The 144179-nt window shown below is 42.8% G+C and overlaps 1 protein-coding gene across 5 annotated transcripts; it reads right to left on the bottom strand.

The window, feature by feature from the left end:
- Nucleotides 1–59236: 59236 nt before the first annotated feature.
- BTBD3 (BTB domain containing 3) lies at nt 59237–118914 on the bottom strand. 5 transcript variants are annotated; one of them, XM_031047532.2, is made up of 6 exons: nt 85156–85265; nt 83276–83397; nt 68901–69165; nt 68268–68358; nt 67677–67795; nt 59237–63580 (listed from the first exon to the last, which is right to left on the bottom strand). In XM_031047532.2, exons 3-6 carry the CDS (start codon nt 69041–69043, stop codon nt 62548–62550), a joined length of 1386 nt encoding a protein of 461 aa, XP_030903392.1. In that variant the 5' UTR covers nt 69044–69165; nt 83276–83397; nt 85156–85265; the 3' UTR covers nt 59237–62547. The 5 variants fall into 5 exon arrangements, with proteins under 5 accessions (XP_030903392.1, XP_033916523.1, XP_005147522.2 ...); XM_034060632.1 differs by lacking the exons at nt 83276–83397; nt 85156–85265 and adding an exon at nt 118896–118914; XM_005147465.4 differs by lacking the exon at nt 83276–83397 and having other exon boundaries at nt 85156–85255.
- Between the last annotated feature and the right edge of the window lie 25265 nt (nt 118915–144179).

Genomic DNA, 144179 nt, shown 5'->3' with positions numbered 1-144179 from the left:
GTTGAGGCTGCAAGTAAAGGGGGCTGATGGTATGAGAGTGGCAGGTTGTGGAGCACATGGGATGGCAGAAACATACTGAAATACCAGCTTTGCTGCCTCTAATTGCACAAGTGGCTTCTCAAAAGGATGGGGAGAAATATCCCAGGAAATTGGCTGTCTGAGGTTACCAAGATAATAAGTATTTTCAGAAATCAGCACCAGTGCCAGAAAATAAAGTGGAAAATCTCCTCCATGGAAACTAGAGAAGGCAGAATCGGGAATGCTGGAGCAGGGAGAAAATAGAGCGATGAGAAAGCCAGATAAATGGTAAGGGAAGACTCCTTTCATAGAACAATCTACTGTGGGGAACGTGAAAATGAAGTTGGCTCTTGGAAGAGAGGAATCCCACCCAAAGCTGCTTTTCTGAGGAAGGGGATTATCTTGGCTTGGTTCCCTACCGCTTGTAAAGGCACAAGGGAATTTAATTAAGCATTGCTACTTTCCTAATTGTTGAGGCTATCCTCAGAGGCCCCAAAGACTTTGCAGGCTCTGCAGTGCTGGTCTGGAGATGGGATTTCTCAATTAACAGTAGGATATGGCAAGCAGTGAGGTCTGGGACTCGGTGCCCTGGTCAAACAGCAGCTCCATCAGTTTATGAACACTGCAGTAATTCTGCTGAGATGGAGCCAGCTGAGGGATTTATTTTGCCTGTTCTGTTCCTGCAAATTCACATGGAGTTTTCCATAGGGTATGAGCACAGTCTTTACTTGCCCTGTGCCACAAACCATCCTGCAGTGCTGCTGGGTGTTCTGCTCTGCAGGGACCACATTTCACAGCCTATGCATCCCTTATATCTCAGCCTGTAAGTGGGAGGATGCATCAGCCAGCTCATAGGTTAACAGCTTTCAGCTCCTCTGATGGAAAAGCCAAATTATTATTAATTAAAGCTGGCTTGGCACTGAATGCAGGCTTAGGATCTATTCGCAGTCCAAAACTTGCTGATGTTTGAAGCACCACTGCTCTGTTCTCTGGACTTGCAAGTGTACATCTCAATACATAAAAGGCATCTGATTTTTCACAGGTGTGACTTCCAATTGAAGCAAGCTGACAGAGTAAGTGCTCTGAGCTTTCAGGGTTTGTTGAAACAGTCCAGCCTTGAAATTACATAAAGAAAGGGGGAAAAAAAGCAATTAAACCCCCTTTAGCCTCATTGCAAGCTTTTGCATTTTTGTATTCAGAAGTTCAGCCAAGTGAGCAATACGAAGTGACCACAAATCTGAGATGAGCAGAATAATAATACATCCTTATGGCAAGATGCAAGGCTTATCCTCCTTCCCCTGCCTCCCCAGCTCCGACTGCCCTTCTGACTCTCAGATATTGTCAACAGAACTGTCAGCTTCTGGGCTTCAGATAAGAAACAAAATACTCATGCTGAGGTTTTCATCACATCTGATGCCTTCTGCCACAGCAATGACTCTCCTTTAGCAGCCTATCAGCACAGGGGACAAGGCTAAGCATGGAGATGCCCTACCATACAACTAAGTGGGGTAAGCAGGCTATTTGAGTCCAGGCACCTCACATTGAGGGCTGTTACCCAAACCACTTCATAACAGTGTTTTGGGTAACATAGTAGATGAACAGGTACCTGAACCCAGCAGCAAGCTCAGAATAGAGGAGAGGTCACTGAGATTCGTATGCTAGCTGATGCTCATGTGTTAAAATGCATCTCAGAGGTGTGCTCTTCAGGCCAAATGGGGCTGGTGAGATGACATGGACATGCTCTGGATGTTGCATCCCACACCACTGTTACTGCTCAAAGGCAGAAGCACTAACACTACCCAACAAAACTACTGCAGGATCTCTGACTTCAGTGCAATCTCACTAGTGGGTATCTACTTTTGTAAACCAATGAGCTATTCTTGCTGAGCCCTCCTCTACCTTATTCCTCCTCCAAAATGACCCAACAACCTGAAGCAAACATTTGGAACTGAAATGTCTGTTTGAACAGAGTGAATAATAAGGGATGGAGAGTGTTAGACAGGTACAGGTATCACTACAAGCCCTTCCGATAACAACAGATTCCGATAACAACAGATTCAGACCAGTGTACCATGTCTTACACACGTACCTATATTAATAGTTTGGATCTCTTCTAGGATTTGGCAGGAGACCTAAAGTTATCTTAATATCTTTCTGTTGCCTTGTCAATAGCACATCCCCAATAACCATTAAACAAGGTCCTGTGCTGTCATGAATTCTTACTAGATATACTGTAATTGCTATTCCAAAAGGAGCAAAGTGCGGAGACTACAACTGTAGAAAAATAAAAGAGAAGCTGCTCTGGAGAATTAAAGCAAACAATACCTGTGTTATGTCCTCTCCACTCCACATGGCTCATGCCTGAATGGCTTTCCACTATTGCTTTGGGTTTGCTTTTATTAGATCTGAGTAACTCATTGATTTTCTTATGGCATGACGCGATGAAATCTGAACTGACGTTACATTTCACTAATGTACAGCCTCCTTGAGCCAATAGCAATTCTGTCTGCTGTGGCTCTGCACGGGCAGGGGTTAGGTTGGGAGACCTTCCTTTAGCTCTGTCACAACCTCTTGAGCTTTCAGGACACTTGTAAGTAAATCAGGCATTCACAGTTCAAGCAGTGAGCCAGATTCTGAAGGGTTTCTCCTGTCCCATGAAAAGCAATTTTTACTGGAATGGTATTTCAATCAAAACTGATCAAGGATGACCTGATCCAGTCCTTTAATATCAGTAGAGCAGATATAAAGTCTGTTGAGAGTGCACTGGCTCTTCTCCAGAGTCTGGAAGCATGTTACAGTCTGTGAACTCACCCCCATGACTACACTCACTCAGCCATTGCCCCTACCTTCAGCTTCGTTTGGGACTGAGTTTCTCCACATGAACCCAAAAGCCAGTGGGATCACCTCTTTCAGGTCAATAACCTGATTTATAGACACTGTTTAGAGGGAAGACTACATGCATGGTGTGTCTTAGCTGGCTGACCTTCTCTGCTGACTCTTACTTCTCAGCTTTCCAGGATTACACTGGATAACCTGCAGAACAAGACCAGGTTGGATGAAGCCTTGGGTGATATGGTTTAGTGTGAGGTGTCCCTGCCCATGGCAGGGGGGTTGGAACTGGATGATCTTAAGGTCCTTTCCAACCCTAACTATTCTATGATTCTATCATTCTATGATTCTATGATTCTATGGTCTTTCATCCCTTCTGGACTCCTCCATTTTGGGCAAGAAGGGAACACAACTTGGGACGTTTTAGGAAAGAGTTTGCTGCTGTGACAAACCCTCCCAGCTCCTGAGGGGGAGGCTGAGCTTCCCAGAGCCCATCCATGAGGACAACCCACCTCAAGGACACGTTTGGCACATTAGTGTTACCACAGGACTGGGCTACACTGGCAGCTCATTGGAAACTGCAAGTAACTTCCTTGGCAGGATGTCAACCCAGGACCAGAAATCACAAATAGATTTCCATATGTTGTCAGGATGAATTTCATTTATCAGCATCTGCAGCAATGTGAATTTGAACTCGCTTATCTGATGGACTAGGTAGAAAAAGCTATTATTGTACAAATACACGACATAGCCCATGAGCATCCCTAATTACTGTTATTATGATGTTTTACTGAGTCTGTGGACTCCCACACTTCCCTGTAGCCCACCCAAATTCTATTATCTGAGGTACTTTTCCCACACAGCATCTGCCAGTTCATCCCTAATAACGCACAAAGGTTTTAGCTTGACAACACCCCCCTTCCTTCATTTTCTTGGCTCAGAACATGATGCAAAGCAAACTGAAGCCTTCTCCTGCTTCTGCCTCTGAAGCAGAAATCATCCTTTGGGGGCAGGGCTCAGAAATGGTATTAAATTAGAGCAGGGGGGAAATGCAGATGAGCTCTTTAGCTGGGCTGTCAACAGGACCATCAACCCCTACTCCATCTACCCCCTTTTGCTTGCAACTGACAGCTCCTTCCCACTATTTCTCTATATTTATATAGGGTTAAATGAGTATATATGTGAAGCACATCTGGAACACATCCAGACCAGCTCCTTGATATGCATGCAGTTACAGATGCAAAATATGGCATTTCTCACCCAAAGTGACCCAGCAGAGCCAGCCTTGGGTTACATTTGCACTGGGACAGGCCAGGAAGTCACTATATGTTGCTTTCTGCCCCAAAACCACAAGGCTGAAACCTCCAGCTAATCACCTCAGCTAGAACCATGAGGTCCAGAAGAGGTACAGCAAGATACTACAGGACAGTGTAAAGCTACATCAGGCCCAGCAGTCACCCTTTACCTGGCCAACACTCATAGTCTTCACTATCATCCACCCCCAAGTGAGTCTAAGAAGATAGGGAGTAGCACAGAGCACAATCCCTGTGGTCTTCCCAGAGAGGATGCTCAGAGAAGGTACTTAAAAACAGACCTAATAGGATAGCAGCAGTGAAAACATTTGACCTTTCCTACAACTCTAAGTCTGAGAAATTAAAAGTATATAAAAAAATATAAAAGATATCAAAATTTGGTCTGCAAGAGCAGGAAGAAAACTCCATACACTAAACTCTGCGTTTTCTTGGGGTTTTTTTCCCCTCCTCCTCTCATTACTCAGCTCTAAAATGTCATGGAAACAACTTTTTTCTTCCTTTTCCACAGCCATACTCACTCATTTGAAGCTAAAACATTATCTAAAGAAGGAAGCAGTGGGACTGACCTTGATCCTAGGCTTAAACTATCTTAAATTTAAATGCCTGTTCTCCAAGAGACCTCAAACACATTACTCAGGCTCTGGGAAGTTAAAAGGGAAAAAAGGTACTTTCTACTTCTCTTGCAGCCATGAGGATTAAGACCCTGGGGATTATTCAGTTCTTCAGTAATGTTCTTCATCATCGAGATCTGGCAAGATTAGGTGACTAATTTACTTGCTGATGTGAGAAATGTTCAGGTTCAGAGGATTTTTCTTGTCCTTACCTGAACTCTCACGGAAGAGGAATCTCTCATCTGAGTAATGACTGATTCACAACCAAGTTATAGGTCTCGAGGGAAGGACATTTAGGGTTTTAATTCTCAACAGTCACATCTAATTCCTCTGTGAAAGATGCTATGACACCGAAAGAAGGAAACCAGTTACATCAATTAAAAACAAGCCTCAAATTTGTCAGAAAGAATAGCTTAAAAAGGTGGGTAAAAAGCCAACACGTTCTAAAGTAGAAACAAACCCAGCAGCTAAGAAAGAAATAAACCTGAAGTCACAGATATGTGGGATTAATTTCTCTGATAGATTTTCTGCTCCCATCTGCTGCAATTAATTTTTGGTCAGAAGGTTTGCATCAGGCTGATTTCACTTGATCCCCAAGAGTCTGAAAGTTATAAGGCTGGGTAATGATCTTCAGCCCCTGAGAGGCTTTAATACAGTAATGAGTAGCCCTCTCTGGGAAAGCAGTGTGGGTTTCATCACTAGCTTGACTGGTTTGAATCTGCAGAGATTACTTAAAATCAGAGACCTGGAACCTCTCAGGGGTTTCTCAACAGCCTCTTCCAAGCTCATTGTTCAGCTCAAGAATGCTTGTTTTATGGGACTTACCTTGGAAAGTCTAACTGCAGGTAACGTCATGAAAGCCAATGGAGGATGTCTGAGCCCAAGAAACATCCCTTTCTTCTATGTCATGCTCAAGCATCCATACTGAGCAGGAAACTAATGACTTCTTGAATAGCTTCTCTAGATGGGAAGTAATCAGTCATTACTCTAATATTGCAAATGTAATAACTTTGATAAGAAATGGAATAGAGAAATATAGCTCCAAGGCATTTCCTTCTATATCCCAAGGTACTGAACTGGCTTCTGGGTATTTCTTAGCTTTCTACCCTGTGCGTAATGGATATGTGCACCCACAAATACCACCAAGCAAGTGATATCTACTTTATTGTTTGGCTGACAGCATTCCATGGCACACAGAAGGACACGGCAGAGGTTGCCACTGTCTTTGTGCACCCACATCACTGATGCTGCTCTCTTCTCCAGCACTGTTCATTGTATCTTATTCAAGCATGCTCTTGAAAAACTCCCCAGGGTTAGCTTTATGCAACACAGGTAAAACGTTCAGAAGTACTGCACTGATGTCAGGAGGCCAGCACTCATTTCCAAAGCAGATTTGGGCCGTCATCCAAGGAGATATCTAGGTGCCAAACACCCATTTGGTGGAAGCCGTAGGCAAGTATGTCAGTGCCTGAGGCTGTAAGTGCAGCGATAGCCCCGAGTGCTCCCAAAGGATCACAGACATGGGCTAACTCTGTCACTGCAATGTTCTCAACAAGCACGGTGTTGCAGCTTGGTGGATGAATAGCTCTCATAAGAAACCCAGGGCTATTTTGCATTATTCCTCTCTGAATAAGACTTCCATCCAATCCCAAATGTTCACTCCACTAAGATGAATCGCACTCCCATTCCTTCTCTATTGTTGACAGAGCTCATTTCCCCTATTGTTCTTCTATAAATCAGGGTAATTCATTCAGAAATGAAATTCAGCCTGATACAAAAGCCCTGGCAAACCCAGGCGCTCTTGAAGAGAGAATGGGAGATGCCAGCCTCCCTAAAAAGAGGGAATTTCACTGTGACTTCTTCTGGCCAAGTTTCATGATGAATTTTGACATGAGATCTTGAGAAACACAGACTGTGCTTTAGTCCAACTTAGTGATAAAGAAATACGCAAAACATGGTTTATTTCCTCCTTTTCCTTGCTGATTTCTTTCTGTTAATAATTTTAATTAACACCAGAATTCTTCAACAGCACGTCATCTCCTTTTTCATTACAGGTGTTAATTGCAGACTCAAATAAAAGGTGAAGAAGAAATTGAGGTAAACATCAAAAGCAGCACAACACTGTTGGATGTGTGGAAGAACAATTAATTGCACAGTTGTCTTCTTAGGGCTTTGGCTGATTTATGAGAAAGTTTTATAACTACTTTTTCTGTATCCTCGTGCCTATATGCAATTTTTATATAATATATACATGTTAAGCTGTTTTCTTTATTCCCCAAGGAAATTCTTTTTCCTCAGATGTACCTTGCTCAGAACAGCTCAGTCAGATCCGAAGCACACTCAGAACCTAAAACCTGCTCTACATTTTTACTTTCAATACTAATTTTAGAAGTTTTTATCAGTGAGTGCTACTGTTCATATCAAACACTGAAGCCTCTAAAACCTTGGCTCAAGGAATATCAGTTATCTCTGTGTACATCCATACATAGTTACACAGATGTTGTATGCACATATAGGCACAGCAATGCTTTCCACTGATTATTATCCCAGAACCAAAATACCTTATTGAAATACTGAAGTATAAAAGTGAAGAATACAGAATTCCAGACCTTCATCTCACAAGGTGAACCACCTGTAACATCCATAGTTCCCAACAGCAATGATTTCGTATTACTTAAATATCAGAAGAAGCAGGCAAACAACTCAGCAAAACAAAATCCCTGAGGATTCCCAGAAAACAGGGAGGTTGGCAAGCAGGTGTTTCCTAACAGAAAGTAGATATGTTCGCACTCAGTGCAGGGAGGAGGTGATACCCAGTGCTGCCTGAGAGCACACATAGAAAGGCAAGGGCAGCGCTGTTCATCTCCAACACTTCCCTGCACAGGGATTAGATAGAGTTGCAGCCCCTGAAAGCTTAACCAACAAGGATAAGGAGATTGCCAGTCTGTGGCAGTAGGAGCTACAACCTCTTTAGTTGCTGCAGCTAAATCAACAGGCAGGCTGAGCAGCATGTTTGAGCCTTCAACCCTCACTGCTCACAGTCCTGCATATGGGCACAGCAGAAATCAGTGCAACAGAAAAGCAGAGCAGACTGCTCAAGGTGAAAATCTCTCATTTTCTCAGCTTCATGTACCAGAGCCTGTGATTTGGAGCATCCCATCCTTGTCCTCAGGCATACCAAGAGAGGGAGTACAGCATAACTTGGTTGCTGATCTGATCTGCCTTCAGGGTGCGTTATCCCCAGTGTCATCCTTCCTGCTTTCCCCCCAAACTCATAAGCTCCTTAGCTACATCACAGGCAATAGAAGGCACTGGGTGGCTTGGCCAAGCACCATTCTACCACATCAATGCTGCATAAGACATGTCTAATGTTCACCTCCTAAGAAGCCCTATGCACCCTGATGGGTTTAGGTAGGCTCTATCTGCCCACGAGGATGAAGAAGGGCACTCTCCACTTCCTGCCTGCCAGAGAGCATTGGAAGGATGGCCAAGGGTTGAGGACACCTACCCATATTGTCATTAATAGAGAAAGATAAAGCCTGTAGCAGGTAAAGATATATCTTTAGGCAATAAAGAACATAAATAGGCATCTGGTAGATCATAACCTGTCCTTTTTCTGCCCAGAACTGACCCATGAAGAGCATGAATATTTATAAGAGTTTTGTCCATACTAATTCAGAATTATGTGGTCATCTCCATTTAATAGCTTCCATATGTCCTCTCCTACTGCCTTACATCACATCGCCCTTACTAGTTATGACACTTTAAAGAATTAAGACTTCTTTATTCTCACCTGGAGGTCAGATTTCCTCTCAATAACATCCAATTGCACCCATATTGATAGTCTTAATCCTTTTTATTCCTCTTTGAAATCCTTCCAGCTTTCATTCTCCACCAGTTTTCCTCCACATCCTGCTGTAAAACAAACACGTGTAAGTCCCAACATGAGGAGCTTCCAAACAGAGCTGAGAGCTCTCCCAGCAGACGGACTGAAGCTCAGCACAAACTGTCACTTCCAAAGCTGCTGTCCCTGCTTCCACACAGCTCCTTGGAAAAGGCTGTCTTTACTGCTGAAGCTTAGGGACACTCTAACATCCTTTAGCATCTGGTGTATTCACTTGTATTAGAGAAAGGCTCCTGCATTACAAATTCACACTTAGGCTATGGGGAAATTACATGTCTCTCTAGGCCCCTCTTTTTCTATCAGTGAATTGCCCCTAAAAAATTCATCACTTCCCATTTTCCAGGTCCAGAAGTTCCTTAATAGCTTGTATATATTCACTGATCTTTCTGGATTTTTCTTACATCCTGATTTGTGTTATTCAATGAGCATCAACTTCCTTTTCAGTGCATTTTCCCCCTCATTTATAGTTTCAATTAAAAATAATAAAGAGAAGACTAAAGGCGACTTCTCTTCCCAGTCCAGCTCTCCCTCCCAAAGAGAAACAGTGCAATAACTTGCTGGGCAATCCCTCAGGAAGGGCTCACTTGATATAACTACAATATCTCACAAACCTTTCCAGTTTAAGCCCTCAAAGGAGCCTCAGGAGGAACACTGCTGCACGCAGCTCCAATGCTTCATTTTTCTAAAGAAGTCCTTGTTGGCCCATTAGATGCTCACTTCATATTGGTTCGGTCCCTGATTGCCCCTTTACAGCCAGCACCCTCTCCTTTCCCTCTGTGTTTCATGTATAAAAGCAGATTGCTTATGCCCCTCACCTCCTTTACCACCTCCTTCAACCAGGAAAGAGGATAAAGTCAGATTTGGGGGCCAGTTTGAATGGGGCTACTCAAGCTTTCTATTGCATTGCTTCCCCTATTTCCTTGCCAACTTTTCCCAGTTCCCAGCACTTGCTTTCCCTTTCAACTCTTGCATGCTCCCCTGTGAAATGCTGCTCTCCTCTCTTGTGGATTTTCTTCTTCTTCAGGGTTTATTTTCTTTTTCTAATTTCCATTTTTACCAACAGGAACTTAGACCTGTTCTGCTTTAATTACTGCTCCACTTTGCATCCTCCAGTCTTCTTCCAACCCCTTTCATTTTCCCTGCTTCCTCCCAGTGGACCTGGCCCACTCAATTTTATAATTCCCTATAATTTACTTTCTTAAATGTAGTGCTATGTGCATAATTCATTCATAAATGGCTTCTTTTTTTCCTACTGGGATAATCATACAATCTTATGTAGCACTTTGTTTACATCTGTTGTTATTCTCTCCTTCCTGGTAATTATATATAGAAAGATACATATTTGGGGCAGGAAGGTAGAAGACAGCAGTTCATGCTTCAAACCCACATTTCCTTCTCCTTACTTCCCCCTCCTCTTCCCATAACCAAATCCTGTTCCTCTAATTCAACAGGGATGACATTCCTAACACAAAATAAAGCAGACATTGCTTTATGGCAAAATACAAGTGAGCCAGAGCCAGATCAGGAGCTGATGTAAATCAGAATAGATCAATTGTCTTCAGAGAAAATGCATCACTTTCTAGCAACAAAGCAAATTTTAAGGAGCTCACTGGAGTTGTGCAGATACAGGAATCTACCTTTAAATCTGCTCTTTTAGGTTGTTTTCTTTCTTTCTCTTCAAATTATGAGCTAACTGACTTATCACATTATTTTTTGAGCCATTAATAGTGTGGAGTCTAATTTAGAAGCAACGCTAACACACATTAAAACCAAGCAGCACAGATGACAAAATTATCACACCTTCCCTGGTACTGGCAAGCAGAATGAGGGCTGAATGCTTGCACATGTGGCTGACTTGCATTAGTGTGAAAACTAGTGTGCTTTGGGGAAAAAAATACTGTATTTTATTATTCAAATCGATTCCTTTTTCATGTCAATTTGTGACATGACATCCATTCCTGTGAGTCTTTCCTGGCAGGAGCGAAACGTGCTCACATGTATCTTTGATGTGGTTTTACTCTACAAATTATCACAGGACAAACAGTGACGAATAGCATCTATCCAAACGTGTTGCCTTTATATGTGCTTACTACGCAGTGAGGAGAGAGCCAAAAACAACCCAAACAGACAGGAAAATATACAGAGCATGACTATTTGTAACATATATGCAAAGAGTTTCATACAGCAGAGACATATCCCTGGGCTCCTTGCTGCTCCTTTAATACAAATAAGAAACATATAAAGTACCTCATAAAGCAGCTTGTTGGATTTTATTGCAAGAAATCCATCAGCCATCATATTACCATGCAAATCCTCTTACTGTATTGTCTGACAACAGCATTTCAAATAAAAACAGGGAAAAAACCCAACAACCTGGAAATAAATTCCTTCTTTCATGCGTGTCACCAGCTCCCATTAACAGCAGTGGGAGTTTCTCTGCAGGGGCCTGCCAAGGTGAGAATGGACTGCCCACCCATCTCCCCTGCTCAGGGGACCAAGTTGTGAATTGCTACCTATGTATTCTGTTGCCCTGAGAGATCAAAGCATTAAATCAGGAATAAAAGTGATTAAATCCCAAGAATCAGAATAATTTGATAAAATAAAGGTGCAGAATTAGGGATTTTCTTGCTTTTTGAATTAGTGAGACAAAACCCTCCCACTTTTCTATGCCCTGTGGGTCTCAGAAGGTGCCCATCAGCCCACATCAGACAGAGCAGGACAGAGCTGCAGCTTGCGGGTTGAATATGCTGGAAAATATTAGAAAATTGTATTTATTCTTTTTTTTCTAGAAAATTTAATTTCCTTAAAAATGTCATTTCCTGACGAAAAATTTCCTCCAGTACAAGTTTGCATAAACCAGATTTCTTCTGAATTCTGTATTTAAATTAGAAGCAGTCAGCTCCAAGCAGCTTCAGAGATAAAGGCTATTTGTGGGGTTTTCTCTCTTTCTATCCAGAAGTCCTTATAACTTCTTTCCTTCTTAAAGAATGCCTGTCAGCATTAACCCCCATTAATCAAGTATTACATAAAACATCAACCCTAAAGATCCTCTGCCTTTGGTTTAAAGAAAACTCCTGTTACTTTTTCATGGTTTAGGGTTTTCCTATCCTTTGACACCACTTGAGACCCAAAAGAATATGGACGAATTTCAGTCTAAAGAAAGAAGCTTTAATTTCACTTAATCTCATTCAAGATGACAGCAAGATCCAATCCTACACTACTCTCCACTTTCTATACCGTAAAAGCAGCTAAAAAGTGGGGTTGGTTTCCCAGGCATGCAGCTTCTATTGCTAAGTGCCAACATCAATTATAATTGGCTACAAAGATTTCACATACCTACAAACACCATGGGAAATATCCCACTAGCTGCACTGACAGGCTGGTCTTAAAATGGCTTGCTCCAAGCAAGGTTTGTGTAGATCTTGATACTGTAGTGTCTCAGACCTTGCGTATATCTTCACCACAGTGATGCAGCTATTGAACATCCTTATAAAAGGCTAATGTTCTCTACAAAGGAAGAAAGGGAAGGGCACCAGCAGTTATCTCCTTTGTGCTTTTGAAAGAGCCTCCAAGGGATTTATCCACATTCCTCTGTTTCCCAAAACTCTGTCCTCCACCACCACAACAGAAACGTGTTTGGAAACTGAGCTTGGTTGAGGGAGTCACACAACCACTCTTAGCCCATCTTCCAAACAGCCCTGGCCACAGATGTGTGTCATAATCAGCATCAGTCTTTCAATATGGACCATCTCCAGCTGAGCAGGACTAGGAGCAGAACTGCCCCTAGCAAAAACTCATGGCCTTCCTCTGATCCATCCCTGTGAGCACCCATCTTCAACAAGTCAGTCCAGCTGTGGTGTGGCAGCCACCCCACCAAACGCCACCTCAGCATCTCCCTTCCCTTGTATGACCAAAAGCGGCAGCGCTCACCCACCCCTGTACCATTTGATATACTATATGTATAGAATTCATCAGTATTTCATATTTGCCAATTCCTGCAGACCTTTGTAAACAGGAAATAGCTTTTTAATCAACGGGGCTGAATAAACAGAAGCAAGAGGAAGAAACTGGCTTGCTGCCCTCCTTGAGGGCCTATGGAGTAGGGACCACATAGGGAGGCTCGGCTGTCAAGTACATCACAGGGTCAAGCTGTATTTTGAATCTATCTTTCAGTAGTGGTGGGTAGATAAAAGGCAAAGTTATAATGTTGCATAAGAGATAAGAAAGTTAAATGGTGCATAAACAAATCTGATGCTATGTTTGACCTGTGGAGGAGGGGAAGAGCTGGATATACCTCCTGCTGTACATCATCTAGGAGACAAATGAATTGGTGATAGGAAACTTATTCATATACTTCATAGGCTTCTGCCATTCACTAAATGGTAGGTAATAAACCTTATTGGATTTCATGTCTTGTGGGAAATGACTCTTTCATAGCTTTGTCCCTTTAATGGGTACTCATTTAGGAAAGTACTATATAGGTTTTATTGCATCAAAAGGAATAAAAGATTTTAAATGAATCTTAATGCTCTCTCAAAGTGCTAGAGTCAGGGACTTCAAGCTAAATTCACAGCTAGAACCAGATTCTTTCATAAGCTTTTAATGTAGAGAAGGAAAACTTTGGGGATAGAAGTATTTTACTTTAACAAGCTTGAAGTCTCCTTTCTTTTATTTACACAGGTAGCCTCTTTCCCCTCTCCTGTTTTCTCTGTCTCCAAGCTTCTCTTAAACCTCCTTACTCTCCTCCTCCTCATCTCCCTGTGTCCCTCTTCCCTTCTGGCCAACATACCAGCTCCTGCAATGAACATACACAGTTTTCTTCCCCCTCTGTTTCAGAGCTGTCTCTCTGGAGCTTACCATTTGTATATTCTCATGTATTGTATTCCCCCACAGGCCTTTTATTGATGCATCTGGGAATCATAAAATAACACACTCTTGTTTTCTGGCATTATTGCCCTGAACAGTGGAAATGCCATAAAAGCAAGAAACACTTTCTTGCTCCCCTGCTTTCTGAGGCTCACACCTACCTACCCTGAAGCAAGTCAGATTGACAATCTCACAAAGATTTCCCACAGGTCTAAAGACATGATCTGCTCTAATACTGCTGACTACAAAGACACCCATAGCAACCAGCATGTATTTGTGTGTTTGTCACAAACAACCCCATTTTTTGCAGGTATATTTCACATAGGCATCTACTTTCTGCACATCGATCTGCACCATGCCCAGCATCCTGGGAAAGACCAAATATCCAACATGGATGAATCTTCTCCAGGTGGTATTTACTCCTCTTAAACTACTTGGTTTTCCCCTTTAACCATTTGCAATCCATTCCCTATTCCTTCTGCAAGTTTTCCTGCAGAAAATGCAGGCATTCATGACAACAACTCCAGCTTCCTCATACACTTAAACTCCTGGAGCAGATCATGGAAAAAGAAAGAACCAGTATTTCTAAGCTGCAGTCTAGGTCAATGTACAGTTGAGGAGAGTAAACCCTTTACATTAATTTCTCAGGCCTGCACTGTAATCTTACAACATGCCAGGTACCTATGACATGAGTTAATCAGAGATGAGCATACACAGATTTTTGTAGAATTGGGAGTACCTGTAGAAACATCTTTGAACATGCAGCGTCCCTGGGATGTAACCATACAAAATGGCATTTTTCTGTTTCAAGGTATAGGTATACAACCAAGACCTATTTAGTTAGGAAAGTGTAGCAAGTCACCACCTGTAGATGAACCATACCTGCTAACTGAGCTGCCCTTTGAGTTGAGGTATAAACCATCTGTGCTTAAATCACTGTAAAACACAAGTCCATAGCAGGCACCTCTGCCTGTATGTACAACTTCACAGCTGCGGAGTTTTAAATGGCTTACATAGGCAGCAAGCAGTCAGCCTCTAACTAGGTGATAAAACTGCTGATTTCTGTTCTTATTCAAATCTTTTAATTCCAAATCAGTAATAAACTTCCCTTTCAATGACTCCAGGAATGATTTGCTTTGTCTCACGTATCTCAGCATCTAAAGAAGCTTTGACAAGGAACATACCTAGAGTTTCTGATATAAATATATAATAAATCTAATGTTGTCAAGCATGGTGGCATTTTTATTTTATTTTCAAAGAAAATTTAATCTAACTTCCCAGGGGATTCTTCCCTTGTGTCATAACAAAGTCTGACTCTTAATGGATTTCCCATTTTCTTTCTGTCTTGAATAATGACAAAATTGCTGCACAGAGAAGTAGTGTTCTATAATATGTCACAAAACACAAGCAGGACGTGACAGTTGTCTTTGAAAGGCTGGGCTCAGCTCAAGTCCCCATTTCCAGATTCACAGGCACTAAATTATTCAGCATCTCCCCACAATCAGTCTCCAGCCAGACTCGGAGGACAGGGGAAGTCTGAATGCAATAGGGAAGAAAACAGACAATGAGAGGGAAATGATAATAAGAAATAAATAAATCAATAAGTAGCACTTAAGGGCCAAACTTCCAATCTTTGCAATGTTGATATAAATCAGCCAAGAATCTGGCTCATAAATATCCATCTCTACATGTCATTCTAAATAAAGGACTTCTTACATTATGGAAGTAAGAGGAATTCCTGTATCCTTTGGGGGAAAAAGCCTCTATTACACTACATTATAAACCCTTATGTATCAAAAGACTAAAAGCCACTTCACTCTTCATGGCCATAATTTTCTTAAACAAAGTCTAGAATCCTTTCATTGCTATTGAACATCCTTATAAAAGGCTAATGTTTTCTACCATACTTTGGATGACTGGACTGTCATGGTTTAAGCCCAGCTGTAAATCAGAACCACACCGCCTTTCCCTCATTCCTCTCCCTTCCCAATCCCCTCCCTCCCCTGCCCTGGCTTCCAGAGGGATGGGGAGGAGAATCAAAAGAATGCAACTCCCATGAGTTGAGATAAGAGTAGTCCAGTAACTAAGGTATAACACAAACCACTGCTGCTACCACCAACAATAATGATAAGGGAAATAACAAGGGAAGAGAATACAACTGCTCACCACCCGTGGACTGATACCCAGCCCAACCAAGCAATGATCTTGCCCTTCAGGTAACTGCCCCTAGTTTACATCGTGGGCATGACGTGCTGTGGTATGGAATACCTCTTTGGTCAGTTTGGGTCAGGTGTCCTGTCTCTGCTTTCTCCCTGCTTCCCCTCCTCCTGGCAGAGCATGAGACTCACAAAGTCCTTGGTCAGAGTAAACATTACTAAGCAGCAACTAAAACCATCGGTGTTATCAGCACTGTTCCCAGCCTGAAAGTCAAAAACACAGCACTGCACCAGCTACAGAGAAGGAGAAAAATAACTGCTACTGCTGAACCCAGGACACTGGACCTATTTTGCTAGCTCATAAACTGCATTGGACCTTTCTGGCAGAAAGAAGATCTAGTGTTCAGCATATATAGAGTTGCATTTGTCATCTAAAAAGGTAAGTGAAAGTAATTTTTTCCAGTATATGTTGCATTGCAGAGCTCAGGCAGGAAGTCCAGAGCACAGCAATTAGCGGGTGAGCAACCTTGCACTTACAGTACCTTGTGTTCTGTAACATTCATTGTAGTGAAAAGTCACCATGGGAACCTGGAGGTAATACTCCTGCTCACATCCCTGATCATATTTCACTATGCAATTACACAAATGCTAATTTGCTTTGTTGGCTCTACCCTTGAACAGCACAGACCTGTTATTTAAGAGAGGTCATTCCCTGTTAAGCCTGGTCAAGAGCTGAGGTTCTTTATGTGTTACTCCCAGAGGTTGCTGTTTTTCTCCCTACTTAATTTTGATGATACTTGCTGGTCTTCACTGTAGCTGATCCCAAAGCACTCTGCAAGGAGGTTGGGATCATTATTTCCTTTCAACATGTGAAGAGGCTGAGTCACAAACAGATGACTTGGCTGTGTTCTACCACATGCTGATGACCAAGGGAGATGCAGAACTCAAGTCCCTCAAAGATTTAGATATCCACCCCAAAGCCCATTGGCACAATGACAGGGGCTTTCTCTAATGGCTTTGGCTCATAGAATGGTTTGGGCTGGGAGGGACCTTAAAGATCATATAGTTCCAACCCCCTGCTGTGGGCAGGGACACCTTCCACTAGACCAGGTTGTTGTAAGCCCCATCCAACCTGTCCTTGAATACTGCTGGGGATGGGGCATTAAACATCTTGCTTTAAAAATATCTAGCCCTTGCATCCCATCAATCATATCTTCTTTATTCCCTGTCTTGACTGTGACCTGTTTTGCACAGCTCCCATCTCTTCTCCTTCCTCCACACAATTCAGTCCTACCCATCTGGTACCTAAGCTCAGGGGCCATGCAGGGTGCCCCTGCTTTGCACACTGACAGGACAGAGGCTCCCATCAGACATCCACCATGAGGTGGATGCTGTTGAGACTCATCAGCTTCACAGCAGAGCAGCTCTTGACAGTATCCCAGAGAGAAGGAGAGGGAGTTGTGTAATTGTTCTGAAAGCTTGCCAAGCAGCTTGTTTGCAGAATTAAGCAGTCTGTAGTATAATTAACACAGGGAAAATGGTATGGCCTTTTGTAACTTGCTATACAAGGTAGCTCATTTCCTCATCCTAATGTGACAGGAGGACAGGGACCATGTGGATGGGACAGCCACTGAATGCGCCTGGACCTCTGCCCTGTCTCGTGTCCCCTGCTATTCAAAAACATTGTGTCGCTTGCATAGATGCACAATGTCTAGACAGATAACTCATGGGGCTCTAAAATAGAAAGGAGGAAAAGGGATTGCAAAGCTGATCCCTGCTAAACCCAACTTCAACATATCTTGGTGCTGCCGTCCCAGTTTAAGAGCCCTCTACTGAACCTTCCAAGATCCTCCCCCTTCAAAAGCAGCACTGAGCCATCAATAACCACAGCCCTGGGCCAGATTTAGATACTCTCAGTTTTCAGCATCTCCTGTGATGTTTGTGGCAGATTTTTGCTCTGTACCAAGGAGCACTGAGTCCTTTACAGAACCCAACCATCAAACTGGTTTCCCAGTGCTACAAGAGCTGATATAAAAGCTGAGAAGGAGCTTTCCACAGCCTGTGGCAAGCACTGGGTCACTCTGAGCTCATCCACACCTATTGTTCTTCTTGCAGAGAAGGTCTGTTGGGAAGAAGGAAAGATGGTCTTATCAAAACACCATTGTGTTTGTGGTCCACCACCAAGCAGTGAACAGAACAGTGTCTCTTCACACAACTTCACCCTCACCATTCCACATTAAATTCTTTCCTTTGTCCTGCTTCTACTTTTGTATTTCTTTGCTAGTTGCTCACCTTTCTTTTCCACCCCTTTACTGGAAAGCCATTCCGAGCCGTGGTCCTATGCTGGGCCAGCTCAGTAGTCAAGAAGTTCCTCTTGCCAGTGACTGCTGGAAGATGCTGCCATGAGTGATTTCAAGCCCCCCTCTTCCCATCTCTCCCACCCCTATACAGCACTTTCTCTTTTATATTTGTGAGAGGCTGGAATATCACAGGATAAAGAGACTGCAGCTGTGTTGGGGAGAAAAAACGGTCACGCCTCAGCAATTTACGGACAATTTCCCATTAATAAGAGATAATGGAGTGCAGTTCAATGGATCTGCAATTGTACACTTGCTCTTTGAGAATATGGAGGGGAATCTGACAGCAGTTTGTTGCTCTCAGAAATGGCATTACCATGATTTTGTGTATCCCATTGTACACAAGGGGAGAGTTGGATAGTTTGAAATGGTTTAACAGCCTATAAAGGAAAGCACAGGTGTATCAAGCTATTGAAATGACCTCAAACACTGCTACTGAAAGGGAAACATCCCATTCAAATGACCCATGGGCTCACACCTCCCACCTGCATAGCTCAGGAGGTCAGCAAAGGTCTGTTGGATTTGTGGATGTGGGACCCAATTCAATTCTCCTTGCACAGGAGACAAGGGGATTTTCAAGGAGACACTCAAGGAGATGTGTTTAGCTGCAGAGCATGTGTTGGCATGCATGTTTCATGGCAAGTCAGCTTGATTGACTTCCATACGTCCCACAGGAGCTTAAGGGGAAGGCTAGTCTGATCACAGGCTCTTGCTGCCCTGGCACCGTGATGGTCTGAAGTTATACTTCCACTTTACACTCTAGACCACCACAGGAACAAGAAGACTCAATCACTGCAGGGAGGCAGAGCAATTAGGGCTGAAAAACATGGGTATGCAGCATCACAGAATAATCAGTTTACATGGCCGGATAAATCTGCTCACCTCTATAAAAGGTTATCCCTCTTCAGACTTGCATACAGAGTCCTGGAGAGTCACACTCTGGTGATTAATGGTGCAGACTGTTCCTCTCAATTTCAATTTGTTGTCCTCCAGGATAATTGACTCCCTCTTAATACCTTATGAGCAAGGGCGGGCAGAAGCCCATATTCTCCATTACTCATATTTCTGCTCAAACCCTCTGATACATCTCTGGCTTAAAATTGACTTTTCCACCCCTAAGGCTACAGACAAGCAGAAAATTTCCATTTAAAATTCACGTCTCTCTCATTCTGTAGTACTCTGCTATTTTGGAGATAAATAGCTTGAGTTCCCAATGAAGATGTATTATCAGTTGTTTTACAAGGGTGTGATTATACCTCATGTTTTCTTATAGTCTCTCTATGTACTAACATTTTGTTTGTTGCAGCTAAAGCATTTCAAGCATCACTTCAATGTGATAGCACTTAAGTGCAAGACTTACTTATTCTTGCACTTTATTCCCTTTATACTGATACAGCACTTGCTTATGAAGAGTCCAACACAGAGGACATTACTATCCAAAAGAAATGAGCCCCTGTTTTCCATCCCCCCCTAGACTAGTTGTATTGACAGATACCAGCTCACCCATTACATTTTTAATGAACTGTAAGAAAGGAGTTTCAAGTCTCAAGCTTCTATAATGAACCTAAATCTTATCAAAGTCTGCAAGCCAATGTTTTTGCCAAATTCTTTAGAGTCAATTACTATTATCTAGCTTAAAATATCTATTAAGGAAAGAAAGGAAACCATGGGAACTGAGGAGCTACACCAGCTCATAACAAGACTTCCTTGAGAAAGGAACCAGACACCACCAAAGCAACACCTTTCAGATGCAGGTATAAGCGGAGATGCATGAATTCAGCACATGTTCATGCAAACCTTTAATGTGGAATCTCTCCTCAAAGCTCAGGACAGATTCTCTTCACAACTTCCCAACCTGATCTAAGCTCAGCACAGCCTAAAATCAATCACATTTGACGTGGTTTCCAGTTTTAGTGTAGGTCTCTCACAGTTACAGGCTCTTCTGAAGGACACAGATTATGGGCTACACCACGAACACCTACATGCATCTCCTGTGACATCCTTAAAAATTGAAGCAGAGCTTTTTCTAGACAGAAATATTACTTTCCACTGGGAAACTTAATGACCATAAATGCATCCATTTTCTCTGGCAGGCTCTCTTCCTTCTTAGTACTAACTTCTGAGACCAAGGCAGACATTGTCCAGCCACTCGGTGGGTGACAGATCGAGCCTTCTTAAATCTCCATTTCCAAAAAGGACATGGAACAACAGCATTATCTTTCATGGTTAATACAGAGGAGTTTGGTGATCTACTCTGGATAACTAACACCTGTACCAGCCTTTCTCCCAGCCAACCATCCACCAGACCATCCTTTCCCCATGCAGAAGGGGTATTAAAGAGCTGACCAGGACACTAGGGCTTCCCAGTAATGCAGATTCAAGCCCTGCTCTTTTCAGACCTAAAAAATACCTAGCATGAACCAAAACACAAAACTAAGCCCAGAGAGGCTGAAGTCAACTGGTGGAAAATATGTTTTGCATTCCATAATATATCAAAGGACATCTTCTTTACCTTTCAAATAGCCTGAATTTCAGGAGGCACTTTAGCCTTGGGTGATATGGTTTAGTGTGAGGTGTCCCTGCCCATGGCAGGGGGGTTGGAACTGGATGATCTTGAGGTCCTTTCCAATCCTAACTATTCTATTATTCTATGGATTTTTAAATAGCTCAACCGAAAACCAGCTCTCTTAATGAAAACCACTAACAAATTACTCAGCTATTATTAATCTTATGCAGAGATGCAACTGTTTTCTAATTGAGACCCTTATTTAAGTAAATACTCATCTAGACTATTTTGGAAAGATGACAAGTCTTCTTCTTGGCCTCCCTTTCTCTTGATGTATTTTCCTTTGCATAAATATGACATTAGAAACTGAAAGAATCACTTTCTAAAACAATGACTCTATCAGCAAAACCCTACAGTGCAGAAATCAATGGCACCACAGAGATCATCTTGGTAAGCAAAGACCATTTTTCCCCTTTACTACCATTAAAACACCTCTTGCTTTTAGCAGGACTGCGGCTCAGATTTGTGTTTTGGAACCTGAATCATAACTGAACATGTGTAAACATCATGATTTTTAATGCACTGCAGTAGGTAGTGAGGGAATAAAGATGCCCCAGTGACTCCCCTGACAGGGCTGTTCAACCCAAGGGGGAAGGGAGGAAGGGTTATAGAAGATCTTGCCACATTGAGAAGAAAAGAAGTAGACACCTTCCTATTATCACGCTGTGCTTGTCTCTGGGAGCTTTTGTTCCATTAGAAACTTGTTAATTGCTGCCTTAGTAACAAAGGAACAACATGCTGTGGTGGGACTATTAGGAGCCTACATGGCTTGTTCACCCTTAGAAAGGCAGAGGGGATTAATTGGCTGTGTATTCTTAGAAGATGCAATAAAGCAGGATAATCAATTGGTGTCAGCATCTAATAATGGAGATTCTTTACCAAATGGAACAGAAAAACCCCCAGACCTGGTTCATCAAAAGCTATAGCATCCAGGGCTGCAAAACAAGAACTGGATGTAGAATTTATGAAGTTGTGCACAGCCAAAAAGAAATAGTAAGAAATTTAGAAGGCCATCATCACTTTGTCTATCTGGTGAGGCTGTGCCTTCAGAAAGGAGCTCTGCAGGCTCACATGAAACCATAAAATAACTCTGTTTACTCAGAACACCAACTGCTCTATTATCTCAGCTTGCTACAGAATTACTACACCAATACAAGGACTGAAATGCTTTTTCAGTCCTCCTTGGCAAAACAGAAGCTTTTTGTAGATCTCCTTTACCTAATGCAGCAAATTCATGCTGTTTCCCTGGAACTGCTACTTGCTTTTCCTTTTGATTCCCTTAAGCAGCATCATATAACACACTTAGAAAGCTACACACTTAAGTATTAATCTTATGGCATGTTTTCACGATAAGAAATCAAATGGGTGCCTAGCATGGTCAGTTTGCATGAGGTCTGAGGTCCCCACAGCTTTCCCCATACATGTTTGACTCAGATACCCAGTATCAACTCCAAATGGTATATACCAAGACTGGTTTTCTGGAGCTCAATTTCAGTCAACCTCCGTTTCCAAGTGGGCAGTTAAACAAGTCTGTAGGCACTGGTAAGCTGTCAGTCTGTTGTGGCACTGCCAGGCAAGGAGAATTTAGCCCTTATTCAACTGGAGTAGGAAGTTTTTGGGGAAAACAGAGTGGGATCATAATGGAAGGAATAAAAACTCACATATGTTGTACATAATTCTTAGATCTATTAAGCCAGCATATTAAAACACCTGACCTAAAAAACCCAATAAATTCAAGCACTTCACCCTCCCCAGCAGATTGCCCACAATGGACTATCTTGTCTTGTAAACATCAAGTAGTCATCTTCTCATCTTTACTATCTCATAATATTCACAAAGCAAAAGAGCCCCCAGAATTAGAGTGAGACAATCAGAATTATCTGTTTCTTTGCTTTCTGAAAACTATTTTATGTTTTAAAAGTAACCAATAGCCTTTTCAACAAGGGACAGCAGACAACAGATATCATGTCCCTTTCCCCACCCTCACAGTAAGCATCCTCAAACAGAGAGCTGTCAGATGGACTCAGATTTAATCCTCATCTTGAACAAATACCCTTTGTTTATTGACAAGTGGAGTCTTTTCTTCTTTGTGTATACTCACCAATATTTGGTATGAGACAGAGAAGCAGAAAGGGATATGGATGACCACAAGGACCATTCTTTTCCCACAACATAGACCCTTTGTGCAAAGTAAATGCCAACTGTAACAACAGTTGTGGTTGCAGCTTGCCTGTAAACCCTCTTCTTCCCTCCCAGACTCCTTTGGGTTCAAAAGCAAGCTGCAATATAGGTAGCTTTAGCTGTGTTTATCCTAAGAGACTCCAGCAGGACCAAAGGTACTTTCCTGTTATAAGGAATCCAAACTGTTGGTTGGAAGCAAAGGGCAGTTCAGCATGCACAGATTTACCCTCTGGATCTTGGGCCTGACCCCTCCCATGCATTACTATGGAAGGGCTATTTTCTGTTTGTGTCTTCATATGAATTCAAATCGCTAATGAAGTTGGGAGCATCACAGGGTTTTAGTGGTATATGGGATTAGACCAGGCTTAGATAACTGAATAAATGAACTGACTTAATTAGCTCTCCTGAAACAAATTATTATACAGTGCTCATTTCCAAGTCTTGTACGAACCCCAAAGAGTTCTAGAAATGCATTAATTCCTTGAATAATAAATCTTAGAGTTTTGCATACCTACTGCAATTATGATGGATAATGAGATTTTAATTAATCAGGCCCAGATTTTTTAATGCTGTTGAAGAATGGAGATACATTAGGGACCTATTTATTTGGTAAATCTTAGAGGGGAAAAAAAGAGCAGAAGGCAGCAAGAATAACAACAAAAAATTCTATGTTAAACTAACCTACATCTAACAGGCTCTTTAACAACATCCATCCTGCAAACATCCCTATATTAAATATGCACTCTGTAAACTGTCAAACCTTGGTCAAAGTATTAACTTCAGTACCTCTCTAAAGCAAAATACAGTTATAAAACATTATACCACCTGGAATACACTCTTGGCTTTACACAAATAAGATCTTTTCTAGTTTAATATGAATGTTGTATGTACAAAGATTATTTTCTTGCTCATATATTCTATGCTCCCAGGTACTTAGGAGTGAGAGGCACTTATTATTAACATGGCAAAGCAGCCATTAAACCTGTCTCTCAGATTTTTCACACCCTTCTTAGGAGTTAGCTAAAGATCTCGCTTATGCAAAGGCAGTGGAATTACAGTTGTCATTAATTATAAATCAGTTTCTAATATGACTGAGAGCACAAAGATTGCAGGGGGTCTCCTTAACATGAGATTAGCATTTTCGTGAAGTGTAATTATTTTGCAGGGGAGTCTCTGGCTGGGTTTCTGACACCGTATTGCATCCCTGCACTTACTACATTGACAAGAGAGATCTTGTTCATCACAGGGAGAGTATTGATGCTCACCACTTCCCTTGGATGGAAAAACCAGGAAAAGGGACTTGAAATTCTAATTCCAGGTCCCCTTTCTTCTTAGCTTCTTTTTGATCTAAGGAAAGATGTCACTGGATGTGGCAGGGAAAGCCAAGAGAGCAGCACCTTGGAAGTGCAAAGTGAACCCTTGCATGTGTTTTGAATGGGTGGAAAAAAGGTAGTGCTTCCAGTTTAAACAGAACTGAATTTCAAGTCTTAATGTGAAACTTTGAGGTTTCAGTTTTTCCCCCCTTCTTCATTAAAACTCGCTGGATTTGACACGGTAAATGGGTTTGGGCTTCGACTCCCTTCCTCCCCCTTAAAAGAACTCTAAACCATCTCCTCTGAGAAGGCACTTTCCTTGGAAAAATAAGGTCAAAAGTATGTTTTATTAAACCTAGCAATTGGCAGTAGCATATTCAGGCTCATTTCCCCTCTCTTTGAATTGCTAACCATTGCACCAAAAGAAAGAAAACCAACTCTTACTGAGGCACAGAGAAGGGAAGAGGGGAGCAGAGCCCTCCACAGCTTTGGCGCAGCTGCAGGAGTCTGATCCCAAAGCCTGAATTTACAGCAGCAGTTAGAAGCAGAAGTCCTTTTGGCTTGAGGAATTAGGAAACCAGGAACTTTCAGCCTAGAGGAGATTTTCTTTCCAATCTGTATCTTGAGACTCTTACATAACGTTAGAATTCCAGGCCCTGTAGGAACCAACCAGATGTGTTCTCCTTGGCATTTCTTTGAGGAGATCTTAGGTTAAAGAACACATTTTCTTCTGTTCTTCATTTCCACAGAACTGCTCACAAGCGAGAGCCATGTCCCTGGTTTGAAGAGCAACCACCAAGCCCTGAGCTGCTGTCGGGTTCCTTTGCATTGCTTCTCTGTGGCAGCTATTGCACCCATGCCAGAAAACCCGCAACAGGGACACAGAGGATGCTAAATGCCATCTAACCCAAAGGAACTGAGGACACAGTGGTCAAATATTGCTAGGATATTCTGTTCTGTATCTGCAGAAATAGTAATCACCTTAACAAAAGAGGGACCTGTCCCAAGACAATGTGCGTTTCCACTCAGATCTCTACAGGAGGGAACCTGCCGTTTATTATTAGCATCCATACTGCTGCAACCCACCTTGTTAATTCCAGGATTCATTTATAAGCTGCTTTGATATGTTCAGCTCAGCTCTTTGAGTACAGCAATGCTTTTTTGTGCAGCTCCCCCCCCTCCCAAGTTTGGTTGCCCTCCCCACCACCAATCTAAATTTGCTTTTAAGTGCTAGGAAAACAACAAAAAAAAGTGTGAATTTGCCACTTCTGAACATCTTGTCCTCTTAATTTGTACAGTGCTGGTTTGTTCAGCACAGAGACAGTACTAGGAACAGAATAAATTTAGCTGCAAGCAGGGTGGGGGACGGCAGAGCCACAGAGGGTAAAGCACAGAGGGGCTCTGCAATGCTGCTCTTCTCCCATTGCTCTGTGAGCGGGTTTCATCATGCCCCTGCCCTCCTTCTGCAGCCTTGTCTTTGCCAGCCGCAGGTTGGAAACACCAAATCCATGCACCAGATCACATCAGTTTCTCTTCCTCCCTTCTTCCCGTTTTCCTCATAAATTCGCCTTTCTTCAAATTAGCTTTTTCTTGTGTGTTTTTGCTCCTCCCCATTCCTTTCCTCTTTCCAGCTCTCTGTTCCCTGGATGCCACACACCCTCTTGGGGTCTATCACACTCCTTTGGCACCCTGTCCCCTGCTCCCAACCCACCCTCTTCCCTCCCCTGCTCTGCTCCTCTTCAGGCACACCTCCTTCACTTCCTATTGGTTTCCCCCAGACCCTTTCTTTCCCATTATTAGCTCCATCCCAATTGCCTCCCCAGACTCCTCCACTTGTCCCTCGCTACACATTGCTCATGCTCTGTACAAGGAGGAAGCCAACGAAGTCACTGAGCCTTAAGACCAACGCTATTGAGATTAGATAATGAATATACACACCAGAACCACCCAGGAAAACAACTAGGGACTGAGATGAGATGGAAAATTAACTGAAAGCAGAGAGCAAATACCTTTGTGCATCTGGGCCTAAAGGTTACCTTGGGGAACCCTGGCAAGCTGTTCTGTGCAGCATACAGGCAGCTTGGAGAAAATCAGTAACAGCAAATCCACATGTTAACCCAGGCAGCTTTATGAACCTCTTGCCTGTTCAATAGGAACCATCATTTTTGGTGGGAATAAATAGCAAGTTTTCCTCTTTTGAAACGAAAAGGGCAACAGGAAATCAGATTTTGTTATTTCATAATATCAAGCCTTAACATTTTATTTGTCAACATAACGAGCTCATGGCCTTCAAAAAGGAGAGATGGAATGGCCAGCTTCATCTTTACTGCATTTATTTTATGTAACAACTTCCTTGGCTGAGATGAAGACAGAAATGGACAGATCAATTATTAGCCCAAGAGAGTTATGTCTCCTTACGTTTATGGAATAGAAATAGGCATGTAAACCATGATAAGTGGTTATCTCCAGCCAGCTACAAAGCAAAAGCAGGTCAGAATCTGCACTGATAAAAGGCATCTTGCACTACCTGATTATCAGCATCATAATTTGGGGTGTTTAATGTTTTTTTTCTTGGAGTGAGAGCCTGCCTATTCTTTGGGGTCTGTGGAAGATTGTCACACTGGTAATGGGCAAATAAATATGTTAATTTAACACCAGCAATTCCAGAGCATAGCTCTTCACCCCAACAACATGAGTAAATGTCTGCCTACCACCACCTGCTAATGAGACCTTAAATCACCCTCCAGGGCTCTCCAGAGCCTGAGGTGCATTGCTCTGAGGTGCCCAGGTTTTGCAGTCAATCAGAATGGCACCAGGATTGCAGTAACTCATGCCTCCCCCAGGAAGCCCCCAGATTGCACCAGTTAGTCTCAGCACCAGGGATGAATATAGAATCACAGAGTGGTTTGGGTTGGAAAGGACCTCAAGATCATCCAGTTCCAGCCCCCCTGCCATGGGAAGGGACACCTCACACTAAAGCATGGCACCCAAATGGGTGGCAGAGCTGTGGTGCCAGCACAGCCTGATGGCTGGGGCTATCTCCAGATTTTTTCCCTAAGCTTTACAGGAAAGCTGAGGACAGTCAAATGAAAATTGCATGCAAACAAAGGGAAAATTACTTTTGATATGGTTGATGCTGCCCAGATCAACCCCAAGCCAGAAACCCTGTATTTCATTAGCACAATGATGGCCTAATGAATCAGTGCAATTGCCAGGCATAATACTATTACAGATATTCCCGAATCTGTCCAGCAAATTATACACACTTTCTCAGTATATATCCACAGAAAGCAGAGTTGTGAGACAACAAATGCATTTGTGTCATCAGCCTTCTCTCATGGCAGTGAATGGTACTGGGCTTGGGACAAATGCTTTTTCTTCTGCTTTCACCATCTCCAGCACCTGTGTGAATAACACAGTTCCCAGCTATGATTTCACCACAACCATTCTTTCCTGCAGTCTTTCTGCAAGAGCCTGAAACAAGTCCAGCCTGTGGGCAATAAGGTTTTATTGCCAAGCACCATGAATACATTATATTTGATACCGATGAAATAATGTCTATCCAGACATTAATGTCTATCTGTTACTGCTTAGAGAGACCATGTGCATAATTGTTCACACAGGGGCCGCTTTGACTGTAATACACCCTCTTGGTCAATCTCTCTGCTTGTAATAGATGCATCAATGTCTCCTGGCCCCACCAACCTCATGTTGATGGGTAAGAAAGTTAACCTACCAGCTAACAGCATGTGCTCATCTGCCACACGGGACCTGCTCCAGAAACTCCTATCCCAAATCACAGCCACTGACAAGCCATGTCCCCACATAGCCCTCCTCAGCCACAGGAAAACAGTTAATAACTGCATGGTTGAACATGCCTGATACTGAATAAGCTCAGGTATGGGACTTCTGGTTTGATGTCATGATATCTGTATAGAGGAATAAATATATAATGTTTATTTCACTCTATCAGATATAATTTTAACAAACATGACACAATTTTTACCACATAACAGAATGCCTCTGTTAAATATTATAAGTTTCAGTGCTTCATAATTGTATTTCAATAGGCACAAGAAATATTTTGCTGCACAGTGAATGCATTTCACTAAATAGTTTAAATTTGCACTTTGTTGGAAATGAATGTTCATTTTATATTGTAATTTTTTTTTACTGCAGAATGTTGCCATTTTAGTATTCGCTGTAATCACTCCACTGTGTTGCAAGCAAATGTCATTTATACGGTATGTAAAAACGCAGAGGATTCAAGGGATCTCAGGCTGAAGTATAAATACATGCAAGCCACGTAACACAAATAAACTTACTCCAGATGGTTGCTTAGCACAGATAAAATCAAATCTTGCCATCCTAAGAAATTAAATCCCCAGTACAAATATAGGCAATTGAGTACAGTTTCTGCTGACCAAAATGGCCAGAAAATGATCACTAATCCAAACATAATAAACATAATGAAGTTTTTGACACTAATAAGAGACCAAACGTTATGTTTTCCAGGTGATTTAACAGCTTTTCCACCTGAATGTTTGAGAAACCCCAGCAATTCCCCCAACTATCTGCTGCAGAAAATACCTTATGTGTAGATATCTAGAAACTATTGATACAATAAAACAAACGATTCTAAAAGCAACAATGCTTTGTTTGCTCCTCTAGCATTACAGCTGCCCGGAGTACTTACAGTACAGCCCAAGAGCATTAGCAAACAGCCAAGCTATTTCTTCTATGTTGATAGCCACCTTATTGCTTTCAGCAGCTAGCAAATTAAACCTTCAAAATAATTCTCATGTGCACTGACTGTAAAGTGAATTTAAATTAAAGTAATACATTACAAGAAAAGCGGGTACCTAGCCAGAGTTCTCAGCAGCCTCCTTCTTCTTCCCAACCCATCCTCACTGCGCGCAAATATAGTTACACGGTTCACACCTGCCAACATACATCTGCACACACCATATGGTGCAGGACACACCTTATCCCAGCACTCACACGCATATGTATTTGCAAACACCTCCTGCCACTGGGAGACAGATGAGTCCAGCCAAGTGCTACTAAAACCAAACAAGAGGTGCCTTGCTGCCCATTTCTCCTCTTGTCAGGTACCCATACATCTTCCCCAAGGGCAATTCAGAGCACAGAGCAAGCTTTAGAAGAGCAGCATTCACCCCAGATACATTAAGCAGATGAAGGCTTGTGACTGTGCCTTTACAGATGGATATGAAGCCAAAGAACTGAAGTTACTCACGCAACATCACAAAACAAACCTACTGTGGGACAAAGGCTCAAAGAAAAAGCTTCTATGAACGTGCTGGTCCCCTTCCCCTTGTATTTAGATCCCCTTGTATTTAGTTAGGACCTGGCAGCATTCTGTGAGGCTGTCTCATACTTTTCACTTGCTGGCTGCAGTGCAGAGCTAAAAATTACACTGAGAAGTCTGTAATTGTTCTGTTTTCTTGATGTGGTGCAAAAAGGATGGAGGTGAACTGATAGATCTGAAGTGTCCTAAAACAGGCTATGCCCTCAAACACAGCTGCTTTGTTCTTAGGCTGATGGGGATGTTCAAGCCTCAGAATGAATGAATATCATGATACTAGTAAGAGATGAATTACATTTCTGAGAGGTAGCTATTCTTGGTAGTAATTCTGATGAAAGTCAGCTTAGATGAGAATTAGGGAACCCACTTCTTACCAAAATATTCATTAAATAGTAAATTTAGTAAATATTAAAAAAATACACTGTTTGAAAACCTGTTCCTTTGGTTTTCATGCACATATAGCTCAGTTCTAGCTACTCCTGTACCTCTTGCTTGAAGATTTTAGGTCATGATCAAGGACAACCCTCAGAATCTCTGCTCTTATTTTAGGTCAAACTCAGGTTAAAGTTAGCTACCTGCAAGTAATCCCCTGCAAGTGTCTCAAGATCATCATAGCAGAAATTGCTCCTTAAGTCAGGCACTAGGCACACTCAGGTGGGGAAAGGGATGTAAGCAGACTTAAGTAGGCAGAAAATACTGTGAAGGCCAACCAGCGGTACAAGTATACAGCACATAGGAGAGAAAGCCAGCAGCAAAATGAAAGCAGCCCTTCTCACGAGAGGCATTGCTCTTCCATAGGACCACAAAAAACACCAAGAGACATTTCCTTGTGTGGCTGCTCAGGCCCTTGTAGAGCAGTACAAACACCATTAGGCTGCTTTATGCAGTGGAGATGCCATGAAGCTCTGCAAAGCAGCCCCAGAGCCTTGAATTCAGCAATTCTCTGGGGATAGATAACACATCCTACAACTCCAGAGACCCTACCTGCTAGAAGACAATGCCTGGTCTGTGTCCCAGGTGTTCTCAGCTGGGTTTGAGCTGTCTAGGGGCACTCAGCTGGGAAAAGCTTAGGGCTCTTCCACCTCAGCTAGATCAGGATGTTAGTGCACTTGCACCAGCTCTGTGTCTGCAGTAAAGGCCAGCTGCTATAACACTCTATTACTGATGCTCGCACTTTTCCCATCCTGCAAAAGTATGTCTCACCTCTTCATTTACTTCACAGTTGGGCATGGCTTCAATTATTAGCTCTTTTGGTTTGAGAGGTGCAGAGTAAGTAACAAGCTTTCTTCTGTAAGCTCAGACACTTCAGAGGATTGGAATTTAGCCCTGCAAACCTTAACAAAACAAGGTCTGGCTTAATTCACTATTAATATCCCCTCAATGGCAAATAACGAATTCCTTCATCACAGCCAACACAAGCCCTCAAGGCTCCCTTTCATACAAAGTTGTATGTCATAACTCTCCTTACCCCTTTTGCACTAACAGATATGAAGCATCAGCTCATTTTACTACCCGTGCAGTGCAGCTTTGATTACCCACATCTGCTCTGTACATTCTTGAGAAACATCTAGTAATGTTCCTCCTGGATTATTCCTCAGCATTTTAAAGCTGCCCATGGTGCTGTCTGGTATAAGACTGGATTTACCAGCATTGCACTTCCCAACTCAGCTTTCCAGGTTGGAAGTTTCCAACCACAGCCCCTTGGAAGCCTGTCAGTTATGCATGGGTCCAGCATCGGAGCAGTTTAGGCACCCTTTCACAGAAAGAGACCGATATTGCTGGACAGGAACTGTGTTATCTGCACTGCAGGCCACCGAGTGCTCCGTGTTTGCTGCTAATTAAATTCACTGTTGGAAACTCCTTACATCTCCACGTGATGCATAGCTGCAGAGCTGGATCTTGCCCCTAATTGCCTTTTGTAGCAAGGTTATAAAAGTCATGCTGTTATGTCCAGATATGTCAGGGCCCTGACTACAGTACATGATCATAAATGACATTAATACGACACTGTGCTGTACCAAAAGTTGGTATTAATGCAGAAGTTTCAATCCTCTCTCAGTATGTTTTTATTGTGATCATTTAAGAGCTGTATTTACACAAGGAAGTGAAAGACCATTAAAATAAAACTCAAAGTTTGGGGTTAGCTATATAATCTAAAAGACGTGTTAAGTTTAAGACACAAGATAGTCTGTATGAGCAATAGTGTTAAGTGCCAGGTTACATGATTTCCCTAGTAGCATATTAGCCTTCATTTTCTTCAACTGAGCACTGAAGTAAACTGGGTGAATGAGCACATACCAATGCAGCTTTGCTTGCAATGACTGATTACGTTACTTGGCAAGGAGCTAAGTGTCAAGCGATCACTATACACAACACAACCAGATGCCTTTCTCCCACTCAGAAAGAACTGCTGCACAGTTTGACATTTGAGCAAGATGGATAAGAGGGACAGAGCTCAAACTACACAAAACCATCCCAGATATCACCATTTTTGGCATCAACTATGAATGAACCAGGGAAAAAAAGCAAGTTAACCCAGCCTGAAACAAGCTTCTTGGCACCAGCATTGTTCCTATTTCCATATAAAAACCACATTCCTTGGGAACCTGACTCCTTCTCTGGGCACAGTCACTTGTGCTCCTGGGCAAAAGATTAGAACTACTTGTCTCACCAGATGTCACAGTCAGAATTCATCCATACAGGTTTTGCTGTGTGAACTGGAAGTCTTGGGTTTGCTTTAGGTAGGGATAGGTGCTACTGGATCATGGAGTATTTTTCTAAGGTAATTGCCTAAAATTGATTGGGGAAATTGTTCCTTACAAGTGCTTATTGCCCATATCTGAAAACAGAACACCAGCTACCAGTTCAGATGGAGATACTTCCATACAAAGACTAGACGTGCCATGCCAAGATATCACCTGCAAACCAAACACACATGGCACAGACTTGCCTAAGACCAATACCAATTGATTCTTACCTAATTAACCAGTTAATCATATTCAGATTGCATTTGGCCTGGAAAATGTCCACTAGTCCTATATATGTAACATATTTCCATTAACATTTTGGAAAGCTTAGCAGCTTGCAAGTGCTTCTATGTTTGCATACAGCAGACACCTGTACAAGAACAGTCTTAAGGACAGACAACTAAAACTACATTACACAGAACTTACTTGTTCTATGTCAGCAATAAATAAAGATAGAATGAGTCAATAATAAAATCCAAGTTTGTCAAACATTTTAAACAAAAAAATAAAGGACATGGGACAGTCTTTTCCCAAATGGCTTTCTATTTAGACATGCTCTTACCCAGGCCAGGGTAATAAAATATGTTAGCCCTTTCCAACAGCCAGATCTCAACAGAATTGAAACTGTCAGCAGCACATCTCTAACTAAAAAGCACCATGGAACAAAGTTTGCCTTGCTCAGGAGCAGCAGCTCACACAATATTACATCAAGTTTTTCAGCTTACAGACAGAAGAAAAGATTAGGTTATCCCGTCTCTTCCAGTCCCTTACATTCCCACCAGGAATCCAGGTAGGACTTCAATGGCTTTGGTTTGTCTGAAGCCTATTTTTAAAGGCTTTCAGTCTCAATGTGATCATGAGAGTGAGGCCAAAGGGGAAACATTCCCACAACTCACTGAGTGCTTCTGTTTCAAATGCATGGCAGAAACTTGTGAAATGATTTCTCAGACGGCAAAAAGAAAACCTTGGGGATCAAGGCATTATTTGTTGTTCTGTGCCTGGAACATCTGAGAATTCCCTGTAATGGAAGAGGAGACCATGGGGAGCTGTAGATGTTCCCAGCAGCATCTCTCTCCATCAGCAAAGGCAGTCCCTTCTGGCAGCTCCCAGTATGACAGCTATGTCACAGAGGCCTCAGTAATACTAAAGTGTTAAGATCCTAGTTAAGCTGCACTGGTGTTCACCAGTAGATGAGGAGAGATGATACCCATCTGCATATTCATGTTTTTATAAGATAGTTGTAAAACCAGTAAGCACTTGACTACACCTGCAGCTTAGCACCATTCCTTAGACCACTACTAGTTTCTTATCATAATATAAAAGACAGTAACTGCTTGTATTCAGGTACAATGGAGACTTTCCGTCAGTGATTGTGTGATAGGAAAGTAGAGCATCTGTTTCCAGAGCGTCTACAAGTCAAAAAGCACCATTTTACTGGATGAATTACATACAGTTTCACACATTCTCACATTTGCTTACGAGCAGTATAGAAAAACCCAACAAAAACTAAAAGTGAGAAAGATTTCAGCATGTACATTATGAAAAGAGTCACATGAGAATGACATTAGAGGGCTGCAGGAAGCTCAACAGACCAGCATTAGAGGTTTGTGGGAACATATTTTCCAAGCTGGTTGCTGATTCTTATTTGCAATTCAAGAAGTCTGTGATTGATCCGACCATTGTTTCTTCTCCTCTCACTAAAGTCCTTTCCACCCTCAGGGAAATACCAAAGAACAGTTAGTGAATAACCCACTTAAGGTATAAACCTGTGGCATTTGGAGGCTATTTGAACTAATGCTGGCATTTCATTTAATGATATCAAATAAAGAATGATACCGCTTGATTTCCCTCCCACCACTCCAATCAGCAGCAATTGCAGTCTGGGTCTTGGGTTGAAGATTATATTTGCAAATTAGATTTTGGGGGGTGGGGGAAATAAATCTGTTAGCTCATGGTTTGATCAGGAGTTTGAAAGCTAGTCTCCTAATGAAAGGGTGAAATCTTGGCTGCAAAGTCAACACGAGCCTCATACAGAATTTCTCACAGCTCTTTTAATAGCATAAATGTTTCAAGCTAGTACATCTGGGTCTCTGAAACAGTGGCAGCAGTATTTCAAATATCCTCCAAGCCAGCTACTTGGATGGGCTTGAATTGGTGACAATAATGGTGAAGATTAGCTTCTCAGGCCAAATAGAAGCAAGCCAGGGCCACGCAGGCAGGCTTTGCTCCCTCACAGGAAACACTTGAGTGAAGCAGGATGCCAGGGCTCCAAAGGGGAGAAGCTGGAGTGTATATCAGCACACGTGCTGAGTGGCAGAATATTAACAGTTTTGATACTGCAGCTACTCTGAAACACGTATCACTGAATGCATAAAGGCAAAGAAGAGAACCATAGAAATCAGTGCAAAACTAGAAAGTATCTGGCATGTTTTGGCCATCAAATAATCAATATTTGGTCCCCAAATTGTAACTGCTGCACCAAAACTACATTTAGGCCACATGAGGCACCACAAGGGATGCATCCAGCAAAGCAGCACATTCCAGACCTTTCCCATCAACATCAACAGGATTCTCCAAACAGATCATTTAAGGCAGGTCACAAAATGGCAAGATACCAGCTGTTTGTTTACATTTACTTCTTTCTACTTACATTTTAACACAAACTTCTTCTTAAGACAAATCTGACCGAATTAAGATACAATGATGCCTCTTATTCCAACCATTTTAATTTGAGAAGCAAGCCAGATTGTATGCCAGTGCTTCCAACAATTAACTTGCAAGAAATCCTGTGATGAACCTTAGTCTCTTTCACACTGATTTTATTATACTGCAGCTCTTTGCACTTGTTCATATACAATTTGAAAGTAAAACACTGCCAGGCTAGCAGGCAAATCAGTGACCTAAATGTTCTAGAAAGTAAAGCAATATATGCCTCAGCCATCCTGCTAGGCTTGCAGAAGCAGCAAGAAGCATCACCAAATAACTGGAATTCAATAATTCCCCAGAAGCACTGATTTCCCTAACCTTGGGAGATTCAGATGCAGCTACTAAGGGAAAAGTAATCTCTCTAGCAACTCACTACAAAAGGAGAAAGTGGGATGCTCAGGAAAAAGCAAACTCTGAAAACAAGATTATACACTAGAAACTATTTAGGAAGAGAAGGGGCAGAAGAATTCTTCTCTGCCAAGCAGTACCCCAGGCCAGAGGGTTACAGATCCCTCCTCTGCTGATGCTTCCTTTCTGCTTTGATCACAACCACCTTGATTTTTGTATTTAACTACTGGCTTTGAAGCTCTTGGCTATGGGAATGAAATAAAAGGATCTGTTACAAAACATCTAATGATTAGCCATTTGGTCTGACTAGCTGAGCTTCTTTTAAATTTAGGCAAGAGAAGCTGAGCAGGCCCTCAAGCACAGGATGCTTGTGGTCTCAACTAGACCAAAGACAAATCATTGTCTTCCATTGAAAGACAAAGTCTTGTAACCCTGCTACTAAAATGGTGTTTTGATAATACCCTGTGGAAAACTGTCAAGAGCAACCATTTAATGTCATGTTTCTACCTTTATGTACAGCTCTTATTACTTCATATGCATTAAAAATGCATGGCTACTTATAAATCTTTGATTAAACTACAGACTAGACCAGTTAAATTTTTCAACTCCTTTCCAGGATAAACTCTATGGAATGCATATATGCCATACAGGACATGGTATACTTAGCAAACAGGAACACTGGCATTCATTCAGTGGAGAGCAGCAGCTGTTCCTGGGATTGATACCAAAACCAGGAAGGCAGAATTTGTCCTATTTAGCAAATCATTATGTTGGAATGGTGAGAGGCAGCCTCAGTGTTACAGAGTGGTGTGTTTAGAGATTGAGAAGCCCTCTTTCTCTTTTCATTGCTCCTTCTCTTACAGTCCTGGAGACTCTTATGAGCTGGTACGATTAAGGTTTTACAGCTCCAGGAACAAGAGGATCATACCTGACAGGATAGCCAAGTTTCCTAAAAAACTGGAACAGTAGCCTACAAACTTACCTGTTAGTTGGAAGGCATTGCTCATAAAAGATGCATAGCAGCTATTGACTAAATGCATTGATCCAGCCTCCTAAAACAGCTACTCTTGACAAAGCCACCCATATATTGTCCTATTTACAAGCATTCTCCACCTCACATGCCCTTCAAAGCCCTAATCTTAATATCTTCTGCTGCACCCCCATTTCTATATAGCCATCAGAGTCCTTAACAATCAAACATTACCACCACAATACCTGCTACTAAGGCCAGTCAGCCTGTATTAAACTTGCTGCAGAGGCAAGAGCACCCCTGAGGAATCTCTTTACTCTCTGGGAAATGAGAGGTGCAAATCATTCCAAGGCCCTTGATGCTGCAGAGGCATCCTAAAAACAGAGTTTGGTTAGCCAAGACCTTAGCAAGGGCAATGCTGAGAAGAGGAAAAAGCAAAAATAAGTATCAACATGTAAAGCAGATTTTGGAGGTATACAACACACTGCCTGAAAGAGATCCCATTGCCACACATTGAGACTTACCACGATAACGTAGATGTGCTGCCTTCCTGTTTAAAGCCGATCTCAGAAGAAGGAGGTATTTCCCTGCCCATATGTTTTACCAAGAGAGGTAGTTTTACTGGACTTAGGAGTCTGAAATCACAGGGCAATAAAACCCCCATGACCTAAAGGAAGGGGTGGAGAAGAATTCTTCAATCACTCAGGTGGTGGTGAAGGGAGATTTGGACCCATTATACTCTGCAGTAGGTCCTTGTGGAAATGCACCACTCTGCTCTTAACCCTTGCAGCACCAGCATTCCCCCAGGCCCACTTGGTGCCATCTCCTTGCGGGCTGTTTCACCACCCTAACACACACACACTGCTGCATTTCATGCTTTGAAACAATCTCCTAGTGCTTAGGTACTGTGCAGATTACAGCTAGCAGGCTCTACTGTTTTTCAGCCTCTTTTCATTTCCAAGGCAGTATCAGGACAGCTGCTCTTTGGAACTGCCTGTTCCGTGTATCAGGAGATTATGAAGAAAATGTGTTATTGCCATGAGGGCTGACACAGCCATTTTTTCCATCTATACTTACTGATATTTTTCCCCCCTGATGCACTGCATTATATGAGCTCCTCTCTCAGTTTCATTTTTTACAGCCATTTTTTAATATCCTTTCAAAAATGCATGCATTATTTAGCATGCTGCAGAGTGAGGATAGGCCAGGTGTGAATCATTTGACACTGCAGGAAAACAAGTTCTCTTTGCTGTATAATTACCAAATCTGCTTCTACAGAGAGCTTTTCTCCACACATGGGCTACAGCACTCGCTCACATTATGTCATTTGATAAATATTCAAAGGTCACCACACCAGGATTTCCTCTAAAAGGGAGAGTGCTTAGAAATAGGGGACTAGTCAAAATTAGGGGAAAGAGTCATATATGAAGCTTGGAAGATCAGAATTTCTCCATAGAGCTGAACACTGAGGAAAGGAAAAGCTTTGCTTCCAGTTCCAACATTATCTGAGGAATATCAGCTAAAAAAGAGAAATAGATAATCTTACCAGGAGTGATAATGTGTTTTAAAGTGACAAATACTTCTTTTTTTTGTGGGGAGAAGGGACTTGGTGAAACATAGCAGATACAGACACCATTTAAATGGTAGGTGATACTATGCAATGTTACTATGCAGGCGCAGTATTATCCCACCCATGCCAAATTCACCTTAGATGTCATCTCCTTTTCACCACAGCACAGAAGCTGTCCCCTTCAAAACCAACTTTTTCATGTTTTCCTTTCATTTAGTCCCCAGTTAGCTTTTTCAATAGAGTTAAACTGGAGGCTAATCCCTTTGATTTGAGGGTTGTCTACATGAGGGTACTTGAGAGCAATCAATTCAAACTAATTAAGGGTTTAAATTGAAGGCAGCAGAGTCAACCTGCATGAGTCCACTTTATGGATACCTGCTCACAGCAGCCTGACCACAATTAAGCAGAGTTTGTTTCCACAGTGGACAATGTAGGCTATGTGTGTAGGATGCATCCAGTTCGTCTGGGTGCATTAGCTGTCAAACTTCCATGAAACCTGAAATTACATGTTAGCTCAGGACATCCTCCCAGTGATAACACAAAACCCCTCCAACCACTGCTTTGTGCACTCAATGCAGGCACACACTTCAATTACTTCTATACCTAAATCAAACTCCAATTACTTTAGTTCCCAATGAACATCTACTCGGAGCACTGGTTTACTACAGTGTAAGACTTAATTCAGACAAAGCATCTCTGAGCAGCCAGGCTATATACTCCGGTGTCACTACCTAATGTGATCAGGAGCAGCTGGGTTGCAAACTGCTGCTTCTCATTCTCCTAAGCAAGGACACAGTGCAAACTGATCTAAAAGTTCACTGTCCTCTTGGATTGACAGGGCTAAGAAGGGAAATACATGTGTGTGTGTGTGTGTGTGTGTGTGTGTGTGTGTGTTTTAAAGGACAGATTTAAGCTGCTGGTCTGTTTTGCTTGACCATAAAAAAACCCTCACAAACTGTTTGAAAATGGCACTCCATTATTTGCACAGAGGAACCCAAACAACATAATCTAAAGCTCTCCTGCACAATTCTGCTTTTGAGACATTCCAGTGCCACAGATCATACAATGGTTTGGATTGGAAGGGACTTTTAAGATCATCTAGTTCCAACCACACTTCCCATTAGAACAGGTTACTCATATGATGACCGTATGAGCTCATGAAGACATAAAAAGTATCTTCCAACCATCACCCCTTTTTGCCTTTACTGGGGGGCCTCATCCCTGCCTGCTGGAGCTGCTCTTTGCAGACCACCCTGTTACAAACAGCCCATCAACTGTGTCCTTACCTAGGGAACTTGGCTTTCAGGCTCTGCTCACAGCACTGCTTCCCTGCTAATGCTGAGCAATGCAGACAACATGAGCAGACTGCTTACACATCCTGTCCTGTCCCAGTAAGAGTCTTTGCTGCCAGGTTACAAAATCACACACCAGCTTGTGCCCTAGTTTTTGGCCTGGCATACCTGGCTTCCCTGTACAGTAACTGAGCTTGCACAAGAGGAGGCCAGAGCTTGCACACAGCCTGGGCATCCAACTCACAGGCATAAGGCAAGAGACTGAAGTTCCTCTAGACAGAAAGGGAGCTGAACACAAGTCCTCAGCCTCCTTGGAAAGAACACTGAGCCCTGGGTTATTTTATTTGGAAAGTACTACCCTCTCCATCACCCTCAGCAAATAATAATACAGTTACATGTAATAATTTAGTGTTGTAATAGGAAATATTAAAACTGCCAACCCCTGTTCATGCAACACCTCCTAAAGAGAACTTCTGTGCTTTGAAAAATCAACAATCCAATAATTAAATGGGAGGTTACTGTGATCCTCTCTGTGCAGTTGACTTTGGTCCATATGCAAGTGCTGTGTGTCAGCTTTCCGTACCAGCATCAGCATATGGGATCAGACACAGATGAGGAGTTCTGAACTTTCCTGCAGACAGATGAATGAATTCAAGCTGAAGCAGCAGCACAGATCTTGCCCTAGCCAGCACAAAAATAGTACAGAAATCAGTTTTCTACATTTACCTCTGTGTGGAAGGGTTTGTGTGTTCATCAGTGAGCTCCTAGGCTAAACTTCCATAAGAGCTATAGCTCTTTATTTCTACAGTCAAAAGGATGTAGAGTTTTGAATATTAGCACGACGTTATCTTCCTTTTTGCTTTCATTGCATTCAGCAAGGCTGGCTCCACTAAATAGCACATAAATCTTAATTGTCTGTAATCTGTAATAGAAAGATGGTTTTGTAAAAGGATTCCTTGTCAGACTAGTATCCATTTTGTAGCACTTTTTCTTCCCTTGTTCTCTCTCTTTTTTCTTCTATGAGAAGGAAACAGAGATTTTCCCTTTCTTTTTATTCTTTGGCCTGATCTTATTCTTGTAGCTGATATGTAAGAGCACTGGTACAATGTAGTTTTTCATTTGGGCACCTTTTTAAAGATGGATTCCATTGCATGATCTGACCAGTGAGAAATGACCCAGCACTTCCCCTTGGAATACTAACACCGAATTATCTGGCTTCCTGGGGCCTGATGGAGATGCAGGGAGAATTAAAAAAGATGACTGCACAAGAGCAGTGGTAACTGATGTAGGGTCTGCCTGCTGAGCTTTTGACCTCAGCCGTTTCTACAGTAACTGCACGATGCATTGTGCTTTCTATTCTCAGACTCACATTGGAAGCCAATTAAATTAAAAGGCTATTCATTTCATTACATTTGTCTCCAGGACGCTCAAATAAAAATGCAAACGATTCCTGTTCAGAGTTTCCCACATCAGAGAAAGTGATATTGTACTGCTAATTTGTGATAACAATATAAACCAATATGCAATCTGCACTGATTTAAAAGATGTGCATAGGATGTACATTGAACTTACAAAACACTGATTAAGGAGATCATGAAATTAAATCTTGCAAAGGGCACCTCTTTCAAACCCTCAAGGCAGCTCTTTTTCTTGCTTTAATCAGATAGCTAATCATTGTAGCTCACACTTTCCAAGAGCCAGATTCATCAATACTAGGAAACATGGATTTGCAATATTGAACAGTTACAGTCTCAGGAAAGCTTGGTGAAAATAAAAGCTGTAAAAAGGTGGCTGGTAAGCACTTTGCTGCTTTAAAAAAGGCAGTGGAAGAAATGAGACAATAGTTCCTACTAAAACTAAAGCAAAAATCATTTGAGGAATGATCCTTCAATTTGAACACTAAAGAAACATATTCTCGAACATGCTGTTTCCTTAAGAACTGGTTGTGACTCCAGCTCAGTAAGAAATTGCCATCACGGAAAAGGGGTTGACATGGAACATTATTCTACTGCCTGTATTTTTATTCTACATGAAGCTTTTGGTATGGTTCCTTGTGTCACTTAGAGTGATAGTAATTTCTGATCTGGAGGAATGACCTTCACATTGAAGGGAACAGAGAGGACTTGAACACCATCATGCAGGATACAAAATAACAGCCTGCAACATGCCATTTACAGATCATTTTTGCAGGCTAGCAACCCCAAATTGAAACTTGCCTATCATCAATGGCAGATCAGATTTTAGGGCTTTTATAATGGTCATGGTACTGAAGGCTTGTTGATAGAGTAGATGCGGCTTATAATGGAGGCAGCAGCCTTCATTGCAGCTTATCTAGACATGGTTGGCAGGATATAATAAGCTAAACGAGGTTGAAATGACAAAAATGTCTCGAGGCTTATGAAAACCTGGAACACTATTTAAAGGAAAACTTGGCAGTTTAGACACAATTGACACACACTTAACTCCCTTTTCAGATGGATGAAATAATTCTGGGTCAGAAGCATTCACTTGCAGTGCTCAAACTCATGGACCTTCCACCACAAGTGAGCACAAAGGCAGCTCTCTGGGTTGAGAAAATGAATTTGTTTCTCCCTGATATGAATAAATCAATTTTGTTTTCTTCCCTTCCTGCCTCTCAATACAATTTCAATCAGTTGTTGAAGTACTTAAGACAGAAAATTCAGAAATGAAAAACAAAATAAGATTTCTTAAAATGCCTTTGAAATAGTAGCAAATATGAAAATTTCATGAAGGTCACACAAGCAGGTCTGAGTCATCCTCTACTACAGTGAGTAGAAGGCACTCAATAAAATGAAAGGCAACTGCTTTAGAGAACACTGAAGGAGAGGCTCTTTTCAACAGTGTTTATTATTAGCCTGAGGATTTTATGCTGCACAGTAGCAAACAGGTCAGCAGCTTAGCTGCCTTCCATAAGGCCTGAAAAAACCCAATAGTGTACTGCAAGCCAAAACACCTAGAGGGGGTTTTGTATGTGTGCACACATGCGGATGTATCCAGTATAACAGGTAGAACAGCAGAAAGCAAACTTTATAGAAGAAGGGCCATAAACTCTGTGCAGGCACATTTTTCTATAGATTACCCTGCTGTAAAGTTTCTTGAACCACCTTCTGATATGGCCGGAATGGGCCTTGCTGAAAGAGAAGATAAAGAATTAGAAAATCCATAGGTCTATCTGATATGGAGCTTCCAATCTTTTTGTAACCTCTGTTGCCCAATTTCTTTTCTTTGAGATAGTTTTCCTTATTATTGCAATTCCTTTGAAGAACATTGACCTTGAATTGGATGCAATAGTGATGGGGCAATACCTTTTTATTCCTGTCCCAGTCTGGCAACTTTGATGATGAGGTCTCCAACAAGCAAGCTCTGTCTTTAGTGATTTATTTTTGTTTGCTTCTCTAACAACCTAAGGTTCTAATAAAAAGACCAATAGCTCTTCAAACATTTATCTTTCTGTATGACATCTTCCAAACTAAGCCTTTCCCAAATGTGAGCTTATTTGAAAAGATAGAAAAGGAAAAGTCTATCCTGGAATTTTCAATCCATTTTTCTTAAAGGAAAAAGCTGTTTAAAAATGCAAACTTTTCTTTTCAAAAATAAAGTATTTTTGGTGATTACAGAAAAATTGAGGGAGAAACTCTAAGTAGAACTCCCTGCTGCAATGTAATTGTGGTCAAAGGCTCAAACAGATTTAAAGGAATACTTGGCTTTATAAAAGAAACAACATTTAGTTACAATAGCTAAATAATAAAGAGAAGTATGATGGGAAGGAAAGAAAACTTATTTCATAGGAGGACTTGACAATGCATTCAGGACAAGACCTGATTAGGACAGATTACCTCATTTCTTTCTTTTTATGCAGTGTTCTGCACAATCACTTCAGGCATGTTTTATTGTCCAGTGGTATGAGAAGACCTAAGATCTGGAAGTTTATTCCTGTGAAAGTAACAGAGAAAATACACTATTAAATATGGAAAAGTATCTGACCATCCTGATGATGGTGGATGTTGATGGTGTTCACAGATACTGTAGCAGGTACTTATTCTATTATGTTACTCTGCTTTTGTATTTTTATTGGGACAGAAAATTAAGTACTTTTTGCATGAGAGTGTTGAGAAAAAAGAAAGTGAAAAATAGATTTGATTTTCTCTGCAAACTTGAATAGTTTTTAAATGTAGCTCTTTCCAAAAATAAAAAGCATTATAAAGAAAACAATTTCTGGTGAAGAATAAATCAATGTGAGTTTTTCCTGGCACACTCCAGTAGAGTGGCTAATGTGCCCCAACCATGAAAACGCAAGATACCAACTAGCCTACAGGAAACCACTTGAAATCCCAACATCATGGATATGGGGTTTCCAGCACTGCCACAGTCTCGGTCCACCCAAATACTTCTGCTGCACCTCAGGACCTGCTAGGCACAGCCAAAGGTGAGTAAGGAGTTTCCATGGTAAGGCAGAAGAAAGAGAAAGCTGAAGATGGAACACCCCAGCCCCACAGAATTTAATACAACCAGAAAATCCATTAGACAATCTTGTGCTTATTTATTTGGTGTGGGTTTGTTGTGGTTTTCCCCTCACTCCCTTCTTTCATCACTGCTGAGTGACTTGAAAGTCAATATTGTAGGGCTTGTATCATTGCTATCCAGGTAATATTAGGATATTCAGAGCAACATCTTGATTCAAAATGAAGTTGGATCACATCTGTAGGCGCACTCTTCTGCCCTCACGCTGATTTCCACCTGCAGCAAAACCAAAGCTAGATGAAGAGGAAACCAACAGTGAGAATCATAGAATCATAGAATAGTTAGGGTTGGAAAGGACTTTAAGATCATCCAGTTCCAACCCCCCTGCCATGGGCAGGGACACCTCACACTAGACCATGGCACCCAAGGCTCTGTCCAACATGGCATGCCCATGTCACTGACAAAGAAGTTGAACAAGACTGGTCCCAACACTGATCCCTAAGGGAACACCACTTGTTACTGTTCTCCAACTGGACATTGAGCCGTTGACCACAAAAGAAGTGCACCTTCTCCACTGCTTATTACTTCCACTGAGGATGAGGTGGAGACCAGTTATTCTGCACATATCTCAAACATGCTCCACCACCTTTGTATATATGGCATAAAGACAACTGTGAACACCAGGATCTGAACTGCAGGACAAGGGGAAGCAATCAGGGGGATACAATACATTCGGGGGGAATGCAAGGTCCTTTAAAACTGTTAGGAGAGAAGTGCAAACAAATCACAATATGGTAAACTTAGATTCTGAAGGGTGACTATTCCTGTGGATGCTTTCCCCTATTAAAAACATGCCCCAAACCCCTACCTTTTATAACATAGTGCCAATAGAGACAACCTATTTCTCACTAAGAGTAAACTCAGCAGACTAAGCTGTCCAAAACACCAATCTTCAGTGCTACAGAAGTAGGACATCTCTAAAATAAGCCTTCTTGTAAGGAACATTAAATAAATAAATAAATAAGAATCTCAGAGTCACATTTTCAATAAAAGCTTACCTAAGGAAAGAAATAAGTCCTCTGAGACTTAAACCTTCTGGTTTAAGCTTATACTGAGGCCTTTCTTATTAAAGTTATGGTGGTTTCCAAGGAAAGCCATGGAGAAAAAAGGAGTATCACTGTAAAGAGAATTTTATTAGTTCATTTACATAATTAGAAGTTTAAGCCATGAGGATCAGCCATGTTCTGGCCAGAAAGGTCAAACGCGAAGGTCTTGAGTATTCAGATTTTAGGAATTAGGCCAAAAGATAGTTTCAAGATTAGAGGGTATTTTGACTGAACCTTTAGTTTAAAGTCTCTCTCAAGTAAACCTAAGTGAATTACATATAATTTTTCATGACTGATTAGAGGGTACATTTGACAATCAGTTGCATCTCACATTCTGCTACCTACCAGCTGGAACATTGATGAGACTTTTTATAACTTCATTATAGCTACCTTGTGGAGCCATTTAATCCTATAAAATCTTATAATACAGATGCACAAGTAAAACAATACCAGCTGCTGGCTTCTGGTCTTGTCATGTTGCTTTACCCATTTACTTTGTCCCATACCATACAGCATATCCCCAGTGCACAGAGAACATCCTGAAGGATGCTAGCTGCAGGAACAAGCTGATTAGCTGAAGTGATTCTCCTTCTCAAAGAGGAACTCTGCAAGGCTCTGGCACAGGGCTGTCCTCTTTAGCTCAATAGCAGAACAATCCTTAAGAATTTGGATTTTGGGGATAAAATGGCTTAATGTCAACTTTGTCATTGGCTCTACAGCAAAACAATGGAAGATGAAAAAGCATTGTAACCAAGCAAGGTGACGCAGCTCATCAACATGCAGGACTTCTTACCATGCGGCACACTTGCAAGTGCATCACATTTCAGTGGTATCATTTATCTTTATAACCTTTTCTTGCTAGGCTGTATTTCATTTCTTTCTTTGTCTGACCTCCAACTCCTCTGCCAGAAAAGAAGCAGCAGCAATGAGAAAGAGAGCAGAGAGAAGTTAGCAGTTTATACCACAGACTTTGTGACTAACTGCTGAGTAGCATCTCTTCAGAATTAACATAATCTCTGAAAGGTTCCCATATGTCGGAGGCTGACTGTGTGCATGTATGCTAATCAGCTTCAAATTATAATCAAGGTATTAGAACACAACTTTGCTAAGGCAATGGCTGAGAAGATCAGCAATTTTTCCTTGTTGAGAAGAAAACAGAGCTTTGATGGGGAAAATCTGATTCCTATCAGCTTCTGGCTGATCAGTGCACAGCCTGGGGAGGGAAAGAGCCCTTGCAGGGGGACCACCCTCATGTCCAAGGAGTGTAGTAGCTATGTCATGTCTCTCCTGTTTCTCTCCAATAACAATGCAGAGAATTACCTGCAATGCAGAACGGATGTTGTCTAGATTAAGCCTCCTTGCCACAACTGGTGAGACGATTGTATTGAACCATACAAGTAGCCTTAGACAGCAGCAAGGTGCTGAGTGACTCGGCTCTTCTGCACAGCAACAGCAGGTCAGTGTGCTTCAGTCCTAACAGGGTGGCTTCAGTCTGTCTTCTCCCCCTCTAGGCCTGAGGACTTCTCTTTCACATGCCCCCAGCAATCCATCATGCCACGGGCATACAACACAGATCCAAATGCATGCATGTTGTCTGGGCTCTGTTTGCAACAGCAGCTGTATGCAGCCTCTCTCACACGTGCATGCCTTACATGACACAAACAGAGTTGATGATGATAATTTAAACCTCACATTGGTTCTCTCCATTTGCTCCCTTTCTTTGATATACAGCCTGGAGGCCTCTCCATAGGAAAGAGCAGGTGTGCAAGTTGCTAATAAGATATTCATTAAGACTAGATTTTGATAGGGATGACAAGCCAAATCACCCCTACACTTCTGTTTCTCAGCATCCAGCTTTAAGAATCACTTTATTTACAGCTAGGAAATTACCTGCAGCAGTGTTGCTGGAGAACGAAAGCCTACAGTAACGTTTAGTTTCCATTTCAGCTACTCTACATTGAATATTCCCTTTGGAAATTCAGAGAGCAGCTACATTGCCTGGTACATGTGTTATACAGAGACAATCAGAATGAGATATTTGGGCATTGACCTGCTTGATTATTTTTGGGCATTCTCTCCTTCCCACCCCAAACATACATTTGTGAAGCATGAAATGCATTCGCCTTTCCTGACTCAGGCCTATTCTTTTCCAATCCTGACAGAACACTCGAGGTTGGCAAGTGAACTGTGCTAGGCTGGGTCATGTTTTCAAATGAAGACAAAAAACCCACAGCCCTGGAGTAGATTGATATAATTTTGGTTTCATAGCTGACAATCATTTTTCATCATTGTTTTGAGCATGAAAGATTTAGCAATGGATGCAGAAAACTTCAGTGGCACAAACCTTTGATGTTCTGTCAAGCAGCTTTGCTTTTCTCCCCGTCACACACACTGCAAGCACAAATTACTCCCTGGCAATCCTGGGTGAGGATTATGAAGATTATTAAATAGAAAGCTGAGGTTTAAGGAGTTATTGAAAGTACTTTTGCTTTTCAGCAACAACAGCAAACAAGCAATTGTGTCCTTCACAAAAAGCCCTATTCTCTTATATTAATGTGCTGTTGATTGTTCTCTCTCTCAACTGGTCTCTTTGGCTGGGCATTTTCACCTCAGATTCCAAGTAATCAAACTTTCATGAGCATTACCTACTAAGAGAAAGCGCTGAAACAAACAAACCAGGAGCATTAGCAATCTGCTTGTGGGCTGCATGCACAGGCACCGAAGCTGAGCAGAGCACGTGTTTGTCTGAAAGCCACTTGTGCTACTTGGAGTGTGAACCCTGCAGAAGAAAGCTACATGGTAGTATGGAATTAGAACATAGAATTCTGTTTTATTTTAAACTGCCTTCATAAATGGATGTACCATCTATTTCACTATTAATAAAAGAAAGCAAAGCCCAGTACTCTGAATTCAGGACTATTTCTGCCCTGGCTCAAGGTCAATGGGGCTGTCCAGAGGTTCAGTTCATGACTACGAGTGATTTTTATCATCCAAACAGGCTTCAGCTGCAAGATGGAGATAAAACTTCTCTGAGCAATTGATCTGCCCAAGGTTACAGAAGGTGGGGAGGTTAAAGAGTATCAGCATCTTCCTGAAAGCCTTGGAAATTAATACTAAAGATCATTATTAAGATCTTTAAATATGAGAATGATACCTAGGCTCTGTTGCAAATATTTTATTGGAACTGCCTTTTTGAATCAGCTCTAAGGCAATCTATGAGGAGCACAGTTTAATGAAGGTATGGGAAGGAAGTAGCAGTAGTAATAAGTTGTCTGTAGAAGATTTGTAGATGAGGGTTTTACACATATAATCACATGCAGGCAGATAGGCATTCAGATCCCCAAAAGCTGGGTTTATCCAGTAATGATAGGACCAGGTAATTCACTCCAAATGTCTAAAATTTCATTGCTTTCAGGATTTAAAGTGACCTCTTCAGAGGCAGTGATGGAAGATCAAATGTAACAAGCTTTCGCAGTCTTACATCTTAAGAGTCAATGAGACCATACACACACAACTTATGGGATAACTTTTTGGTGTGCTAGCAGTGTTCCTCAGTGTTCAGTTATCAACTACCCAAATGAACTCCTCAGGATAAAGCTACAACTCCAAAACACTGAAAAGAGCTGCTGAATAGCATTTGACACACACACACACACAACTATTTGTAGATAATCCTCAATCAGCAAAATTCATTGACTAAATTATACGTGGTCAGTTATTCACCCATCCCTCACCACATAAATTTCTCCCTCTCCCCTTTGACAACTTCCTAAAATGATCAAATTGCTGCTCACAGCCCAACAGTTTATCCAGCCTCTTGCCTTTATGTCTCCTTTCCAGTTTGCTCCCTCTGGTCCTTTAGTAAGCAAAGCCTTCTGGTTCAGTAATTTGGCAAACCAGTGAAATTTTTACTTGCAATTATATAAGTGCTGCAAGGCATTCCAGTCAGCAGGAATGCCATCTAGGAGATTCACAGCTGTAAGAATGCATAAACAGCCGTTGTTCCCTACCACAGGGCTTTCATTGGGAATGCAGTCTGTAGTTCGGAACACTCTGATTTATTGGAGTGAGAGGCAATGTGAAAACACTGTCAGGCTTCTGGAGCTACCGAGATATTAGACTGCTCCATTCACGTACATGAGAAGGACAGGAATCTGGTAGGATATAAATGAGAAGATCCTGGAGGTGTGGGGTGGGAGGAGGAATGATGTGGGCAAACTTAGCTTGTGATTAGCTCTAAATCCTGAGAAACATTAAACAAATTCTGGTTGTTTCCTAACTTACACCTTCCCTTTCCCACTGTTCCTGTATTTATAATTTTCCAGCAGAAGTAAAGATCCATATTCCCCTCCAGCTCCTGGCTTACAGCCACTCAGGCCAGCAGGATCTGCCTGCTCTGCTGAGATCTTTTTGCTACACCTTCTTTAGACACCACTTATTAAAGTCTTCGACCTGATGTATTTGTAATTCTGCTGCTAAGACCTTACTTACAGAAGATGCTGCTTTGGCTAACAAGGCCTTCCACCCAGCTGTGGCTCTGTACCTCTCTCCTTTCTTCCTCTCACAGCTACTGTAATCTCACTGTCTGAGGAATCTCTTTTAGGCAAGAGAAATGAGCTCTTTTCTCACACATTCTGCACAGTCCCTGGTTTATATTGTTCATGTAGTAGCTATTAAAGGGTAAACTGCAGCTACACAATTTGTGCTGCACAGATTTCTTAACCTGAATTAGCCTTGTCACTAGTGACAATTTGTATTAAATCCCATGGGCTCTGTAGACAGCTTTCAGTCCTGAACTAGCCCCATAACTTACTTCATATCTGATACCCTATTTCTGGAGTGTAAGACTCTGTATATTTTACATCCTCCTCAATTCTAATCCTGTTCGCAGGTGATCTTCCTCTGCACTGACTCATTGCAATTAGCCTGAGAAGAGCCAGCCCTCGTTTTTGCTCACATCCTGCACAGAAACATGGAACCACTGACATTACCCTGCTTTCCTACCCCCATCCTGCAGGCCTTACACAGCCAGATATGAGATTTCCTTTCAGCTCCCTGAATTCAGTGTTGAATCCAGCTGGTCCTCTTGCAGTAGCACCAGAGGAGCCAAACTGAAGTCAGAGCTTGGAGCCAGGATGCTCTACTACAACAACTGCTTACATAAGCTGATATAGCAAGGCAGGCTATAAGAACATAAAAATCCGTATCAGTAAAACATCTTTTTATCTCATTTCCTTCTGACTTGCTTTACAGGATTCTCCAGCAAACTTATGAGCTAGTTAATCCTTGTTTATTTCAGCTATAGAATATTGTTATAGCATTTTTCTTACTCTCGGTGTGTTTTTTTCTGCACAAATATCACTATTCCTAGCTTCTAGCTCCTCAAACAAAATGATCTTTCCAACAGAGTACATTGCACTAGACCTCCTTAATGCAGAGTTTTCCTTTCAAAGTACTTTTTAGGGCTCACTCCTGGGTTGATGAGGGAAGAGAAGGCAGGTGAGCCATCAGTTTTGAGATGGGCAATGGACTGCAGCCCTGAACTAGTCAATCTGCAGCTAAACCCTCTGTAAGGCGGCTTGCTTCCACATGGTGAACAGGTTTATTTATTCTTCTCACATCTCATACCTAATGTTTCCAATGTATTCTAAATAGAAAAGCACCCAGCTTCTGTCCTTGGATAGCAGCCCGGTTCTCCTTGACTCCACCAGCATATATGGACTATCCAAATAAAGAATTCACCTCGGTATAGTATTTACACTACATACTAGTCATTAAAACAGCCACCAGGTCCTGTTTCATGACCAAAGATATACATTCCAGGTCATTACATAAACTAGCTTTATAGTGCATTTGCAGAGGCCATTAACTCAGCTATAGCCTTCTGCTCACCCTTCAGAGGAGGAACAGGGATGAAAACCCGAAACAACAACACCTTACTCTCTGTTCCTGCAGAGATGCTGGTACAAAACTGCAGAAACATTACACATGTCACTCACTGCCTGGTTCCAAGTGGGAACTTGACCTAAATTCTGTGGCACACCAGGAAAACCAATTTGAGATCTTGCAGCTAATCCAGCGAACACGAAAAGCTGAGGCAGTGCCTTCTTGGGAGTAAGACTGTGCTATGTAGCCGTCATTTCCAGGACTGTCTCAGATGTCCTGTGACTCATTTCCCTATCTCTAAAACAGGGCTAATTTTCCTCCCTCACACAGAGGTGATAACGAGAAGAAAGATCTCAAAGATTACGCATTGTCCATAAAAACATGTCTAGTTTAATTTGGTATAAATTGGCTGCAATTTTAAAGTTTCAAGAGTAATTCAATTCACAGGTTTTTAGTGCTGTTTCAAAACGCTACTGTCTATTCTGCTACTGCAGTTTGCTTTGCAAATCCACAGCTGTCAAATACAAGTCAGTAGGGAAAGGGGGGAAAAGGTGGAGGTTTTTGTAAGGAATGATCAGAAGCAAATTAATTCATGTTGGCTATGAATTTTGCATCAGTAGCTTTCAGTGCAAATCCAATTGTAGTAAACAGTTTATATTCCTCCTTTAGGTGTTGTTTTGAGCTACCTTCAGATGCATACTGACCTCCCTGAATCGCTTTATAGGCTGTTCACACTGCAGAGATTTTCTTTGCAGCAGATACCCCATGGCTAGTATCTTCAGGCTAAAAGCTGACACTGCACAGAGCTCAAGTATAGTATCTAAGTGGAGCTATGCTGACTGATTGTTGAGGGTCTGATTTGTAATTAAAGAGTAGAAAACTTGCCTTCTGAAAACAGTTCTGGGATGAAGATGTAGCCTGCTATGAAATCCATGGCTCTAGACTTTCAGACAACAGCTTTTAACATCTTCTGTGCAGAGAAACAGCTGGCAAGAGATACGTGTTTCATCGCATAACCAGTCACAACTCACTGCCTACAGAGCTGGGCCACCCAGTGGGATCATAGAGTGATCCTATACATGAAATCAGTAAAATATTCCAAGCTAAAATTAAAATAAATTATTCTATGTAATTTAGTTAATCCAGTTACAGGTTGTCTCTGGGGGAAAAGCCACGTTGGATGGTTTTCCCAGCAACCAGTCCTCACTGAAACCATCCTCCCCTGCTGCCACCAAGAAGCAACTGATGAGAGACCTTAGCCTAGTAGTACCCAGTTTATAAGAGGAAAAACCCCAAAGGAAAGGCATAATAGAGGCCCTCCTGATGACACTCACTCCTCAGGGCTGCATGTCCATCTATAATAGCCAATAAAACATTTCTTCCAGGAATTATTTGTGCCATTTCCACTGTCCTTTATAGTGCTGGTTGGTGTCACCTGAAGAACTCTTCTTGCCAGAGCTTTAAACAATGCAGACATCACTTCAACTCAGATTTGACACTTTTCCTCAGGATTAAATAGGCTACTCGCAGACAGGCAACTCACTAACTTCAAAGCATCCTGTCTTAGCTAACAAGAAACAAATTGCTTCCCCAGTGACTCCTCTCAAGGGAGTAACACAGGATAAACCTGTGATATTTGCATTAACTCATCTTTAAACATAAAGCGGAATAGATTTTGTTTCTTTAATATGTTTCCACATTTTTTAAATGGACTTGTTTTAAAAGCCAGTTCCATGTTTGCTTTGGGGATACTCTGCATTTTTATTTACCTGTTGGCTGGCAGTTCATTTTATGGGGGTATCTATTGGAACTAAAGCATCTGAGGATTACACAGATTTTAGAAAGCATTTACATCTCAGGTCACTTCCATCCCATTTTTCAGTAATGCCACTTTTCTCAGTTTAGTGACATTTAAGGGTATTGGAAATCTTTCAGTGACAGAGCACACCAGCGATCTCAGCTGCCTGAGGAAAGCAGGGGCTTCACTGAGCTTGTCCTGATACCTGCTGCCCATAGAGCAGTTTTGATGAGCAGATATCAAAGCACTTTGCAGAAGCAGTTGGTTTTATCCTCTCATTTTCGCAGCAGGTGAAATGGTGATATAGAAGAGAGAAGGGAAAAGGACTGTTTGAAGGGGAACGGAAGAATGTGTATTTGCTTTTCCTTTTTACTCACAAAACAAACATAGATTACAAGGTGCTTGCTCACTGTCCTCTCCAGTCATGTCAAAGTACTTTGAGACTGTTATTAAGGTATTTGTGTGTTACCTGGCCTTGTTTCAGGACTCACTGTCCAGTTACCTACGGTTCCCTTCACTGTTGGAGGAACTCTGTAGCAGATCAGATATAAAAGGAGACTACGCATCACCCCAGTGCACATTCAGCATCTTTTAGTTTAGTCTGACAGTAAAAATGGACTTCAGTAAAATGCTGCCAACAGAAGGACCAAGAACAACTCAATTCTGGATGGAAAAGTGTATGTATGTGCAAATCTGTAAGACTGTAAGTTCAGACATACATCAAAGCAAAGAAAAACCTGTCTGGGGCTCAGCCACCAGCTCCTCTTCAGCCCAAAGAGCTGCCAGGCTCCAGGCACACACAGGACTGCAGTTGTGAGAAAACAGAGCTGTTGTGCTGTTTTCACTGCTGATCTAACCCAGAACAGCCACACTCGGTGTCACACAGTGTCAGCAATGACGCCCCATTGCCTGAACAGCTGCATCACTCCAAGCCTTTATCTTCTGATTAGCTGCAAGAAATCAGCTGTCACACAGAAATCAGACTGATTCTGATGTAATTCACATTGCATTGTTTGGGAACAGTGTTTGTGCAAGGATTCTCTTAAGACAGACATGAGGCTCTGTATTTTTTAATGCAGTTCACAACTGAATGCTATGAAGTGCTGGGGAAGGGGAATCAACACCTTGATCACTAGGTAAATACCTTTGAGTTCTTCACTGGTTTTGGGATTTACTGTTTAGCTACTCCAATTCCTATCATGTGCAAATGTTTCCTATATTAACAGGAGAAGAGTGATTTGTGGGCAGTGAATTGGAAACAGGACATCAATTTAAAGGGGCCATTTGGGGTTAGCACAAAATGACAGAGCAGCAGGAAGCAGTTAAAAGCTTCCCCCTCAGCAATCAAAGCCCTGCAATTTGAAGTCTTTTCCTTCGATCAAGCAGTATATTGATGAGAAACTAGTTCTGATAATGACCTTTGAAAGACCTCTTTCTGGCCTTCTGGGGTCATTCCTTTCTTTTACTTTGGTAAAAAAGGAGCTCAGCAAAAGCACATAATCTACACAATCGCTTGAGCAGCATGACAACAGCAGAAACCAAGGGAGGAAGATTTCCTCTTCCTTAACTTGGCTTTTTCTCCTTTGAAGGGTCCTGATCTTAGCCTGACTGTGCTTAGAGTACTTTCAATATGCACATGTTCCTCTCTCTTACCTGCTTGTGTGAGGACATTGAAATGATGGATAGCTTATCCTTACTAATTCATTAGTCCTACTGTAATCCAATGCACTAGTTCCTTCCTGTGCTGCCTATTTTTAAATTGCAGTCTGTAAGCCTGCTTCCCAGATCAACTCACACATCTCATTCCAAGCTTTAGGTCATCTAACTCCACTTTTTTGGTGCTGCTGAAGTGAAACCCTCCTTCTTACAAAGGCAGACATGGAGTACCAAATGACAGCTTTCCTTGATGGGAAACAGGAGGTGTTTGCTCCCAGCCCTCCTAACACTGGGAGTCATACTTCATTCCCTGAAAATACCCCTCCAAACAGTGACAAAAATCCTGCCAGTGCAGACTGCACTGCTGGTAAATGCTAGGAAGGAGTCAGAACACCACAGTATCTTTCAGCTGGTTTTACTGACCATTCCACAACTCGCCTTCAGGGCTCCAGTTTAAGCCTCTGCCTTTCTCCAGTACCCCAGAGCTAGTGATACCAATAATTACTGTGACTGCTCTATTGGGGAGCATTCCTTGTAAAATGAGGAGAAAAGTGACTGCCATTAGCTGGTAGTAACCCCAACTTTTACACACCTCATGTTGCACTTCAGTGATTTCTAAAGCTCCCAATAGCAGCTCAGAAATGCCATGAAATGCCAACCCAGTATGAACTCATCCTGCCAGTTCATATTTACTCAGAACATCAGCAGGCTTCACGCCAGATCTGGGATCATCCATCTCCCCCCAACAGGTGGGAGAAAGGTGACACAGAAACCACAGAACTTGCAAAGGCCATCCTTTGTGCTCCAGGCTAATTCACCAGAAAGGCATCATGTTGAGCCCCTGCTCGATTCACATTAAATCTGTATAAGTATTTAATAAGGGAACACAGCACCCTGCTACTGCAATCCTTGGAAACACAGGGGTGCAGGGAAAGCTTCCTCACCCAACTGTGTCTCAGGACTCCTGCTCTCTGCCATCTCATTACATGCCAACAAAGACAGTGCACGGAGGAATGAAGGAGAATGCTTGATATGACAATTACAGGTTACATTTGAAAACTGTTTTCTTAAGCAGGGTCAGTCAGCCTGCTCATGCCCTAGCACTGAGAAGGAAAAAAGCCTTATATAGCACATATAGTAAAGAAACTACTCTATGAAGCATGGAGGGCAAAGGCAAAAACTTGTACAGGCTTTATTCTAAGGCAGCAAAACAACTTCTCCCTTTGTAGGGTTGAGGAAAGTCTCAAGCATAAGCAAATTTAAAAACCCATTTAAATAGTTGTCATGACTGTATTCTTACCTTAAGTCTGTTGATTTGTCTCCCATGATGCCTGAATAGTTCCGAAGCCAGTTTACCTGCTATTGTCTGTGCCTGATGTGAGCTGTGATTTCTGATTAGATACTTTTCCTCTGTATTCCAGAGCTCTGACCTTCATTTCTCTGCCTCAGCATCATGTCTCCCTAAGCACTAACGGTGTCTCATGCAAGTAGCACTACCAGCCCTGGTGGGGAAGAATAAAAGCAAGAACATGTCACACCTTAGCTTAAGACTGCAACCAAAGGGTAATCTGGAAGTGTCTTTTTTGCCATACCTCCACACTCTGGACATTCTGAAGGATTTAGGATTTCTAAACTAAATACAGTTCCTTGGTTCTTTTATTCATAAAAATTCCCTTTACAGAAACAAGCCAGATATGCCAATCTCCAGCTCCCTATGAATTTAATTTATTGCATCACAGCTTCCTAAGAGCAAGATGTTAGAGAAGAAAGCAGGTATTTGCATGTATGCTTGTAAGATAGACATTGAGTCCTGTCCCCTGCCACCTCCCCTGAGCCCACTGGGACTGTTCACTTTGTAAAGACAGAAGCATGAATTAGCCTTTGCAGAATCTCAGTTCTTATACCCTAAAAACGTGAATTAATGCTCATTTTCTATTTCAAGCGCAGCAATTGGCTGGAGAAAGTGAGACTAGGGAACACTGAAATACATATACACACAAACATGTAAGAATTATCCTGTCCTCTCCTGCCATGCTAGTTCAGCATGTCCAGGAGAGCTTGCAAGCAGCTCACCAAAGCACTGCTAGGATATCCCACCCTCACTCAGCCAGTCCTTTTCACCTTGGAGGTGCTCCAAGTCCCCCCCAGTCTCAGTACACAGGGACTTTGATCACATGAAAACCTCTGTCCCAGAGCAAGAATAAACAGCCCATGGTCCTGGAGAGCTGGACAGCCTTCCAGAACAATAACATGGAGAATGGGATTCACAGTTGTGAAAAACCACACTCACATGCCGTTCAGCAGCCCAGCTATAACCTTCCATCACTGAGAGCATTGTGATACAGGATCCCAGTTCTTTGGCTCATGAAATCAGCTTACAACAGCCCTGGGATCTCCCACTACTGCCTCCATGCAATGGTCCCTCATTGCATGTTATGCCTTCAGATTCTACATGGGGCCTCAATTGTTAGACATGATGTTCAGCATGTGGTTGCTATCACATTAAGGCAAGACAAGGTGTTTCCCCCTCGAGGAAATGGAAACCCTTCCTCTGTACTCAACCACAGCATCACTGCTGACAGTATCTCCCCATGCAAGCTCTTGTTTGTTGTTAGGCTAAAACCAGACACGGCTATTTTTGAAATGCTGATGCTCCCCAAGCAGCACTTAACATCACTGTGAAGCTTTAAAATGAGATCTAGAAAATTGCATTTGCTAGTATCTGTTGAAATGCAAACCCCATTGGAGCAGGATAGAGGATCCCTGAAGGCCAACTATGTTATCTCTGCCTATAGAAAACAATTAGAAAGCTGATTTTAAAATGCTACAATTAAAGGCTTAATATAAATGCATTTGTGATGCTATCAACAAGCTTGAAGACTTCAAGAAGCTCTTTCAAAATACCAGTGCCTTTAAGCAAAATAGCTGTGTCTGGTTTTCCTTTGTGCTGAACAGACAATGGGCAATTTACACACCCCTTCTAATCTTAAAAACACTTTATCCATGCTATGTATTTTATGTGCTATGAATTCCATACATAGACTGTAAAAATCTACATAAAACCTCACACAGATTTACTGTTCTGCCTATAGATTCATGGCTGAAGATAAAGCATAGAAAAGCTTAGGGGAAGGCATATAAAACCTGATGAGCAGGAGTTTTGTAAGATTAATAGAAAGGTTTCTACCTGTATTTTAGATAATCAGATTACGAGGGATTTCAAAATTAATTTCCCTTTCTTGAGCAGTTTTATGTTGTGTTTTGGGAATAATCACACGAACAGAACATTGCAAATGAAAATCCTGGGTTTACCGAGGTCACTAGGGCAACTCCTACTGATTTCAACTGGGCCGGGGCCTCACTTTATGGGGAAATCATAGGGAGAAAATGAATCCAGACTTCTGGAAATAGAGCAGCATGCCAAAAGGCTTTTTAATTTTATTTTGAACATGGTCACACTGCCATGTGAGAAAGCAGCTCCTTTCATTGCCTCCAGGAAATCAGCAGGTATTCCTGCTCCCACTGATTGCTTACATGCATGGTGGAATAGCCTGGCTTAAGAGCTACTGCTTTCCAGTGGCCAAATCCTGCTGGTGGGCTTCAGGCCCCATCTCACCCCTGCGGCAGGATCCTCTGTGGAATGCAGAGCTTTGGAGGACCAAAAAGACCCCCATTTACAGCAGTCCCAGTCAGCTTCCTTAAGGAGGTACAGACTTGTCCTGGGCTGCAGGGTAAGGAGTTTTGCCTATCAGAGGCCAAGGAATTTTGGGTTCCTGCTCCCAAGCGCTGAGCACTTGCAAGGAGCCTGTTTCAGATGGGCCTTTGCCTTTGTGAGAGGCAGTGGCTGTCAGCTCCTGAGGATTTTCCAACTAAGTGGGACCAGAGAGCCCTTCTCCACCAAGCAGGATTTTACCTGTGAGACAAACAACTGAATTCAGCTCTTGGAGTTGTCTTCCTCCCAAACCCAGAAATATGTTACCCCATTTTCCTTCCACTTCAAACTCCATTTTTTTCTGGTGTGAATACACACATGCTTCTCCGCATCACTGAACACAGTGCAAGAGACACAGCTCTACCTAACACCGATTTCCAGAATAAGAGTCATACTGCTTTCTGTCAGATTTGAGCCAGAAATAGAGAATTTCCCTTAGGATGAGATTTGCCACCCTTTGTTAATCTTGTCCACTTAATTCTTACCTATTTATCAAAGGTAATTGGATCTTAAGCACCAATTGTATCTAAGATACCTAGCTAGACTAACGCCATTGTGGTCCTTCCTGCACTAAATCACACCGATAGCTACCACACATTTATGAGCTGGTATAATTAGTACACAGAACAAGGCATACACAGTTCTTGTCTGAATCCAGTTCCAGCTAATGAGAAGCACTGGACATGTAAGAGAATTTGGATCAAGAATGTAGCAGTGTGGTACCAAGTAATTCTAGAAGAACAACTTACCAGAAGTGACAAATCTGATGCCTGTAAACATACTTTATCAGAATTTTGGATGAAGTCTGAAGATGCTGTTTGTACTGGGAAAGACCTCCTCAATTAAATTTCCATGTTTCTATATCACTAAATTTCCATGTTTTTATATCACACTGTGAAGTATTTCTTATCATTAGCTAGTAATATCCAAAAGGTCTTGGAGCTGGACATCATGGAAGTGAGGCTTCAGCTTCACTGATCATAAAGTATATTTAAAATGAAGTTTTGAACCTCCTGGAAGAAAATCATTAAGTAAGAGAATAGTCAGAATTCAGAATAATATTACATAATTAGCTTTTCAGCACAGAACAGGCTCTTGGCACTAACCATGTCCTTTATTCTGATCTATCAGAGACTGAAAACCACGGCCTTTCCTGTGCCAACTGTCTTCTGGAATAAACATGAGACCCTCCCCCTTCATCTTCACATACTTAATAATATTAATAGAACATTGAAATATTAATGCTCGTAGACAAGTTCTTTCATAAAGCACATAAATGAATTCATTCACTCTAGCTCATTAGCTTAATCGCCAACCTTTTTACAATGTAACTGATTAACATTTTCATTGTTCTTCCTTGTTTTTTCCTTAGACTTCTACTTCTTTGGGGATCAAAAGATCTCTGAATACACAAGCTCAACAAATATCTGTTCACAACTGTACAACAATAGAAATGGGATGAAAGGGATAACGAAGCAAAAGCTTTCACAGTTCATGCTTCAAAGATACTGCAGGAAACAACAGTTTAAGAACCATTTTTATTTGTATGTTTAATGCAATTATACACATTCATGAGTCCAACAAGATCTGCACTGTGACATTAAAGATACAGTACAATAACATTCAACATGAGGTACTTCATATTTATATATATCTGTCCTTTATAAATAATGCTGTAAGCCTGCTATGGTCAAACACTGCTCCAGCACAAATGGGTGTTGGGACCTGAAGTTAGCTGAGTTTATCACAAAAAAAACCCCAACAAAAACAAAACCCCCGAACATTTCAGTGCAATAAGTATGTAGAAATCAAAATGTTTACTTAAATACTATTTTAGATAGGCAGAAAGTATATTACATTATACTCTCTTATCACAGATTCCCCTCTCCAGGAAAATCAAACATACAAGTAGCAAAGATGGCCAGGTATAGTTTAAGACAGAATCTATGAAAGGATCTCTATCAACATGATATTTACATTCCAGGTTGATATGGCTGATGCTTTCAAAATGTCAATCAACATATTCAAGCTTCGATGCTGATGCTAAACCAACCAAATCCACATTTAGACACCTACTCGAGTGCCCTCATGTGCCAAGGTGAGTGGTGCTAGCACCTTCTTATATACCAGTACTTGTTAGCATCAAGCAGTGCTTAGAATCAAGTCACGCTGTAAACATCAATAGGTGTTTGGGGGGCTTACATTTATTCGCCCATATTGAAAAACTTTACATGCACCAGCTCCTAAAACCTGGAATGGATTCAGAGGAATTGCTTTCATCCTACTTCGTCAAAAAGATTCCAGAAAAGTAGTAGATAAAATAATAATTAAGTAACAGCTCACTTTCTACATATTACAGCTACACAGGATTCTGATCTCCCACCTTCTGCTCCAGCCAATGAACGCAGTGGATACCTCACCTTTATTTGCAGAGAGGTAAAAACCAAAAGATAACTTAAAAGTGAGAAGCCAAGCCTAGTTCTAGAATGCAGTACTCGCCAATTTGTCCCACCAGCTGAGGCACCGGATTTTTTTCCAAACAATTCAGAATGCAGCTTGCCACTGCAAGCAACTTGTCAATCTGATCATCACTCAGAGTAATTACATCTACATCAACTGCTCGCTGTAGGAAAACTTAATCAGCTGATTAGCATCTTTTTCTGCTTTCAAATGTATTTAAATAAATGGAACTGCTGCTCAGAGGTTGTCTAAAAGCAGATGACCACTGCCTCATCACAATCTTAACATTCCTTCTTGCTGTTTCTCCAGCAACTTCTCCTGCAGTCCATACGATTTATACTCTTTGTCTATTTTAGGCTGCAGATCTAAATATAATTAACTGGAGGTTTTTTAAATCTCTCTCTCTCTGGGAATTTTCAATGGAGCATTCTGTTTAGATCTCACTAACAGTCTGGATTATGTACATCTGTTACAAAAAAAACAAAACATTTTTCTATATATTTTGAGGGTATTTACATTTCAGAAAGAATGTCACTTATACACACACATGTGGTATGTATGTATATAAAACATTAAACACTAACATAGGTGAAAAGCATAGATCTTGCAGGGAGGTTTTTTACCTGGCTCTCCTTTTATTACCTAGAGAGAAGATCTGGGCTTTGGCCATAAAGTGTTTGATGTCTACACTCCAGTTTTCCTTACTTCAGATGGCATTTTGGACGCTGCAAAGATGTATTGGCACTTTACAATGGCCAGGGGCCAGGATTCCAACTGTCAAGAAACACTCAAGAGTAATAGTATTAAAATGGTAAGAAATCATATGAAAAAAACATTTTTATTACAAAACTGGCAAGTGAATTTAAGGTTATGCTACATTAATGCGTTGATATACTGTTACATTAATCTTCAGTCTGCCTAAAGAATCATTTGGTCCTCTCATTTCATTAAAACGTATGTAACAAACAGAACCCACTTCAGAGGTGAAATAAGAATGAGATGCTTTACAACAGGTAATGTGCCTCTCAGAGATCTAAACAACTGTCTCAATGCAATGGTGAAAGAATTTATGTTTCTACAGTACCTATACTTATTTATACTGGTTTCCTTCCCTGACAAAAGGAGTCATGATCCCTAATACTTTACCAAAAATGATACAGACATGTAACAGGAAACTTGGGAAAAATAAAAGAAAATAGGAAAAGGTTCTGTACCACATAATCCTCTGATTGACGTGTAACCATAAGCAGTTGCAAGAGATCCAACATTAACACATTAGAGAAGACTTCCTCCTCCTCACTTCTATCTGATGACACATTAAGTGTAATATGACCACAGTTGGGAATCTTTTGTCTTTAAATTTCCACTCATAATGTATGGTAAGAAAAAGAAGAAATCTCATATTACAGAAAAAAGTCCAAGTCAGGATTGGTGCATTCTTTTGTTCCTCTATAATCCATCTCTACCATGTTTAGAAGGAAGAAAAATAACCCACCCAAAACAAACAAAAAATTACCCTGCATCAGAGGATAGCTATTAATTCTCATTCACTTAGCAAGGGTTCAAAGAAAAGCCATTTAAATAGCAAATCAACTTAAATGTAGTAAAAACTAGGTCATGGGAGTAGAATTTCAAGAGCTGCATACACAACTGGAACATGTGCAAGTACTTCCTTGCGTGTGAGGTGGGATTCCTAGAAAATGAGCTTTCAGGGATTTTGCCAAGCCCACATCTCCACCGCACTGTAAAAACGTCTGTGCACTGTGGACACAGTCAGCATGCTGCATTAGCTTCCTGAAAGTTGTTTGCTTCTCTCCATCTTCCCCTGCAGCCTTCCCAAACAGCTGGCCGCAGGAGTCTCACAAGATGAAGGTTTAAACCTATGATTTTTCTGCTTACAACTGAAGCACTTCTTTCAGCTCCAGTGATCAAAAGCAGCTCAGTTTATTGAAAAGCAGACAGAAGAGTGAACTATAAAAGAAGGCTCTTAATCTTCTACCCCAAATTCCCCAAATAATTACAAGCAGAAAATGGAGAAAGAGAAAACGGATCAATGAGGACAATGTTTAGTGAGATACAAGAGAAGGACATCCTCTGGTGATTCACAGGTGCATCAAAAAAATGGTCAGCATCACCAGCAAACAAGCACCGCTTTTACAAAGCCTTTAAAACTTGCTTGTCCAAGAGCTTCCAGTTTTAATATTACACTTAAACTTTATCACCAACAATGGTAGAAGTATAGCAAGCCAGTAACTTGCCCACAGCATTTAGTTATGTATTACCTGTACTGATCACATATCTGCAAAATAAAAGCTAAGCATCAGTAGGCCTGAACCAGACAGGCTCTTCATAGCAAAATGCTTTTTGCTTTCATTCAAGCATAAAATATGAGTTCGGGAATTTGCCCTCCCTGTACCCCAGTGCCATTTGTACTGTCCGAAGAACACTGAAACTGAACAGTCACCTTCCCACACTGAACTTCTGTCATTCCTTCTTGTCCAAAATAGCTGAGTTCATTACCATCCAGAATCACGCTAGCTGTGTAAAAGGTGTCAGGCTCAATCTGCACTGGATATTCAAACCACACGGGAAAAGTGTTACTAGAACCGTCTGAGAAGTATTTACTCAAGTTCTGGCCTAGGATAACTCCTTGTCGTTTGAGTTCAATCTTGGCACTGTACTCTGCTGATCCACAGCTGGACCCGTACAGCCCAAAGCCAGCAATAAACACTCTCTTATCAACAGCAAACTGGATGCTGTCACACCGGCCCCGGTAGCGCCACTGGTTGCTGCGGTAAGCGCAGGACTGGAAACGGTGGCATCGCTGGGGAACGAGGCCTTTCCGGGGCTTGCTCACAAACTGTAACTCTGGCTTCTTGGCAGCTGTGTACCAGAGAAAGATATCATTGGTTTCGTTGAGAGTCAGAATCCCAGACTGAGCAGCACCGTTGGCAAAGTCATCGAGTGCCATGGTAGGGATGCGTATCAAGTACAGAGCCTTCCCGAGGACTTTGCGCTTGTTCTCTATGGTCGCTGTTAGCTCTTGTCTCTGACACTCCACTTCAGCCCAGTTTAGAGCTGCTTCGAAAACAACAATTTCTTTGGCATTCAGAGTCTCCCTTCGGAGAATGCTTTCAAGTGTCTGAAAATCAATGTCACAGAAACCCTCAGATTTCAAAGCTAGCTCAGCTTGGGCATCAATCACTTCCCAACAGCGCTGGGTCAGGTCAGGTTCCTCGAATAAGCAGCTCTGGGAAAGCAGCACACAGGCATTCTTTGCACTTAGACTTGTCTCTAGGAAGTTGACGCAGGCGCGGGCAAGATGAGGGACGATATACTTCTTGGCAGCATAAAGAGTGGCCAGTACGGTATCTGCAGCCAAATCAATTTCGTCACAATATATGTATCTGAAATAAAACACATGGGTGTAACACTGCTGCTTAATGCAAACATGTAATTTGTCAACAGCATCTGAAAATTTGGAACAAAGAATATTTAAGTGGCTCCACATGAAAACTAAGCAGTGCTTTTGGAAAATATTGATTAAATCAACTGAGAAAGTACAAACCAAATTCATCACTCATGTTAGGACCAGTAAGACCGTGGAAAAAAACAGGCTTAAATCTACAGTGAATAGCACTTCACAATTGGGGTACATGCTATGTAGACAATAGTAATGTTTACAAACTATGGCTCCTCCAGCTCTTATTTCCTTTCATGCATGCTTTGGTTAATGAGAGGCTGCCTGCCCCAGGCAGTAGCTCCTCAAGGGCTACCTCACTTGCCTAACACAACAGTCTGTAACACATGCCACAAAGAGTACTTGGACGGGTGTCTTGTGATGGTGAATGGAAATTTATTGAGGTGTATAGATAAATACATAAATGAAAACAAGTTTGTTGGGAATAATTAGGTAGTCTAAGCAAAGAAATGCCATCAAAGTATATTAGGTGCTATCTATTTTCCATAACTACTGGGTTGGGGCCTTTTAGGGTAAGGTAGGGTTTACACAGGGTGGTGAAGCATACAGGAAAAGGAAAAGGCACAGAATTATAATTTTAGGTTTCTTAATGCTTACAGCATCCTAGCTCCACTAGCACAGCGGAGCTAGAGTTTGAGAGCACTCAGTCTAGAAACCAAGCGCTCTCAATCTCATTGCATAGGGAGGAAAAAAGCTTTACTGCTCTGCTACTGTGGTGGAAGAGATGAAGGTGGAATTCTATTTATGTGACTAAACTGCTGGGGTTCCTGCTCAGAGAAATGAAGCATTGTGCAGTTTGTTCTTTTTAATATCTCATGCTCCAGGGCCCCTCTGCAGCTGGTGAATGCTATGTGATAAAACCATGCCAAATGCAATTTTACTCTTCATAGGGATAAGCAAGTCTTGATGGTTATGGTTGATAAAGTGTCTTCCTCCAGTAAAGCTGCAGTTGCATGTGACCCTGTAGTAATTAAATTTTTCTAGATGGCAGGTTTCCCAACACAATGAATTTTGTGCAGATGTGCTTATAAAGTGGAATTAGTACCTACACTGTTCACAAACCATGTAAACAACACCCTTAGTGACATGGTTTAGTGGTGGCCTTACCAGTGCTGGGGAACGGCTGGACTTGATAACCTTAGTCTGTTCCAACCTGGTTGATTCTATTATTCTGGTTGTAAATATCTTTGTATTTTTGCAGGTGTAGGGTACTATTCTCCAAGCCACACTTAGCAATAATTCTTGAGCAGATACTGCTCAAGCAATAGAATAACATCAAAGAGGTTTCAGAGAAAAAGAATACTTGCACAGACCCAAACCTTCTTTTTTTCCTTTATTACTTAGTTTCAGCTGGCCTATTGTAATAACAAAGAGCACATCTATATATCACTGGTTAAAGGCTTAGCTCCTTAGTCCAAAAAAATTTCAATGTAACAATTCATTCGTTTTTATGATTCTCCTCACTGTTCTCCAGCTCTTTTCTCCTCTCTATTGCTTCTCTTTGCCTGCTAATACAGTGGAGAATGATGACATCTGTTTTAAACTGAAACAGTACAAAAGTAGCTAGTTTAATATTCATGAAAGCAAAGAACTAATATCACTGATTTACAACAGACACAGCACAGATTGGCTGTCAGCACTACTCCACACTTCTCACTCTGCCAGTGCACCTCCACTCTGGTGTGCAACTACTGATATCCCAGTTTCACCCTATTCTTAAAGGAGATTCTTCCAGACCACAGGGTTTGACGGTTTAGTAACACATTCATCCTGAGATGAGACCATGGTTCTAATCTGAACAGTCAAGATTAGGGTAAAATATAATAAAGACAGGAATTCAGTCTGTCAGCTAGACTATGACTTTAACCCTATTTTTAAAACTGGAGACAACAGCCAAAGCAATTTTACCGGGAGAATAAGAAGTATCTACCAGTTTCCTATGTTAAACATGGCAATACCTGATCTGATATTTGTTGGCAGCATGCCTGCTATATAGAACAAGTAAAAAAATATTTATAAGAACTTACTGTCCAGGGAAACTAAACAAAAAAGCTTCAAAACCAAACCCCCAAAACCAAACTCACAGTGTTTTCTGATAAAGATTATGATGCATCCCTCCTGACTGGGGAAAGAAGCATATGAAGGACAGGGCTGCTTTGCAATAGGTATAAAGTCTTTTCCTTCTGTAGCAGGAGCATCAGGAGCCTTCTGCCATCCACTGCTCACAGCAGCTGCAAGCAACACTCATGGGGCTGAGAAGTGAAGGGGACCATGGCTCCCCCCAAAATGCAGCACATGCACTGACTCCTGTGATGAGAGGAACACTGCACTGCTGAGCAACATCCCTTTTACCTTCCCTGCACCATCCCTGGCATTTGCAGCAGGTTCAGGCACACCGCATCAGTGGAAGTTAGCACTGGCAAGGTCAGCTCAACATCCACGCAGATCACAGACTTTTTGTGCTTTTTCTTAAACTGGGTTGTTGTTCTTTTTTTAATAAAAGCTGAGAAGATGAAAACTGCCATGGCTCCAGCCATGCTCTCAAAGATAGTTTCTGAAATTGCCATGGGCTAAGTAACATGTCAAGACCTAGATGTCAGTGCTGATACTCAATTTTCTAGGTTTGCTCTCTGAACATATTTTTTAATGATAAATTCAGAAAGCATTCACGTTTTCTATGGCAAATCATGTTTAGCTATAGTAAAATAGATTTGCTGTTCAAAAAGAAAGGGGGATCAGGGGAATCTAAGTATCTTATATTTGTGCCTTATAAATTCTGCATGAAAGTAAAGCTCAAGTCTGAGTTCTGCAGAAAACATCTGCAAAACCAGAAAGGCCCAAAGCAAGGATCCATAATGCAGATACCTACATAATGTCACATCTAATTTCATATTCCAGGTCTATAGAACACCTGCGTGACTTCAGCTTTTCATGGCAGTTACTGACATTTGCACAGCACATTTCTGATGTTCATTTACAAAAACTCTGTGCAACAAACTCTTCATACAACTTTGAGCATTCATCTACAGTGCCACTGAAATGTAAACGAAAAAAAGGAAACCATTCTGTAATCACAAGCTAGTCAAAACAATCTATGAAATACATTAAATTGCTAGACAGTGATTACACCTTTACCTGCAAGAAAATCTGCAGCATATTAAAAAGATCATTATTAGATACTAATGTATATTCGCTATCAGAAGGCAATGGCAGTTGTTAAAACTGAAGGCAAAAAAACCCCAAAGCCACAGCATTTCTGTGATGGAGCATTTCACTTTAATAATTAATTTATAGATGCATTCAAAGACAATTCAGCAGGAGAGCTGCTTCATTATGCTCATTGAGGAAAATGATGGCATTTCTTATTTTTGCAAGAAGAAAACTAATGATCATGTAAACCGACTGCTCTTCTTCCATTAGAATAAAAACCCTACTCATATAAACAGCCTTTTTATCATTTTCCAAATGCATCAATATGATAAATGAGGAGAAATTTAATTTGTGGAGGCTATATTCAATAATTTAAGGTCATTTTTCTAAGACAGGACCTGAACATAGCAAGTTTATAGAAGAGCTGGAACGACATCAATAGACAAACCCAGCAATTCTAGGTCTGAAGAGGGGTTTTTGATGTGTTTTTAACTTCTCCCTATGCTTGCAAAGTAGAACAGGGTCTTTTTTTGTTACAGCTGACAATTCTTTTTAGTAATTTCATTCCTTTGTGTAACATGTGTAGTGACAAATCAGATCAATAGGCATTACAGTATACAATGTGCCCAAAGATCCCCTGTCAAAGTCATTATTTATAACTGCCTACATTAGTCTAATATATGCGTGCCTGGAAGTAGAGGGGGAGAACAAAATGAGGTAAAAGTTTAAAACACTTCAAACACAAAAAGAGGAATCTTTTACACAACTGCTTTCTTTTTGTTTACATGCAAGTCTAATAGTTTATCTATGATATTACCAGTGCATGTATACATCAGAAAGGAAAACACATCCAGGAGATGGATGATGCTTACTTCAGCATTGCGAGAAAAGCAGCAGGCTCAACATCTGGTATACGGATTTCATCTTTGTCCTCAGCAAGCTCTCCGTAAAACATCGCATGGAATACAGAGCTTCCAACAGCCAGGACATACTGTTGAGAAAGGGAAATCTTATTTTATGCTTTAAACTGAAAGCACTGCCAACAAAAACAATGTGGGAGAGCCACACTGAGCATACTGGGCTTCACTGACAGACTCTATAGACACACTTCAGTAAGTAATGAATTCAAAGTTAAGAACAGAATTACATGTTTTTCCTGCATTAGCTACTGGAAAACCATTATATCCACCACAGAAATTAACTATTTCTAGAAAATCTCAGGAGTAATATAAATCAACAGCATAAAGCAGCACATCTAACTTTACAATGACTGCATTAGCCCAAGCAGTGTACTGTTTAACTGAAAACACAAAAAAAAATCAAGGGACAGACTATTCCATTGCATGTAGCCTTTTAAAATACAGAATTAGGGCTGAGCCAGACTTCCATGCTATGTCCTGGTGTAACCATGGGAGCTCTCCCCAGCTATCCCTGCCCAAGCTGATAATGCAGCTGTTGCTTACTTTGTGTCCTGGCAGCCGCTGGGTCCCACCTGGTGGCCCGACCACAAAATGAACATCTGCCATCAAGTCATTGTTGAACATCACTGCATTTCTGCAAACAGAAGTAGCATGTTAATTTATGGCATCCAGTAACTTTGTTCTTTCCCCAGACCCACAACAGAGAATCTCTTAACAAGTTAAAGTTGCATGTCAATAAAGGGAAGCAGGTCACGCTTTGTTTTAAGCTCCTTTACACATCATCACACAAATATACTAGAGAAAAAACTAAGGGGGGCTGGGGAATGTGTGTTGTACGTGTGTGCAATAAAACAGAACGCCCAAAGAACCCAAACTTATGAGAACTTTTCAAAGTCAGGAGCACGTATCACTGAAAATCCCTACAAAGGTCTAACAGCAAATCTGCTGCAGCTTCCAGCAGCATTTTTATTTACTCAAGACAAACAGCTGCACTGTCTGGAAAAGAGATACCAAGATATTTTCCATTACCGAAACGTTTGTTTCACACACACAGGAAAAGAGAGAACTATGTTTTCTCCAGCAAATTAATGTATAACTAAACATTTGCACTACAAACATTTTGCTACTTTTTCACCACTCCATTTAAACAGTAAAAATCAACTGCCCTGCACTTACCTCTCTCTGATGGTTGGATAAAGTCCTTGCCAATTAGGTGCCGGAATAGTGTTGTTGTTATTGAGATTTTGCTGGTGGTACTGCTGGACAGCAGTTGTATTAGTGTTGGCTGGTTTCTTTCGGGGGAAAATATCAGCAGCCATCTTCTTCTTCTTTTTGGTCTTCAAAGTAATGATTTCATAGCAAACTGGAGGCAATTTGCTGCTGCTACTGCTGCTGCTATTTCCCTTCTTAGAGCTCTTCTTGGACCTGTTCTTGACCGTCTCTGGAAGCATCAAGAAGAAGGTGAGACATTTCATGTTCTTTCCTTTCTCATCTACCATGAGTATACTTGTCTGTAAAGCTAGACAGCCTAACTAGCTAAGAACATTAAGAAATGCACACAGAAGCTGTTAGAGAGCAGCAGAGCTGAGAGTTTACTTCTTTTCCGGCAAGACAAGGTGACCTTTTCAGCACACCAAGTAAGAAACTGGCTTTAAGTTTGATCCAGTACTTGAATCGTTAAATACATCCCCATCATTCCAGCCAGTTTTATTTCTTTCCAGATCTCCTGATCAGGAGAAAGAGCTACAGCCTGTGAAGAGGGTTCGTGTGTGGCTGCAGCATCGGCTTTCTGAAGGGGGCTAAGCCAGACGTTCACGACAGCACTGCTAGTCTGCTCGGCAAGCTGAACTTGTGTGTTGAACTGCTCGGAGCAGAGTAGGTATTGCAGCCCTGCAGATGGAGTCAGGCAGTGTTCGGTGGGAGCCAATAGCTGAAGTCACCGATAAGGATTGGAGCCAGCCGCACAGTGACACCTATTGTAACGTACGCCACTCTGACATTAAAGCGACAGCAATTGCACTCCTCATTTCATACGCAGCGCTGAGTAATAAAGTAATAAATGGCACACACAGTTGCGTAAGTGCATGACTGGCCAGAAGCGGGTGCGTTTTAGCTCTCCTTGATGCTGCCTGGATTTTCACGGGGGAAGCAATAAAAAGTTGAACTCGGGTAGAAAGACGTATTTGAGTCTAAATATTTCCGTGGGAGCTATTTCCACATGCAGTCGGTGTTAGTGTGACTTCATTTGTTTCTAGTATTCCCACAAATCCCTACCATAACAGTTGTTCAGCAAAAGCATGCTATAGATATCAGAACCAAATTAAAGCAAGCAACTAGCAGCAGTAAAGACAGCGAGGCAGTTAAACAATCCCTTTCAGCACGGCTTCTACTCTAGTGTAACATGAATAGAGATGAGGTCACAGCTTTAGCTTTAACTCCTTATGTTTCTAGATAACGTAACCGCCTTTGACAGGGGTCCCAAATCACCAGGCAGTGCTAATTAAACCAGCTTACACCAGCCACGGCTGCACCACATCAGAAGAAAACTTGGAGATGTACAATCAGATTAAAGCAAACCCGAGTGAATATACTTAATCAATATTTCAAAGCATTAAATGAAGAAGTCGGAATGATTTAGTCTCAAGCAGAAATCACTCCTTGCCATGCAAACACACTCTGATTTTATTCACACATTCTACAATAAACAGGATATAAGGTATGCCAACCAAACCCATGCAAATAGGAAAGAAGATTAAATTTCAATTATCAGTTTACACAGAACTTAAATTTAGTTCAGATTTCCTTAATAGCAGGTCAAGTGTATAAAACACCCACGCAAGCACAGCAGAGAAATAAAAATATTAGGTATTTGGTGTCAGTATTTCACACCTTAAAATATCAGAGGGGGATAATTCAAATACAAATATGTAATTATCTTCAAGTCTTTAAGAAAAAAAAATCCTCTTTGCTTTTAAAGCAAATTTAACCACTTTTAACCATAATTAGTTTTGCTGGACAAGAGCACAACAGTGAAATTAAAGTGACCAAAGGCTGGTGGAGAAATGGCTGACCTTGCTGAAATCACTGACAGAAATCTGCCCCCCACTTTCAACAGGAGCACAGAAATGTTACTGGGGCTGTTTACTGACACACCATCACAATGGCTTGAATAAGCAATTGCTTTGGCTTTGTAATGCAATCTCAAGAATGTCTTTAGCTTTAAATGAAACTGTGCAGGTATTTCAAAGATTATCAGGTCTCCTTGGGATACACTCTGTATTTAAGCACTAACATAACCCCCTGGCAGTTGGCCATCTAGAGACTTTGCTGCAGTGGTTTGAGATTACACCATTTCCAGACACATCTGTCCTCTCTGCCTGAAGTCTCTGCTTATGGAAGGAAGAAACAGAAGGATATGTATCCATGCCTCAGCTGCTACATTTCACAACCTAACATCTTAATGCAGAATCTCCTTCACTAGTAATTTAATAGGAAATGGTGGGTGTTGCTGAAAGGCAGAGATACATTCCTAAACACATCAAGAGGCAGGTTATGTAATCTCCAAAGAATTAATTTCTAGCAAGCTTTTCTCCCCTCACTCACCCCTTTTTTCTTCTTCATCTGCAACAGATTGATTTGGAAGGAAAACTAACAACCTCAGCCATACTGAACTGTAGAGAGGTAAAAGAAGGGGTCAAGATTAAAAAACTCATCCCACAGATGGGATGTTTATAAGTGCTTGTAACTGAGAGTTTAGAACAGGGACACAGCAGGTATCCTTTGCACAAAATCTGAGCTTGTTGAGTTTGCATAAGTGTTTTTCCTCTCCTTATGTAAATTTCTCAGCCCGTCTAGTTGCAAAAATAGCCCTTTTGCCACTGCACAGGACAGACATTTCAAAAGGAAGAAGTTGTAAAAAAAAACCCTTAAAGATATAAAAATCCATGCACTCTTCAGAAAATCTGATTCTCAGCACTGCAGCTGGCAAAAGGTGAAAGATAACGGGGGTTAGGAGATTCGTACCAGACTGGATTTTCATTCCATAAATCCATTTTATAGACTACCAAAGAACATAAAAATCAAGGTCCTTGAACACTTTTTCAAATCTTTTGACCAGTACAAACCCAAAGATGATACACACAGCACAAAAAGATCACTGGGAGGCTACAGAAGAGAATAACAGAGAGACTGACTGGTCAGCTCAGTCTGGGAAAGAGATTGTAAACATGAACCTGTGGGAGTCCACCATTCTTTTGACTTCTGTAAAACACAATGCATGTATAGTATGTTGTGCTTTCCTGGGAAAGGAAGGGAGGGAGAAATGGCAGCTGAAGCGGGTTCTGCCTGAATCTAGAAGTCAGACAGACCCCCCCCCCCAGTAGACAAGAAGTATCTATGTGACAGGATAAAACCCCACTGCAGTAAACAAAAAGCCTGACTGCCAACTCTGCCTGTTCTTAAGCCACCCACCAAAACCTGTGGTCTGTTATACCCAGAAAATAGCATCAATTCCACAATGCATTCTGAAAGTTCCTTTGAAAAACTACAAACCTGTTACAGGCTTTATACCACCATCTTTCACTGCACTTTATCAGCTCAGGAACCAGGTCTTCTAAACCAATCTTTAGATGTGTGAAATGGGAGAAAACCCCAAAGAAAAAGTGCTAGTTGCACTCACTGTTCTTCCCATTTTGGCAGCAACTTCCATTAATTTTATTACAACATTATTTCCTTCTTTTACTCTACATTGTTAATGAATTTACAAGTCAATGTTTGCAGTCAGTAAAAGCCCCATAAGCTACTTCCTATGAAAGACTAGGCAAAATCCCAAGTTCAAATGAGTTTGTCTCAGGCAAGAAGATCAAGGAAATTGACCTTCTCTCACCTAATATCAATTTCTGAAAGATTATTACAACGTGTTCCTTATCTTCTTCAGCAATTCTAATTTTTCTTCATTAATTATATATTAACGGAACCGAACTTGATATACACAACTTAGAAAAAGGGAAAGTGCTATTCAAAGGAACATTAATCTTTATTTCATAAGCAATGTAGTCAAACCAGAAATATTTTAACTTAAAGGCATAGTAAGTTCCATGCTTCATCTTAACACTGGCCTAATGAAAATCCAGAATGACAGAGGTGAAGAATTAAGCAAAGTGCCACATACTGAGGCCAAGATACTACACATAAAGTTACACGCCCCTTTCAAATTATCAGGAGCAAGTTACAAGCCTTTGCAAACCAGCTCTTGATTAAACATTGGGAACAACCAACACATGGTTTTTGGTGTTCAAATCCAAATGTGTGCAATATACCTATGAACCCCGTTTCATTTAATCTTTAAGACCGTAACGTATCTTGACACCATTGTGAGGGTTGGTATAGGAATAGTATTACAGCACAATTCTTGGTACAACTTTTAGCAGTATGGTACTACTATAATTACACCTCTCTACAGGTAAGTTCAAAGCAAGAAATCATTTAATTTCCAGGTTGATTGGAGTACTCTTCCTCATTCTACATCAGGCTCTCCTGCTGCAATAATAAGTTTACCCAAGTTTTCATTTGATTTTTTTCGCCTTCTAGTAAGTTGTGTTTTTCTCTCTCATTTACAGGTCAGTTCTTCATGCGGAAATGTGAACTGGACAATTCTATAGACAAGTTTTCATCAAAATTCCCAATTGTCTGTTACAACCAGATCACAGAATCACGGAATGGTTTGGGTTGGAAAGGACCTTAAGATCATCCAGTTCCAACCCCCCTGCCATGGGCAGGGACACCTCACACTAGACCACGAATAAAGGAGTAAATTCCATGTAGGCAATGAGAAAATGCATATATTTCTTTTTTGCAAAGTTGCCAAGTCTCTCCCTTGGAAGTTATTACGCCTATGCATTATTAAATTCTTTGTTTAAACTCTGAATTTCCCCTTACAAGGAAGCAAATTTCAGATGATGCAACTTGATTAACCAAAATAAACACACCATGTTACTGTTTAGCAAACAGTACCTGTCCGCTGCTAATTTTCATTGAATTTGATGTTAAACAGTCATTTTAAAATGGAAAGTACAAGTTCAAAAACAAACAAACAAACCCCTCAACAAAACCAACCCACACAGCTGAGGAGCTTTGTTCTGTTTACCTATCTATGAATTATTTAGTCACTTGGAAGAATCCTCAATCACCATTCCAACCCTGCTGTTTATCAAAACACTCATTTGGAAAGGGGACTGATAGCAAGTAAAAAATCCATTAGAGTTGACAAAATCTTCCAGCCTGATTGACAGCACTGAAAGTAACTAAGAATGCATCCACTTGGTAGAGTCTTCTATAGGGGAAACCAAAACCAACCAATCAAATAAAAGCAACAAAAACTACCCTAAGCAACAAAAGCAAACCGCAACAAAACCCAACAAAAACATAGAGACAACTTAAAGCAGGGAGAAAGTGGGGCAAAACTGTAAATTTTGACAAGCCAGAATATAGGGTAAAAATCCCAAGCATTTCTTTTCCATATAAGCCAAAAGAAAGGAATCAGAGTAGAATCGCATTTTGAATTGAGAGACTTTAAGCTGAAGTTCAACTTGGCTGAGTCGGATATTTCTATACTAGCAACATACTCATTGGCAAATATTTTTAACTGCTTAGTTTTTAAGCTATCAGGATTTAAACACTGCATCATATAATCCACTAAGATATTTTTTAAATTTTTTTCCTAATTGTCCTTAATGCTTTAAAGAAAACTAAAGCAGAAAGGCCTAAATAGCCCAAGTCAACAGGCAAATACAAACATATAAAATAGCTTAATGAATGAGTATTCAGATGTCTTTTACTCTTTCATTCTTGTATTATTTTCTGTCTCTGCATGACACTTTTTTTAGTCTCCCTACCAAAGCAACCTTAATCTTTTTAATATGTCCTTTTTGAATCTGGTCATTTTCACTTGGTTTTTTTTTACAGCAATATCCTTTTTGAGACAAAGCAACCAAAACAAAACATTATATTTAAGGGTAACATTTAGCCCTATGTTTACTTGCAAATAAACATCCACTTTCCTTTTGTGTGGATTTCAATTGGCTCTCCACAAACCTGTTCTTACACCAAGTGCAACAACTCCTACTGTTATTTTTTTCCCCAGTGAGTTTGGTAACTTTCTATTTATGCCCCAAACACAATGTAATACAAAAGTCTCCTCTACACTGTTGAGTTCTGCTACTGAAGTTGAAGGTTTTGTTCCCAGCCGGGTCAAAATAAATATAGCTAATGTACAAAAGTGAGGAATAAAAGAAATACTTAAAATTATCTTGTATTTTCATTATGATTTCAATACCATGCTTGCTGCAGGAATGGCAGTCCATATAAACCACAACCGTGTAATGAAAGGCTTATGTTTTAACAGCCTACAGTGAACAACATGTTTGATCCCATTACAGTGAATTATCACACAAACGTTCCTTTCTGTGTGTACAGAAAGAAATAATGTGAAATGCTTCATTACAACATGAAATACATGACTTTATCAGCCTGCTGATATTCGCCAATATCATAGTTTGGGAACCGCAGGTAGAAAATATCCCAGCGCAGAATTTGCCATTTATTCTGTAAGCATAAATTTGCTTCTTGATAGTTCAAAGTAGAACCAAGAATTATGAACTACCTCTGAGATGAGAAAGCCTGCAACTACAAAATGAGAATTCAATTCAAGGTTACAGGAGATAAACTGTTTTTCTTCTAATTTAAAAGGAACAAATTATGCATTTATTCTCCACCACTACTACTCCTGCCTGTCCATTTCATGTTGAGTTTTGCTCTTGACAATCTGTAGAACTCATTTTTTGACCCTTTCTTAATAGTTGCTGTTTTTTTCAAATTCATTTCTAAACATGATATTGCAAACCTGAAAGCATTCAACCCTTTTTCAAAGACAGAGGTCAACTTTAATTCTACTCTGCCTCTTACCAAAACTGACTTACAAAGGAAAGATCAGATAGCTCAGGAAATTGGTAAAGAGATACAGTGGTTTTCGTCTCTAGGTCACTAATTCTAAATTGACCAAGGTCAACAGTAATCAAAAGTCATTAGCATTTAATGATCGTTCAGTGCCCTGTGAGAAAGAAGCTAGTGATCTTAGTGCACTTCAGAAAAAAACACCGCCACAATTAGTACTCACATGCTGCCTATTTCAAGGGAGAGATCAGGATCGGATGACTACAGACAGAACTTCCTATGTTACAGACAGATCTTGCCTGGGTAGACAAACCTTTATCCTAATTCTAACCTGGCTCAGAATCTAAGGGTCTATAAAGTCTGGTCCTGCTCCCAAATGTCTTTTTTTTCCCCCTACACACAGTAAGTCTGCAAAATTCAAATGCCAACGCACATAAAGAGAAGACACTTTCCCCGTGAGTCCTCACTTGTGAGAGCCAATGACACTATAAGGGTAACTACCCCATGAGGATCTACAGGGAGACTGCATTACAGTTGATTATGTTGGCATACAATTCAAGGACTACATTTTTCATGATTATCTACATTCACCACCAGAGTGTTGATGCACCCTGTGGGACTAAGTAGTGGGAGAGGATATTGCTACAACACACACCATGTTTCTTCTGTGGCCTGCAAACTTCAGTCCCCTAGGAGTGTTGTGTTACCAGCACCTTCCAACAAGGCTCAGAAAAACGGGGGGACTACTGTAAAGCTTGGTTAGGTGTTGTAATGTAAATGTCCTTAGGGTCTGTCATGAGAAAAGTAAATTGTTCTCATCTACAGTTTTACACCTAGTAAACTTTACGGAACATGTGGCTTGAAAGCCGCAGAGCAGATCAGCAGCTTGGCACCCTTGTGTTTACAGCAGAGGAACATACCTTGAAGCAGTCAGAGTCTTATATGGGGAAAAACTGGTACAACTTCATGTTCCCACTGCATTTTAAGTGAGAAAAGAGGAAGGTTACCCAGTCAGTAAAACAGGAATGGGTCAGCCCATTGGCAAGCCAAGCACTTGATAAGAAATACATTCTCAAACACAGTGGCTTTCACTTCTCTAAAACTGAGAATCAAAACCCATGAGTAACAACCGTTGCACTGCTTTTACAACTGTTTACTAACTCCAATTTTTAGATATGAGAGACTGACTGCTGCTGACCTAAGCTCAACGGAATGGAACCAAACATACATCCATTAAATGGCACTGTTCTGAAGTAATCTTCTTTTGCCACAAGTTGGAAGCTGTGGATCTTGTTGCTGCCCTTAACTTTGTTTCCAGACTCTCACAGCACACGCAGCTTCTGTTTCAATGGCCATTCCACAGACGAATTAAGATGCTGCCAAATTTTTATCTTATCAGCTGTTTTACAAACAGATTTACTTTGCTGAAGATACTTCAATCACACCTATGCCTATTACATTGCCTATTACAATGCCTATTACATTGATTGTTCTTTAGTATTTCAACCAGTTTCTCCTCCTCTTTACAAGTGAATGGCAGCTACTTCGCAGTAATGAATTTTCAAGACGAACATACAAACACTCCTGAAATTCTGCTTTCAGAATATAATTTTAATCATTAAGATGTAGTTGTCTAGCAATGTTAGCATACCCTAAATGCCTGATCTCCTTCACAGTAACTGTTTCAGAGACCCTAGGATATGCTAGAACTTTAGTAGAGAAAAAGAAAAAAAATTAAGGAAGGTGCAGTAATAAAGCATAAAAGCATAATAAAGGAATGGGGCAAGGTAAGCATACATACACATTAGTGTTATGTATTATAAAGTTTTATATAGTATGAAAACCTTTACTTTTTCTTGGTATACATGGAGTAGTATCAACTTGGTCTGATAGGAGAGTATTACTGAAGATAAGAATCAAATAGCACTAGGAAACTGAACACCCCTAGTGCACTTTGTACACCTATAAGTGTACTGTATCACCCTAACATTACACAGTATTTCTCTGTGCTACATTCCTCCACAGAAACTGAGCAAGCCGTCTAATAGGGCAGAGCTTTCTTTCATCTCGGAGTTGGACTCTATGCTAAGAACTCCAAAGGAAAGCAAATACTGCAACAAAGGGATAGTGTAAGCTACTGCATACATTTCTGTTGTAAGCAATACATAGCTAGCTTCGTCTCCTTCCCAGCATTAAAGAACGTGTCTTGCACTTCCCTCCCCTGTTAAGTGGGCAAAGTGACAAACTGTTAAATAACATGGCATATTATGGATCAGATTTTAAAGGGACTTTGTTTCACCAGCTACTGCAAGCCTACATATAAAATATCACACCTATACAAAGCACAAGCAAACACACTACCTGACTGAAGAACTGTTTTCTTTTAACACTCTCAGAAACTCCTTGTACACTCTGAACAAACAGGAGGCAACAAAGTCGTAATTCCAGAGTTAGTTTCTGAAGAAAATTACTCCTTCAAATTGCTTTGGATATGAAGAGGAGAAACTGTAGATAGGGTGGATACAGAATGTAACCTAGTACGTAAATATCCTGACAGAGGAGGGTGTTATCAACAAGTCATTCAGCTCTGTACTGAAGTATACATGATCCTCTGGTAAAATATTTATTCAGGAGATCAGGTAATCCCAGGATACAGGTAACAGGGATGGTCAAGGTGATGTCCCAAGATACTTTCCAAATCTGTTTTCTGGGATTTTACACCCTACATACCCAGGACAGCCAGCACTCATTCACAGATCACCAACCATTCACCAGTGTTCTAAGAATGCACTTTCCAGACATTGGAGTCACTTGGTTTTCTGTTACTCTAGCTTGTGGAGTTATCAACTCAGGCAGGGCAGCAGGATCAGAAAACAGAGAAGCCAGGCCTGGCAAATGGGAAGTGTGCAAATGTGAATGATATGATCTTTCACTTCAGCTTCCCTCCCACCTTGTTCTCTGACATACATACATATAATGTGGTTTTGTAATTAAGGCACACGATTGGGATTTGACTTTATGGCAGAAAATAGAAGACAAGTTCCACCACACAAAGCTTTTAATCTTTTCCTTCCAAGATTCCCATCTTTTATTTCCTTCCTCTTCCTTACCTATCAGCTCTTTCGAGATAGAAACTGTAGCTAATCACTTACTTACATAGTGTCTCACAAGATAGGGCTTACTTGCCACCTCAGGTATCTGAACATTTGCTTGTGTGAAACAAAGTAATAGCCAGCAAGGCCTGAGGAGTTAAGGAAAAAAGTATCACAGAACTACCTTGAATTACCAGAGAAAGCTAATGCTGGGCATGAATGATATTCTGCTGCAAAACTACTATCATTTGCACATGACAAGGGAATACTTAAACTTCTTCTGACAACATAACACAGCCTTTCATTGAGCCTAACCCAGCACTGATGCTTTCATCACTTGAATAACAACTATTGGGTAACTTCAAAAACAAATATTTGCTTACAAGCTCTAACAAGTAAGTGACCAAAGAATAAAAATTACTGTTGCAACTTGCACCTTTATTCTCAGCCTTAAAGGGCAGGCTAAAGGAATTACGTATTGCTTCTGAAAGGTGTTTCCTCCAGGGCAAAGCTGAGGATCTCTGGAAGGGAAACACAAGGAAAGTTATTGTGCACTTAGCTGCAGGGTACTTACTGCTCAGGATTTAAAGGGGAAAAAAAGAGTCCTGCACTCTGCATTCAACTTTGGCAATCCTGCAGAACTTATTTCAAATGAATAAGGCTCTGAGACATTTGATTTACCAAGTTATATTACCCAAAATACTAATACAATACATTGCAACGTATGCATGTACTTTCTGTGTGAAATGATTGGATCAGTTCTTTCCCACCAAAATAAAGCCATTTGAGGCTTCCCTCTAGCATAAATGTTACAATACCATCAAATACAGCATTGTACACCTATAACCCATGATCACCTCTCTCTACAAAAGACAAAAAGAGCAGGACAGGGATTGAAGCTTGACATATAGATTACACGCTGAAAACAAAGTATGGTGAAGACCAACAACAATGTAGAAAACTTGCACCAGCACTCTTCAGGTGAGACACAATCTGTCATTTTAAGTATGTATATTAGTAATCATTTTAGGAACACTTAAACATCATAACTTGAATTCAAACTTTTCCTCCCTTCAAGTGTGAGCAACCCACTACTCCTTGATGGTTTTAAACGCATGACCTCTCAGGAAAAAGTATAGGCAAATGAATTTATAAACCTGAAGGTTACCACAGGTGGGCTTTCTAAAAGCAAACATTATAAAGGTGTAGGCCATTAACTGAAACTATCCTGACTTCACGAGAAAGTCTGGCCAACAACATGTGGAAGAGGAGGTGATATTTATGTGAAACCGGGCGCAATTAATTGTCCCTCTACTAAGTTTATTGAGTTGGCATTTAAATTACTTATTCTTCAAAAGAAGCATTACTTGAGGGAGGGGAAAAAAGCCCCAAACCCCAGTTTTTAGCTTCGTGTAACTCCGAACTGGTCCAAGAGGCAGCGCTCCCGCACACCCCCCCCTCGGCCGCGTTGGCACTGCCAGGTCCCAGCTCCGGCGCTCCTCGCACCTCATGTCTGACCCCACAACACCGCACTACCAAAGCGGTTTATCACCCCCGGCACCGCGAGGAAGCCAACCGGCTCCAGCACAAAAGGCAGCTGCATACACTTGGAGGGGAGGGGGCGAGAATAAAACCCCTCGAAGCGGCTGCAGGCACACACAAGGACTCTGACCCAAGGGGCTCCGGATCACCGCTCCCCACACAAACTCCCTCAGCTCTCACTCGCTCTTCCCAAGTTTCGCAGCGGGCAGCGCTCAGGTGCGGCCGCTCCGCTCCGCCCCTCACGGAGGCGTCCCCTCAGGAGGGCAGCCGGGGACCAGCGGCCGCTTGGCTGCTCCGGCTCCGCTTACCCCCGCCGATCCCACCCCAGCGCGGCCCGCCCGCCGCCGGTACCGTGCGGTGGAGCCGCACCGAACGCTCCCGTTCACCCTGCCCAGCGGCAGCTCCCTCACCGGGACCCAACGGGGCCGTCCCGGTGCGCCCCCTCACCCACACGTTTGCCCCTCCCGGTTCACGGCCGCCTCCCTCCGCCGCCCTCCCCTCACTGACCTGAGGGCACCCCCGCTCCCGGGGCGGCGCGGCCCCTCGCAGCGGCACGCGCGGCCCCGCCCCGCAGACGCGCATGCGCACGGCCTCCACGCTCCCCCCCTCCCACCGGCCTCTCCGCGCGGGCGGGGCTGAGACCTCAAGTGCCTCGGCGCCGGTCATGGCGGCGGTGGGGGTGAGTCCTGAAGCAATGGGATGGGGTTAACCCCGCATCCCCAGTTCACCTTTCCTATGGGGCCGTAGTGTGTCGGCAATGGGCCCCGCCAGCCGCCTTCCTGCGATCGGGTGGGGTTTTTACCTCAGAAAGAAGGCCCCCTCCGCATTACAAGGCCCCGCTGCCCGCTGAGGTGTTGGGGTGTCCGTGATAGCTAACGCTGCGATTCACCACCAAAACCAGGCCTTTGGCACCAAAAGGAAGTTTAGAAGAGGTGGGAGACAAATGATTGCCTTTTTCTTCAATTAAAAAAAATCTTTTTCTTTAATTAAAAATTATTTAATTAAAAATTACAGTGCCCAAATTGCCCATGGCAAGGGGGGGTTGGAAGTAGATGATCTTAAGGTGCTTTCCAATCCTAACTGTTGTATGAAATAGAAGTATATTCTTAACTTACCGCATGCACCAGTTTGAAGATTTGCCCTCTAAAAAAAGAAAAAAGTTGTATTTTTGGTGTGCAGCAATAGTTGTCTGCGCCTTTAGACAACAGCTTTTTGCGTTCAGTATCGGAAGGGGGCTACAAGGACGCTCGAGAGGGACTCCACATCAGGGGCTGCAGCGATAGGACAAGGGGTGATGGGTTTAAACTTAAACAGGGGATGTTCAGGTTAGATGCAAGGAAGAAATTCTTTACTGTAAGGGTGCTGAGGCACTGGAATGGGTTGCCCAGGGAGGTTGTGAATGCTCCATCCCTGGCAGTGTTCAAGGCCAGGTTGGACAGAGCCTTGGGTAACATGGTTTAGTGGGAGGTGTCCCTGCTCATGGCAGGGGAGTTGGAACTGGATGATCTTAAGGTCCTTTCCAACCCAAACCGTTCTATGATTTGCAAAATTATAATGACCAAATGTTTTTCCCTATAAAACACTGTATTTGCTCATCCACTCTTACTCCCCCCACATCTAAGCAAGGAAAGCAATAAAAATAAACCTTACAGCAGAAACTCCATCCACAGGGTCCATGTTCCATCCCAAGGCCAGCAACAGGCAGCCTAAGGGAGAACCACTTTCCCCTCCCCCCCATTTTTGGGGGTTTATTTGGAAGTAAATGTCTATTAATAAATGTCTTAATGCTGTACATCCTTGCTTGTGTGTTTCCATCCTGCAGAGTTAAAGTCAAAATACTTCTGATTTCTGAAGAAATAATTAACAGGGATAGAGGCACTTCAAGGATCAGCACCCGGTTTTATCTGGGAGCTTCATAAATAAGGGATTTCTCATAACGTTGGTATATCGAACCACGTGGGAAATTAAAATGCATTGCTAACATTTATTTTTAAAAGCATAGCAAAAGGCTTTATTTGAAGCTTTAGGGTGGGTTGTTCGGATTTTTGTCTCCCCTGAAGAAACAATTATTTCTGGAATCACTGCTGTGTTCCAGCTTTAGCCTCCTATGAACATTCATTTACCTATATTATGTACAAGTTATTTTAGCAGATACCTTCACAGCGTTAAATTAGGCGTATCTGTGGATAATCAGTACTCTCTTTTCCCATTCTAATATTTTAGCTATTAAAATAGATAAGAAACTAAATAGCAACAATAATAACTGTATACACAACACACACTTTATAGCTGTTATGGATTTTAGCAGCAGAGTACATGTGTTAAATTGTAGTGTATAAATGATAATTTAATTGGGACTTGGGAAGCCAACAAAATACTCATTGTCTGAGGGAACTTACAGCATGTTGTATATAACTACTGTAATTTTCCATCCTATTTTCAGACTGAAGGTAAAAGGCCCTTTTGCTACTGGGGTAATTTATTTGGGCAAGTGGTGGGGAAGAACCCTTTTCTCCAGTTTAGAGGAGGTTGTTTTGCAACCTGAATTTGAAATCCTGTAGTGGGAAAGCATCATCTGGGCAGAAACCCAAAATATCCCAGCGTTAGAAGATCAAGTCCTCTGGTATCTCCCATACATGCATTTCTGACTGAGAGGCAGCAGGGGCTGCCCAAATTAGAGGCTCCACTCAACATTTGCTTTGGGGTTTTTGGGCTCCTTAAAGCTCTCCTGCATTTTGAGCCTGGCTCATTCAGCTGTGCACAGGGCTCTGGACCATGACCACCTTTTATCCCCCAGAAATCTTCCGATATCAACACAGAATTAAACTGAAGCAGTGACCACCACCCTGCAGCAGATGTTGCTCCATTGTTGTATCCACAGCTGGTAGTGCAGGAGGCCACACACAGCACTGGAGCATCAGTCCCAGCCCACCTCACCCTCAGCCCGCTTTACTTATGGGGACTTACAGACACAGGATGATGGGTTACACCTCTCCTGCATGGTCCAGCTCAAAACACCTGCTCAACAGCACAGCTCAGCTACTTGGCATCAAAGCACTGGCGTTCAGAGCTGCAGTCTCCTCTTGCTCCTGCAATTGCACACCCAGTATTAGTTACCTGCTTTTAAGCACACAGATGTGTGGTTATCTGAGTTAAGCAGATATCCATGCAGCTCACTGCATTTTTTAGGGATGTGTTTTGTTGCCTAGCACTGCAGTTCACTGACAAGTTTCAGCTCAACTCCAGAGCAAATGAGCCATCAGATAAGCCAGACCTGGCCAGAGCTGCAGTACTGGGCCACCAAAGCTATCTTGCAACAGGAGATGAAAAGTGCTCCTGGTGCTGCTGGGATGTCCTCTGTCCTTGTGCTGTCACCCTTCAGGGTAACTATATATAAAGTACACATTAAAAAAGCTCATGAGGAAGAGGAGCCACAGCCTAAGAGCAGCTGCAAAGGTCTTTGGGGATACCCCTTCATGGGTTCGGAAGCCAGCTCCCAAGCCCAGGTTTCTGGGCAAGCTCCAGCCTTCCCTTTTGCAAACCAAGGGCTACACTACTGGGGAAAGTAAAGCTGAACTGGATGGGTGTTGAGGAGAGCTCGGAGTATTTTAGTTGGTGTTTGTAAAGCCATTTAACTGGGGTAGGTTCTGCTCCGTGGTGGTGGCCAAATGTGTGTTGCATCAGATTCAGACTCATCTGTTCTCCTGTCACAGGCATATTTTCCAGGTATTGAGCAGTGCTTTCCAAAGACATACTAACTTGAAGAACCATTTAAATATTAATTTTCCAGTTCAACTTGCATGCTGGGAATGCTCTTCCAAGTACTCCAGGGTATAATTAGTTTCACAAAAAAGCATCTTCCCACGAGGCACTTTGCTAGGGCTGACCACATTTCCCTTCCACATCTCCCCTCCTCCTCTCCAGCCTCTTAAAGCTTCACTGAATTACTTCACACAGCCTCCCACAAAGGTTATCATCTTATGTTTAATAGGGGGGAAAAGCGCAAGAGATTTACTGCAAATGGAAGCCATTACTGAAACAGTTATCAAATGAAAGAACAATATAATAATGTCTAATCATAAAGATATGAGGAGTTGCCTGTCAGAAGCAAACACCCAACTTGTAAAATTAGCCTGGGCAGCTGCTGCAAGCTTTTGGCAGGCAGGACAAGACCCTTGAAACACATAAAAAACACCCACGTTTTGCAGCTATACAGGCTGCAAATCAGGCACCCAAACTGGGACCAGTCAGAGAGGGATGTATAAGCATTCCAAAGCCATGGAAGGTTCATGTGAAGTAGAGATGGGGGGGAAGGGTGTCAGCTCAGCACTATCCCAAGCATCCCCAGGGTTTTAGGCAGGCTTTGGATGCATCCCAAAGCTAAACCCATTATTTCCAGCACAGTTGTCACTCATTGTGGCTGCCAACCCCAACTTTTAGGTTAAATATTAACTAACTAATAGCATACAGTGTTGAATTTTGTCTGTTCCTTGACTTAGAAGGTCATGTCAGGTCACACAAGTTATGAAACTATTGCTAGAAGACTGTTTCCCACTCCAGTGTATTAGCACAGACAGTTTTCCTCATCTCACCTATTTCTGCCCTTTTGCCAAGAATTGGGGCAGAAAACCCTTTACGCTTAACCAAACGACTATTAACCTTTCCAAGATATAAGCACACAGCCAAGTGGATACCCATGTCTATCACAAGGGAGGAAAATATTATATTAGCAGAGGAATCTTCTACCTGAGAGCCAGCATCTATCAAGGACTGCCCAGCCTCCCTCACCACAAACACCATATCCCCAGTAACAGCACCTCAGCTCTTTCCCCCCAAAAATTACTTACTTTTAGCAGCACAGTCAGTTCTCACACCTTCTTTCCCACTAGACACATGCATTCTATGCATCAAGCCAACTCTAGGACCCAGCTCCAAGTTTCCATTTCAAGAGTCTGTGCTCCTCCTGCAGCCTTTTATAGCTGGAGCCTATCATCATTATGCCCCAGGTGCAATAGTCCTAGGTGCCTTTTAACCCTTCCTCACCAGTCTCGGAAAGGCCAGTGATACCAGTGGCAGCTACTGGTGCTGTTTCTGTTTTCTGTATGCAGTGCCACTTGTTTTGGTGCTTGGATGTGAAAGTGTTGGCCACTGTGATTTGTAAAACAGCTTCAGATGTGGAAAAAGATGTGATTGGGAGCCTTCCTAATGTGGGATGCTAACTAAGCCTAACTTGAATGCAGATAAAATCCCATCACAGCCTTGCTAGCAATACCTGCTTTTAAACAGCCTGCTGACTTTTAGCCATAGCTTTAGAGCTTGAGAAGGAGCTGAAGCCCCTGGGGTGTCTGCAGGAATATCTGCTTTTCTGAAACACACCAGAATAAGGCATTTGATGTAAGCCAAGGATCCAAACCCCCCCAAAGCTGCTGTTTGGAATTGTCTTTTGGAGACAGAGCGTAAGGGTTATTTCAGAGGGAGCAGTGATATCCACAGAGACAGAAAGGAATGGACAAAGGTTTCCGTTAACGTGAAATTTTGCTTCAACCATTCAAATTACAGAAAGAACATTGCCTGACAGCTGCAGGTGAGAACCTTCTGCTTTCATCAGTAAAGAATATCAATAAAAGCCACATTTTTATTGTAGAAAAATTCAAGGAAACACAGTCCATGGTCATGTTTTTCTTCCTAACAGGATTATCCATTGAAGAAGGGAAAGATAGAAAACTGAGGGTTTCTCTTCAAAGGCAGGTTGCAGCTTGTGGCTATGTCACACCAGTGAGTTTCCTCCTGATTTTGGGAACACAAAGAATCATAAACCCTTTTCCACTGTGGAGGTGTGACCCTGAGTATTGGCTGTGCACCATGTGTTGGCACCGTGCTGGACATGTGCAGCGCAGCTGCGGGCAGAACCCTTCCCAGTACATGGGTGCCCACATCCCAGTAGGCTGGTGGTGTGCTTATGCACTGGGGAGGCCAACAGATGACTCCAGCAAGTCTGCTCCACTGCTCAAGTAGTCAAGCCTCCCACAATCTGTGGGTATTAAAACCTACCTGAAGGTCCTCAGAGACTTCTATTAACTGGGACAGTCTCTGATGGCAACTGCTTGTGGGAAGTGATGAAAGAGCTGTAGAAGTTCCTCTGGTTTCTGGCTGGGCTATCACCCCCAAGCAGGGGGAAGTGCTAACAGCATATGAGTTTGCACAGGATTAACAGGCTTCTGAGCTCTGATGGTGGAAGAAGATGGTGCTTTAGTAGAAAAATTAAAAAGGAAAATGGTTATTCAATTTTACTACAAAACCCCAAGGCACGATGAGGAGTAAGATGTAAAAATGCTTGAGAAAATTAAACTGGCAATAGGGAAGGGCAGAATGTTAATAACAGCAGCCTCAATCATCCCAACTTACAATGGGTGCACCCTGTCATAATTTTCATGTATCATCCAAGTGATCACAACAGGTTTGACCTACTGCTTCTTAACTAAACTGCTGTAATTATTAACATGAATGTATTCTCAGGAGCTGACAGGAACAACATCTCAAGTCTCTTATTGTGGAGCAAAATACGTGGGGATAAATCTCACCCTTGGTAATTTCTTATGCATGGCTGACGGACCAAGTAGAGGGTGTACAAGAGGATGATGCACACAGCATCTACACGCACTGGGAGTGCATGGGCATGGGGTGTGTATGAATCTTCACATCCTTTAGAGTGACTGAAGAGATCAAACACACATTGTTTCTGTTCCAGACAGATTACTTTTCCCCATCCATCCCTCTGCATGTTTTTTGATGACAGTGTATGAACAGGGTGGATAATCCAACCTCAGCTCCATGGGGAGAGCTGGTCACAGCGGTATTCACCAGCTTTGCCTCCTGCTGACTATGTATTTTTTAATCCTGTTCTTTCAGTGCCTGGAGGAAGAGGACTGACTCCCTCTGCTCTTTGCTTCTGCACAGCAGAGAGCATGGATTAGCCCTGAGTGAGGCATCTTGAGAGCTGCAACCATCTGGTTGTCATTAGTTTGATTTGATGGAAACGGACAAATGTAACAATTAGTATAGCAAAACCTCCTAATTTAAGAAAAAATAAATAGAAAAAAGATGATGGTGATTGAGGCTGGATGGGGTTTTAATTTTGTGCATGAATGAAAGAACACGTTAATTAAAATCCAGAGTTTATTTGTTAGGCTTGTTTTGTAGCAAGCTGCTCCAAGGTCCCTGAACCTGCTTGACAGCTCATGTCTTTGTCACACAGCTCTTGAAATCCTCCACACTGGATTCCCCCCACAGTCCTCTCCTCTATCCATTCACACATTTCTGCTCCTGTATCTCCTTCCTGACAGCCCACAGCCCCTCACTGGAGGATGGGTTGTTGCCTGCAATAGGAGCAGTGTGGGGACACTAAGGTACAGGGAAGACACTGGCATGGTGGGGTGTTATACTGAAGTGCCATTGTTTCAGCTACAAGTGTTGTAAAAGCAAGAGGCATTCAGCCTTTGACATTAACCATCACTGGAGATGTCTGTGTTAGCAACTTACTTTTCAAGCTCAATAGGTAGTCTAGAAGAAGCTTCAAATGGCAACTAAATATACTACATGATAATTACTACAATTCCCTAAATGCAGAAATAATGCCAGCAACGAATTTATTCCCTGATGGCAGAGGATGCTTTGACCCAGTCAGGGAAACCACAGGATAGAAAAAGCTTTGGATGTGATGGTCCCACCACTGGATGGCAGATGATAGTGCTACCAGCCTGCTGGGTCTCAGGGTGACCAGCACTAGAGCAAGGCAGGCATGGAATCACTGCTGTAATAGTTCTTCCTCTGAAATGTTTTTGTTCTGAATAAGTACTTGGCTTTAGGAAAGCTGGCTGACCAGCAGGTAGCCTGGTAAGCTGGAAAAGGGCACATCAGTCCCAGCCAAATCCTGTGTGTTTCTAGGAGCCACAACTGGGAAGAACAGTCTTGTTTTGTGAGTAAGTAATCCCTTATAGGAAAGCTGTTTTCAGCATGGTCACATTAGAGAACTCACAGAGTCTGAAAATCCAGCACTTGTAAGAATACCACTGTGACAAGTGCAATACAATTATGGGAGGAAACAGTGGGTTTGGTGTGTATTGGCCTCACTTTTGTGCCTGCCCTGGTTCTGCTTGTCAAAACACACATTCAGAGCTGATATGGTGCATGTTTAGGCATAAGTTACCCAAAAGCCTAACTAGAGGTATGCCCAAATGCTGCATTTTAAGCTTTTTCCCCACCTCCAGATTAGCTTTAGGAATTAAATATTTCAGCTTTTCCTTCTGACACTACATTTTTTTTATTCCATTTTATAATAAAACCTACAAAAAGAGTTTTAAAAGACTACATAGCAAAGAGGATTAGAGAACCTGAAAATGAAACCACTTTATGTTTTTTCTCCTCTATTCTCCTTTGGTTCAGCCAGTGACCCAAAAACCCCTCATTATTCATACAGCTGAAACGAGTTGTATCAGCGTTCAAGAATTAAATGCAATTAAATATGTGTACGCAGCCTAACAGCAAGGTGATTTCTCTACAAGCTGTCTGGTTGTGCATTAAGAGCTGCTGTTGGTGGGCTTGTTGCTGAGTTACATTATTTCCCCTGAGATCAAAACAAATCAACATTTCCCTGCTCGGTGTTTCTGAAGATGATTTTTCAGTAACAGCTGAACAGCAGGATCTGGAAGTGAACTGGTTTATAGACAGAATATTAAAGTGGAGGAAAAAATCAAAGACTACGTGAACTCAAGGAGAGGAGATGGAAGAAATCACTATTTTTTTACCTAATTTGGGTTTTAATAATAGTGTGTGATTTCTCACAGGTCAGAAATCTAATGTGAGTGCGCCGGTGCCCTTGCAAATTACCGACCCTGCTGTGATTTGTTTAAACCAGACCATAATGTGACCAAGGAGATGGGACAGAAGTGCAGGGGTTTCAGAAATAGGAGGACCCACCTCTAAACATGCCACATTTCCTGTTCTGTAGGAAAAAAACACAAGAAAAATACAACTGCAGGCTCTCAGAGTGAGATACCATGCAGTGAGTACAGCACTTCCATCTAGGAAATAACCAGGACATTATATTGCTGGGTTTATTTTAACTACGCACACTTCCATGAGAGGTCAACATGTTAAGATTATTTCTTCTGTGCAGTGTTCTGGGAGCTCTTTTGCTGTTTCTTTCCTCTGTCAATCTGCAGCTTTTCTCTCCTGACAGCTGCCAGCTTTGCTAAATGAAGGACAGATATTTCAGTGAAAGACGCTTTTCTTTATTGGGGGCAAAAAGCAGGAGGGGGATGCAATTGTACTCATCACCTGCAGGCAGATACATTGCAATTTTTATTTGTTTTTTTTCAAGGAGATGATGAAAAGTCTGTTTTGCTCATTGGGGTTTAGTGGAAGAAATTGAGCTGGTTTGTGACAGAGGCATGAGAAACTGTATGAATAATGATCCCCACAGTCTTCAACTGGACTGATACCCAGAGGACATGTCCCTCCTTGCTCAGGGTGGTCTCCCATCACTTACACTACTCAATCCCCATAAGGGATGTGCCCCCAGGATTGTACTGTACTTCACTGGCACAGACACTGAGGTTCCTCTCAGATTTTGGGGTTATCACTGCTCACACTGCACAAATAACAGCTCTGCATTTGGAGCAGAACAGGTCTTAGGGTCAGTAAAAGCCGGAGGATGCTGTGCTGACAACACAAGCCTGATACATTATTTAATAAAAAGTGGTCATATGCATGAATTTTGCCATCTTTAATGCTCCTGCTTGCAAATCTCTGTGTCAGAATTGATGTGAGACGCAAACATCCTTTAATTTGATCTAATTAGCAATAAAATCCAGCCGGCTCAGCTGGCACCAGCACCCTCCAGCCAGAGCAGCTGTACTGCTTTACACCTATGGAGATTTTGGCCAAAGCTTTGCTATAGCTGAGCTCCAGTCAGTAAATCTAACATTGATTTTCAATCCTCCAAGTAACACAAAAAGGATTATTCTTTTTCCTTGCAGGCAAGCAGAAGATCATTACCACCAGCACAGCTTTCCTTAGCATCAAACTGGGCTAATCGACCTGTGTGGTAAAGAACATGCTTCCACAGAAATGAGTATTTGTTCTGCTTTGCTTTGTTTTTAATAAAAATAAAATAACAATTTATATAGTTCTTTAATAAATTATTACTTGCATTTAGACCATCATAGTAGGAGAGAGACAAACCAGAACACCAGTGAAGGACAGCACATGTCCTAAATACGTGGACAGTTCAGGATTTCTCCTCCCAAATCAGGGGGCTATTGTTTTTGTCCCCCGCAGCATCACCACTCTGCATCCTTTGCATCTCTGTTGCCAAGTCACTTCTGCATGAGCATAGCAAAGATTTTGAGACAACACTTCTTAGTCTATCACCTCATACATATATAAGGAAGAAGTTCTTTACTGTGAGGATGGTGAGGCACTGGAACAGGCTACTGAAGGAAGTTGTGAATGCTCCATCTTTGACAGGCTCAAGACCAGCAACCTGGTCTAGTGGAAGATATTCCTGTCCATGGCAGGGGGTTGTAACTAGACAATCTTAATGTCTTTTCCATAGAATCACAATCAGTTCTATGATTCTGTGAAAAACTGATCGAGGGGAAGCATGGATTTGAAAAAGCATACCAAAAATTGCTAGGGAAGGAGAAAAGGCAAAGGGATGGGATGCCAGTCAAAGCACTTTCAGGTATTACACACTCATAGCTGTAGTTGTGTTTAAAAACAGTGGGCCACTAGCAGCCTGCAACAAGCAGCAGATGGCTATGCTGTAGCAACCATCTATTCCCTTTGAAAACAATGGTGCCTGTTTGTAAGAATAAAGTTACACATTTGCTATAGGTAAATGTGCTGACAAAAGGAGTGAAACTAGAAGAGGGAAAAAAAAAACCACATTCAATGGAAATGTCTCCTCATATGTAGAAGTGCCATTGATTTGTGTCCTGGACCTAGCATGAGACTTGATAGGAAATGAACCATCACCGGTGTTTTCCCTGCATGAAAGAGGCAACATTTCAAGCTAGTTTCCACCTATATGTGCATGACATATGTGCGTCCCACCTGGGAACACATGGAAAATAAGTTACCCACCATTCCTTGTTTCTGTACCTTGAATATTCTAAGGCTTAAAAATGGCCAAGATCCAGTACAATGGCAGGAAATACCAGATAAGGGCATCATCATCTCCAGACTTGTGCTTTTTGTGATATTATAAACCATTGTGTTTAGTTAAAGACCCTCCTCAAGCTCCCAGTGTGAGCCTATTTATAGATGGTGGGGGAAGGAGAAGCTCCTGTAGCAATCTTGTGCATCTCTTTCCTTAAGATCTCCCCACAAGTACTGATCCTACTGCATGTTGAAGCAGCCTTTTTTTGATTTCTTCTGATAGTGGGATCTTACTAATTTAATGAAAAGAGTGCAATAAATAATAGTAATGAATGCCATCAGCTAGCATCTGCTGCTCAGGAACCATGCCTGCAGTCACCAGCTCCAGGTTGAAACATCTCATCTTCTCATCAGTTTTTGCAATATGAGGAGAAAAGTCTTGTCCCATTGCAAGCAGCACTGGAGTGAGGCAGCACATACCTGTCTAAAGGAACACTTAAAACAGGGCATCAGTGCTGAGACGTCTCATCTTGCAGAAGAACCACCCAGATCTCCAGTGCCTCAGGCAAAAGGCAGTGTGGTGCACCTCGGGGTGTCCCCAGGGCTCCCCATCCCAGTTCCTTGCCATGGGTTTTCCTTCCCAGGCCGAGCTGTGGCTGCTCAGCTGGTGTTTTCTAAATGGAAAACCAAGGTGGAAGATGACAAAAGATGGTAGAAGCAGAGCTGAAGGAAGTACTAAAGCCTTGCCAATGTAAGCCCATGGTGACAGCTCCAGCCAGCCATGACTTCCATCCTGGATTGTGTGGTCTGCAGGTCTGGTATGAATTCAAATAAGAAAAGTCTGTGACATAGTGAGTAAAAGTGACAACTCACTTCCTCATGACAAATTCAGCTTAGAGGTCTCCCACCAGATTACTAATCAGGTCCTTCTCTTTAATTAGCCATATCTGAAAGGAGCAAAGCCCTACTGTGCACAGCTGCCAGCTCAGCAGGAGACATGCATCTCCAGGGAAAACATTCACATCATCAGGATAAACCTGAAATTGAATCTTATTCATATAATCAAAACATCTCTGATGATTCACTTCCCATCATTCCTGTACAGCATTCAGGATATAAATAGCTGTGTTTTAGGTATAAAAGACATGTGAACCATCCTCCTGGTAGTCTTCAGTGTGACAGAACAAGTCCAGCAGGTTTAATGGCTGCTGTTCCAGAGTATAAAGGGAATATCAATCATAGTTCATTTATCATCAGGTACCTGGGGTGGACGCATGCTCTGCATAGCAGGATTGATGGACTTGTCAGGATGCATAGGGATCAGTTACCAAGAAGGACCCTTTCATTCAGAAACAAGACGTTTAGGGTGAAGACAGAATAACTGTGTAATGACATATGAAGTACTTCTTAAATGGTCACCCAGGGACAAGTAGTAACAGAAATGGAGCTGGATTTTTCCTTGGCCAAATACTAATTACAAGGAATGAAGAAAAATAAATGTGCAGTGAAAAGCCCTTCTAAAATGGTGATGTACCTTGCATAATCTTTATAAATGTGCTGGCTAAAAAAACCCTGATTTCCTCTAAGTGTGTGACAACGGAAAAGTACCAGAGGTTTCAAATGGAGGGCAGGTGAGTTCTAGTTCATGCAAAGATTAAGTCCATTACAGCTGGGAGCATTTCATGAATCCCATTAAAAAGGGCAGATGCTAGACTCAGCAGAAGTCCTGTCACCCTCATTGCTTCAGACATGAACCCAGGCATGCAATACAAAGCCTTAGACAACCCTTGGTACATCTGCAGCAATTGCATAGTCCTGGTGGCTGAGGCCTTTGCTAAAGAACTTGCTGGGATGGAAGTTCTGAGAAAGGTAAAAGGTGCCACCATGATCCTGCTGCTTCCCAGGCAATAGCTGTGTGCCTAAGATCACTGGGAAAAACAAAGCTTCATGGAGGATCAAGGCATATGTCAATGACTGCTGACTGGTAAGAGCCATGGGAGACAGATATCCATTGTATTGCCTAGCCCCAAGTATGCAAAACACAACTTCAATGCTAGTTAAGTCATGCTTTTAAGTAGAGAACATCATACTGCACAACATTGTGATCACTATAGTGCTGGTATTAGATGTCTCACCATTATTTTCATGTATTGCTCACCCTCCGTGAGTTTTGGCAGCCTGAACCTTTAGGAGAAAAGAAGTCCTAGGTGTAACAGGGATGCTCTGCAGGGCTTATCAGAGCCCAGCTGCAGCAAGCACGTTTAGCCCAGTCCCCAGGAACTGGATTTACTGGGAACACTGGGGTCATACAGAGCACATGTGGCATCTACAGGAGAGTGTGCTGCTGACCAGATTCCAAAATGCTTCCACTGTGCTTTTTGCTCTTAATTACCAGTGTTTGAAGAAATAAAACCCACAATTTAGATAACAACAATGTTCAGGAAGACTTCAAATGCACGACCTCTGAGTTGGAACTGCCTCGCATCAAGAGAAAGAATGAAGCAACATGGTCTGCGCTGATGGTGGGGGCTACGCATGGTTTATCATAGCCTGTAACATGGACATCCCGTTGTCACCCTCCATCTGGGTTTGTCCTCACACTGCCAAGCTCCCTCCCAGGATGCTGGGAACAGCCATAAGCACCAAGTGAGCTCTTGCAATGTGCTTAATGAGTGTTCGCCAGCAGAAGATGAATGCGAAGGAGAAATCTGCAGAGAGATTAGCGAAGCGATGCGGACACCAGACAAGGCAACTTCAGTCGCTCTTTAAGGAATACATTTGTACCTAAGCTAACAACTCCGCTAGTTTCATACGTCATTAGGCTAATGATCTGTTTAAATAGAATCATCAATCATTTTGTTATTAAACCCCTTTGTGCCTGGCAACAAATTGATGGGAAATAAAAGCATTGGTAGGTTGTTTGAGGATTATAAAATGGTACTTGTAAAGCTCCCACTGCTTCTATGCAAGGTGAAGAAGTGCAGAGGAGCTAATTGATTGTGCCAAAAACAAGCCTCCAAAAGTGCTGCAACTTAAATAGGAATAATCAATCGAGTTGCCTTTTATTTGTTCTGACGCGCTTCAGCCTTCCAAGTGTACATTTGGGTCACATTTTCAGCTTTTTTCTCCCACAGGTCCCAAAACTTGTGTTTCTCTTTTATTTACTAAAAAGAAAGGGAAAAAAGAAGGAAAAATAGAGGGAAAGTTGAGAGTTTCATGAAACCTGCAGCTCCAGAATCCTATTACTCTTAAGGATGATGTGAACTGATACTAGAGTCTTTATTTTGGAATTAAAATACCGTACTCCTACTCAGAAGTTATTAAATATCTTAAAATCAATTTCAGAATTTGCTCTTGGGAGTCTTTATTTTAGTAACTGGTTGCAGGGAGATACCATAATAGTTCCCTGCTTTATTCTGAAGTTTTGCACTTAAACCATGAGTGAACCCCTTCCATTTCACAACTGCATTGCTAAGTTTAACTTCCGTATTACAGCCATGGGTTTTGCAGGGAAACCACATTTTGTGCATCACATCCTGTATGAAACACATCTTTACTTTTCCCAGGAAGCAGTTAAAACCTATGTTTATTAACCCCGCCAACAGCAGCTGTTGAAATGCTATAGCTGTGCCTGTTCTTCATTTCCACAGCTGTAGCTCCTTGAGGAGAACAATGAAAGGTCAAAGGCAATAGCAGCTTATTTTCCTGCACCAAGGGCTAAGTCCTTCTCCAGCCCTCATCAACTACAAGAGCACAACCCCAAGTGGCAGGTGAAGAGACATCGGTTGTTCACTCTGCTTGTAACACAAGAAGGAGGTGCCTTTGACTGACACTAGCAAGAGCCAGATTCAAAAAGGGGCAGGAAAAGATGGTTCTTCACATGATGGGGAGAAGATCTGGGGCCTCTCTACCCAAGGATGCTGAGATGCAGGAGCTCACTTTGATTCAGAAGCAGCACTTGGGCTGCACAAGCACTTGGGAATCCCAAGAGGGTTAATGGACAGGCAAAGCACTTCAAACTTCTTAGGGGTAGGGGGTGAGAAGAGCTTGTTCTTGCCTGCAGGCTTCAGTGTAGGGATGAACTGCAAGGTGGGAGCAGACTCCTTCCTTCTGCCAAGCAAGTTTTGAATATCCACCTTGTGTTACTGGTGCTGACTGATCCAAAAGCCAGTCGTATCTGCTGCCTGCTATGAAGAGGCTTTTCTACTTACACAACAGCTTGAATTGTACATATGAATATAGGAAGAAAAAGGCTCCTGAAGCTCGATTGCCTGGCTCCAGCACCACACCAGTGTATGAGGAGTAACAGCAGATTCCTGCCTGCTTCCTAAGCCCCACCAAATGAATATCTTTTGCCCTCAGCTCCTATTCCACTGCAGATAGCATAGCAATGGCCACCTGGCAGAGTGCCTGGGGAGGGTTATGATTGGTCACTTTGCCATGACACGCTTCAGACCATGGCCTTACAGAGCAAACAGACCATCATTCTACACCGAGAGGACAGAAGAGCAAATTGAAAGGCTCTGCAAAGCAACATAGGCAACATAAGTCTTCTGACCATCTACTGTATGCTCTAAAGACAAAATAGCTCCCTAAGCCTTTAAATGTTATAAAAATGCCAAAAGCAGAAAAAAGACAACTATTGCACCATTATCCACAACATTTTTATGTCTCCATCCTCTACGTATGAATTTTTCATGTTTTCTTTAATAAGTATTGGCACACCAGAGAATACTGTGAAAGACAGCATAAGGGATATAGAAAGTTAGAGGAGTGAGCAATAGCAAGTTAGTCCCACAGTCTGGAAAGTGAGCTTGTTTTCAGCTATTTGAGGCTGAAAACAACTTTCATTTTAATTTGCTGATTGAAGCCAACAGCCTTAATTCTTCCTTCATGACAAATTAGACAAGGAACCATGACCAAGTCAATTTAGTTGGAAGCTAACTAATGAAAGAGAATGAACCCAAATTAACATTTCCACTTGTAGCATTACCTGAGGGTAGGGTTAAAGTGGCTTGGGTGCTTATTTTTACATTTCTATGTCTTAACATATTTGTGCTTCTCTTGAAGAAGTTGGTAACTTAAATCTGGGTTTGAATTTAAATGCCTGAGCGTGCATTTTCTTGGGGCAGGAGCATCCCTATGGTGTGCTTTACCCGTAAGCTCAGCTCTAATTCCCTCTTCGTGTTTTCTAGAGCGGTAGCCAAATGGATGGTGTTAATAATACATGTTCGCACTGCATGCTACATGCTGTTGCCGCATCCTAACAGCGAAATCCTTTACTTTTAATGCAAATAGGTATGACAGCAAATTGATATATTTCCCCATTTGTTCCGATTTTGAGAGGAATATGGATTAGAGCTGCCTTTTGGGTGCATGAAGGAAGCAGATGCAGGAGCATTTATGGGAGCACATGGGACATTGCCCGGTTTAATCTGCCACAAAGTCATCGCTCACTCATGTCCTCTGAAATATTCATTGGCTGCTGTGCTGACAGTGCCATTGCTGACTCCACACTGAGCTCAGTCCTGCCCTGACCTCCTCCTCAAGGAGGTGGCACTGCCCTGCCAGCACAGCGATTCCATGAAGTGGTACCAGGGGCGAGCTGTGTCTGATGCCAAAGCAGATGTGAATTTATGGCCCTCTTCTTTCTTGTGGACTCTTAAAGCTCAAATATAATTAGTTAAAAGCCTTTCTAATACCACCATCCTCCCGATGAGATGCCTTTCTGGAAGTTCAAGGTAAAACCTTAGCTGGTAAGGGACTGATGCTATAAGCAGGGCATAGGGTGAGCAGATGTTAGCAAACAGCTAAACCCACATGCTCAGTTCCAGCTCCATGGCAGCCATGCATTGCCACCTTTGCCAGCAGTACATTCATAACTCAATGCTGCTAAAAGCCTTAGATTATAGTAAGAAGGCAGGCATATACCATAGCTCTGTGGGCTGCTTTTAGCCAGATGGTTGAACTCCCGACACACTGGCACCATTATTTTTGTTAACAATATGAAAGATGATAATGTTAGAGCAGGGCCCAGGGCGAGTGTGCAGAAAGCACTGCAATCACTTGCAGGTGACTTATCTCTGTAATGTGGCAAGTCAAACTTCTGGCAGATGCTCTTTCTATTAAAGCAAGATGAGAAAAAGGCCCCTCGGCATCAGACTGCCAGCAACTAATGCCGTGAATCAGCAGTCATGTTGTTAGCCAAGCTCCTCCCCGTGGAAAAGCCTTTTCTCCTCTCTACAGACTTCCTTTGGGCTTATTCCTTGCTCCCACACCTGCATCCCAGCAGCATGGAGATCTCCAGGCAAAGGGACCAAGGTCCATCACTAAGAAGGACACTTTCAGAAGCCTGTTTAATGGATAGAAAGCTCCAACAACCCAACCCAGCTATCAGGGTATCAAACAGAGCAGGCCAGACCCCAGCAGAACCCCCCCATGGACTTGCACCCACCACCCCAATATGCAGAACATTTGGGCTAGAAGTCTCTCCTGTTAAAGATTTATAGTGTAATTAAGGATTTGTTAGGCCAGAATAAGAGGGAAAATATGTACAAGATATTGCAGCTTTGGGGCACCAGAGGTAGCTCCAAAATACGATGGTACAATGTGCTTTTGATGGAGCAAACCTGAGACCCAGAGATTCTGAATTCCTCGGGAGTGCTCAAACCTCAGGAGATCACAAGTTAAAACAGGATGTGGAAGCAGCATCCATGCACAGAAATGTGGAGGTCTTGCTGGGGCTCAAACATGGGATGGACCCTTTATAGTCTCTCAAGGGCAGCAGCAATTTGGGGTGCATACCTAAGCAGAGATTTCTGATGCTCTGAAATTATGGTATTGCTTACATGCTTAAAGAGAATAGAATTAAGACAAATACCTGATCATCACAAAAATGCTGCAGCAGCTCCAAATACAGTTAAGAGAAATCTGGTTTAATAGTAAGCCTCCACCACCATTTCATGCACTAAAACCTCAGAATCAGCATAACTGCTTCAGTAGTGCCAAGGACAAATTAAGGAGGAAAGCAAAAAAAATCTAAGTTTGTATCATAAAAAGTCTCTAAAACAATAAGTTATGTTACTAAAATGCATATTAAAGTACTTAAAAATCCCTCAATATAATTACAGAAAATAAAGACCAATGGAATTCGTGCCTAATGAAGTCATTACTGGAGATATCTTACACAAACCCAATTGCCTTATGTTCCTCTTGCCAGATTTGGAAGGGAAAGTCTTCTGTTTTCCATTATGAATAGGCTAAAGTTAGCTCCATCCTTAGCCTTTGACACTGTCCACATCAGATTTCTTTTCATCAGCAAGGTTAAATATGGAGAGACACCCTAAAGAGTCACATTTGCAAAGCTTGAAAATCAGCCATATGCAAACATAACTTCATTAAAATGCATGAAGAGTGGTTCAGCAATCATGTAAATGGAAAGTTAAGAGGCAGAATAAACAGCACAAGGGACATGGGTAGTGTTATTGGAAGAACCAACCTCTTTGTGGACCAGGGCTTATCACATAATGGTTTGGGTTGGAAAGGACCTTAAGATCATCCAGTTCCAACCCCTCTGCCATGGGCAGGGACACCTCACACTAAACCATGTCACCCAAGGCTTCATCCAACCTGGCCTTGAACACTGCCAGGGATGGAGCACTCACAACCTCCCTGGGCAACCCATTCCAGTGCCTCACCACCCTCACAGTAAAGAACTTCCTCCTTGTACCCAATCTAAACTTCCCCTGTTTAAGTCTGAACCCATCACCCCTTGTCCTACCACTACAGTCCCTGATAAAGTGAATGTTTTTAAAAGGGAGATGCTGGTTTGGTTATGAAGAATGTTTCTACCTGCAGGGCTGGGAAGAGTTAAACACCCCCAGTCTGCACAACAGCACAGATTTTCCAATCCTTTGCCCTTTTTTTTCCCTTTTCCTTTGAGTGGGTTTGTTTGTTTCCCTTGGAGCTCAGCACTCACACACAATAGGCAGATTTTTCAATTAAGCCATTTTTTTCCACTTTTAGTCTTCAATGGAGCCCAGGTGCCAATTGTTTGCTGCTTGGGGTCTGCCTTCCCCTTCCTGCTGACAGTTTAACCCCCTTCTCTCATCCCTGCTTTTGGGGGTGTCATTTGATCAAATACACTGCTACTGCAGATGGCCAGTAAGGGGTTCTTAATGGTGTGTATCAGGTATAAGTGACATTAAACAAGGCAGTATATATGGACCTTCCACCTATTAATTTAGTGACAGAAAGACAAATATTAACTAGTCATTTATCTTTCCTTTGAAACACTTTTCATAGTGTATTTATTTATAAAGTGAGAAATATTTTGCTCTTCTTAAAAAACCCCAAATCACCAGCAGCCAGTTTAGGCAAGCCTCTCTTCTGAGTTATTTAAGTAAAGCTAACAAAGACATTGCAATGATTTCTCTTCTAAATCCCTCATCAACCCATCACTTGCTGGAGAGGCAGCTCAGCAAGCTTTAGCACACACCATGCTTGTCAAGAGCAACCTCTTTGACTGCCCCAGCCTCTGAAAAGCACACATACATGTTTTACACAGAGCAAGGATTAAATTAGGCCCAGGCTGGGGCTCAGCTCAGTTGCAGTGTCACTGCTAGAGGTATTAAACCCTTCCATAGATCAGATTGATTCTGGTTGTCATGTAGCCACTGTGTTGCTGTCAACATGCTCTGTTGCGGCTTACCCTGACGTTGTGATCGAGTGCTTGGGGTTCTGCCTCATGTATTAAACATCAAACTGTGTGAGCAGATGAAATCCTCTCCCCGCCATGTGTCTCACCCCGTGTGTTGTTCTGCATCATTGTTATCAGAGAAGGAAAAGAGACATGGCCAGTTTTAATGCTGTCATGTCAGAGCTGCATCTTCAGGTGAAGAGCACCTGAATTGCATCACCTGCAGGCATCATGCCAGCAGGGCAATGTTAGCAGGGAAAGGCTGGCAAAAAGGGGGGGGAAGAGGGATTTAATAAGAAAGCTGTAGAAGAACCCTGACTGGAGAACATGAGAATGAATTTAAAACCATACTCTGAAGAGCTGAAAGGGAACGTTTTAAAGAATAAGACATCCAGCCTGGGATGAAGGACTTGCTCTCTTTCCATACCCTCACAGTACCAGAATCCATCAATAAGCCACCTGTGGAGACTGGATACTCCTTTCAGCCTTGCAGAGGGCCTTCTCCAGCACCATGCACCAGTCATTACTCTTCCTGTACCATGCAGGGCTGGGCTGCATGTAGCCATTTGCCTCTTTTATAAACAAGAGTTAAACTCAGGATAAATAATTCAGTATCAAAACTTAACAAAAGAATCCCCAAAGGTATGGGAAAAATGAGCCTAAATATCCAAATAGAACAAGACTGAACTACTAAGAGACAGATCACACTCCAGAACAGCAGCGGTGTTTTGGAAGGGAAGAAATAGAGAGGGACAAAGCTAATACCATTTAGGGATTTATGCACAATGCTTCCATCCCAAGCAGCATTTGGAAGTGAAGATTTAGTCGTTTATCACATCCCAGTTCACTCTTCCCCTGAAAAAGCAATAGGAGAACCAGCAGAGTGGGACTCTGGACCTGCTAATTGCCAAAACAACGTCACCTACAAGCCCAGAGGAGCTTCACCCCTGGCAAACACTGTCCCCTTGGTGCTTTCTGAAGAGATGGGATTTAGAAGGAGGCTTTGCAGGGGAACAGTTTCAAATGTCAAAGGGGGTTAAAAATACATAAATGCTGTGAAACCTGATGAGATCTGGGACAAACTGAATGGGCAGGTGTCTCAGCAGAGGATCTTTGGCCAATGAACCCAGGTAAGCCACAAAATCGGTGATGAGGAGCAGGGAGTGAAGCCCAGCAGAAGATGCTGGTGACATGATCTGCCCCAGGCAGGGGGGTGCCCAGAGAGCCCAAAAGCACATGTCCCCATGCTCAGCAGGCAGAATCTGCCTGGGACCACAGCACCTGCCTTGGGCTAACCCTGTTCTTTATTTTTCATAAGCCATTCAAGTATGTTGTATTTATCATTACTGCTCTCTAGATAGACTTGTTGAAATCAGCACTTGGTCCCAAAACTGAAGCCAGAGGCATGTACCCCTGCCCATGGCAGGTGGTTGGAGCTAGATGGTCTGAAGATCCTTTCCAACCCGAACCATTCTATGATCCTACAGACAAATAGTTCAAGACCCAGCTCTGATACCAGGCCAAAAACCCATCACACACATATGAATTTGGCAGGGATTATTGTACTGAGTGAAAGAACATTTCAGGTTTCTCCTCAGCTGACTTTTTAGGAACTTATACTAAGCTTCCTCCCCAAGAGAGGCTTCAATGATACCCCTGCACAAAGGAGCAAAGATTAACACAGTGTTAAGACAGCTCAGCACTGAGAGCAGCACGCACAGGCTGAGCTGCTCCAGGTGCTGCTTGGTGAGAGACAGCTTTCTCCAGCAGAGCAGCACCACAGACATGGCTATTGACTGGGAAAAGAAGGTTTAATGTAGAAAACACAGAGTTTGCAGAAAGCCACTGATATTATGGTGATATCCAAACGCAGGTATTAGGAATTCTTCAAAGTTGTGAAGTTCCCAATGACAACTATAATATTCCCCTTGCAAACTGGCCCACGTGTTGTGTCCCTCTGCAACGCAACCCTGTTGTGGGAAGGGGCTCCTCACCCCCTTGGCTGGGTGGCTGTAGAGGGACAGCAAGGGACACACTCACACTGGGTCCTCCCCAGCAGTTCTAAGTGACAGAAATAATTTCTCCTTAAAGGAGCACTTTTAAGGTTGCAATTTATATAATAAACCAAAAATCCCATCTCTGGCACCATAAGAGCAAGGTACACACCAGTGAGAATCGCCCTCTGGCTTTGCCTTCCATGCAGGTTTCAGGCTGACCTGGTTTGCCTTCAGATTCCTGCCTGGTTCCAGGCATTATGCAGCAGTAGTGATTAATTACAGCATGTTACAACTGAGATTTAAGTAGCTTCTGTTGAATTTGGGAGCTTTTATTTACCCAGCGTAATCAACTTGTGTAATCCAGGGATTTGGGAACCATCAGGAAAATGGTTCATGAAAGAATTAAAGGCTCCCATTCCCAATGACATTGGTGGGACAGCTGTGGGAGCTGAACTGCTACCTGGGTAAATTATGCTTCCAAGCAAAAAAGGGGGTGCATAATAGCTTTGGATCTGAAGTGGACAATGTATTTTGGAAATAGGCTAACATATGTCTTTCTGAAGAGTATAGCCACACATGGATTTGGAATCGATTTAATGCACAGTGCTTTATGCAATTATACCTACAGATGCCTAAGTGAGAATTTAAATTAGCATTAACTTGATAGCTTTTGCTAAAGGCAGAGAAACAGGAATGGGCACTAGGCAGATTTCCCTGTAGAGCTCTGCTGATCCCCATCAGTTCCTGAGGCACTGCTCCAAATGTAAACCCTCGTGATCTCCTTAGCAATTAGGCCCTCTCCAGCAAGAGCCTCTATGCTCAAGTGGATTCAGAAATGAGACCCCATCGCTGCACAAATCACAGTTCTGCAGTGCAAAGTATCACCATTTGGTCAACAGAAGGAATGCCGCTCAAACAGAAGGACCCCACAGGCTCATAAGGATGATTCTTACCCAGAAAGTTAACAAATCCATATATACTTGTCCAGGGACTTAGGCATTACAGACAAGTCAATGAAAAGCACTTATTAACACATTATTGGCAGAATATGTGTGAAAATGCACCAGTAGCCTCCAGCACACAAGGTACTTTGATTCTGAGAACTGTCAAGCTCACTGCAGAGGCATTTCACAGTTGGTCTGTGGACAGGTTGAGTTTCAGGCATGTTGCACTTCCTGTATGTGGTTTGGTCCTGCAATACCCCCCCACAGAAACCACTGACTGTTCTTCTGTCCAGAAGCCCTAAGACAGCTCTAAATTAGCACAAATAAGTGTCTCCATTTTAGTGTATAGCACACTTATGTTAGGGTTTAGGAAAAAGATGTTCCACCTCATGAACAGGACAAGAGGGACCAAAAAGTCTCCTTGGATGTGCAGTTACAGGAGAATGACTGAATAATAAGATCCAGCCTGAGCACCTGCATTTCTCACTCTCCCTTCCAAGCCCCTCTAATGTTTGAGTCAACATGAATAGATGCAATAGCAGTTCCAACCACCTATCCAGAAACCTAATTTACCAATACAGCTTAACTTCACACTCACATCACTTTTAAGAATCCCAATCCATAGGGGTGAAGAGTTGAGCTGTCAAGCCACACTGGAAGAGTACCATCAACAACACAATTAAGGTGTCAACATCAACAACCTTTTCTACCATTATTTTGATGGAGAACTTGCATGCAAATCACAGCCTTCAGCTACATTTATTAGGAGATGCTCACCTTTACATCTGGTACCAATTTAATTCACCCAGAAAGCTTCTGAGAACTAGGAGGCTTTGAGGGGGACCCTCAAAGCTGACATGACAAGCTATATTTGCAATCACCAAGCTGTGTGGTTCTGTTGATACACTGGGGGGAAGGAATGCCATCCAGAGAGACCTTGACACACCTGTGAGCTGGGCTGATGCCAACCTCATGAAGTTTAACCATGACAAGTGCAAGGTCCTACACCTGGGTCGGAGCAACCCCAGGCACAGCTACAGATTGAGCAGAGGAGATTCAGAGCAGCCCTGTGGAGAAGGACTTGGGGTGTTGGTCAATGAGAAAATGAACATGAGCCAGCTTCAGTGTGCACCTACAGCACAGAAAGCAACCATATCTTGGGCTGCATCAAAAGGAGAGTGACCAGCAGGTCAAAGGAGGTGATCCTGCCCCTCTACTCTGCTCTCGTGAGACCTCACCTGGAGCATTGTGTGCAGTTCTGGTGTCCTCAACATAAAAAGGACATGGAACTGTTGGAACAAGTCCAGAGGAGGCCACGAGGATGATCAGGGGCTGGAGCACCTCCTGTATGAAGACAGGCTGAGAAAGTTGGGGCTGTTCAGCCTGGAGAAGAGAAGGCTGCGTGGAGACCTCATAGCAGCCTTCCAGTATCTGAAGGGGGCCTATAGGGATGCTGGTGAGTGACTCTTCATTAGGGACTGTAGTGATAGGACAAGGGGTAACAGGTTGAAACTTAAACAGCAGAGGTTTAGATTGGATATGAGGAAGAAATTCTTTACTGTGAGGGTGGTGAGGCACTGGAATGGGTTGCCCAGGGAGGTTGTGAATGCTCCATCACTGGTGGTGTTCAAGGCCAGGTTGGAAGTGGCCTTGGGTGACATGATTTAGTGTGAGGTGTCCCTGCCCATGGCAGGGGGGTTGGAACTGGATGATCTTGAGGTCCTTTCCAACCCTAACTATCCTATGATTCTATGATCATACATTTTCATATGCTTTTAAATTATGTGTGTGATTACACTATTATTGTCCAAGAATGAGAAGAGCATTGTGCTCTAGCTTGTGCTAGCACAGATGCTCTGTGCTAGGAAGGTTCCTGAAGAGCCCAGGTTACTCCAGAAATGGCAAGAGTCTAGATCTGAGGAGTACTGAACATGGTTTTGGCTATTCTAATACTGAGCATGGAGGTGAGCTGCATTTTACATGTACTCCTCTGACGTGACAAATCCTCAAGTAACACATGGGCAAGAGCAGGAGAATAAGTGTCTCATGGTTCTGCACTGAACCACAAAGGCTTTTAATGCTTTTTGGATGGGCAACACCCAAAACCCAGGAGGATTAAAGGACTGCAGAAGATGTCTATTTTAGACACTAAGGTTTGCACACATGGCTCATTGCAGCTTCAAAGCTACCTATACCCCAAAAGCAACCTTTACTCTGTGATCTCAATAAAACCCAACAGATCTCAATGATACACCAAACTTGTCAGCTACTCAAAGGGAAATTCTGAACTGTGCAAACCAAATAAGTGTTTTTGTCTGACTGTGGTAACTACAGGAGACCACAGAGGCAGAGAGGTTTTTACCCTGTTACTAAGGGATGTTAGGAGGTTTGGCTTCCTGATGAGCCAAAAGAGTTGGAAGCAAACACACAACATAAAACTGATTCAGAAACAACCTGATACCCTAATTTCATATAAACCCAAAGCCAGAAGACACAAACAGCTGCAGCAGGGAAATCATCAGGTAGGGACAGCACCATCTGTTCACTGCAGATGCAGCAGTACACTCGGATCCTTCCCTCCTGAAGGGAGATGCAGGAGGAGCAAAATGAGATGTGCAAGGGCACAGCATCTCCTGGGCACCTCAGTGATGGCAGGAAAGCAGATTGACTCCAGAGGACTGGATGCTGCTTGTTAAACTGCAGATTTCAGTTTCCCTGCTTCACTGCAAGGAAGCATCTTCTGATGAGCTGACTAAATCTAAGCTGTGCATGTTCTCTCCTTGGCAATCCACTGCTTGGAGCAGCTTCTCCCTTTGGGAGCTCTCAGAACCAGCACTGAATGGCTGATAGGGTTTTAGAACACCTGGGAAGCATTTTTGGATGTCTCACCTGCCGGAGGAAGTGTCCAGATGAGCACACACTGTTGCTCCCATGATCAGGAGGCTGAATTTCCTTGTTGGCATGGATAGGATGAAGAGGCACTATTGCTTTGTATGAAAACCAGCTTGTGAGCCATTGCTAAGGGGGAGATAATTAAGACAAGCTTTCCTGCTGTATGCAGAGAGGGGACAGAGGGGATGATTCCCTCCTTTCCTGGAATCTCCTGCAGGATCCTCCATGGCTGTAGAACTCCCTGCAGCTTGCATGGGTAAGGCTGTAACCCCTAGACTACTATGGAGAAGTTCAAGCAGCAATAGTGAATCTACATGTCTTCCAGCAAGACTCTTATCTCAAGGCTTGAAGCCTCGCATCCCAAAATGCACAACAGTCAACTCTCAAGCACACTAAAAGGCTTCATGCCTCTTCATTTCCCTACTGTAAATGAATAACATGACCTTGGGGTGCTGCTTTGTAGCTTGGTTTTCTTTTCTTCTTGGTTGAACAATAAAGGAACAGCTGTTGAGATATTTTTTTGGTTGTCATTCATTGCAAGGATTTGTGTGATAAGTATTTAGGATGTGCTCTCTGAAAAATACTGTTATTAGAGCAGCTTACAAGACACACACAATATCTCAGCACCACTCCTGAAGCTTTGGGTCTTGCTAACCTGCCATCCACCACTGCAGCTTCTTCTAGGTGTCAGCATGGCAGAGTTATAAATCCCAGCACTATTTGGCTTTGCAGCAATGTGGCGAGTTTCTAATTCACATTACTATGACCAGGAAGGTGGGAGGATGCGGGTTGGGCTGTGTCAAAGAGATAGGTGCTTGTTGCAGGAAGATGCTGCAGTAGTCAGCTGGATGGGAAAGCCTTGCTCAGACCCTGAAAGGCTGCAGCACTGAAGTGACTCAATTTCCTTAACACTGACATTGTGTGAGTGCTGAAGCTCACTTCAGTGCTCCACTGGCTAATAGTAGTTTTCGTTAATATTTCATTTCTTTCACTATTAAATTCCCATATAAGAAAGCATTAACAGTGAAATGGACTTTTACCTGCTGACCCTGATCCTCACTTAATGACATCTTTTTGCTTTGCTTTGCTCTGTCCTCCAGCCCACCTCGCCTTCTCCAAGGTGACTTGCTTAAGGACATATTCTTATAGCAGGCAAAGCAAGGATCCTGAAGGCAGAGAAAGCCTCACACTACAATACTACAGCTAAGACAAACCAAAGTTCTTCTCCGAGTTCAGGAGGGTTCATAACGGAGGCTTCAATGCCACATGGTTTATTGCTAGCTAGAAGGAGCTACATGCCCACAAAGCAACTCCTGGACACTCCAGCTAGTTTAAAAGGCAGACAAGCTTGCTCCTTTGTAACTAGAACTAACTGCAAGACAATACTTTTCCAAGAGTTATTCTACATCTGTGGCCAACAAGTCTCCCAAGTAACAAGCCACCAACCTCAGCCCAACCCTTGCTACTTAAGTGGGATATTCTTGGTCTCAGCTAGATGTCCCAGATGTTTCCAGCTGCCAACACAGCTCACCCTCAGGACAAGAAGCTTGGTCTGAAATTCTCTTGATACCAGACTATTGCTGTTTGCTCATGTTCCTGCTGTTCTCCAGGTCTATAACCAAAAGAAACCACCATCCAACAAGCTGTAGCTACAGCTACAAAACATGCTGACTGCATTGGAGGAATTGCATAGTCAGCACAGAAAGAACACCTATACACCTATACTGCTTATAAATCAGGACACCCAAAAAGTGGTCAAAACACAAGGTCTATCATAGACAATTCAGATTTTTTAAAGTATTACTGTAATGGAAATGTGCAAAAGAAATTTAAAAGTTCAGGAACCCAAAAGACCTAATAATAAACCAAATTGGGGCCTAATGTATAACACACTAATTTGTAACTATGAAGTGCAGATGCTGGATATGACTCAATAAGATTCTCTGACATTTCCTTTAATTGTAATGGTATTATAATTAATAGAGTGGAAAAAATATGAGGCAATACAATCATTTCCTTACTGGATGTGGTGTCAAGGCTGTAAGAAAAATGAAACAAAACACAATAGCCTGGGGCAACTCAGCCTCCGCTCAGGCACATGGTGGGGACTGAGCATTTCCCCAGGTGCTCAAACCTTTGCATGTATCCTATGGATCCTTAGGCTCCAACACCTACTTGTGTGCATTAAAACATTCCTTGGGTATTTATTCAAGGTGAAACAGCAGCCAAAATGGAACAGACAAAATAAATGCCATGGCTGAGATGGGGAAAGTTCAGAGCATCAAACACCACATGGTCTGAACTGCCTTGTGAGTGTGCCCACAGCCCCACTCTTGGCCCAGCTTGTGTCTATTCAAATTAAGGATTTCATGACCATTTTTTGTTTTTATTCTTTAATGTATACTTATTCCTATCTATTTTCTGTCAAACTTGCCTCTTCCAGAATCATTTGAGGCTTTTCTGTAGTACATAGTCTGCAGTGGAAATCACAGAGGCTGGGGCTGGGGCTCACTACCACCACTCCACAGCTCCTTGCAGAGACAGCTTTGCTCAGCTGTTCCCCACTGACAGCACCTCACTTTGGACTTACCACAACTCCTGGGGTGTCTTATCTGATGTGATGCAAAGCAGAGAGAAGCTGAGGATGATGAGAAATTAGCAATCCAGCTCTCCAGGCTCTGCACCTTTTCTTTTCCCCTCTAAAAAGGGAAAGGCTGTACCAGGCTCTTCTATGACATTCAGCAAGAGCATCACTGAGGAGCATGTCTGGGAACCAATCACCTATGTGTGTCCTGACTCCCAGTGGTTTTATTGCACTGAGCAGCTGCTTATCAAGAAGGAAGAAACTAGTTTTGAAACTTAGGTTTCAAGTTATTCAGGACAAACTGCTCTTGGTTTCTTAAACATTTTCATCTCTATTTTAAATTCAATTAAAGCTGATACCAACTTGAGTGGCAGCTTAAATCACTTGGGAGATTTCATTTAAACAAAATCCACTTCTCTTTCGTTTATCTCACAGGTCTGCAGCAGCTGGGGAGGATTTACACTCCAGTCAATAAAACCTCCTGCTATGCAAAGGGTGCCAGACCATAACAGCATAAGCCAGGGATGGGGCCCCAACAAGGGCTACAAGAGGAAAGTCCTCCATAGTGAGCTGCAAGCTGTGTTCTTCCACTTGGTGCATTCCAAAGGTTAGTTCTATCAGCTGGGCAGAGCTGATACACATGGGCTTAGAAGATGGAAGAACAAAAAGCAGTGTTCAAGAGGCAATGCTGCTGATGCTGCCCCTGAGTCAGGACTGAAGTGCTGCTCCCCATCCTCAGTGACTGCTGATCAGTTTGACAGTGCTGCAAATCACAGCACACAATTAAACCCAAAGTTCCTCACCTTTAATTATTAAAATGAGAGTCCAGAACCCTGACTGCTGATCCGGGTCTGCTCTCTATGATACCCTTCATTTCTGTTTGATACACACCACTAAGCCAGGGAATGGCAGTCTGGAACTGCGAGGCAGAAGATGAAGTTTCCCTACACTGAAGCACTTTGCTCCTTGCTTTCACATGCAAAGGGCTGCAGCTGAACATGGGACACCTTTTAGAAGGGCTATACCGAGCACCTCTCCCATCCTATGTGTTTTTTTCCCTGACTATAAAGCACAGCACCCCATTACAGGAACACATTTTGGGCTCCTTTCACCAAGCTGGAAACCCAAGGGCATTTTGCGAGGTGAGGAGAGAAGCGTTTCATGGTGATTTTAGAAGCCCTCAAGCCTCATGTGGCCTTTGCATCCTGTACACTGCTGTGAGTTATCCAACCTGTCACAGGAGCTGGAGGCTGCAGTGCAGCCCGTAATGAAAGGAGACCTCACATCCAAAGAATGGCACAGCAAAGCTCAAAAACCCATTGGAAAGGAGAGAAAAAGGCAAAGGGAGAGATAAATGCACAACAGGCGCTATCCATGAGCAGAGTCAGAGCTCCCACTCCTCCTCCTCTCCTCTGGAAAAGCTCTCCTCAATAGGTGAAAAACATGTTTCTATATTTAACTCACTGGCTGAGCAGAAAATGTGCCCCTGACCCAGCTTGATTCACCCAGGACATCCTATTGAGGGGTTTTTCAATCCAAACACACTGCTAATAATAGGATGGATGATAAAAAGCTGCCATAACACCTTATTTGTGTCCCTAAAGGTCGAGACTAATATTCTGCATTTCATAATTGCTCTGTCTAACCCTTTTTGCCTTTTGCAGAGTATTTACTGCTTCTCCTCTTGCCTCAGCTTTCTAAATAAAGCCTCTTATTGATTCTGGACTTTCTGCTCACTCCAGATGAGCATCACTAAGGCAGAGAAATTGGTCAGCAAGGCCCTCCCCTCATTCCCCTGCTACATATTTTGTGGGTTTGAGTTAAATATACAGTAAATATAGGATGGAAACATAAGACTTGCTGCCTCACACACAATGCCAGTATCAATGGTCTGATCCAAACAAGAACATCAAGAAATGGGTCCTGACACACTGCAATGTTATGCATCTTTAGAATAAAAAGCAAGCCAGACTCCAAAGATAGGAGTCTACAAGCCAAAACTCAGCTCCCCTCAACAGCAACTATTGGTAAGACATTGTTGTGGGTTTCAGGTTTAACATCATTGCTGATGCTGTCACCTGGTGCTGTCCTGGTACAAGACAGGCTTTTCCACCTCCATATTTCAGACTTCCATCCCTTGGATTAGCTGCCCTGCACTTAGTGATGTCTTTGACCAAGGTCCCCATGGTTACTGTAGAACACCACACCGTGTGGGCTTACAGACACACACACAGTTCCACTGACAAGATCTCACTAGTTTTAGGCACCTTTTGATCTTTCCATCTGTGGGACCAAGCACAGCCCACTGCGGCACCTCAAATTGAGCCATAAAGGGGTCTCTTTGACCTCCATTCCTGCAGTTCTGTCACCCAAACAAGACCTTCATACCTGGTGACCAGGCCAGGATGGAGTACCAACCTCAGCTATGAGCTCCCTTGCTTACAGTCATTTGTAAATTACAAGTCTCAGCCTTGATGCTATTAAATGGACTTTCTTGTCCATGAATAGTAATAGTACACCTTGAACTGGATGTAGACCATGCCCTTAAGTAGCTTTGGTTTACAGGACAGGTTTCCTGCTTGCCAGTTGAGGTTTATAACAAACTACACATACATTTCTATAGCCACTTGGATCACTGTTACCTTGGTTCATACTGATTTCATTGAGCCTATCTGTGCTATCATGGGATTACTTTGGCCCCCAGGTTAGACTCTCACATTAGGATAGAAGCCCAGCAGACAAGCAGCATCCCAAGGATCTGGTGTGGTACTTGAGTCTCACTGAATCTGTTTTTCTTACTCTCTCCACAGTGAGTCTATAATTGGCCAATCTCCATATACACTTATACAAATTAGACTTGTAAGCTTTACACAAAGCCTTTGTCCATAGAGTTCACCCAATAAACAGAAAATTAAGGTTACTGGTTACAATTTAGACATAGCTTTGCTTTATCCATCTCTTCAACAGGCAAGAGGTTTGCTTGTCTGCTTCAGAGCTACTTGATTTTACATACCCTTTCCTCCACAACCAAAACCTGAAGTACAAGATCTCAGTAAGGAACTGTTTACAGAGGGATTTGAGCATTTATGTGCAGTTGTTTTGTCACTAGTGAACAAACAAGGCATTAGGTCTGTTCCTGATCAGCAGGGCTTAGTTTAAACAAAAACATCAGTTGAGGCTGCTCTGGGAGGATGGAGAGCTCAGAGCTGGAGCAAGGCAGAAAGAGCCCTGCAGATCCTTACCAAAACCCAAAGCAGATACTTTCCAAGGACTTTAAGAGCTGAAGCTGTTTAAGCATCCATGTAGCCCTGCATACCAGTCTCTAACAAAACCAAAAGCAGATGCCTTGGGGAAAGGTATAAGACTAGAGCAAACACAGAGCTATGCTTCTTGCAGATACTCCTCCAGCCTCAACTATTTGCCATTTGTGGAGCTCATGAGAGGACATTCCTGCATCTTGTGGTGGAAAAAGCCATGAGTGCAATCTCTACCCACCTCCCCATGTTACCATATAGACAAAGGTAGGTTTTGTGCCTCCCCAGTGTGACTGAGGAGGAATAAACAGAGTCTATCCACTGGTGGAGCCAGTGACCAGCTGGAAAGGGGGTTGTATATCCATCAGGATTTGCAGGCTCCAGGCAAGCTGGGCTGAACTGATGTTCTAATAGAAACACTGAATGTAAGCCCCTCCAAAACAAAATAGCAGTGAATGGCAGTGGGTAGCATTAGTACCACTTCCTCTCACACACTGATGCCTGAATAAGCTTCATTTCTGCACTTGATGAGCTAGCACTTTGCAAGTACAGCCAGGATACCTCCTTGTTGTTCAAAGCACAGAAAGAGATGGGGATTGCATCTTCAGCATTCATTAATCATCATCATCATCCATTTTCATCCTCAGCAATCCGGTGTTTTGCAGATGTAGCCAGAAGATTCCCTTTCCTTTGATATCCATGAAAGAGGACTTTCATCCAAGAAGGACTCTGAGCTCTTTTGCCTCTACTTCTATTAAATGCCCAGCAAAGGACAGGGTCTCTCTGCCAGCAGCAGGGAACAAAACACCTCACAGGCACATCGACACAAGCCCCAAGATGGACCACAGCAACTGGACTGGCAAATTGCTATTATCTCTGCGTTAAAACAGGGCTTTTAGCTGTCATATTAGAACATCATAAAAGCTTTGTTTTATCATCTGAGTAATTAAAATACACGAAGCACAGAAACTAACTGACAAGATCCAAATAAAACCTCTCAGCCAGTAACAGGGCTCAGGAGGAAGCAGTTTCTTACACATCCCTGCAAAGCCCAATGCCCAGGAGCATCCCACTCGGCACTGCTGTCACCAGGGAAGTCCTCTTTGGAGCCAAGGCTTTGCAGCCCTAATGTCACACCCCACAAAGAGCTGGGTTTGGTGGAGGGTGGAAAGTGGTGCTGCTGCATAGCACAATGAGGGGATAATGGCATCCCACCTTCCTGCAGCAGGCAGCACCCCACAACCATCATTGTATGGCAGAGAATACCCTCAAGACATGCTGACAGTTCTGCCCATCTGCATGAAACCCTCCCAAGCATCAAATAAAGATATTTTTCTTTCATTGCAAGCTTAAATAGATGCTATTTATCAGCTTTCTTCCCATGTTCCACTGTTTCTGTCACAGCACCACCCAAGGCATTACAGCACTGCAAATATTTGCTGGGTTTAACTGGCTTTTACATAATTACTTTCTTCACAGAAAGAAAACCTGACTGGGTAGTGCTGATAGTGCCTAAAATTAAGCCTTTATAGAAGCAGTTCAACATCTCTCCAAAAATCAACGTCTTCTGGGCTCGGCTTTGTGTCAACAGCGGAGATGCTTCTATCTGTTAGCATCTATCTGTTCTTCCTTTCTCATTAAAGCTGGGCAAGGATTGTTCTTCTCTCCTCCCCCTCTGCAGCAGCTTTATCTTCGAGTGGGATAAATAAGCAGCACTGAGCACTGGCAGCAACGATTCATTGCACTCACTGGCCTCTCATTTCCCATTTCAACCTATCATTCCTTCCCCTGTGCAATCTTAACTTGCACATAGTTGTGTTCTGCAAAAAGCACTGGGAGACCTTGAATTAGCACACAGTGAAAGTCAGGATTAGGAGGCAGTCACTAATAGCTGGATGCCCTGAAAGCCTCACATTTAATGGAGTGATAAGAGATTATTTACACTGTAACATTAAGAATCCTGATATCCAAATGTCTCATTGGCTTGAGATGTGCCCTTTAATTCCTGTTACCTTGCTGAAACCTCATGTCAAACCTGCGTGGACTGTGCCTGCATCAAAAATGAATCACTTCTACCTGCTGGAAGCCGATTTTTCCTGGCTAGATTTATGTGTGTGGGTAATGGGGTGTAATAGAAAGGTGGTTGTGATTCTCACGTCAACTTAGATGAAAGGATTAGCACTTTAAAAGAGCAGATTAATCTCTGTGAGAGCCAAAACCACCCCCCTGACCCCTGCCACAGACGCCTGCTGCACCAAACAACTATAAAACTTGAGTGACTTAATTTAGGGAACTAAAACTTGTTACAATAAAACAGACACATGGTAGGATGCATACAGACCCATAGATCATCCATGCAAACCATGGACCTTGTGGTTAATTAGGCGTTGAGAACATGAGGCCATGTACAAGACACACTTTGGTGCCTTCCAGAAATACTGAAGCAATTACTGTGGCTGGGTATTGCCCGGATGAGTGTGTGCCAGAGCATCACCTCCACCTTCCCTCCCTCCCCATCCACCAGGACACACAGTACTGACTTCACTTGACCCTGTGCTGAGCACTTTTATTTCTTTAATGCATTAACAATATCATTAACTTTGATGCTTTGGCCATTTACTTGTTACCAAACTCAGTCTAAAGCCATGAGCAGCTTATGGAGAAAATAATTACTCTCTACTCACACAGAAAGACAAATAAGGAGACCATCCTGATCCTCTTGTCTGATCTCTTGCTATCTCCCAATAGGGTCTAAGCAGTCTTCAGTGAATAAAGGCTAATCTTAAACTCCTAAGAACATCTGTCCTAAGAGGACAGGACCTTGACAAGGGGTCACCAGAAATGGTATGGATGCCCAAGGAATGGCAGTCATTGGCAGAACAGCAGTGTCTCCATTTTAATTGCCTTTTAAAATACTAGGAGGCTTGAAAAGCCAACATCTCATATGCATTAAGTTTGTTTCATAGATTCAGGTTTTGTTTTTTAAAGAGTTAATCCCAACTGCCATTGAATGGCCACAAGAAGGCAGGAACAACAGGGACCAACAGGGATTGTTGACGGAGTGGCAGCAGTTATAGCTGAGAGCAGATAGGTTCAGCTACTATGAGTCCATCCTGGTAAACACCTTCCTGGCCCAGAGAACCCAGCATTTTTGTCCCTGTACTAGTTTTCTGGACTCAGTCAGTGCATGAAAAACAGTTTTTACATTGCTTTTCCCCTTCACACTTTTACTTGCAGCACCATACCTTGTCTCCTTACCCCAATCTCAAACTCTTATCTTCTTTTCAGTGTTGACCCTTGATTTTATTCATAGAATCATGGAATGGTTTGGGTTGGAAAGGACCTTAAGATCATCCAGTTGGAATCCCACTGCCATGGGCAGGGACACATCACACTAAACCATATCACCCAAGGCTCTGTCCAACCTGGCCTTGAACACTGCCAGGGGTGAAGCATTCACAACCTCCCTGGGCAACCCATTCCAGTGCCTCACCACCCTTACAGTAAACAACTTATTCCTTATATCCAATCTAAACTTCCCCTGTTTAAGTTTCAGCCCATCACCCCTTGTCCTATCACTACAGTACCTAATGAATAGTCCCTCACCAGCATCCCTGTAGGCCCCCTTCAGATACTGGAAGGCTGCTATGAGGTCTCCACACAGCCTTCTCTTCTCCAGGCTGAACAGCCCCAACTTTCTCAGCCTGTCTTCATACAGGAGGTGCTCCAGTCCCTGATCATCCTCGTGGCCTCCTCTGGACTTGTTCCAGCAGTTCCATGTCCTTTTTATGTTGAGGACACCAGAACTGCACACAATGCTCCAGGTGAGGTCTCACGAGAGCAGAGTAGAGGGGCAGGATCACCTCCTTCAACCTGCTGGTCATGCTCCTTTTGATGCAGCCCAGGATACGGTTGCTTTCTGGGCTGTGAGCACACACTGAAGCTGGATCATGTTCATTTTCTCATTGACCAACACCCCCAAGTCCTTCTCCACAGGGCTGCTCTGAATCACATCCCAGACTGGTATTTAAAGATATATATATATATATATATATTACATATATATATATATATAATTTTTAATTATTTTGCCCTTGCAGGGAGCCAACTGCCACCAAGGAAACTGATACCACCAGAGCTATCCCCTGCTCTAATTTCCCAGTTCAGAACCATTTGTTATGGCAACAAACACGAGCATCAGATGAACTTTACGGAGTTCTTCTGCTTGTAGGTTACAGCATGCTTGGTCAGATGACTTAGCAACAACAAGTCAGGCTTTAAAACACAAAACAGGCCAGAATTGCAGGCCAAAGGGCTAAACTTTGGCACTTTATAACAACGGTAAAAGGGTCTTACAGTTGGAAGATTTTAGTGTTGAGGACAAGGATGGCTCAGAATTCCTGGTAATGAAGCTAAGCTAGTACAGAAGATATTATCCCTTTCTTTTGACTGAAATGCAGATTACTTCATGTTGCAAACTGAAATACATACAGCAAACCTCTACTCCTCTTCAGTGAGTTATTTGCTAAATCATATCAAATGGGCAACCCCACACTCAAACAGATTGCTCCAGCCCTGACCCTGGAGCATGCTTGCAGTAGGAATTGCAGATAATTCAATGATAATTCTTTGTGCTGGCTCAGCTCAAGGCTTCTCTTGAGCAAAGAGTTCAGCACTATGAAATCTGCATCCCAATAAAATCACTCTATGATATAAATAACACCCATTTTCTCTTGGCTGGAACCAACATGTTCGTTAATCTCAGCACCTCAGGATGGACTTGGTCTGGCTCGCCACAGAGGAAAGGTCACTGCTTTGTCAGCGTTGCTCCTCAGCCTCCTCTCATTAAATTTCCATCTAGATGCCACATCCTTTGCTTGTTAAAATGCAAGGATATTTGTAGGATTAGCTTAAGATTTGCAAGACCAAACAGCCTGAGGGGCTCAGGGCTCAACAAACCAGACCAGTGTGCATCCCCAGAGCATAATGCTGCCAAACAGTTCAATTCAGTTTGGCATCTAGTAGGAGCCAACACAAGATAATCTTCTTTTAGGTCTGGTGAGTACTGGCTGTTCATTTAGGGTTAGGTCAAGGAAGGAAGATATAGTGCTTGGATGATTGGCTTTGCTAGAGCAAACCTGCCTCATTAGGTACCATCTTGGGGGCTCAAAATCTACTTCTCCATGACTCCGAGCTAGAAATTCAGCTACAAACAGCAAGATGGAGGAAAAGTCTGAAATGACACCAGAAAGAAAATGTTAGGAAAGAAACAACCTTGTTATCAGCCAAAGCACCCCCATGAGATATCCTTGCAACTGGCTTTGTTGAAAGCAGCTGGAAGGAAGGATATCAGCAGCCTTGTCTCTGTATCATTCCCAGCATCTCAACTAGATGCTACCTTGTTTCCCCAAGCCAGCAAAGAAAGATCACTTACGGACTCTGCTGTTACACACGTCCACCAAGAGCTGGAGATGAAACTGCCAGCTTTGTGCCACCCCAAGTCTGCCCAAAGCAAGAGATGTGCCATTTTGGGGAGCATTAGGCTTTATAAGCAGTTAAGCACTGCAAATCCTATCCATTCTCTGCAATCATGAGTTGCAAGGGCAACTCTGAGGCAGTATGGTAGAAATGTGCCCCATCTGCCACTGTTTCTATCCATATACAAGCACTAGGGATCCCAAGGCGATGGGGATGTGACCATGATACTTTTAGGTTTTTACCTCATAATAAATGAGAAGGCAGCAAGACAGGCCTCAGAAACAGCCTTTTCAAACCTAGAGAAAATATGTGTTTTCCAAAGTAAAACATTACATACATTTTCTTCCTCCCAAGAGGAAAAGCAATGGGAGAAGGTATTGCAAGTGAGAGGCATGAGTCACATCTCCAGCAGAGAGGGACAGTTGATACCTCAGATTATTACATTTCTCTCATCACCAGATCTGTTAAGCAGAGATGAAATATTCATTTCATGATGAAAACCCTTTGTCAAGCTCCCTTCTTTGCAGAGTCAGTGCTATAACCCAGCCTGCTTAACGCAGTGTGTGCCTTAAAGTGACCGCAGGAGATAGCTCTTGGTGCGAGTCATAGTTTGCAAGCAGAATAGCACAATCTGTGTTGTTCCAATTAACTTTTCCTTAGGAATCATGGTTTTGATCAAATAGATAAAATGGAGCCTTCAGGAACGCAACCTTCCCACCACACACATCCCATTACACTGTCATCAGTGGCAATACCTGCAGAAAACACCTTAGAACAGTCAAGTTTTGAGCAGCGAGCTGGAGAATGATTCAGCCTCCATTCAACAGTTATTACTGTTAGAACTGTTTGTTCACCCCTGAGCTTCACAGTCTTATTTCTGCTCTATGCTGCTCTGTATCTGCTGCAGATTCTCCTGGTTCAGGGTAATTTGGCATTCCTAAGGCACCAACTTCAAACATCTGCTGCTGCTGGCAGGTAGGAGCATGCTTTGCTCTGCAGCTGCTTGCTGTGCATCTACTAAAGCATTCAGAAGACACAGGGGTAAGTGAAGCATGGCAAACTGCATTTCACCCCGTCCATCGTTACTGCAGTGGGCCAAATAAGCATGAGATCCTCCACCTTGCTACACCACCTGCTTTGCACTCTAGCCACTCAATTCAGCCCAAACCCTAATGACCATGTTATTTTAGGCTGCCCCTGCAAATTCTCCACATTTAAACTATTGAATTGAGGTTTTTACCCTAATGACTATTCCAAAGGGCTTCTAGTTTTCCCACTACCTTCTGCATTCAGCCTAATTCAGACTAGTGCAGCCAATCTGTATGAGCCCTCCTCCTTTTTCAGGAATATCTGTTCCAAGACAAAGGAATGCTCAATGCTCCATCCACACCCTTCCCACCTCTCCACAAACACCCTCCTAGCAGGTTTTGCTGCAGGCCCAACATGATCATAGAGCCGGTTTATCAAGACTACTGTTACACAGGAGGAGGTGCTCAGGGGTAGAACTGGTGCTACACGTTATAGCACTGTGGGCAAGCCCAGGGTAGTGAAGGTGAGGAGAAGGGAAGGCAAACACTTACCCAGCCACACCACAGCCTTTTCTCTTCCCAGCACATCACATTTCTCCAAGGCAGCATCTCCCCAAGGTGGCATTGATGTAAAAAAACCCATGGAAGAAGCTGGCAACAAAACAAGCAACTGCTCTAAGCCCAAGGAACCTTTGGGAAACTCCCCTCTGGGGCAGCAAGTGCTACTAAAGGACCATGTTACTAGCGGGCTTTGCAGGGAAGGCTGAGAAGCCCGAGTTCTCCAATGGCATTAGCTAGGCCAGGCCATCACCTTGAATATCATCATCCTCCAAGAGACAGGGCTGGATCCCTAGCTCTAGGGTTGCACTCAGAAACCACAAAACACTCTGAAGGATACCTGGAGATGATGGGGAAAAGAACAGCAAGGAGTTCCTCTGCAAGTAGAAATAACTGTACAGGAAAACACAAACCCCATAACACCACCTCACAAAGCCATACTGCTAGGGGAACACTTCTATCCCTTCTTTATATCTCCTCTCCCTACATTCATCAGCAGCATCACCTGGGCAAGCCAAATGCCCCACCTGGAGGAAGGTGAGGACTGTTCTTTACCCAGCAGATACCATTTGCCCATGAGATGTGCCCAGATCTCCGCAGACAAAGAACTTTAGCAGTAGAAACAACTGCAAAATGACTATTTGATGCTCAAACAAAGGCTGATGATGCCGGGAGGAAGGTGACTCAGATGCATCTACATGTTCCTCCTCAGAGCTCACACTCGCGTCATCCTGCGTCAGCCATCAAACCAGCTCTGCTTTACCACTGCAGAAACCTGTTTTACGTGTCCTTATTCCCTGCCTGATGGTTTCTTGCGTAGGTGGCAGCAGAAAGGCTATGGCAAAACATTGTAGGGCCTGTCTGATGAGAGATGATTTCATTTGTCTGAACTGACACTTATCTTACCGTGGAGATGGGCAGTTTATCCCTCTAATTTAGCCCAAATGGCTCTTTTTTTTCCAGCTCACATCCCAAAATGATTGAAGAAAACAGCTCGAAGGGGTTTCTAAAATAAAAAAGATGTCAGCAAATTAACAGCAGCTTTATGTTCATGCCTTGAGTTTCTGAAGATGAAACCTCTGTATCAAACACTTGGGCTACCTTGGGCTCATCACTTGTGCTTCCTGTGAGTCTCACTGTCCCTCTGAAACACACTATGAAAGTATAATTGACCCACCAACCCCAAATTTGTCTCAATCCTAGTTCCTGCACCATCCTGCAGGTATATTTTCTCTAAAATGAAATTCAAGTAGGAAGTGCTTTAGGAAATGCTCTGCAGCTTCTCCTTCCCCAAAGGCCCAATCTGCTTTAATTGGGAACATACTTGAAGGACAAGATTTGGATGCAGGGAGTGAAACTCACACTTCAGAAGGGCCATAACTGGTCTGGTAAAGACATACCACTTTCAATCAGACTACTGGGACTTAGAAAGATATTTGAAATCTGTTGATATACCATTCTATAGTTGTTAGACATGTCTGCTCTCAAAATCAGCTTTGTCTGCATTCATCTGGCCTGCAATGAAAGTAACTGCCTTTCCCTTTACTGCACTCTGCTCAGGATCAGTCCAGATCCAGTGTATTTCAATTCCCATAAGACAAAGGGCAGCTGATAGACATGAGATGTGGTCTCTCGAAGTGGCTGCTGATGCCTTTGCTTCCAGGCAGAGCTTTATCAGGAGACGGCAGTTTCCTCAATGGGTTTTTGTGTCCTCTCTGTGATGACACTCAGAGAGATGCCATGCATGGTACAGCTCCATGTTGGCAGTCAATCCAAGGCAGGGCCCTGGTGAGGACATAATGAAGCTCTCTCCTTGTACCTGTGCTGGCAGTGATGAGATGCTGACCTTGGTGACCTGATGCTGTGTTTGCCATTGTGTCATCTATGGCTTGGAGCCAGTCTCCGCAGCACCATGGGAAAAGCTATTGCAGCCTTGCTCTGCCTGTAGGCTTAATGATACAATGCTTTATACACAGCAGGAAGCTCTGGCTCAGAAGTCAGCACTGCCACGGCCTGGGGGAACAGGTTCATGCTGACAGATACCCAGGCTTAAGCTTCACTCTAATAGGATTAGAACAGAGGCATTTGTTTCCCTGGCCCAATTAGAAACACCAGTTATGGGGTTTTTAGCAGCCTTCAGAAAGCTTCAAGCAAAACCAAAGAGCCTCCACCCTCCTTCATATTGCCTCTCATTATGGTTAAATGCAAACCAGTAAGAATAAAAACTACCCTTTGCCTCCCTCCAGTCAGTCTGTCCTGCAGTAGACATAGACTGAGACAAAGAATGCTGTAGCCTCAAAGAGAAGTACAAACCCCCTCTTTTTCTAACTCTGAAATTAAAGCTATCAGGATCACACAAAAGGATTACTTCTGTTTTGTTTGTATTTTCCTTAGTTTGACTAATTTCTAACATTAATGGGGTCTTAAATTTAGTATGGTTGGAAAGGTAGGTGGAGATGTCCCACCAATAGACCAGGCTGTGCTTAGGAGTTACTGGTGGGTCCTTCTCCCTCAAGTGCAAGGGCACCAACCAACCTATGCTGGGCCCATGGGGTCTTGTGTTTTGGGGGTTTTGTTTTTTGCCCAGACCCTCACAGCTTTTCCACATCTCCAAAAGGATTTTTGCCTTCCAGGAGGTGCTGTCTTCTGCGTCCCCTCTCTTTGTGCTTAAACTACACAAAGCTCGTGTGAATGCAGTCACTGCCAAGAGCTCAACGCTTCCAGCAAGCATGGTTAGCACTAGCCAAAGGATGCACAAGGAGGATCTGACAGGCAGAGAAGCAGAACAACCTTATGTAAAAAGCCAATTGTTTTCTTTCAGGAAATAAGACCAAAAGACGTCTATTTTTCTAACCTACATATTAAACACTAGCATGGGGATGAGAACAAAGACCATCCTGCCCTGTCCTGAATGCTGAGGCTTGGGGAAAGAGGCAGTGAAGTCTTTTTGTAACTTCAAAGGGTATCAGTAGACAGAGAGAGGTTTCTAAACTATGTAGATTCCAGCTGTAGGTAGACAGATACTTAACAAAACAAGTGACAGATTAGCCCAGCACATTGCAAGCAGCAGTGTGGGTATTTTCTTAGCTAATTGCATCATTAGCTCATCTGCCCTCAAAGTTAAAGGACCTGTGAGCAAATTAGTCCTCTCATCATCGGTGTTGTGATCTTTCTCCAGCTCTGCAGAACAGGTCTCTTGCCCTCTTTTGCCCCTGCTTTCCCTTCTATAGAGGTGATAATTTCCTTTTCATAGTCTAAGAAAACAAGAGGTTAACCCCAGGAAAAGTACACATTGGTTTTGATTGAAGGGAACGCATCAGAACCAAATGGGTATTAAACCAAGGGAAACTTCAAGACACATGTGCCATTTTTCTTCTTCATTGAAAGCACAATGAATCCTCAGCTCCTTCTCTTAAAGCTTATAAACAGGGTTTGGAAGTGCATTGAGCATGAGCGGAGTCATCATTCTAATGCTGCTCTGCAGAGCCAAGCCAACACACCTGTAAATTAAAGCCCCTTTTATCAGTGCAGGGGAGGGATCCACCAGTGAGTTATCTCCCATCCACACTGCAGGACAGATTACAGATAGAAAAGGGCAGCATGCCAGGGAGGCTGGCTCTTGCTCTTTCCAATTGTAAGTGACCTGTCACCAGTGTTTCTTTTCTCTCATTTGCTCTAAATTTTGCGGTAGCTTTTTGACCTCATTAGAAGACTCCGAGCCCCAGCTTGGGCCTGTTGTCAGTAGGAAATTGAACCAGTCCCAGGGAATATTCAATCAAAACAATGTAGTCACAGCAAAGCTTATCATACAGCTCAAAATGAAGATAACTCAGCTGCTGGCATTTGGCTGTGATAGACAGCAGTGCTGCAGCGATGCACCCTTACTGCAGGCTGCTTTTGGGAGCATTAAGAGACATGGGATTCGTTTTCCCTTCTTATCCACATGATCTCTCCTCCTGGGTTACACCAGCCATTGCTCTTGGTGCACATGCATGTCAGCCATCTGGCAAGATCAGCCATCCCTTCCTCCTAAGGGCCTGAAGGAAGGAGCAGTAAGGAGCCCATACAATGGGGAAGCAGGGCAGAAGAGCAGGAGAGCCAATGCAAACAGTGCCAGTGGGGTGCAGCTAAGCCACTTGTTGCTTTTTCAGCATCTTATCTGCCCACCATGCACATGAAATGGCAAGCTGGGATCAACCCCAGATGTTCTGGGTTGGTGCTGTTGTAGTAGCTGAGTTGTTCCTATGCCAAGCCTTACTCCTCCAGCTAAGAGTAAAGCTTTTTCCTTCCCAAGAATTCAGAAAGGAAGAAGACAGTGAGATTTTTCCTATGGCTCATTGCTGAAACATGGCCATGACCAACCTGTGCTTCTCCTGCTGCATATGGATAGAGGGGTTTGCAGCATACAGATTCCACACAGCCCATCCTTATGTTCAAGAACATGTGCTGAACATGCCCAGGGCCCAAGCATTGTCCAGGGATGATCCAATGCTGGTTTTGTGCTGAGCACATTCCCTGGCATGGATTTGCTTTCAGGCTGTGGTCAGACATGACTAAAGCCGCCCTGGTTGAGGGGTGAAGAGTTCTCAGCTGTAGGAACATAGGCTGGCTCACACTGTTTGCTCTGAGGGCTAGCAAGCTGTATTTACTGGTGTAGCTGCACCCTCAGGTCAAGGCACAGGCTATTTAAAGTGTCAGACAGGCTAATTAATGGGTTTTTCAGAAGCATCAAGCACTCATTACCCCACAGAAAATTAGTGAGAGCTTCAATTGTTCAGTGCCTCTAGAAACTGGGTATCTAAACACTGTCAACACTGAAGGCATCTCCCAAGTGCATCCTGAACTCACAAAGCTGGTTGAAAGGCTGTTTACCTGCTGTGATTGCTTCTTTCAGTGCAGCAATGGGATGTGAGTGGGATGGGCTCAGCACCGAAGGGTGCTTGGCATCATCAGGAACCAGCTCTTTTAGAGCTGACCATGTCATCAGAGCACAATAGAGCTCAGCACCAGTGCAGAGGAAAACCCGCAGCACATCAGCCAGCTGGAAAAGCAGGGACAACCACAAAGAGCTTTCTTTGCTGTGTCACTCAGATGTGCCCAAATGGATAGAGAGCAGCAAGGGACTGAACACAAAATAAGGCATTAAGAGACCCTGAAAGCAGCACCAGTTCCTGCTCTGTGGATCTCACCCTTTGAAGGAGAGGCTCTCAGCTCTGGGAATGTTTTCAGACTGATGTTCTATTTCCCCTTCACCAGCAGCAATAAGCACAGGTGAACCAGCAGAGCCCATACAGGCACTTATTAACCAACTGGTTCCCATGAGAAGATTCCAGTTCCACCATCTGCTTTTAGGGTTCTATCACAGACAGTTGGTACTGCAAACCTATAAACACCTATTTCTGGTAAAATGCCTCCCAGCTTCCCTTCTTAATCCCCATTCTCTTACTTGTTGTAGTTCATGCAGGTATGTTTAGGCCACTTGAGGAGTCCTGGCTTCTTCACCCACTGAGTGCTATGGCTCCATAGGTGTCTGTTTTGGAGAGGCTGACACTGCTGCAGCATGACCTGTACTTGGCAGCCTGTGCTGTGCTGCTCCCACAGCAGTGACATGTTTCCATCCACAGCTGCTCGAGTTAAAAGCTTGTCACTACACATCAGGTGGCAATGCCGAGATGCAAGTCCAAGGAGACAAATTCCAGTCCAATGTGGACAGCCTGCTCTGGATGCTGAGGAAATGGGGAATCAGCATCTGAGCTACTGAAATGTGGCTTCATCTGCTTATGGCAGAGTCTCCCCCCTCTCTTTCTAGAGAAGTGCATCAGAGAAAGGAGGTCAGCTGGGAATTTGGATAAATGGTGAAAAAGGCAAATTTCCAAGTGCTATTGCTAGGGCAGAACATGGGGCAATGGCATTTCCTGCTCCCAAAATAATGTGACCCAAGCCCCAGCCCTTAATATTCATGAAAGGCTGAAACTGGCATACATATGATTAGTGCAGGCTGGTTATGAGGAACAACATTGCTTTGAATTCTAGCACCTCAGGTGCCATAGGATGGTCAGCTGAATAAAAGAGAGCAAGATCATTGGCTATGGATATTACAGGCAAAGATAAAGGAAGTCTTAAGAGGAAAATCAAGGCTGGAACTGGATGATCTTCAGGTCCTTTCCAAACCTAACTATTTTATGGTTCTATGATGTACGTTTCACTATAGCACCTTGGCTGACACTTTCCTCTTCACAGCCTTTCGAGGGCAGTGCTCACATCCTGAGGGAGATGTTGGTGCACGAGGACCCTGTCCAAGGCTCTCTTCTGTATGGTGCTTTGCCTGTGATCTTGGGTAACACGGTGCTTTTGGTTGCTCCCTGAGGGGAATAAAGGTAAATTAAAAGAATACTATAGTGTTAAATGCATTGCAGATCAAGAATTGCTTCAGTAGCATAGCCCAAATGTGTGCCCTCAGTAGATGATCCCAGTTTCATATCCTTTAGGCAACATACCAGAATTGGCAAGGAAAAAACCTGTCAAAAGTGCTTTTTTCTCTCTTTATCCCCTTGAGTGTCCAACTCTTTTTGCTAAATCTCTGCAGTCTGGAGTTTAAATTACCATTTCTGACCAGTGCAGAAACAAGTGATGAAATATTCATGAGTTGTTCATACATTTCATCTTACGGAAGCATCAGCCAGCACTAAATTTGCATGATCCAACCAAAGAAGAGAGAAAAGCACTTTATATAGCGATATTCAAAACCTTTTATATAGAGAGGTAAACCCAGCAAGTTTCTGTCCTTCCTTGCACAATCACACTTGGTTTGAAGAGCATCCTACTAAATTTGCTTAGGTTGTGTATATGTGTCATCTGGACCACAGGAAACAAGGCAGGGTTAAAACACCCAACAAAACAGTGTTGAAGTTAACAAGACCAAGGTTCATAAATCTTATGATAGAAGCTTGTAGAAACCTTTCAAGGCTCATCCAATAAAGCCCTATGGCACTTTGTTCTTCCTCCCTCAAATCTCCATCTGTCTGAGCCAGCATCAGCAGGAAATTTTGCATGGAAGCTTGCCAGATAATATAGCTACTTCATCTGGCTTTCAACTGCCATTAGTTCTAGGGAGTTCTTCAAGGAATATGCTAAAAATCTCTATTATCTTTAAACTATGTCCCAAGTTAGAGGTGAGCTATGTGTTGCCTTTATGTACTTGGGTTCTGTCTTACAAATAGAGGTAACTTGTGTGCTTTAATATCATATATGCAATTATCTTCCATCTGCATTCTGCCCCCTTCACCTTGTCTTACACTTAAAGTTGAAAATGCTCCTGCTTCCTAGAAATGCTCAAAAGTCCTTTAATTTAATTAAATCCACCTCACTCCCCTCTAAAGTACCCCAAACCTTCCAGATACAGCAGTTTCACAAGACTAAGTGGATTTGACCCTCAGCCCTTGGCTTCGGGTTAGACTTTGTTATCCACGTTCACTTGGACACTGTTCAGTATCCACTGACATAAAGAGGAGTTCCTCACCATGAGCTGGGATGACAACTGACCTAAGCTCTTGGTTCTTCTTTTACAAATAGCCTCTTTGAAGTCTATTCCTTCCCACCGTATGGCACAGGTGACACAATGTGCCCTTAAATGCTTCCAAAACAAGTTCACTTTAATCTGGCACCTTGTAGAAGTGTTTTCATGAGGATAGTGTCTCATAGTAAAGAATTTCTTCCTAATGTCTAACCCAAATATCCCCTCTGTCAGTTTAAATCCATCCCCCCGGTCCTATCGCTACATGCCCTTGTAAAAAGTCCCTCTGTGGACTTCTTCTAGGCCCCCTTTAGATATTGTCACATATGGAGATTGGCTACATAGGTCCTTTTCTGAACAGCCTTTATGAGAAGCCATAAATAGATAGAAGAGCCCTAAAGGGAATTTCAGCTATAGCCATGTAAAATTTGCTCCCAAAGGCAGAAGCTTACTGAACAGCTCAGCAGCATCCCCAAACTGCAGGATGGAAGGGCTGGTGTGGGGTTTCTGGGAGTGCAGGACCCTCTTGGAGGGACAATTGGCCAAGTTACTCTAACATGGACTGTCCCTTCTTTGCAGCATCATTCACAGCCTGTTCAGGGGACACTATCAGGGTCACACCGACAGCGGAGTACTGGCCCCTCAGGGCCACTATTGTGGTGTCCTTGTATTGTAGAGCTACATATAAATAACTGAATTTTCTCTCTAAATCCCAAGCATTTTATCATGACAAGGACACACAGAATTGTAGAGAAATGCAGGAAAAGAAAATTGTCATTTCTGGGGTTTACCAAACTTGGCAGCATCTCCTTGACTTTATAGAGCGATCATTTTCAGAGCAATGAACTTTAATTGGTGTTCTTCCTCTGTTAATACAGCGGAGCCTTTTCTCACTATATTTTTAATAGTTGGAATATGTCATTTTTGATCTACATTTTAATAATTACTAGAATATAATTTCAAATTAAATGTGCCAAAGACGGTATTTGCATGCTGCTGTTCTGCCTTGGGCGTTAATGAAGTACGATACTATGCAGCAGGCACAGTTGTGTTATGTGTAATGACACAAATTGGATGTAAGTAATACAATTATTCGTGGTGTAACACAACTGCTGCACAAATAGTGTTCCTGACAGTAAATACCATTGTTATGATAGGAAGGTACTGCTAACGCCACTAAGCATTACAATCAATTCTTGATAACATCATGTGAACCAAGCTAATAAATTAGGAATTATATGCCTCCTGCACATTTCTGCCTGGGGAAGGGAGGACCTGTTTGCTAACAGAGTAACAAATAATCCTGCTGCAAAAACAGTGGAGAAGGCTGGAAGTTAATAAACCAGTAACATCCAAATGTGCCACCTCCTGTGCAGGAACGCTGACTTCTGCAGAGTGACACACAGGGTATGTAAAAGAAAATCACCTTTAGCAAAGCAGAACCTCTGCTCCGGCCCCAACAGCAGTAACAAACCCCAGAAATAAGATGTAGACTTGCTGCCCATGGGAGCATCCTGAGCGCTCATCCCTGATGAAGGGCTATTGGAGTGGAAAGCAGCACAGCTTTCTGTGTGCAACACAGGGCCCCAGGGCTTGGTCCTGCTGCTTTCCATGCTTGCCAGCTGCACCTCTGCGACATACCACCTCTGCCTGCCCCGTGCATCTCTGCCCAAACCAACACATCCCATGGGATGGAAGAGGAAGGGCAGGATGCCACTGCTTTGATGCAGAGTAGACTTCCAAACCCCAAGACATGAGATGGTTCAGCAGGTCTGGAAAAGACTATGCAACACGAGTTATTGGACTGGAAAAACAGAAGAGAATTATACAGAGGAGTTTGCAAACTCCCAAATGAACTGCTGATGCTCCCTGCAAAGGGAGTGTTAGCAGCTCTCATTGGTAGACTTAGAGAGCTACATAAGCCTTGCCATTTGCTAAAGGAGAAATTGGAGAAATCACTCAAACGAGGCAGGGATTAAACTGAGACTGAGCTCAAGGAAATTTAGATTACAATGATGGAGAGGAGGAGAAGATTAAAACTCAGGGCTGAGTGAGTAATGCACAACAAATGTATTCAGATGAATCTCTTCCATCGAGGCAGTTTCAGGGCTCCCATCACCTTGCAATCTTTAATGCACTTGCTCCGCTGGAGGAAAAGCAGTGCTGCTATTTCTGTCTTTCACTTGGGAAACACAGGGAGATTAAGTGTTTTCCTCAAGGTGACCCAAAATATCTATTCCAGAATGGGAGAATTTCAGGTCTCAGCATAGCCAGGGGACCATCACTCCTACTCTGAACAGTGGGCACATTTGTTCCTCAGGGTTTTCCTCCAGCTTGTAATTGTGGATTGCAGATCCCTGTCCAGAGACACCCCACTAAACAGCCCCTAGTCAGTGCCATTATCTTCCCCAGGCTGCCTTTCTCTGCTCATCTGCTGAAGGCACCAGGAATTCTCTTTGGGACATCAAGAGGTGCAGGGTGAGGGTGACACATTGGGCTGGCATGTCTGCTACTCCTGTAATGACTGCAGCAGGGGATGCAAATGGTAGAACCACCTGCAGTAATGACAGTGCTGAGACTGTGCTGTGGGATGGAAAGCAAACTGGGGGACTTGCCTGACAACTTGATTTGCAATTAGATTGACTCCATTTGAACCCCAGCCAGATGCATGGATCTTGTCACTGTAGTTGGATCCTCACCATCAGGATCTGTGGCTGAAATAAGCTTCCAGGGAGCGTCTTCCTTGTGCCTTTTGAGCTTGAGTTGGGAAAAAAACTGTGAACTAGCTCCTGTTGGCTGTTTAGTTTTAGTGTAAGTGGATTTGCCCCCAGCTACTAGAAATTACAGTGCTACTCCTTCCACTGCTACCAGACAGTCCATTAGTACTCAACAGTTTGTCATAGGAAAATACATCACTGACGGCAGACAAGAGACAAAACTCGTTTTAGACTCGCAGCCGTAGCACACAGTTTGTCCCCAGTGTTCACACCGATGTCCTAGTAAAGACCATTACTTTTCATCCCCTGCCAGGATAATGTAAAACGACAAATGAAGTGTCCAGGCAGCACAGACTGGAGCCAGCCAGGGGAATGGACCAACCATTTGATTACAAGCCTCGCTCTCCTTCATCTTGTGGCTGCTCCTGTTTGTGATTATGCGCCAATACAGCTCCAAGGAGGATGAGTCAATGCTGTAGCCAGTGAAGGTGCATTTGGGGGAGAATCATAGACTGGTTTGGGTTAGAAAGGACCTTAAGATCATCCAGTTCCACCCCATGGGCAGGGACACCTCACACTAAACCAGGTCACCCAAGACTCCATCCAACCTGGCCTTGAACACTGCCAGGGATGGAGAATCCACCACTTCTCTGGGCAGCCTGTTCCAGTGCCTCACCACCCTCACAGTAAAGAACTTCCTCCTTATATCCAATCTAAACTTCCCCTGTTTCAGTATGAACCTATTACCCCTTATCTATATTTTTCCTGGGCTTTCACACACCTGCCCAGATGCCAAAACACATTTTCTGTTGCTTCCTCATCTGCAAAACGTTTTTTATTCCTCTTTCTCTCTTCACATCAGCCCATTTGTCCCTAGCTCTGCTCCCAGAGCACAGTGGCTAGTTTATCTTTGTCCCCATCCCCAACTTGATGCTCTAGCATCCGCTGCCACCTTCAGCTCCTCATCAACGGGGCTGTGTCTGACTGCAATACACCACCATCATCCCACAACTCTACTTGTATCTGCCTTTCCCAAGCAGGTCCTTGCAGCAGGCTCTGCAGAGGCACACGGATCATACAAATCCCCCTTCCCATCGCAACCAGCACCAGTGGCCAAGTGAATGTGTTAGTAACTAATTTACATGGGCATGATTTACATGCTTAATTAGCTTTGCTTTTATTTGCAGTATTCACAAGGCAGAATATTTTACCACAAACTGCTATGCCTAGAGCCTGTTTGATTAACTACTGAAAGGAAAGCGTTTCAGTAGCGTATAAATGAACCACCAGAAAGTCAATACATATTAAAGGATTTGAAGGGGTTTTTTTGTTTGTTTCCCAACTAAGCACACTTTATGAACAGCAGGGAAGCAAAATTCTGAATTCAATGCTAGTTTATGACTTCTTTTTTCCTTGCTGCTCAAAACCAGTCTTGGGGCCTTGCAGTCTTTCTGTGTTCACTTAACCATAGTTAACAATAGACCTTTTCTCACTCTAACTTATTTCCCCTATACCAGACTTTGAAAAAGGGCTGAACTGGAGGCATGAAACCTCTTTGGCAAGGATCCTGTCCACGGACCAGCACTCAGGGGCTCGTTCTGCTCAGGAAAATGAAGGTAAAACCTGTGCTGTTTGCAGCAGCTTCCCCAAAACCACACTGCATCTTGAACACTTGCATGGCATTTGCGGGCTAAACCTGTTGTAACTGTATGTACGAGCACCATCTGTTGGCTGTTCCTGCTTACAGGGGGCAAACTGCATCCCATTTCCAGCATAACCTTTGCATGACACAAGGGACAGTCCTATCTTTAAGCAGCGCCTTGTGGACAAGCAGCCAGGCAGAGGTCAATGGGTATCACCACATAATCCAGGCTCTAAGGAGGGGAACTTGGTGGCTCTCTACCTGGGATCACATCCTGATGTCCTCTAGAACCAGCTGCTACAACTAAGGATGCTCCACCTCTCCCTTTTCCTATGCAAATAACATATTTTGGCCTCAACAGCCTGAGAAAATGAATTCAGCCAAGGTTTTGGGAGCATTCAGGGTGTTTGGCCACTACTCCCATTCAATCATTTTAAGAACAAAGGGCTACAAATCTGCAGCAATTTACAATCTGACTTTCCAATTAAGGATTCAACATGGTTTTATGCCTTTTAAGTGACAATATTTGTCAGGCCATTTGTTCAGTGCATTGTCTGCATGTGCAGTTACACAGGAATTGGTTTAATTAAGGTTAATTGGTGGATAATTAGAGCTGCTGCCAACACAAAAGAATGGCTGCAGATCAGGGAGAGAGTCGATTCCTATCCAGCTCCAAAGGACAAATAGTGTAAAGCAGAGATTACAGCTGAATGGTGAAAACCCAAACTGCTTCATATTTTAGCTCTCATGTTTTTGTAGAACAACATGTCTAACTGCTTGGCAGTGTCCTCCCTGGAGCACAGAGTCCTGTCCCAGGCAATGAAGCATCCTTACTAGTGGAAGGTGTTTGCGCTAGTAAACCTTTACAGCTGGATACCCTGCCAGTGCAGTGGAACTGTGCAGGATGCAATCCAGGGAAGCAAAATGGAAGGGGAAGAAGATACTGTGAAGAAGAAGCTGTGATTTATTGCACAATAAACTCACCTGGGATTGCTGATGTGGCACAAACACAGTGGGACCAGCTCTCCAGTCTTGGCTGTGATGCTTCCAGGTGATGCCACCAGTGTTTGAAGGACAACTATGGGGTGGTTCTGGCATCAGTGTCTTGTTTCTGCAACAGTCCAGTGAGATGATCACCACAGAGCATTCGTTATGTTGCTTTTAATTCTCCTTCCCATGGGTACCCCATTTTTTAGTACTGAAAGTAAAGCCAAAGCAGTTGTTCTCAGCTATGAACTCACCTGCTGCCACCATCCTGGCCCCACTTGTGGCTCTCCAAGCCCAGGTTTCCCAGTTATCCCAGTCCAGAGGTGCTGGGAGCAACCTCCCTCTCTCCTTCGATGTGAAGGTTCCTTAGATGGGGGTCCTGGGCCACCACACAGCCCTGGCAGCTTTTCCAGATGGCAAACCTTGCTCCAGCAGTGCATGGGGCCAGGTTAGAGGACAGCTTTCCAAATAATGAAGGAAAATGAGAAGGGGAGAGTGGAAGATTGTAAGATGAGGAGAATGAATAGACTGGAAACTAGGTGAAAACCCCACTGTGCAGTAAATAGGGTCTGACCACCCTGGTCCTGTGCATGTGTGTGCTCCTTCAAAAGACCCAGAGACAGCAAATTCAGATGAAGGAAAGGATTTCCCCTGGCTCACAGGGGCAGCTACTGACTCTGGGTTATTCTTTGAGCACTGACAGGACACTGCACCAGCTGAGGGAAACACAATCCTGCTTTTGCCAAGCAAGGAATTGCAGGGATCTACCGAAAAGGTGATTTCCTCTTCTGCTCCCCTTGACCAAAGACTTTCCACAATAAAAAGTCTTCACCCTGCCCAGTAAAATCCTACAAACCTTCCCATCCCCATTGCATACAAATTCCTCCTCGTTACCATGGTGAAAGGAGAAGCAGCGGCTCTCCCAGCCAGATCAGCATCATCACTCCCCCTTCTGCCCCGTGCACATGCTCCTCCTAAGAAAGAGAAATGGTCAGCAAGGAAGGATCAGAGAGAAAAACCCCTTGTTCTTGGCACAATGCCTCCACACATCACCTTGCCCACAGCAGCTCTTGAGAGCCAGGGCAGTCTAGGGAGTGAGCAGCACAAACAGCTGCATCAGATGCTATTAGAGGCCAGTTAACACTCTTATTATTGTTTAGGGAAAAGCCAAGGGAATGGTTGTATAGCCCACAGAAAGCTCCAGAAAGCCTTGCCAGGCTGAGCCTGATGTGTGCTAGCAATGAGATCAGGCCCTCTCAGCCCAGTATTCCCCCCAGAGAAGCCCATTGTCAGTGGCTGGTGTCTAAACAGGCTGAGAAGAGGGAGAAGTTTAGAAGCAGCACAGAGTTTCCAAGCACAAGTGGCTGGAGTTTGCCTGTGTGCAGAATCCTTGCCCTCTGTGGGAAGTCTTCCCCTTTTCTACCTTAGCTCTATGCACGATGCCTGGTGGTGCCATCCCTGCCCCTGTGAAGGTCCAGGAGCATCTCTGAGGAAGTAATACATAATTCTGTCGTTTTGCACCTGCAGGTTGGAGCCTGTTGGCTTAAACCTCTCTCCACTTTGTTTCTGCTGCTGAGGGCATGATGAGGGCACAAAACAAGGTGTTTCAGCACTGAAGGTAGCAGTGACCGATAGCACACCCACAACTGAATACCTTGCTTCAACTTAGCCATGGTGCTTGCAATGGGATCCGTTCTCCTTAGTTTAGCTGTCTGGGAATTAGGTGCACAAGCCAGGATCCCTCTGTGGTCATTGGGAGATGCCAGGACAACACGAGGGCAACTCTTCCTTCCTGAGAGGGATATCTCAGCCCAGAGATGTAACCTGCTGCAAGTGATGCAGGTCCCACCCCAGCTTTCTGATCCATCTGACTTCAGTGAACCCCTATGGAAAACTGTACATAGCACAGTCTTCCATTATTAACCCCTGACATATATCAAGCCCAGTGTAAATCTAAAGCAAAGCCAATTTCAAAGCAGTCCAAAGGAGTGGTCAGTGCTTAAACTTAAAAGCCCCATATATTACGAGTTAAAAATGAGCAAAAGGATTGCAGAGAGAATTATATGCCTGAGAGAGACTCACATTATACAGGTGGTTTTGGGTTGCTAAGCTGCAGGGAACAATCAAGGAAAAGCTTCCAAGGGCAAAGGAATGAAATCACAGTGTTGTAGAAATCAAAGGGCTCAGTACATGCATGAACAGGAAAGGCAGCTTCATGTAACACAGAAAAATGTAAGTAAGCAAATACACCACTGTACAAGTGAAGTAACAGCCATTCTTTCTATGTATTTTACCGTTGCACTGTGATGCACAGCATCAACCCTCTCCTTCTTAAGTCCAAGCAGTTCCCTTGACCTTTGGAGTTGCAAAATGCTGGCACCAAAGTCTCAGGAGAACACCATGAGAGTGCAATGGCCAGGTCTAGGCACAGGCAATGTGGTTTGGCTCAAGCCATGGAGAACATCAGGTTGTCAGAGCCATCCACACTGCTCAGCCCATCCCCAGATGGCCTTCTAAATGGTCTGATGATGTGAAGGATTTATGATTTCCAGAATACTGCTCTAAGATACCACTCAGCACCTTGGAAAGTGAGGGATGAGCTTCTTTCTCTGGTGAGGACCAGGGAAAGTCAGGATGGCAGCTTCCCAGAGCTGGGGAAAAACCTTATGTAAAGATGATAAAAGTGAAATTAGCTCCTTCTGAAGAGTTTCCTACATAGAAGCCAGATGAAAAGCTGGCATAAGTCAGCACTGCTGAACCGGCTGGTGCCAAGTGTGAGCTCCAAAAGGAGTGGAAGTCCCCTCCACCAGTAACTTTAGGCAACAAAATGCTTTGAACTTCTTTCAAACACAATATATGGTGCCTTGGGAAGGAAGGGCAGCTCAGGGGTCTCACATGTGGTGTGGGATCCTCACAGTAAGGCTGTCAGCTACTTACCTGTTATTATTGCTAAATTACAGGATTCAATAGACAACACAGCTGTGTGAATCACCTCCATCCCTGAAGGCCAGCCTTTCTTATGACCCTAGCGGCTCTTGAATGAGGCCATGGATTATCATCATCATCATCAGTACATTAGAGGGTATGAGTGTGTGTATTCCTGTCAATAAAAGCTTTCTGCCACCTTTTTTATCACCTCATTGTGCCCAAAGGGTCACATTTCCTCTGTTGGTTCAAGAATGCAATCATGTTGGGATGGATGTCCCTGCTGAGAGACTGTGGAGATGCCCTTAGCAATTGAAGGAATGGGAATTTGCTGCCTCTAAATTCATACAGGAGTAGGACAGATAACTAGATCGACCATTGCTCCCTGCTTTATATCTTCTGGATTACCTCTCCCCTCCCCACAAATGTGCCAAAGGGAATAGCACTTGGCAGCAAAATCATGCTGCATTCAGCTGGTGGCTGTCAGGTGCTCACTGTTCTCTGCACACTTACATTAGATGCAGTTTCTTAAGCAACATTTGCATTTTCCTTCTATGGGGCATTTCACTCTCTGAGTATTGGTATTTAATGTGCTCCGTTGACTGAACTCCATCCCAAGCATGTTTCATAGCAAGGATTTTTGTTGCCACATTCAGGTTCACAACTGAACAAGTAATCCTTGTGAACTCTATTTGTTGATCCAGAGCATCCTCTTTAAATGTTCCTGACGTATTGGCCATCCTGTTTATTGATTATAGTCCAGAATGTACTCCTGGTGAAGTTCTAAATGTAACACCACAGAAGACTGTTCGGCTCTAATTCTCTTCTTACACAGCCTTGCACCAAGCTCATACTAATAATATGAATATCTTCTCCAGAATAAGTCAAAGGAGCCTGATTTGAGAATCAGAAACAGCTCAGTTCTACATTTATTATTTGCTTGTTATAGCAGCCTCACTGAGCTGTCAATCCAGTCAGTTATGCAAGGGATTCTGTCCATTAGGTGCTTTTACTCTGTTAACACAAAGGACTTTGTTTTCTCATTAATAAATGTGTTTAAAATAAAATGTACAATACCTGGAAAGGTTAATATGACTTGTGTAATGAAACACGTTAGGCCATAACTCAGGCACCAGCTAAAAGGAAATTGCTCTTCAGTCCATTCAGTCAAGGCAGTGTATGTGGGAGAGGGAAAAGAAAATGGAAGGAGGATAAAGAAACAAGTGGAAGGGGATGTTTAAGACATAGCTGCTTAGATTGGCATTGTTTCTTGGCTTTAACCAAGCAGTGTGAAGTGCAGTGGTGAAAACCAAAACCAATAACTCTTCCAACCACCAGCCAGCAAGACCCCTGACTGTAAGTATACCAAGTACATTTTTCTTACATAGAATATGTTGGTATTCAGGAGCAATAGTCCCTGAGTATTTCTGCTGCCTGCAGAAGATGGGAATCAAGGCCATGTTCTCAGCCCTGTGTGTCCAGATGACTCCTATGAAAGTTGTTCTAGATTGAGAACCAAAACGCTGCCCATGGCTAATGCAAAAGGAGGAAGCAGGCACCTTTACACTTCAGAGCATGGGCTGTTTTCAAGATGTGGCAGCCTGATTCGTTTTTAGCACGAAGCAAAAGTAACCGTGATGCAGCAATTTTCTCTGGATTGCACTCTAATGTGCACAGCAGGCTTTTTTCTCCCCCACACCTTGATTTCTTGTTTGGGGATGCTGTTTGTTGCTTAGCTACTGGATGCTGCCAGAGCTGAAAAGCGCTGCTTGCAGTGTTGACAAGAAGGAATTTGTTCTTTATGGGGAGGAAAGGGGAAAGGAATTATCTCCTGGAGATACTGCAGGTACAAAGCAGGCAATAATGTAGTGGGAAGGATGGGTAACACCAAGGGAGGATATTACCAGTACTTCACTCTTCTAGATTTGGTTTAAAAACAACAGTAAAAAGTCTTAGGCCCTGTGAGTGTCACCAGCCTCTAATAAAAACCCCCAAACAAACAGAAAAAGAGCAATAAAACCAGACAAAAGCACTGCTAGAAGCTGATACCATTCTGATGTGGACCCTGTTTGTGCAAGAAGAGCCCATATCCCTGATCTTAACAGTCTGTTGCTGTTAATGGTCCTGCACCAGCTTTGTACCTGTAAGCAAATTTGCTTCTGTGCAATTTGCACTTCTTTCCATATTCAGGAAGTAAGTGGGTTTTAGAATTATTTTGATTGCTAATTACATTAGTTTTACACGCTTCTGGCTTGCTTCAATAGGCATTTAAGGAGAGAGACTTTTAATAGAACATTAATACAGAGAATTAAACAAACAGCTTAGAGTAATGGAAAAGCTTTTAGCTTCAGTTTTGAACTGAATTACAACTGGGTTGCTGGGTGAAATCTCCTTTTGTGCAAACCAAAGGAGGTCTGTTATCACACATACAGTATCACTGTCTGCCAGGAATGCTGACCCTGCAGAATCACATGCAGCCTGAGCACAGACAGCACTTGGGCTGCCCAAGATAGGGTACAAAGAGAGGCTGTGGGACACAGTGACAAGCAGCCAGACGCAGGGATGATTTATGTGCTTGCTCCCATGGCTAGGAAGTGAGCATCTATTTGAAAGGCTTCAGTGTGAGGGGGGTTGGAACTGGATGATCTTAAGGTCCTTTCCAACCCTAACTCTTCTATGATTCTGTGATTCTAACCCTGTTTGCTTCAGCTCTCACTTTAAGACCAGGCTGCTCCTTCCTGCATCTCTCAGCACAGACAGTGGGAAACTAAAGAGACTGAACTTCTTCAGGCTGTCATTGATTCTTGAAACCAAACCCAGAGCTGTTGTTCCAGCCACTGTTTTGCAAACACTCTGTATGTGGCAAACACACACGCTGGTATCTCCCGAATAGTGGATTTATTTCCTGCGCTCACACAATGTTTTAATGTAACTGGTACAAGGATGTGCAAAAACTCATTTACATGCAACTTATGGTGTGCAAAACTCACTGTTTTCAAACAGCACTGAAGAATTTGGCTTCCTGTATTTGTGTACTTGGCTATATGCAGCTGAGCTGCCTAATGAGAAATGTCCAATGTATTTTTAATTGTTAATATGCAGCTGCCCAGACAGAAAAGCACTATCACAGTCCCCCAGCTCTTTCTGCACACAGTTTTACCTCCCTAAGCTGGTTCAACAGAGGCTTAGGTCTATACCACAAAGAAACCTACCTTGGAAATGGCCGTATGCCTCCACCTTTGGACCTGGAGCTGCAGTCTGAATACTCCGATTTGGAAGTCTCTGGGTCTGTGGATGTTTCACTTTGGTTTTCCCTCCATCTCCCTCATCTTCAAGTCTGGTGCCAGAACTGACATGACAGAAGCTTTCCTCTGGCTCTTATGGGCAAATGTTCACACTTCATTTAACCCCTAACCACCCTTGTTTCCCCAAGGGGGGATACCAATCTTCTGGAACATCAGCAGGATGAACCAAGTACAAGGTCTATGAACATAGACAGAGGTATGGTTCTTTGGTTTCTGGGCACAAATGCCCTTTGGAATGTGGGTGGCCAGATGAGTTAAAACCTTTTGATCAATCTCAGCACATGGAGTGGATTTAATGCTGGCTAAGCCCTCTGCCTCCATATCATAAGGCATCAAGACAGCACCAGACAGAGCCCAAGTGATGTCAATGAACTGGTTCCCACTGCCTTTGGTCCTTCACTGACCCTGAAGGGAAAGATGATTGACTGAAATACTATATACCATTGACTGACTGATAACTGCAGGGGAGAGTCAATGACAGATTTTATTAATACTTAATTAAGACAGATAGAAGAAGACTTCCCTTGGCTAATTTGCTCCCCTGAACTTGCTTATGTTCTATTTCAAAGTGAGACTTAGAAAGTCAAAGCTAATGTGTTGAGCATTGCAACTAGCTCCATTTGCCTGGGGAAGTTAGCATAATCCCAGCTGAGCCTGGAGATTATCTCTCCAAGGGATTCTGTCCTTACAAGAAGATAAGGCAGTCAGTGCACTGCCACAGCATATTTATCATAGAGAATAAAGCAGAGAACAGCAGTTCTGCCTGGCCACTGCCCAAGCCACTGCAGAGCAGGCAGGTTGGGCTGGCAGGCTTCGTGTGGACAGCACCAAAGCTTGAGTTGCTGTTCACGGGTGCTTTGACCTCTTGTTCTTGCAAAGGGTGAGGAAGGCAGTTGCTCACTGAGCCTACCCTATGGTGCAAACTGAGACAGAGCATCTTTAAACAGTCAGGGGAAGCAAAAAGGACTCGTGTCACCTCCAGAACTGTGCATCCTTCTCACCACTGCCTGTACCATTCCTGGTTCAGGTGATAATTTTGTGATGGGACATTTATTGATGGAATAGTCTTGCATCTCTTGGGCAGAGTCACTCTCTGAGTGACTCTAGGGATTGATCTTCAGATCTTCAAGACCTTCCTCTTGTGCTCAGGATGCCTAGATGCAGGCTGGCACCAGTTTTGGCTTAGAGCAGACCACAGAATCATAGAATCATTTAGATTGGAAAACACCTTTAAGATCCAACTGTAAACCTATTACTGCCAAGTCCACCACTAAACCATGCCCCTGAGTGCCACATCTACAGCTCTTTTCAATACCTCTAGGGATGGTGACTCAATCACTTCCCTGGGCAGCCTCTTCTAATGCTTGACAACCCTTTCAGTGAAGAAATGTTCCTAATACTCAGTTTAGCCCTCTCCTGGTGCAACTTGAGGCCATTTCCTCTCATCCTATTGCTTGTTACTTGGGAGAACAGACTGACCCCCACCTTGCTACAACCTCCTTTTGGGCAGCTGTAGAGACCAAAGGGGTCTCCCCTAAGCCTCCTTTCCTCCAGGCTGAACAACCCCAGTTCCCTCAGCTGCTTCTCATAAGACTTACAGATCCTCATGGTAGAGTCCAAACCCCTGCAGAACCTCTAGGCAATGCTGTAATGACTCTTATGGAGCCAACAGTGCAGATTTCGATAGCTCATGTGTGCACTCAATTTAAAAGAGAAAAGATAAACCAGAGACATTTCAGTGGCACAGAGCCTGTGTGTACCCACACTGCAAGCAGCATCGGTTATGCCAACAGGCCCACCCCAGAACAAAGGCAGTCACACGCAGGGAAGCGAGCCCTTCTTCCAGGAATATCAGGCAGTGCGGGATATCAAGTCCTAAGAAAACACTGTGTTCCCCCAGATCAGTTCCACATGTAGGGATAGACTATTTGCCACAGCTTCTTTCCAAGGATTGTGTAAGAGAGAAACAGTAATAAAGATGTGCAAGAGGGAACATTTGTTCTCATGCTGCAAACAACAATCAAAACTCAGGCGGCCAGGGGTGTCTGCACCATCTGATGACTCAGACACAGCAGCACGGAGGGAGCCACCAGCCACGTTCAGCCATGCACTTCACCTTCCTTGAGAGCAATCATAATGAGGTTTTTTGTCCTAAAAGGAAAACGTGCAAATGAAAACCAAACTAAGAAGTATCATAGTTATATATCCATATATATGGATATATAATGGATATATAACATAGTTGTATACCCATATATATCCATACTGCTGGATCTGAAGATACCACTGTACATCTTCCTGATCTGTCACCTGGTGCTTAATTTGCCTACATAAGCAAAGCACCATACAGATGTGTCAGGAAAAGTGAGTTGTTACGTGAGTGATTATAAACGGTCAGTGCATCTGCATCAGTGCAAACTCTGTTCTGATTATGACCTGCTTACTCCTCTGTGTGCCAAGATCAACCAAGGTCAAAACACCAGATTAGAACCATAAAATGGTTTGGGTTGGAAGGGATCTTAAAGCTCATCTGGTTCCAATCTCCCTTCATTGGCAGGGACACCTTCCACTAGAGCAGGTTGCTCAGAAACCCATCCAACCTGGCTTAGTTCTGGTATCTGGTGAAGATTCCTATGTACTATCGCTGATGTGGTTGTTTCATGTGTGTCTGCCAGCAGTAGACTGCTGGGAAGGGGTAAGCAACAAGCCCAAAGCTTTGGGGACAAGAGACATTTCAGGGCACATCAATCTCACCAGCCAGGATCTCCAGGGAGAAGCCAAGCTACTTCTGACCCAGGAGAAATCCTTGCTGGGGAGAAATCAACTTCTTGTCTTCTTTGTCCCTGCTTTGAACCTTGGTCCAACACTCCCATGCAAAGCAAAGGAAGTACCTACCAGTTGCCCTTGTGGAAGGCAAGACTCACCCTACCCCTGGTCTGCTGCAACCAGCAGAGGTAACTGAAACAGGGTCCAACTAAACCCACCTTAACTGCTCTGTGGGCCATGTAGGACAAGGAAGAAGGGAGGATATCTGCTGGCCTACAGCAGGATGTACTGCTGTTTGTACCTGCTCCTGTATCCCAAGGCAGACTTTGTCTTGGGGATAATGACCACCAGCTCATCAGCTGAGGTACTTCTAATGTAATATTGCCAAGGGACAATCTTCTCAATATTCTTTCACTGAAATTATCCAATGCTTTCATCTTAAAACTGCAGAGTGTTTTACAAAAAGAAATTAGATTTCCAAACACCCCTGAATGCAATAAAGTATTATTAAATTAGCTTTCAAAGCCCTTATTGTGCTGGTTTTGGCTGGGGGTAGAGTTAATTTTCTCCATAGTAGCTGGTACATGGCTGTGTTTTGGATTTGTGCTGGAAGCAGTGTTGGTAACACAGGGATGTTTTAGTTACTGCTGAGTAGTGATTACACACAGCCAAGGCCTGTTCTGCCTCTCACCCACCCCACCAGTGAGCAGGCTGGGGTGCACAAGGAGCTGGGAAGGGACATGTCTGGGACAGCTGATCCCAACTAACCCAGACTATATGGCATCATGCTCAGCAATGAAAAGCTAGGGGAAGAAGAAAGAAGGGAGAGAAACTGGAGTGATGGTGTTTGTATTTCCAAGTCACCATTATGTGCAATGGAGCCCTGCTGTCCTGGGGATGAGTGAACACCTGCCTGCCCATGGAAATGGTGGACAAATTCCTTGCCTTGCTGACGTGTGCACCTTTTCCTTTGCCTATTAAATTGTCTTTATCTCAATCCATGAATTTTTTCATTTTCATTCAATTCTCTCCCCTGTCCCACTGGGGGTGAGTGAGTAAGTGACTGCATGGGGCTTAGTTGCCAGCTGGGGTTAAACCATGACACCTTATGCCTGACAACTGAGCAGTTTCTGTATATTTGATCACATCAGTTATGCTTCATTAGTGAGTCTCTAAACATCCACTGCAAAAAAACAGTAGAGAAAATGCATTTGATTCTGTTATTGCCTTTGAAGAGTGTGTCATCCATTACTGTGTTATGGGTAAAATGCTTTCGCTAACACGATTCTTGTGGAAATTGAAGCCAGAGGTTTGATTTTCGTTCTGAATCATCAATCTCATGAGACATTGTTCTGTTAGTTTGCAACTAAAGATTATAATAAACTAGAGGTAAAATGAAACATTTCTCCTATTCAACTCAATGTATGTGTTACTCACACACACATGCACAAGGAGTTCAAACAACTGTGCAGTCACGTAGTACAGGGAGCTCCCACCACTTAGAGCAGGGCAGAAGGCACTGGTCCGTGTGCCTCTTCTGAGCTCAAGAGGGTCTTCATGGCATGGCTGAAACAATGGATTGGGATATCTAAAATGCACAATTCAACAGACATTCATCTGGGGACTGGATTAGGCTCCTGTGTAAAGCAAAAGGATGTAAATCGTCTTGAAGTTTCTGGAATGAGGCAAATAACCTGAAATAAAAAGTTGATATCAGCTCCAAATGAGGGCAAGAAGAGTAGGGGTAAGGAGCAAAGGAAGATGTGGGGGTTTAACAAAATAGAAGTAGAAAAGGTTGTTTGAACAAAATGGCCTTTTTGACCCAAAAGTAAGGGGCTTCACTGTAGCTTTTTAAAAGAAATTCAGCCTAGGGCCATCTCTAAATAAATACTGCTTCAATGTGAAATGTTTTAAATGTTCTGCCTTAAAAATGTCGGAATGGAGTTTTTCAAATTTTCCAAGAGTTTTTTCCTCCCTTTAAAATGGCTTAAAGAAGACTTGGTTGTGAATTTCAGATTGGTGTCAGTGCACTCCAAAAGGCTTTTTATGTAAAAAAGGTAAAAACAATTATTCCAGCTTGATCTTTTTCACTTGCTCTGATCAGAAATGTCCTAATCACCCTACTACTGTACTGTGGCAGAAGTTTTCCCATTACATCCTTACTCCAGGAATCATATCCATTTTCCACTCTCACTGTCATGCCTTACTGTCATGGTTTAACCCCAGCTGGCAGATAAGCACCATGCAGTCACTCACTCCATCCCTCCCTGGTGGGATGTGGAGGAGCACTGGAAAAAGGTAAAACCTGTGGGTTAAGGAAAGAACAGTTTAATAACTGATGTAAAGTAAAATATACTACTACTATTACTAGTAAAGAAAACGGAGACAACAGCAATAGAAAGATGAATACAGCCTAAGAAAGACAAGTGATGCACAATACAGTTGCTGACTGATACACAGCCTGTCCCTGAGCAGTGATTAGTGGCTCCCAGCTAACTCCCCCCAGTTTCTATACTGGTCATGATGTGCTGTGGTATGGAATGCCCCTTTGGCTAGTTTGGGTCAGGTGTCCTGACTGTGCTCCCTCACAGCTTCTTGTGCCCCTCCTCACTGGCAGAGCATGAGACTGAAAAGTCCTTGATCAGGGTAAGTGCTACTGAGCAGCAACTGAAACATCAGTGTGTTACCAGCATTGTTCTCAGACTAAAGCCAAAACCCAGCACTGCACCAGCTGTTAGGAAGGAAATGAACTCTATCCCAGCTGAAACCAGGACATGTACACATCTGGGCAGCGTCTGCCCAGTACCTAACAGCAGGTACTTATTCTTCTTTTTCCTTAGACATTATAGTATTTAGCAAGATTAACATTTCTCAGTGTGATTAGCAAGCTAAAAAAGGAAGGCAGTTGTTATTGCAGCATTCACAAGGATACAAATAAGTCCATTTATTGAATAGATGCAAACACAGCCACTGGAAAACAAACCCTTTTCAAATTATCTTCTTTCTTTCCTCTACCTGTTTACTAAGAGGTTCTTAAATACAATGAACCATGAATAATGACCCTTTGGCTTCCCTCCTACACTCCAAGTTATTGTTCTTCTATAGTGGTGTAACTAACAGCTTCTAGTTATGCACAAGACTCCTCAACATTGCTGTTAATTATGGACATTGTATTGCCAGGATAAAATAAGAATAAAATAAGTATAACAGATTAATGTCAGGATAAAATAAGAACACAATTTACAGGTTAAAGATCAGCCTACTTGCTGCAGTCACCTCAAAGCCATGCAAGTGTGGTGGTTTAGATCCAAAAGTACCAGATTTTGTCAACAGCCTCGAAAGGAACTGAACAGAAAATACTCTGCCTGCTGTAGGTTCAAATAATGGCTTTTACCTTTAGAGGCTGAAGTAGTGTTCAGAAAG

This window comes from Melopsittacus undulatus, chromosome 3 (assembly GCF_012275295.1).
Source record: "Melopsittacus undulatus isolate bMelUnd1 chromosome 3, bMelUnd1.mat.Z, whole genome shotgun sequence".
NCBI classification, from domain to species: Eukaryota; Metazoa; Chordata; class Aves; order Psittaciformes; family Psittaculidae; genus Melopsittacus; species Melopsittacus undulatus.
The sequence above is the reverse complement of the archived record's forward strand: the minus strand, read 5'-3'. Positions and strand labels throughout refer to the sequence as shown.

Coding starts and splice junctions, on each gene's coding strand:
- BTBD3 (XM_005147465.4), bottom strand. CDS start 85,216: ATGCATAGAATGCATGTGTCTAGTGGGAAAGAAGGTGTGAGAACTGAC. Junction 69,166..85,155: donor AACTGACTGTGCTGCTAAAA/GTAAGTAATTTT, acceptor TGATGCTTCCAG/AGACGGTCAAGAACAGGTCC. Junction 67,796..68,267: donor AGCGGCTGCCAGGACACAAA/GTAAGCAACAGC, acceptor CTTTCTCAACAG/TATGTCCTGGCTGTTGGAAG.